The sequence below is a fragment of the Pithys albifrons genome, chromosome 10 (genome assembly GCF_047495875.1).
Source record: "Pithys albifrons albifrons isolate INPA30051 chromosome 10, PitAlb_v1, whole genome shotgun sequence".
NCBI classification, from domain to species: Eukaryota; Metazoa; Chordata; class Aves; order Passeriformes; family Thamnophilidae; genus Pithys; species Pithys albifrons.
This window is the reverse complement of record NC_092467.1, coordinates 14,604,475-14,718,777: the sequence shown is the minus strand read 5'-3', so window position 1 is coordinate 14,718,777 and position 114,303 is coordinate 14,604,475. Positions and strand designations below refer to the sequence as shown.

Sequence of the window (114,303 nt, the reverse complement as noted above, 5' to 3'; positions counted from 1 at the left end):
GACCTGACCAGTTGAACAAAAATAATGAAGCATAAATCTATCACCAGCCCTGAGCTGTTCAGTTGCCAACCCACCATGCTACTGCTTTTCTGTTCTGACTAAACTGAGCAACATTTAAAAATATATTAACGGAGGAGCAAAAGGTGTTCTTTTCCTTTAAAGCTGTTTTGGGTTAAAATTTGACAGCAGCCAAAGTCAAAAGAAAGTAATCATGTAAGTAAAGTACCATGCCATCTATAATACTGTGTGGCAGTTCTGGGAACAAAAATTATCTCTTCTGACAAAGTTCCTGTAGCACAACAAATAATATAAAGATGAATTCAAGCTACAGACACTACTATAAGAAGTCACAAGTCTCAATATAGAGTAAAGCCAACATGGTCTGTGATCCTTAATGTACATCTATGCACAGTTTTGATTCCCCAAAACAAAACAACTAACTGCACATTTCTGCCTTTTACATCACATAGTCAAGCAATGCTTTCATGAATAAACAAAATATACTTATGTTTTGAGGGGATATTTTCTTACCAGTCACAGTCTGGCAGGTACATCTCTGTTTTCTCCAGTGTTTTCTGAATATTTGTGTAAGTTCATTACGTTCTCATCCTGGTTGTAATGTCATCATACAGGCATTGGTTTACCCAAATTTGACCAAACCATTTACAGCAGACCAGAATTAAACCATTGTGAGTTACACTTGAATGTGGCACACAGTAAGTCTTTATTAAACATATATATTAAAGGAGACGTATACAAATGATATAATACCATAACTTCACTTCTGATCCGCTTTTTAGAAAGCTGGTCAGCTTGTAGCAGACCGTGTGTATGGTTTTAGTTCATAAATAAAAACAATCCAAAAGAAAAATATTCAAAAAAAAAGCTGCATTGTTTCTGTCCAGGCAAGAAGCACAAACTGTTAAATGAACTGGGACTCTCGCATTGCTGTGAGAATAATTGTGTGCTGAAGTACCGACACCGAATAGCCCCTGGCCTCGGCGCGGGGAAGGCGCGCGGGGAGGGCGGCAGTGCCGGCACCGGCCGCCAGAGGGCGGGACACGGTGGGGGCGGACCGTGCTGCGGGATCGACCGCACCGCGCCCCGCACAGGCAAAGAATCTCAAAATCACAACATTCGGGTTCCTATGCAATCTTAAGATGCAAATCTTGAATAAAGGAGTTCATAATCAACTCACTGTAGTTAAAGGTTACTGTTTTCATCTCCCTTAAAATCATTTCCTTACTAGTACTTAGCGTGTTTTTCTTATCTTTTACTGAAGATAAATAACTAGGGCAACATATGCATGAGAAGCTAAGGATTTTTAGGAGTTCTACCTTGCAAAATGAAGAAAGGACACCTAAAAAACTATTTTCACTTCCTTTATGCTTACCTACCCAAGAAATGGGAAGAAGTCAAGAAGCAAAGCTAGGAAATGGTAGCATGACAGAGTTCACCAGCCTTCAGCTCGGCTGGTAGGAAGCCAAAACTCTGTGAGTAGTGAGCCTCTTAAGTAAGCAGCTCTTCCCATCAGCAAGGAGCAGACCTTATTTACAGCTGGTAACCTCACACAGCAGAAGCTGCCCCTGGGAAATGGGCACACTGCTGGCAGAACAGAGCTTGGAGCAGCCAGCGCAAGTCTTGTAGGCTTAGACACAGATTGCCACACAGCTGGTGTTCCTGTGCTACCCAAAGCCTGTGCCAGCCTACTTTTACTTACATTACAAAACACAAAACTATATCCCAGCTGGCCTTTGAATATTTCCACATCTCAAAGAGATCACACATTGCCAAACTGGAAAGAATTAAAAAGGCCATGTCTGTTATAGTTCAGAGATTTACATGTCAGATACCCTGAAACCTTCATTGCAAGGGGCAATGGCCCCTCACAATTCTGACCTGTTCCCAATTTCCCCACTTCCTTAACTCCTTGTGCCTGACACATCTGTTTATGGAAGTGGCTTTTCCAGATTTTTTGATTTGTCTAATATACAACTTGAATATTTGAAAATTCATATTCCTCTGGCCATACCCTTTGCAGATTTGATGTTATGGAAGTGTATGCTGAATCCTACATCCTGAGATATGGCTCAGAGGGCATGTATGGCATCCTATCAAAAAAAGAACCCTCTTTCCTCTCATTCTTCACACACCACTAGATTGATAAATCAAGGTGCCATGAAACTTGACACAGGAGAAATTAAACAGATGTCATGAAATTATTGCCTTCAAAGCAATTTTGAATGAAACAAAGCATGAATAGATTACAAATCCAATGTAGCATTCTCATTGTATCTCAAAATAAATTAGCATTCCTGATCACAGAAGTTCCATTTTAGAATGTATTTCCTGTGATTTTTCCTGAAGACTGTCAGCACACTCATTTCAGTTAAAACAGTTCAGAATATGAAAGTTTGTCATTTTATCATGTTTTTTAAAAACAACCTTTAGCACCTGCCTAGCATTTTTATCTGTCCAGAAATTACAGTAAATCACAATCTTTACCTCACCTGCTAATTTAGTTAGCCTATGTCCAGAACAAAGGGCCACAATAAATGCCAAAGTGAAGGCTACACCCACTTATAAATCACAGAGGCCCAAGTCTCTTAGTTAGCAAGTTAAATATTCACTAGATTATAACTGACAAAGTAGGACCACAAGTAGGTCCTTTAAGTGACAACTGATTTATCAGAGCAAAAGTCTTTAGCAAATCTTCCTTAGTCCACCACAGACATTTCTAAAATATCAGTTTCCATCTGTTTTATTTAATCCCACAAAAGAAAGTCAGATTTCACCTGGATGGATACGTGCACAATAACATAGAATCCAAAGGATTTACCATCTCAGACTGTACTTCTTCCAGTCCTCTACCTTGTTGTCAGTTGTGAAGTGGGGGTGATAAATGTGACATCAAAATGCAGTCTCACGGTTTGGTTTCTGAACATCAACAACAAAGGAGGTAAGGTCACAATTTCTTAAAATCTATTTAGGCTGCATAACGCTTTTAAGAAATGTGTCTATCAAAATCTGTCTTCACCTAATATTTTGATCCTGCTCTTCATTCTGCTTTTCTTACTTACCAAGGGTTGGACTCGATGATCTCTGAGGTCTTTTCCAACCCAATCAATGCTATGATTCTAAAAAAATATTCCTAGTTTATACATCTACAGTTATGGTGTTGATCTGGATTATGAATCCACCTGCATTCAGATGTGAGAGGACAGGAGAGATGTGAGTGGTCAGAACTATTTGTACAAATGCACTATAACTTTCAATGCATTTGTGCCAGCTCACAATGGATGTGAGCCTATTTCAAAATTAGAACTGCACAAATCTCAAAATATCTTTGTGACTCTGACTACAGCTGTTCTTGAGAGATGAGGGGAAAACACATAGAGAGGACAGAAAGAGAAGTGGAGAAGAAAGAACAGGTATTGAAATGTAGTTAAATTTAAACTAATAGTTTTAAACCTGCTTCTGTGACATCAAAAAGCACTGTGAGGAGAGCCATCACCAAGTAACAAGTATAAAAAAAGACTACTTCTGCCTTGCTCAGTGCATATTCTGTGAAACCAGAGCTATATCCAGCCATGGATTGCTTTAAACATCCTGTACACTGAGTTTCCTACTGTCTTATGTGATGATTCCATTATCAGAAGTTGCATTCTCAGGAAGCTTGTGTGTGACCTAACTTCTCAGTCCCTAACCTCCATAAATTACTATTCCTGCTCAGCTTTTCTCACTCTCAAAATTGGTTATTTCACCTTTCAAACACTCTAGCACCTTAATCTTCTCCTTAAGCTGCTAAAAAAAAAAAAAACAATTTCAACCTTTTCTCTTGTTTCTCTAAATTATGTCCTCAGATTTTCCTTTTATTTCAGTCTCAATTTTCTCTGTTCCATTCTGCCCTTCCCTCCTTAGCCCCCAACCTGTCTATGGAATTTCCATGCACAGACAGAGCTTTCCTTTTGCATGAAGAAGACATTTCACCTGACTCTACCTTTCTGTCACAACCTGCTTCAATAGTGATACTCAGAATATTAATTTCAGGTTAAAGTTCCAGAGAATAAAATTAACCACAGTAATTTCTGCCTTCTCGTGGCAAATTACAGGCTTCAACATTCATTGGTTTGGATCTGTTTTGGTAGAGACATTTGTCTGTTTTACGGAAATAAGCAGGTGAATCAGGAACTGCTCTGGAAATTACCTAGTTTCTCCCATGCTCTTACTATAGCTGTTGGTGTTCATTATTTCATTTAAATAGTATACATCACAAAATATGGGGGTTTTTTTCCTTTAATATGCTAAGATACAAATTAAATTAAAGTGTTCCCATGCAGATTACCTAAGAAGGCAGAATCTCAGTTCCACTATCAATCAATACACCATGAAAATCACAATAAAAATTGAGGTGTGTACACAAAGGGATCCAAGCAGACTAGGTGAATGGACACAAAGCTGAGAAAGGAAAATCAAAGATGATTAAAGTGATGTGAATTCTAGGACACTTTGCTGAATTCTGAATTATCTGTAGGTATGTTTATATGGCAATACTTGGTCAAGAAATGGACATCAGTATTATCCTAGGCAAGTAAAGATGTAATTGCATACACAGCTGCAGCCAAAAATGCAAAGAAGATATATAAAGCCTGAAACCACTATAACAGAATGTTAAAATGAGTTTATAGAAATCATTACAACAAATTTTCTAGACTATTACATGCACTCTCATCTCTGCATGTAGGGTAAAGATTTTGGAGAATTAGAACAGACTTGGGGAAGGGCAAATAAAATACTTTTCTCTTTGAAAAACAGACAACAGTAATATCAATTATTTTAGAAACACTGCAGAAATAAGCAGAAAACATCAGGATAATTATCAGCTCCTAATCTGTGTGCATGTCTGTTCAAAAGCAAGGAGGAATTTCATAAAAGTGAAAGGTAGAAAAATCAAAATAATACTTTTACACTCTCTGTGTAATCAAACTGTTGAACCAGGAGGCTGCTGAAATCTATGATTCAATATTAAGAAAAGGATTGAGTAGCTATTCCCAGAGTTTTCAAGTTCAGTTAGAAGATGAGTTTTGTAGAATTATTTAATGTTCCCATATGCCAACCAATATTTAATTGCTGCAGATCAGGTAAGGCCCATGAGGGAAGAAGGAAGGGCATTTTATTCCTTATCTGTCTACTGTGAGGCTGGTAGGGCTTTGTTAGAAGTATCAATACTGAGCTGTGCAGCACTGACAAAGGGATAACAGCCATGGATCCAGGTTAGTTCCCTTCCAGGATGGCACTTCAGTTTTCCTGCCTTTCTCAGTAGTCAAATGGTCCAATAGTCTTAACACTCCTGAATGCTCATATTGAGGAGAATAAAGAATTTAAATTAACCTGAAAATGCAATGTGAATGCTTCTATTCATGTTAGAATATTTATTTAATATATTTTCAAAGCATGCAGAGTTTCATTTGCCCACATATTAGATTTGTTCTAACCTGCATTGTTTGGGGTTTTTTACATACAAAGAATCAAGAATATTCTTTTGTCAAAAGGAAAACTAACATGACAGGAAGAGGCTCTGTAGTCGGCAAAGAGAGTCAGCCACTTTCAGAAAGCAATTAATCTATTTTAGGAATGGCCAAAGTGCCCTCTGGAGCTGCCCATCTCCACTGACTTCAGAGGGAATCTAATACCTACCTTACATTTATAGTGAAACTAGCTCATGGAATTGGTGGAATTACATTCTCCCACAAACATCTAAAAATAGGTATGTCATTAGTTTAATCTCAGGATATCTATCTCAACAAAGAACTGCTCTGCTAACTTCCTGTGAGAGGTATTAAGCAGATGCAGGTTAATGTAATGAAGATTTTTACTGATTTCGGTTTTTAAAATATTGCTTATTTTTAAAATGAAAATAAATCCAACCTCAGGCAGAGAAGGCTGAAATCAAATTCTGGCAGCTTCAGTCCAACAAATGGCCATTGATTTCTATAGCCTTTTCCTGAAGGCAGTCTCAGTGTTTGTGTGCTCCTGTTGGCTAAGTGTCATGATGAACTCCTCTCAGAAATGTGGGACCTAGAAAAATATAAAGGTTTTCCAGTTTTTCAGCAGTGCTCTAGTGACATTCCTCTTCCAGTTTGCAGGAGAAAAACAATTTTATTTTTTTTTTAATTCCTAGTGGGACTGTCAGAAGTGCACAGAATGTGGCTATATAGAGCAAAAGGGAGGGGACAAACAGCAGCACTGATTGCCTGGCACTGTTTGTATCACCTTCAGGCTGGGACTTGTATAAATCAGTCACAACCAGCATGCAACTGAAAGCAAAATTTACCTACACACAGAGCAACAACAGCCTGTATGATTTCACTAATTTAAGTATTTGGAAGCATAGGTCATGTCATGAAAGTCTGAAGGTAAAAGGGTTCAGGGGAGGGTAGGAAGGCTGGGTTTTGAGGGGAAGTCTGACTGACTCCGAGTGACAGCAGTAATAGCCTGTTCAACTGTGCTCTATCAGTGCTCACAATTTCCAGCAGTGCCACAGAGGGCGGCTCAGCAGCAGCAATCATAGCTCAGCAACTATCCAGCTGTTTCCAGATGGCACTTTCTGTAAGAAAACAGGGTAGCTTTATGGAAGAATTTGAATCAGAGTAAATTGGCACTCACAGAACATGCTCATGATTTAAGAGAGGTTCTTCTATTTGTTTAAGAAAGGCCAAGTTTTGGAATTCCAGGTGGAATTCACAGTCTGCTATGGAAATACAGGGTCTGATTCTCCAGTAGTATATATTTCCATACATGGCAAAAGACACTGTGATTCCTAACACACACTACGAAGATGTGGTTATAGGGTTCTTTCTACCTATAGTTTTCTACATTTAGCACCAAACTTTATTATCATTTTGGAAAGTTTTTCTTTCTGTATGCTAAAGCCAGCACTGTTCTCTTATTCCTTTTAATTCCTGCACACGTTGAACTACCTTTGTCCATACTGATTACTAAGGTGGTTACAAGAGTCAAGTTTCCCAGGGGCTCAATGGCAGGCAGTAAGTGTGAAAGGGAAACCACTAATGAGCAGCACTTACCTATTACCCATTAGCTGAGGAGACTCCCACTCCATCTGTTGGCTGAGATAGTTCATCAGGAAGATTACTCAGATTTGATAAGGAATATTCCCAGCATAGGAAGGACTTATGCTTAATAGACAGTAATAATATTAGTCTAACATTTAAAGTGTGTCAAGCAGTGCAAACAGGTTTGAAAATATTTGATTATGGATTCATTTGGGTATAATTTAACTAAACTCAGTGGTGCTGCACTGACAGATTAATTCTCAAATTCATATGTGATCTTCTACTTTGGACAAGTCATGCTTTGTTTGAAATAGTCAACATAGACCTCTGGACAAATTAAATCACAGGAGAAGAAGTGAATTTTTTCCAGGTTTATTTTATAACACTATACTTACTTTTGGCCTATAATAAAATCCCTGAAATGAGCACACCATAGCAATTTTCAGGCAATCACCAAATACAAGAAAGCTTTTGGAGAGATCATTGACACAATAAGCACTTCACAGGCCTACTAGTGAATGTTCTTATGAAAACCAACACATAGAAGATACTGTATTTTTTTAACTTCCCAAAAGACCTTCCCAAAAGGTCCAGATATCAGGTGATGGATGACTTGGCACACACTATTCCTACAAAGCAATCCTTTCTAGCAATTATAGAGTCAATGTAAATATACATGCCAATAAAGTTATATAAATCAATACTTTTTGCTGGTTTCTTTACTTGTCCTTTTCTGGTGTCTGCCACAGGACAGCTACAGAAAAGCATGGCTTCCTCTCTGATGTATATACATAAACAGAATGACCATTCAGTTAATAATCGATTTCCATTTCCTTATCTGGTTTTAAGACAGGGAGATCATAATATCTTAATATTCAATCATGAAATCTGGTCTGTCTAAAGCTTGTTACAGAAAGTTGGAGTATTTTTACATATCCATTTACTTGTGGCTTAATTTTCTAATTGAAGCATTTCTAAATGTGCAAAGCTTCGTTAACTATAAAGTTATTCCACACACTAGGCAAACCTGAGAAACAACTCATAAGATCATGATTTTCTACCCTGAACAAAATACTATGCAACTCCAGCTGCAGATTGCAGAAAAAAAAATACTGCAGCTGTGCTCTTTTGGGAGGCCTGAAAATGCTGACAAAAAGAAAAAAGACCAGATTTGTAGGATCCTGAATCCCAGACACAAAACTTACACAAGACCTCCCTTAGGTAGGTTACAGACATCTCTGTCACTGTGGTTGCACCCATAATACCTGACCACTCCCGCTGATAGAACAGGATCAACCTACTAAATGTATGTCAGGACACAGGCTCAGAGATCCTTGCACTTTAATAGCTGCACACGGAGGTGGACACGTGGCCCAGTTATAAAGTTTATCCTGATAATTGCAATGGAATTTGGGTGTGAATCAATTCATCTTCAATTCCTCTATCTAATATGTGATAAGACCAAGCCAACCATTCAGGCTACAGTTGCACTTCTTACTTAAATGCCTTCTTTTCCTGTTTGCCTCATTTCCTTTTTCAAAAGGCCATCCTGTGGGAATAAAGACCTCCAAAGCAAAAGAAAACAATAACTTTTTGCATTTCTTGATGAGTTCCCAAACATTTTTCTAGCTCGCAGCTATTTCAAAAATGTGTTTGAGGTCTGAGCACAAACAGTTCTTTGTCTGTATATTTACGGTAAGATCTTATTTCTTTGCATGTAAAGATTACCGTTTTCCATTTTCACATAGATGGCACTACAACTTACTTCATTCACAAGAAAGTTTCCATTCGTTTGGAAACAGCTAATGTTGGCAGTGCTAGTGGAGCAAACAGTAAGCTGGAAAATACAGCAGATGTTACACAAAAGAGAAGTAAATAGGGAAACTAACAAGAATTTGTCTCCAGGCCTGGGCTTGTCCATCACTGTGATGGCCTCACAAAAGCAAGTACTTGAAGGTAAGTATTTGTCTGCTATATAGACTGGAATGCCAAGTATTTGCAACTTGCTCTAGGTTGCAAGATATGTGAGTTAGTCCTGTTGAAATCATTATAATGTGATGCTGAAGTTTGAGTATTGGAGAAAATCTACTACAGGGATTATCAGGTACAGAAAAAAACCCCAATTTAATTCTCCAAGGAAAAAGCCATCATAAGGAATATAAAATAGGTAGTAGAAAAAAAATCTGAACACGGGTTATGCTCTTCCTGGGGGGATCACACAAACATTTATGCAAACAACTCCTACGACTTTTTGGACCAGCTCAAGAGGTAGATAAAATCAGTCCCTATACTAAGATTTAAGGGAAAGGAAAACAAACATTTTTTTCTTGCTAACGACCTGAACCATAACCTAGGTCAAAGAATGCAAAGACACCAGGCCTATCCCGACTTTTCACACACAGCAGAGATGAGGCAGAGACAGCACTCAAATAGCAAAAGGAAACCTATGAAGTCTTTTGGGCATCAAAGACCTTAAATGCAGTAATGGAAAGAAAACACTGTCACTGAAATGCCATTTTACCATAGCTGACCCATCTCCTAAACAACCCACAGCATACTGATGGACCTAAGCATGATTCTTGATTGTTTCAGAAGATTTTTTTTCATGTTTTGCTGAAAACTGAAAGAAGGCAAAACCACTTCTTTGCAAATGGAAGGTTTGAGCAGGCAGCAGCATGACTCATGATGAATAATGAAAAGCCACACTAAATACACTAAATAGTGCATCCATTAGAGAAAAGCTCTCAAAAGGGGATTCTCCTCTGAGATTCAGCAGTCATTATACTAAAAAGCTTGGGACTTAGTACAATTATAACTATTCTTACTTCAAAGATACCCAAAGAATTCATTTGGCCCTGTTTGTTTTGGTAATATCTGACTAGCCAAAATGAAAGCTAAAAGACTTGGAAAACACCAGGGTAATCTTATTTCCTTTTTTCCTAATGCAGCAAGTGCAGAGCTCCCAGTTGACTACAATACACTCAGGATGATGTCTGCCTTGACTGCCATTTGTCCACATGCTGTTGCCAAATCCTTAGCTGCCATTTCCCCCATTCTCTGTCTTGAGGCAACAAGCTTGAACTTGAATCTGCCCAGACAAAGTTTGTAATTATATGTTTTGAACTGCAAGTACTTAATTTCTAGGTGCTCTTTGCCTCTGCATGGTAGAGATTACCATGCCCTGGAATTGCCAGTTGAATCCAAAAAGAGTCAGCAAATTTCATAGAAAAAATTCCTTACAATGGGATGAGAATATTTTCTAATTAATCTTTGTATTTCAAGATGTTGTTTTGCACAGTGAAACAAAAAATAAACTATCAACATATTACTGTACTTAAGAATCAGAATTTAGGGATGCTGAAACTAATTATGCACGCTGCTGTTTTGATATAAGCATTGTGATCCATGCAAAACAGCATAAAGATGGACATAGTCCATTCCCTAAGTGGGATTTTATGTTGAAGCTTAAGAATTTTTGTTTCAAAATAAACACGTCCTTTCCAAGAGGTTCACAGATACACAAAAGTTACCCTCTTGAGGCTAGAATTGAACTGCAGTGATTAATTCCCATCTACATGGAGCTTTTCAAGTGCTGCCAGGAAGATGATAAATCCAGGTTGTTTATTAATCCTAGCATAACTCTACAACATCTCTCAAAATAAAAGACAATGATAATGTTTCTTACAGAGTCACAGCTAGGGGGATAAAGATTGTATTTGTATCTTTAGAAAGACACACACAAGAAACCTTCTTTGAGAACATTACCCCCAGGAGTCTATGCATGAGCCAAAACCTACCTTAAGGAATGCCACTGAAAATTACTTCAGCTTTCCAGTTAATTTTGAGTATTACAGGAGTAATGTTCTTTTGCCTGACTCCCTGTGCAGATGAGGAGCTAAACTCTTCGGCTGGCCCCTCCTTCAGTCCAAGCTTGCCATATCCCAGTGGATGCCGCAGAGAGAACCTTCTTCAAGAAATTTGATCTCTACAAATAATTAAAGCTACTTCCCCTCACTCCCAGGAGCAAACTTAGTGCTGTAACTCAGGAAACTACAGCTCTTTGGAACTTCATGCTGCTTGACAGCCCCCAGGGCTGCTCACAAACAGGCCTGACTGTGCACTCAGAAACATGAAGGTTTCACTTCAGATTTAAGGGACTTAGGCTGGATCTGATCTGATGAACAGACACAAAGGCTCAGACTCTGTAAAGTGAGGTTTCAGAAACTTCAGATTCTGTTTAATTAAGTCCTATCCACACTGAGTTGTTAATATTAATTTCCTTATGCTACAGGCTGGAAGGGTCAAAATCAATCACTACGAAGTGTGTGCTAATGCGCATGGCCCTCAGTCATGGCATACAAGCACCTACGGACACTTCCTTGGCAACATTAGTTTAATCCAGTATACAAACACACAAAGGGGATTGCTGTACCCTCTGAAAGAGCCCTTATTGCATCAGGACTTCAAAAGAGGGAGAACTCTCTCTTACTTTAGATCCCATCTTAAGTAGTGTCTTTTTGCTCTCAATGAGTTTCATGCAGTTTGATGATTCTGTCACTGTGTGGTTCCCACACAGCTACTGTGTCATCCCACATTTACCTGTCAGAACACAACGCAGCTCTTCCACTGGCAGTGCAGACCCTGCCAGGGCCTGATGAAACATGTCTAGAATACACCCACCCACCACAGACAACAAAAATCTACAAGCCCTAGCAGGTTCATCCCGGGAGAAAAGCCAGTTTCTGTGCTTCCTTTTTTTGAAAGTGTTTCCTTCACTTGCAGCTGAACAAGTACTGCTAGATGTGCTGTTGGCTAACCTTTCCATTCTTTTATTTCTCCTACAAACAGTCGTTGAGAAAGTTTATTACTGTTCTCAGTGATGCCACACTGACTGCTGCTCTATGTCCATCCTATACCTCAATTTCTTTGTCAGAATGAGGTATCAGTTGAGCAAGCCCTGCCTCATTCCCAGCGTGGGAGCTGAAGTGCTGATCAAAGAACTTTCGAGCTGTGTTATTATATACCTGCCGAAGGCCAGACAAAAGGCCAAACTATAGATCATGAAACTGCTTCTTCAGCAGCTTACTTTCTCACGTATCAGAAAACTTTTTTTCCCAGTGTTCATCATAATCTCTGATCCATGATCTCTTCTCTGGTTTATGTGTTCCTGATGTTCCAATTGTAATGAGTTTGAGCATGATCTATTTGAACGTTTTCAGAGGTACACCTGTAAGTTAGTCATTGACATAACATAGTACCAAAAGTAAAATAAAACCAAATTAATGGAAAGCAACTAATGGGATTCCTGCATGCTTTCCTAATTTTTTTATTTTTCTGGTCTTAAATACCTGGCTGGGGTAAATTTTCCCCCTCATCTTGCTCATTGTTAATACTACAGCCCAAAGAAAAGACCCACTACTGATGACCACTCATGACCCACTATGACCTACCTTTCCCATTAAAATTTGTAACCTTTAAGGCAGTGAAATGTTCTGGATTTTTCCCAAACTGGAAAGTATGGTTAGAAAAAAACACTATAAATACCATAAACCCTGCTATTGTCCAGAATAAATACAGAGAGCTGATTTAGAAAAGGAGCTATCCAGTTAGACCTAAAGTTAAGGGAGTGGAAGGCTAAGTAATTCCATGTAGTTTTACAAGAGCTTTGGTCACAGTAAACATTGAATCATGTTATATTATTTAAAGTGCAGTAAATACATGTTTTCTAATAGCAAAATTTGCCTGGTATTGATAAGGTCTCTAACATCATCAGAAAAGGCAGCACATACAAAGCCTCTCAGGTACAAAGCTGCCCACTGGCACCATCACCTGCCTGAGTGTTTCTAAAACACCTGGTATAGCTGGAACACAATGTGTTTCACTGGTGGTACAAGACTGCACAGACTGTGTTCTATCAGTGGTCAGATCTCTGAATCAAGGAGCAGTTATTTATAGAGACACATGCGTAAGGATATCTAGATTTATGGATTTTATATTCATACACATTTAACTAATATGTGCAGGCCTCATTACGAAACCAAGTGCTGTCATCTGCTAATCCATGACATCAGTCTGGCTGCTCATTTAGAAAGGGCACTAAGGTGAGATCATAGACTCATAGAATAATTAAGGGTTGGAAAAGACCTCTAAGATCATCTGAACTATAGCCCTCTGTGAAGATAGTCAGCCTGCTACATTTAAAAAGGCTGAACATTCAAAGAACTGAAAAGTCAGCCAAGTAACTCAAGCATTTTTGGAGGGGGACTGAATCACATGACAGGACTTTGCCTTGGCAAATCAACAGGTACAGGCTGCTTTTAGCAAGTGCAGCTACTCCTGAAAAAGGATGGTAATGGCATAAAATGATTATCATAGGAGACTGTTCAAGGGCAAAGCACATTTGCTAATTATGACTTCGGTACATTAGCCTGCTGCTGGGTCCATGCCATGCAAAATCATTTGTTAAAAGATAAAGTTCTGGAGACCAGTAAGGCACAGCAGCCTCTTGCAACAGCAATAAAATAGAACAGAGACACCCTTTGAAACACAAGCAGCTCATAGTTCATGCTGAGCTTCCAAGGTTTTCAACAAAAATCAAGCTATTCTCTCCTGGGCTGGGATGGCCTGAATTTTGGTAGCACAGTTTTGGCAGTATTCCATTATTGCTATGGTTCGTTGTAATTGTTATTTTATGTGGTCATTTATAAACCAAAAGGCTGTTTAAGGAGCTTTTTTCCCAACATTTATTTTACCAAATGACCAGCCATTATTTGAGGTGCATTCCAAATTCAAATCTCATCTAAATGACTGTGCAAGGAGTAGTTCATGTTCAGCAATGGCACTCTTGTCTGTGAGGTAGGAAAGTACCATTCTCATCTGTCAGATGGGAAGCAGGAAATACATGGCAGAGCAGGGTTGATTTTCCTGACTTCTTCAGACTCATTTACAAGTTGTCTAGGCTCATGAAAAGACAGTGAAAAGACACATTTCTTGACTCAGATCACCAAAAAAATTGGCAAATGCAGTTCCTATTTCAAAAATCAATGGTTAGAGATTATAAAAGCTTACTGTTTAGAATGTACAAAGTTCCTAAAGGAAGGTTGCAAGCAAGCGGATTCAGCAACTGTCACAACAAACATGTTCTGTAAACACGTTCTGTAACTGGCACAGTGGGACTGTGGATCATGTTATAAAACTGACAGCCAACTGCCAAAATCACCACCTACCCGGCACAACTAGCAAATTCTGATGTGTTAAAACTTTTCAAAATTTCTTCAGGAAATGTGAGACCTCATAAGGTAATTGAAAAAATAACAATAAGAAATCTTTTTAAATTGCCCTTGACTAAGACATATTTGTATCACCTAATTAGTCACTTTCCTGAGCATGCTAAGAAATGTCTTGGGTTTTGCCATAGGTTTCATCATTTTGCTTTTGACACTGCCCTGGAATTATCGTCCATTGATTATAAGGTCAAAGGAATCGCCTTGTTAAAGCCTGCAGCAACGGAAACTGCATTCAGATCTTGTATTAACTGCTTAATATTTCTCTTAAAAACCTCTTCTTGCACCCAAAAATTTCAACTTTCAAGAAGCAGTTACAGAATTTTGTTATCATTTTGCTAAAGTTTGCCTTTTATTATCAAATTTCTGTCAGTAAGAAACACTGTGTTCCTGAAGAAGCAATTAACTTTCTATTTAATGAGTTAGACTCATTCTGCAGAATATAGTTTCTATTAAATCCTCCTATTATTCTTCTCATTGCAGTCATCTCAGTCATATTTCAGCATGCCTCAAAATATTTCCAGAAAAATTGGACAAACAGTTGCACTCATTGCCAAAGACAAAGGAAGTTTCAAACTCTTTAGAATATTAGCCACTTTATCTACAGGTTTGACATGAGAGTTAATATTCATCTGAGGATTCAGCATGACTCCCAAGTTCTCCTCATAATCTTGAGGTGTCAGGCATACCTTAATTTGAGGAATTTCATCCTTCCTAAACACGTGGCTCCCCTTTGGATAGTATTGAAATGGATGTTGGTTATGAGCAGGCAGTGCTAATGATCCTGATCACCTGGTGCTAGGAAACTGCCATCTTTAGTTCTTACCTCTCACAATCTCTGTGTTCTCAAGTTGGCTTTACATAAATTTAATGACTAATACTATTTTCATTGATACCTTTGTATCTACTTTATTACTTTTCCCAGAAGTGACAACAAATTAGTGACAGAATTTATTTCCCATGTGTTGGTACTCACTGTATCACTTTTTTTTAATGCATTATTAAATCTTGATCAGCCTGTGCAACACTTTGCCTAGAATTGATTTCAGACTGACAAGCCAAAAATTGCCTGGGTCATTCTTATCTACCTCTTTTAATAGCAATGCATATTTCAGAGATTTTGAACTGCAGTATATGCTACAAATAAAAGCAATAGCCTTTTTTTTGAAGACAACTCTTCTACTTCCTGTACTAAAGAATGCTTAAGAAAAACTTAATCCTCTCCATTCAAAAGAAAATCACACTTGCAAAGGAGAGAAACCACAGCTGTGGCTTTAAGGTTCTGTGGAAGTAGATTGTACTCTCCAAATATCACTGCAGTTCAGTTGGAAAGTAACATTGTTTGATAGAATTCACTAGAAACTGTCAAACTTTACCATGAGGTGGTAGATGCATAAACTCTTTCTTGACTGTAGCTTTACTCATTTTGCATTTAATGCAGGACTCTGAACACTAATTCTGATCCCATATTGTGTTTATGGGTGAGAAAAAATGTAAAACTCCCTAATTCTGGTGTTCACACTACTCCTCAAAATGTTACAAATTTATTCTTTATATCCATATCACAAGTTTCTCTTGCAAAGAGTTTTTATACAGCAATGAAATTAAGCTGCAAGTTCCTAGCATTTTTTATTCATGTTTAAAAGAATTTATAATTATTACATTATTTTCCCAGCCAATTGTTACATTATTTTGCTAGGCAACATATTAGTCTTCAAACAAGAATTGTCTATTCAAGATACCTAACAGGAAGACATTTCCAGTTGAGTCAGAGGTTTTTAGATTCAGTTGTTTTCTATCTGTTTCTGTTTTTCAAAAAAGGTGCCACAGATACAAACACTGAAGAGTAATAAAGGCCACTTACAGTTTGATTTACAAGCAAAGTTTTCCTACTTCACAATGGGACATCAAAATCTCAACCATTGTGAATACTGTACTGTTGTTTCAGCTCTAATCAGTACTAGTTTTGAATTATAATAATTGTAAACTAGCACTGCCATTGATATAATGTTTCTTATGTGAGCCTTAAGAATAAAACAGAAGATTCACTTTCTTAGCACTACAAAGTACATATGGAGCAGTTTGTCATTTCTGAATTGCAGAAGGCCACAGCAAAGGTCTGTTTGCCATATGCAGGTATAACTGACAGTGAAAAGATATGAAACACTGCTAATGAAGAACCCTCCTGATATGCAGAAGTCCAAAGAAAAACAGAGATCTTCAGCTATTTCTGCATAAGGTTTTGTTACTGATATGAGCCTTGTGAACCATAGTTTAAAAGGAAAAAACCAAAAGTCTGGTTAAGCAAATCTAACTATTTTGTAATTAAGCAGATAGGAAACAGATGCCATCAGAGACACTCTCTAAACTTCTAAAGTGCTGAAATTAATCCAGGCATGCTACTAATTTAGCCTACAGTTTGAGAATGTACGACAGATCTCAAAACTGTTTGTTAATCCTCTCATATACCCAAGGAAAAAGATGGTACCTTCCTCATCAACTGTTGTAAATCTTTTCATTACTCATGAGGATCCAATTGTTTAGAATGATTAAATGACAAAATAATTGAATAATCAAAGTTGGACAAACCAAAGAATTAAACTAATTCCTATCCCACCTACATGTCTGAAACTGAGGGGATCTAGTTAGCAAAGATAACTGTGCATTAGAGAGATTAGTAATTGTTCTTACTACATAGGAGTGTTCCTGTAAATCAGGCAGAAGTTTATTGGCTAATCACTCAGAAGGTCCAGTGAGGAAATTAAAGGCAAAACTAGATTTAAAATATACAACTAAGAGGTTAATATAGGATAATAGGTTGTAGGATCTAACAGTTTTAGGATTCATTCATAGGATGCAGATAGCTGTAAAAGTGGGGGTAAATGGCATAGAAAGAGGATACCAAAATGTTGATTTAGCACAGGAGGATTTGTGTCTCTAGTATATTTGCCCTTTATACCAAATATTTTGATATGCTGTACTACAGATAGCTTTTACCTATAGGAATTAGAAAATTACAAGTGAATCAGGGCTTTCAAGAAAAGGTTAAGTAGAGAATTCAAAGCAATTTTCTACAAGAGAAACAAAAAGAATCAACAGTCAGGCTGTTCTGCTGATTTATATTCCTCTTTGAAACCTCTGTGTAACTAAAATAAAATCCCACTTGCTTCAGTCATGCTCATGATCTTTCAAAGACTGTCCTATATACTTCTCCTTGTATTATTCATGCTGTTTTCAAAGCTGGCATTTAAATTTCACTCACTCAAAGAAAGTCCAACACTGCAAGCATTACAAGCATTACACACAACAAAACCTAAAAGACCAGTATGTAAGAAACATTTTCAGAATGTCTTTGAGTGCTTGAAGCTGCTCTGTGGATTCCATAACTACAGGGAGAACTAAACAGGCAGATTCAAACTGTGGTCTGTCCCAACTGCAGAGGGTGCACACAGAGCTGTCACTCTGCACCTTCCTCAGCAAATACTGACAGAGGTAGGCAGGTTTGCTCAGGTTTATGGGATTAGTACAGGATAGGAGAAAGACTAAGGATTAGGATAAGTGGGAGGAGGAGGTGGAAGAGATTGAGGCTCACATAAAGTGTTTTGGAAAGCAGAGGCTACCAGTTTGGAGAAAGTACCAGCCAGCAAGCTCAGGTGTTGCTACCAGCTTTGCTGAAGCTGTCATTAATAAGGTAACAGAGACTAAAGGCTGCACTCAAAGGAATGAGGACTTGCACTTCTTGAGAACTCAGACACATACCTTATAGGATTGTTCAGTGAGCTGCAGAAAACCAGCAATCAGGTCCCTCGATTAGGGGAACTTGTCTCCAAAGTTCCCTGAAGCCAAATGGCTACTAAAAAAGCCATTTTCTGTCTCTGTCAAGAACCACCATCCCTCACGGCATTTCTTATTTTCAGAAGATGTTCAATTTGTGATGGTAGATGGATACTCTTAAAAAATGCAAATTCATATCTTCTTTTTTGCACCAACTATGTTGCAATGAGTATTCAAAATAGGAACATGAAACCATGGCCTGTCAGTATTTTATTGGAATAGTTAGAGAATTATGAAATTAATGACGGGCTAGAAGAGAATGTAAGAAATATGCCTACATGATTAAAAGGCATTAAGTTCTCTAGATAAGACCAAGACATATGAAATGAAAACATGTCAACCATGAAATAAATTCCATGCACTCAAACTGGTAAAAAGAATTACTTCAGAATAGTATGACAATGATGTAGGACATTTCTTAGGACTAAATAGAGCTAAGATCCCTCAGCTATGTTTAAGGCCCCTTCAGATAGATCATTAGGTTCCCTCAAAGTGCCTCTCTCTGCTAGCTGGAGGTCTAAAGTGATGTTATTAAAATTGTTTGATCCATCCAACTCTAGCTCTTCCATTTTTAAGCGACATTAAACAAAACAACAATAAACCATTGCAACAATTACTGAGATTTATGGTGTAAATTCCAAGTAATACTGATATAAGTGGCTGTCACCCCAGAGAACAAAGTATCAGTCTGAATTTTCTGATTACTTTATGCAATTGGAGAGAGGATATTTACATAAAGAATGTTCCTGAATCTCAGCAGAAAAAGAATATACATGTATGAATACATTCGTTACCAATGTTTAGTGGTGTTTGAAGTGTAGACTATGTGCAAAGATGTTGATACTACTTACATGTGGTGTTCCTTCACTGAAAGGACAGATTACTGTGCCTGCTACTCATATTTCTTCTCCCATTGATGACAGTCCACCAGAAACTGAGAATATAAAACTCACCATACAAGCATTCAGCAGCCATGAGATAATGACAACTTTGGATTACAATCCTGAGCTGCATTAACCAAAATAAGAGAACAGACCAAAGATATTAGAAGATGATGGCTGCTAACTAGAGTGGTTGGTGTGTCCTTGATTTTTCCTTCAAACATCAACATTGAGTCCAATCCAGTCTGACTATAAGCAAGAAATATGGATTAAATCTCTAATCAAAACCCCCAGAACAGGTTTCTTGATGTCTTCCAACTGCATCAGGTGTGCATCTGACAACACAGCTAGATCCACTTGGCTTGCCAGCTGTTACAATACTTTGTGAAACGAGAAATGACCTGACGAGCCCCTTTTCCAGATTAACTCAATGCATCAAACCCTTTTCATAAAGTCATTTCACCTACAAGCTAAACACACTGATATTTCCAAATTTAAAAATGTTTTGTTAAAGTAGATTATTAAAATAATATTTGACTACAGCCTTTGCAGGCCATCAGTCTCCAGCTGCATTGGGACAGTGAGAAATCTATAGACACCCTAATGGATCTCCAAAAAGGTCCAAATAAAGATCCTATTTGCTAAGCTGAAGAGAAATTTGTAAAGACACTGTTCAGAAATAATATCTAATGAAGCAGTACCATGAGGTGCAGACTAGCTTGTCTTTCCTTAAGTCACTGCCTAAAGAACCTACTCACATCTGAGGAGATATGACAGGAAAAGAGCCTCAATACTCTCCAAAATATTCTTTCATACAACTTGCAGGCAGATTATTTTTTGCATTATTCATGAATGGTAATAAAATATTAACCTTTGATCTGCCAACAGTTTCAAAGGCCTATTCAACCTCCAGGGGAAAGAAAAGGAAAAAAAGAGAGTTTTCTCACATTGTGTTAAATAGTTTGTAAAAGTAAATTTACATTTAACAGCTTAGTTTATCTAACAGTTTACCACTTTTCTTCCTTCTACTTTCCCTTTCTTTCTACTTGTCCCTCCTCTTCCCCTGTTCTTTCCTCCTCCTTTGCATTTTCCAGTAGCCACAGTTTCACCCTCTACCCTTTCCCTTTACCACATTTTGGCACTCATCAAACTTCTCTGAGCAGTGATTTGATTTATTAGCCAGATATAGCTACCTTTTAGCTTGGTTAGACCTCCGGCAGCTTAGCATGCAGATTCAGTAAGCAGCCAGCCAAGCAAGCTGTGGGAATGCATGTCAGGATGGAAAGATGCAGAATGCCTCCTCTCAGCACCACGGTCAGTATATCAGTTCCAACTTCTCATGTAATTTCACTCGAAGTGAATACCAGGCAAACAGTAGAACATGACTAAAAGGATCCAATTCAGATTCAGGTGAAAAGAAGGAAGCGAACATTATCTTTCTGACAAGAAAATGTAGCCTTGAAATAGGTCTGAAATCCTGACAATCAAAACAAATCTTAAGAAAAATAGGGAAATTTTATGACTCCAAGTTTTTTGCTCCTAGTTAATAATCACTACTCTAAGGTAAAGGGTTAAGTAAACATACTGTGCTGTGAGAAGCCGTAGTGAAATATTTGAATCTGTTGGAGAGTATGAGTGGGTGACATACTCTCACAGGCATCTGGATGACTCCTCAGCTTCAGCTGCCTGCTCCTGGCAGCAGGCAGGGCCTGCCAGTCCCTACTGGTGTTATTCAGATGACCTCCCTGGCACTGCAAACCAACGCAGGACAGCTGAAACCAACAGGCGGAATGACTGACGAGCTCTGAGTTTTCCCTCAGCCGCTACTTCCAATTAACAAATGCCTCAGCAGAAACTAAATGTCTTCACTGAAGAAACTAGGCCTGCATTTGCAACACATGTTATTTGACATAAACAACTTATTATCTCTGCTAACAAAGTTTTGCATAACCTTATCAAGTATTTTTCCATTAATACTTGGCAAGGCTTACGCAACACAAATTGTATGTGGGTTATTTTTTGCTCACCCACAGCGCAGGATACTGAATATCTGGAAGCACAGAAAGGATTGCCAGAGTCTGAAGTCATTGTGTTTCCACAGCAGTTTCAAGTTTCAGATAAATAACTAAACACGAATGTTATTATACTCATCAGTATGAGGTCTTTCATGGTCCCTGGACCACTTGGTAAGGGAAGCCTGCAAGGTGGCTGACTTCATCTGGCAGCTAATCACTGCCAGAACAGTCATGTTTCCTACATCTTTCTCCTCTCACTGCTCTTCTCACAGCTGTAATCCCGTTTATTCTTACTCCTCCTTAATGCTACTGTTCCTCTCATCTCCCATTCAGCCTATTCAGCTCACTGACAGTGGACACTCATGGATTTGGGGGTTAAGGTTTGTTTCCTCGTTTTATTTTTCATTGCTTTCCTGACAGATTAGCAAATTTAATTGGTTTGCAGATTATTCAGACAAAAGGAAGTGAATGGAAAATGTGGCTGGAAGTGTGAGAGGAGAAAGCAGAAATTCCTCTTTGCTCTGCTGGGAGCTATCAGATAAGGTCCATCTAATCTTGCAGAACATCTGAGCTGCAGTAGCTCAGACCTTGCTACAGGCACAGACTGGTTTGGCAGCTTCTCAGAGGAGCAACAGGAGAGCTCTGCCCATGCCTCCGGACATGGGAATCAACTGACGCAACCTACACACATCGCTGAACAGCTTCACCACCTCCAGTCCTGTCCCTCTCTCTTCCACACCACACCCTCCGCAGTTCCAGCTGCAGAAGGAATGTTTTCTCCTGAAGAATTCCTACTTCAGCTCATGTCCTATAACGAATTATCTGTACTTGTAAGGCTTTCAGCAGCAGCACTTGTACTCAGAAACCACATCTAGCACTAAGTGTTCATAAAAACTTGTCTTCAAGGCCCTAATTTTGCTTTGCCATCTTACTGAGGCCTTTTAGACACAAACCACTGCTGTTCTCTTTGTGTTCTTGAAGAGCACCAGGAATCCAGAATGAGAGAATGTAACATGTAGTTTCCTCACCGTGGACAGCACAGTACTGGTGTAGGATTTTTGCTTTCCCCAGGATGTGGCCCCCGTTACGGGGTGCGTGTTTTCACTTAATAGAACACAAACTACACAACAACTAAGCTGGTTCTCGGAGCCCTGCTAAAAATTCTGCACACAGTTGGCTGGGTGGGTTTTAAAACTCTGCCCTATTCTTAGAAGTGTGTATCTGCAGCAGCTGGAAAATGCCAGGTTGCAAGCAACACATTCCACAATGTGTTCAGGCACCAATTCTAAGTATTTCAGATTCTTTGTGGGTTTATTTATTTCAGTTTACATTTTAAAAAACCAACAAAACAAAACAAAAATCCCACAAGATAAACACAGTCTAGGCACCCAAGCACATTCTCTTCAGAATCTCACTTTTAGTACCACCACAGTAATTACACTTAAACGATTCACTGAGGTGTGATTTTTAAATGTGACACAACAGGGTTTGTTAAAGGGGCTTCAGAAAGTCTCTCACATCCAGAGTTTCATAAAGCATTTCCAAAATATATGAGGGCAAGAATTGACAAGTGTCTGGGAACATGAAAAAGACTACAAAAATATGCTGATCTGATTAAAAAATAATTGGTAGACTTTGACAAAGTTCACTGTGTCATTTTAGAAAATAGGGGCAAGATGGTCCATATATAGCACAATAGCATTTATAGCTGAGTTCCACTGTGCATAAAAAGATACACCTCTACCATAGAAGAGATGCCTGAGCCTATGCTGTATTCTAAAACCTCTCTGTAATACTGAAAGGTATCTAAGCAGTAGATGTATTATAAAGTAAGATTAAAATAATCAGTATATTAAAAACAATCAAAGATAATGACCAATAGCTGTTTCTTTAGTTTGACTTTAATGACTTAATATATTCATAGTTATGAATAGCAACAGGAAGGGAGTTGTACCAACAGAAACATGAGTTCAAGGCTTTTCCTCCTAGAGATTCAGGGGGTGTGTCTAATCAAACAAGTAAAGGAGATAGAATTCGGCTTCATAAAACTATATAAAACTGAGATATTTGGATATTGTTTTTAATGCTTCAGTGAGAGGACCCAAGAAATTCATTATAAGACCTGCCTAATAGGGTACTATGTCTCCAAAATTTGCCTTCAAGGCAAAATTTAATCCCTGCTGAGAGCTGGCAGATGTTTTGTTACGAACTTCCTCTAACATCCTAAAACATACACATTTTTTAAAAATTACAAATGTATAATTTGATAGAGGGACAAGAGCCTTTTCTTAGATTTTTAATTTTCTGTTTCTTTTTGGCTTATTTTTTTGCTTTTAAAATGCAAAATCATGGTTCTAGCTGGAGAAAAGACCATTCCTCAACCAACTGAGGCAACCCCAATACCAGACCTTTGGGTCAATTGACAGGACAGCTACAGTAAACATTTTCAATGAGGCCTTCAATGAAATTGATCTCCTCTCCTTTCCTGCTGTCAGAGATTTAAGGCTACATGCAAACAAATGCATAGTGGCAGCACATTTGCTCACTGCAAGCATATAACACTCTCTTTGATACTGAGTCCAAAAAACACTCTTTTCCTGTTTCAAACACAGTTACCAAAGGCAACTCATCCCAAAGCAAAATAACCACAGTAGTTAAGATGCACAAAATGTTGATTCATGAACTCAGTAACCACTCTTTCCAGAAAGTACAGGCTATGTTTTCAGCTGATAACAATCTGATCAACTCCATTTGCTTCAAACTCCCTTTTAGAAAAAGTGAAAGCTTCTTTCTTGCTCCTCACCTGTAATGGGAGGTTTCTTCTCAGAGGCAATTGTTTGTTACTACAATAGCCTGTATCTCACTCTATGTGTATTACCCTAGGTTAATGACGTGTTTCAAAAGAAATCCGAGTGCAGTGAGGAAGAGTAGAACTGAGAATGGTTTTGTACATAGAATGTGGCCAGAGAGAGCTGCTGTGGCTCTGAAGTGACAGCACTCCCATATTCCAGTACTCAGCCATGCTCCAAAAATGGACAACAGAAATTGCATTTTCAGACATAAAAGTGCCTCTGTCGTCCTACTTCTAGATTTCGGTTCAGGATATTGCATTCTTCTAAATTCCAACCCAATTTTCTATAATTCAAAATGCAACCCTTTCACCTTGTGCTTTGGATTTATCATTATTACTGCTACATTAGGTACGCAGTGCAAAATGGAAATGAACAAAGGAATAAGTGAAGCCAAAAAATCCAACCTGTATGACTCATCATATGATACAAAAACATTTTCTACATAACTCAAAGAAGGTATTCTACCAAAAGAAAAATATACTCTTTCCCCCCCCCTCTTAAATTGCACATTAGGTACATGGTTTCCTCTGGATATATTTCTGTCAGGCAAGTTCTGAAAAACCTTGTTCCAAGGCTCCTGTGGACTGAAAACACAGCTGTTTGGATTCACTGGTCTAACCTTTATTCCATGAATACTCCTATTGGTGAAGCAGGCTTAAGGGGCAGACAAAATGACAGCTGGTCCATTTCTTCTCTTACACATAAATCCCATTTAGAATAGGATTAAGATAACTGGAAAACAACCTACTGATTGAACAATAAATCCTGCCTTGCAAGGGGTTATATATATATAATTTAAACAATTTCAAATGTTTAAAGTGGCTTTCAAATACTCTCTTCAAACAGAAAACAACATTTTAGAAACCTTCAGATTACCTCAATTTACAGGTTTAAATTAGGGAAAGACACGTTAAATACTTTTCTGGTCTGTAACTATGTAACATCCAAAAGTAGGGGGGTTTAAACTATTTAAATAATTTTCAAGCATAAATTTAGGGAAATATTTTAGAACATAAAAATTCAAAGAAATGCAATCCTATTGATCTTAATTTGATCTTGAAATACAGATCCAAAACAGACTTCCTTATTTCTGATTTAAACATTTGCTGCTTGAAATATTTTTAAACATTCTGATGTCCACATATGCACTTAAATTTTAAGACAAACTTCACAGAAGATAAAGATGAAATAAGTCAGTGGGGAGGAGAGGTTCAAAATATGATAAGGCAGGCTATAATAACTTTCAAAAGCTTAGACAAAAAGACTGTCTCTTTCTATAGGTTTCTGCAGCAAGAATATATTTAATTCCATGTGGTGTTTGAATTTATTCTCAAATCCATAAACCAAACTCATTTAAATTTCCATGCAATCTGTCTCTTGATATACCTCAATGCACTTGCCTTTGAACTTCACATTTGCTTTTATGTGGTACTATTTTTAATTTCAGATGCGACCAAATGAGTTATATATTAATATCTGAAAAATAGAAATAAAATCTTCACTGGAAAATAAAGCATGGGGTCTCTGCAAGTCTGAACAAAATCTCGAGGTGGATTACAGTATAAACAAAACATTAAAGCATCCTTAATCCCAGTGCAGAGGAAGATGGTCTGCTCATGTATATGGATGAGTGATGATATGCTAGAAAGGTGGAAATTGAAATTAAATATCAATCTCTATTGAATTATAAGGCTGCAACTTCACCATCAAGTGTGCAATTCTGGAACATCTTAGAATTTGCCAGTAATGAGCCTGATTTGCCACCAAGATTCAGGTCACTGTACTGACATGTAAAATAAAACCCCTCAGCAAATCCTGCTGAGTTTAGTCATCCAATGAATTAGCAGGTACAAACCCAAACATGCTGACTGGCTCTCCTGCTGGTGTCCTCACAAAGACTTGAGTCACACGACACTGAAGGTAACAAAGGGATTCCAGATTCACATTACATCTTTATGCCATTTGATTTGCTTAGAATTTTTTCCATGACTGGATTTTCCTAAGGCAGTTCCACTTGTTCTGCAAGTTTCCTAGATTGATTTTGGACGGCTGACACTCACTCAGGTAAATGGAAAGGTCAGAACGTACGCCATCCCTCGCAGCACAAAATGCTGTTTTCAGCACAAGTCCACAGCAAGTCAGCTGAATGGAAATCCAGCAAGAGAGCCAGTGGCATTTTACACTCATCTTGGTAACACTGAAATGATGAGCCTGAAATCCTTACTTAGACAAAGCTTCCCCTGAGTCCCAAATAGCTGACCAGTAATTGCACAGATTAACACTTGCATTCAATAACAGACCTGACTGCTTAGAGTTTATCTTACTTCAGTTTAGCAGTTCTAAAACATTCTTCCAGCTATGAATACAGCTTTTCTAGCAATTTCATCTGGGAAACTAAATTAAAACTGCCATCTCAAAAAACCCATGCCATCTACAGTGCTAATATTACAACATGTTAAAACATGCAGGTGAAATAAGTTTAATAAAAAGTAGGGACACTTAATAAGTTTAAATATCTGTTTAACACCAAAAACAGACAAAAAGAAAGAGAAATAGGAAAACAATAAAAGTTTACTTCTACCATGGTCCTGTAAGATTCTGTTCTGGGCATTTAATAGTTAAAGAAGCAATGGCACGCTAACCGAGCACATTAAAACAAAGAGTTGGCAGCTTCTGAAGGAAAAGGGCTTGTGCTCCACTGTTCTAACTTGTCAGTCAGCTCATGCCAGCACTCTCCTTGTCTGCCTCTTCCCCACACCCTCATTACATGTGTCTGTCTGGACTCATCTGCTCATCTGTTCAGTGACTCTTCTGAGAAGTCAAAAATTCTGCCTTCTCTCTCTGAAACTGGATCAAATCACCTCAGCTTTTTTTGTAGCCACACCAGGAGGCTTTTTGCTTATGGTCTGATTCTGTTTGCCTTCACTACTTGTCTGTTTTTGATTTGTAGAATGGAGGAAGCCGAATTGCTGAAAGAAAGATTCCAGGCCATAACAGTAAGTACTTACAGTTATAAATCGTTGTTAAAAAAAAAAAAGGCTTAGAAGCAGTATTGTGTTAATGAGCTGCTGTGTGTTTGCTGAATAATGATTTATTCCAGGACAGAAAGAGACTATGTCTGCTTGAAATTGTTACTTTTAAATTCTGGTTTATAGGCTATTGCTTTAAGACGACTAAGTTGCCTGTACTGACTTTATTATGGGTTGTATTGCACTTTCAAATTTAATTTGAAGCAGTGAAAATACGTGTGCAAATCACTTCTGAACAGGCTAAAATACACGGTACTGTCATCATACCAAATGTTTGCCTGAAGGTCAAAAGGCAGCTAGAGAATTCCAGAACAAATCAATTTTCCCATTTCACAACATGACAGATTAAAGATTTTTGGTTTGCACTGTGGAATTAAATTTAATTTCTGAATTATTGATGATCTATCATAAGTATTGCTGTCTGAAAAGTAAAAAGCTTGGATTAAGCAAATTCCTACCTGTCAGTTTTCAGAGGGAAGACTCAGCAAAGTTTATGCAGAAGACATTAGAAATCATTCCCAGTTTCTCTTCTAAAGGGAAATCTGAGTCAATAGATTTATAGTTTGTAAAAGAAACTACTGAGCTATTTTTAAAGTAATATAACCTAATGTAATAAAAACTGACTGAAGCCAAATTCTCCTCTGATTTCATCTCCGCTGAAACTTAGTTAAGGAAGAATTAAACTGAAACAAAATTAAGTCCTTTGGGCTGAAAGGAAACGTCCAGAAGGATCACTCACTCCCTCAGGCATTTGTTTAAAAACAAATAATGGAAACAAAGGTATTTTTCACACTCTTAGCATGATAGATGTGAAACAAAAACTCCAGACAGAATAAACGGTGGGCAGAGTTAAAAAATACCTCATTGGAATGAAAATACATGTGAGAAGGCTAGCTGGAAATCTACAGGAGTCTAACAGGTTGTGTTTTAATTTGGTTCATCTTTAATTGTGGCACTTGAAAAAAGCCAACATAGCCATTTATCATATTTACGTGAGACCTGACGCAAGCCCACAACAGGGTAACTTGAAATGTTTTAGAGGGTTTAGAGTACTTTGGCTTGTTTAACTATAACAGTGTTTGAACCAGGGTCATAACCTGGACTTTGTCTCTAGCCTATGGACTCAAAAGATAACAATTGTTTTGGCACCCCAGAGAAGTCCAGGCCTTGCAATGTTTTAGATTCCCTGGGATCCAAGAGAAGGAATGGGGTAGCATGCTTACCTGTTGAGGAGTCCTAGAACATAACAGGGTTAGTGTCCTCCAGCTGCAGCTTTGCCTCCAGATGAATAACGGAGAAGTACTTCTTAAAGTAATTGGGGCAGCTTCCAGTGTCTCGCATTGCAAGAACTAGGAAATCATATTTAGGCCATAACTTCATTTATTACTCTCACTGTGTAAAGAAACTACTTGCTGTCTACTTTAATCTACTGATATTTAGTTGAAACACTCGATGTATTTGTTATAATGGACTGCAGAAATGAAGCAGCCCATATAAGGTGAGGGTATCATCAGGCTTAGGAATCTGCAGTATGAGTTATCTAAGAAAACAGCACATTACAGTCACAATTGCAGGCTACTCAGTGGCTCTAGGAAGGTTTGTCTCAAGTAACGTGCCTGGGAATTTCAGGTGCTACCTATCAGGTGTTTGCTGTAAAGCATCTAGCAGAGGAAAGCAAGGGGCACTCAGAGCAATAACCAACTCCACCTGCACTAAATCTGATTGGGTTTTGTTATTAAATGCCTGGCTCCTTGACAGCATCTAGCTCTCACAGAGCCAGGAGCTGCTTTCAAATTCTTTTTCAGATCTTCTCTATGTAGCAAATAAAAAAGGAAAACATTCTTGTTGTTATATATTTTGATGCTCAAGTGGCTCTGAAACGAAAATTTTTTCATTGTTATGGAGCTTCCACGAACCACTGATGTAATTAGAATGTAAAAAGTAAAAAAATCAAATGCATCCGTTTTATTACTGAGACTGTAATATTTTAAAATATGTAAGCTTTAATTTTTTAATGTTTAATGGTTTTCAATGTTTTAAATCTCTGGAAAATTTTATGTAAAGAAAATTATATTAGCTAAAACATTAACCACTCCATTGGCTGACAGTCCGTAGCATTTGACATGGGACCAAGACCACCAACACCGGCATCACTGTAGAACACTGACACACAAACTAATGGACTTGGCACACAAGATACTTCACAAGACACTGCTCTCTGGATGTGTTTCCCCTTTCTTTCAGGCAGATTCAATTTTAGAACATAATTGATTTCCACCCTCAAAAGTCAGGAGAGATTCCCACCTGTTTTAGTAGGAGTTGAAATTAGGACCAAGGCTCAAGTCCCACCTGGCATTGATGAGAGGAACAGCTGAAGGTGTTCTCTCATAAAAAGCAAATCCTGATCACAACAAGAAGAGCACAGTAAGAGAGAATTGAAGGTCTTCTGCCATGAACATGATTATCTACAGGGGCAGAGCATGAAATTTGGTAAAAACATGGATCCCTTAGCTATCCAGGAAAAGCTTTGTAAAGCAAGACATGACAAGCAGACAAAGCATAGCAGAATACACTGTAAAAAGTGTTCTAACAGGTTTTAAAAGTTATTCTGGCACATGAGGCTCAAATAGATTCCTCATACTTCTTAGTTTCTAGCATTAGACTAGAATATTTGGAAATATAGACCAGCTATATAAAAAACAACCTATTTCAACCTTTTTAATCTGGATAACCGTATAATGGATATTTAATACCAACCAGTGAAATTAAAACATGCTAGAACATCAAAGGATACAAGTAGAAAACTTACTAAGAAAAAATATTGGATGTAAAAGAAACACAGACTTCTAAAAAAAGAAATGGGAAAAATTTCACTACTGAATAAGTTCCTTATTGCACAGTTAGTTTAAAATAGTTTACATTCTGATTTCTTTCTGCACAGTAGTTTGTGTATAAAATCTCATTTCAGACTCCCAAACTCTTATTACATCTCCACTGGTAAAAAAAGAATATTAAATTAACTTAAAATATTTTTAATAGAGTAAACCAAGTAAAAGCTCATTCTCTGGCAAAGAATCTTATCCAGAACATTAGTAAAGAGAAAAAGAGATTTCTTAAGAATTGTAACAATTTGTAAACACAAGCTCTTTTCACACTATGCTCAACTTACGATGGGTTAGTTAAAGGCCATTTGTACAATGAGATCAGGAATATTTCCTAACTAAGGAAAGGTGTGAAGATCAGAGACCATATGCTGTCTTCAAAATCAGGACAGCCTGAATAAAATCCAGCATAGCAACACTTGGATAAAGTCTCTAACAAGGGACACTGCAGAAAAATTACATACTGTAGTGATCCTAAATCAGTAACCTTGTTAACGCTCATAAAGAGCGTGGGCAAAACTCAAAACCACTACAGAGATGAAGGTAGCACTTATAATGAGCAAGATCCCCACCTGTTCTGTGTGGTGTATTAAACTGGCAGACTAACACTATTAAGTTAAAATTGTAAAGTACAGATAGTAGTTATAGGTAACTACTGCACTTTGCAGACTGTGAGAGGAGATCAGTGACACTTGTTTGCCTCCTAAATCCCAGCACACTATGAGTAAGGCTTGGCCTGCTGTAGTTCTGCCCTCCATCTCCACAAGGCCAGGTGGTTTCTTCTACTTCCCATTCTTCAAAAAAAGTGTCCTTAGAGCCTGCAGCCATGCTGCTAAATACTAATTTCCAGTAACAGTGAAGTGATTCAGCCAAACACACCATGCCTCTTCCTGTTTCCAAATTCCAGATCCTAGGGAAATGGTGGAGAACAACTCCCAGCCTTATGTCCAGCACTTCCTTACTGACTTTCTACACTGCACACAGCTGGTTCCTCAGGTGGGCTTGAAGGGCAAGTCTCTTCCTATGTTTGCGAAGAACTTAACACCTTCCAAAATCATACTTGTCTGAAAACAGACTGTTAAAAACAAGAAACCTATCAAATTTTTAACAGAACCCAGCTGTTCTAATTGAAAGGAAAGAGGCATCAGCCTCCAGTCAGCAAACACTTTGGCACAGAACAACAGAAGATTCCATTTACTTCCCTAAAACATATCAAGAAACAAATGAAAAACATGCTGTGCCCAATAGCAGTATTTTACAGCATTAAGGCTGGCCAAGAGAATAGCCTCTTAATACACCTTATAAAAGTTAGTTTCATCTGGCATGATTTCATTCCCAGTGACTGCTGAGGACACAAAGTACTAAATCAGTGTTTGGCCTCATCCACAGGAGCCATAAGGATACTCCATGTGACAGCGCTACCCAAAGACACAAGAGGCTCAAATGTTGCAAGCATTCAGACACTGTTCACCCATTTCCTTTTTTCTGTAATGTGTAACACAAAGGATGAAGGTGGCACTGTGGTAGATGAGCAGTACTTGAGGTTTTTCCTTCTAAAGTTCAGCAGTCATGAAAACAGCCTTTGCTCAGGCAAAAATTTTGTTTTCTAGAACTGAGGTAACAACATATATAAAGTATACTACATTTCTCTGTGTTCATCTTTACCATTATCTCACTAACAAAATAATGTCTAAGCCTTTGTTTATTCCTGTTTATTTCAGCTATTAGCCACAGGACACACAAACTCAGTGTTGGATTCACCAACAGCCCATTTCATTTAGTGATGTATCACAGGTGCACAGTGTAGACCATGCAGACTCTTTCCTCTCCTAAACCATGTGTGGGCTGCCTTAGGAATTTTGGTCAGGACCCATTTTCAGTCTCACTGCATGTACAATTCTGCTCAAATGTCCTTTCTTCCTGTTTTCTTCCCCTACCCTTCCCAAGAGTAAATAATTTTTATTTGGTATCACCCTTCCTTTATGATCATTAACATGTTTAAATGTACTTTGGAGAAAGACCAGTGGAAACCATAACTGCATAGGACACAAATTGTTGCTGCAAAGAATTATGCACTGCCTAAGCATCACATAAGCTTTAAAGGCTTTATTTGCATGGATTGATTTCACTCTACTGAACAACACTTAAACAAAGTTTTTATTAAAAATTAATTTCTCTTTAAAATTTTTTATTGTTCTTTTAATTTGTAGGACAAGAGAAAACTGCAAGAAGAAATTACACAGAAACGTCTAAAAGTGGAAGAGGAAAAAATGAAACACCAACATTTAAAGGTAAGTAAAGTGTTGAACTTATGTAACTAAAAATAGCCTCAAGTCATACAACATAAATACAGGTTTGGGATTTTGAAATGCAAATCTTCATGCATTTAAGTTATGCTTTTACTGTCAAATTTTCACAGCTTTTTGGAGTCTTGCCAGGACTCCATTTAACTTTAATAAGCATCATTCTTTGAAAAAAATTACACTCCAGAGCTAATGTTATTTGATCACTTTCATGGCATAAAATGAGATCATACCCAGGAATAACTCAGATGAAAACTAAGCCTCCCATTTCAGACTGGGTGTGTTCACTCCCTAATCCCACTACAGCAACCTTACTTGGTACAGGGTGCAGCACAATCATGAGTTCTAATTTTTTTGGCTCTAGACTTTTGTCAGTTTATTTAATGACTCTTTAGAAAAACAATCATCTTTCTTTATATATTAAAAAAATGCCGTAAATATTTCCCTCAAATATGACCTGGTAAACTCAGGATTACAAAATCCAAATTACTAAGAAAATAGAAGATACACCTCTGCAGAGACTTGAAACAGCAGTGATTTCTACCCAACAGCACTATCCTTTAAATGTCTATTGCAACTTGGCAGTGCATGTCATTTAGGGAGATGAGACAAAATCTGTACTTCCAGAAACACACAAGGCTTTGCATTTTACATACCCTTTTCATTATGTGAGCAGATAAAGAGTTTCAAGAAAGATTTGTTGACTCTGATACTGGGAGCGTGGCACGTCTCCTTGAGCAAATGTGAGAGAAGCATATTTAAAACAGACTCCTCTTCAAAACAGGCACCAGATCCTGGGTTTCATACACCCTCTTCTTTTGTGTCAAGCCAAAAAAGTGAGAAGCTGTGATAGAGGTCACTGCGCCAGGCGAGCCAACACAAAAGTTACCCATGTTCAGCTTTTAATGGAAGGTAGTTACTCCAAGGACAGGCTTGACCAATTGCGTAACATCTTGTCTAAAATAGAGAGGAATATCTTTTCCAAGTCCTGTAACTATTGAGAGACAAACCTTTGACTGTCTTCCTCCACCTTAGTACCTAGTTACACAGAGTACTGAAAGTTATGTTCCAAGTTTCCATGCCTATAAATCCAGAATGACTCTTTTGCCCTTGCTTACAGAAGGATAAACTGATCTGTTCTCGACAATCAGCTAATCCTCACTACTGCTGGGTGCAGACAGAGCCCTAGGGCAGTTTCCTTACAGATTTTCTACCTTTGCAGCTAAAATTCATAGTTAAAATGGAATTTTAAAAGTTAAGAAAACAAAAACCCACCTTTCTTTTATTCTGAAAAAGTTTTATGGAGTTGTTACAGAGGCTATAACACTTCTGGAAAAGCACTACTGAAATAGTTTTCCTTTGGAAGAGAACAGAGGATGGGATTTCTTTGCCTGCTCTATGAAAAATCATACAGATATCATACAGCAAGGCTTTTCAATTGGAATCAGGCATATTGCATATACAAGGCAAATCAAAGATCTATAAAGAAAATTATTCACTTGGCAAAGAAGGATCAAGCACACATTTAAATATATATATATATGTGTGTGGTGTATAAATACATACATATCACTAGCTATTTGGAACACCCAAAATGCAGACGAGTTTTTACAACTCAGTAATAAGACAGACACCTAATATCAAATGCAACATTTCTACATGAACATCCTCTGCTTGATGCCCTAGAAGCTTTGTCCTTTAATGAACACATGCTCCAGACTAATTCAGGGATTTCAATGGAGTTGACAACAAAGGGATCTAGTGCATCAATTACTTTAAAACATATTTAGACCTTTAAAACATTTAGACACTTCAGGAAAATTCATTGACAGATCATTTCCCTAGCGAGTCATGTTGTTTTCACTCATTCATTTCACATTGTGAAATCTAGAGCTCCGTGACCTATTGAATGTAACTCACACCTGTCCCGTAGGAAACTATTGCAGGTTAGTAAATCTCACTGTCATATGGATGTCCCTGTTAGCTGGATATCACTATCCTGTTCCTCATTTTGTCCTTCACTTCTATTTATAATCCTTACCAACTGATTCACATATACTTTTCAAGAGCTTTCATAGTTTAGCTTACTAAAGTTTCTGGCTTCTGACATGCCTGAACTCCATTAGTGCTACCTTGGAGGTGCTAATCACACACCTTATTTCAGTAGTCAACTACTCTGTTGAACTACATTTTCTGTGAAAAACTATGAAAACTATTTGTACCTTCCCCTAAATGCCATAAGGTGAACTGCCATACCCCTGGGAGAGCAAGACCCACAAACTCAAAACAACCTTGCCTTGCAGTGGAGGATGAATCTTTCAGTGCTAGTCCAGCCTTAAGGATTACAGTGGAGTTATACCTGGAGCACACATTGTACATGGTTCAACAAAGTTGCAGAATATTGTCACAGTACTCCTGATGTGACCATGAACTACACAAAAAAAAACCAAAACCCCAAACCAAAACAAAAAAAAAACACCAAACCACACAAAAACACAAACAAAAAGTGATTACTTTCCAGCACTCCGGCCATTCTCAGGGTCTTGTCACATCTCAATGTATATGTATCCCTTTCCCTTAACATACTGAGCCTAATGCAAAATGAAAATGCTTTTATGTCAGTGCTATAACACATGCACAACCTAGCACTGAGCTAGAGACATTTCAATGTGAAAGGAAACACAAGACAGCAGAAAGAAACTGGCAGCCCTAAAGCAGCTGCTGCTGTACTGGCTTGTGCCGCTGCCTGGATGGAGCAGACCTGAAACCTCTCTTAGTCAAAGGCTATTTCCAAATACACAAAGCATCATTCTTTTTAAAATGGCTAATTAAATGAAAAAGGTTGCATGGCATTTAGTTGGGAGCAGCAGCAAACTACTCTAGAAAAATGCAAGAAAACCACTATTGTGTTATGCTTCTATTTAGGGAGTTTAGTTTCTTGGGCCTAATCCTATACATACACAAAGCTTTTGTTGATTTCAGTATATGTTATCAGTTTCTGAGGTCTACAGTGCCAGCCCTGCTGTAAGTCTTACAAAGAATTATAGATTTGTTTTTGGAGAAATCAATCCTAGACTAATTCAGTTCCATCCAGGATCAAAACCTCACTTTCTAGGAGCCCTACTTATCATTAAAATCTAACAGCTTGAATAAAAGGGAATTAATAACTATGTTCCCTCCAGCTTGAGAACACAGTATTTTGTGGTTAATAGGAGTTGTGCCAACACCAGGCTACATGCATCTACCAGATGACATAAAGCTGTTCTACTAAAATCTGCATTTATTTAATTAGAGCCTAAGACAACTACCAGGAAGTGCTGCCAAGTGATACTACAGAGAAAGTCAAGGCTCAGGATATGAGTCTGGAGCAGCCCTTATTTCCCACAGATTTCCTATGATTGAGTGTTGAGAGAAAGAATATACTTTCCTGCAGGACTACGGCAACTACAAACAAAAATGTTATATCCCCACAGGCTAAAACAAAAAAAAAAATTAAAAAAAAGAAAATGCAACATGAAGTGCCACAGACTTCCCAACAAGCCTGTTCTAGACATACTTTCTATGACATCACACATGTCACACCTCAAACAAGTGGAAAACTGCTTTTAAATGCAATTGGGTCCTACACACACACACTCCTCTGCCAGTTGGGCCTCATGTAAAGTGCACAATAAACAAAAAAATGTAGGCAGCAACAGTTTAAGTGACTCAACACAGGATGCAGGCAGAGATTCCAACAGCTGTTGCAAGCAGCACTGAGGTTAATGCAGCCTTTTCAGCAGTGCTGGCAAAGATCTGCCTCAAAGCAGCAGCAGTCACAATTCAAGTTAACAAGGTTGCCTTATGCCAGATAAAGCATGTGTATCAAGACAAACATAGTAAATGGTCGGACACCGTAACTTTTAGGCTTCACTTGTCTATTTTTCCCCACCAGAAAAAGGCCTTGAGAGAAAAATGGCTCTTGGATGGCCTAAGCTCTATGACTCCAAAAGAGCAACAAGAAATGCAAAAGCAGAACCAGGAGGACCAACAACGGACTCATGAGCTGGAACAAGACATTTTCAGGTAGGATAGTGCCCATGCCCTTGTGTCTGGGGCACTTAAGTCCTGTCTTATTTTGCAAAAGATTAAAATGTCGGTGCTAAATATTTGCATTTTATACAGCGTAAAACAAACTTTGTTATGTTTTCTAGTCAGCTAGAATTTGGAAATACACAACGCAAGCTTCCATACGGTGAATTTTATCAAACTGCACAATAAATATATTGCAGAGCATTTGTTTCTCTAATTCCAGATATCCTTTTCATGTTGTATTCAATAGATGTAAGAAACAATATATGGGTTTTGCTCTGAGATAGCAATTGTTGAATTGGAACTTAATAACAGTAGGTAGGTTTAAAAGTTCTTCAGTTTCACTAGGTCCTGCACACCCTTTAACACCTTTGACATAGCACAGCACTTCAGAACAGCACAGGCTGCTTAGCCCCATTAGTATCACTTGCCTTATTTTCACTTTTCTGTGCTGTTTTGTACTCAGTTTATTTCCAGAACTCTGCTATAGCAAAGGGGTTTTTCTACCTTTCATTAGAGATGTTCCTACAAATCTCATTGCCTAGTGCCTCCCTGTAACATTAAACTGCAGAGACCGTCTCAGAGGTAAACTCCTGTTTTACAATGAACATGGTTACAGGTGCTTAGTATCCCTTGGCCCTTCCCAAATACCACAGGTCTGTGTACACAATCAGCTCCTTCCCTGTGTCCAGGCATACTGATGCTACATACTGGTGCTACCCCTTGGCACCCACAGAAAAGATGAAATGTTCCTGCTCCTTTAGATTCCAGAAAGTTTCATTACCCTTTTTTGAGGTTCCTTTCTCTATTTCAGATCAATAGCATTTTCCTCCATACTTTTCTCTTCTTCCACTGTCCTCCTACACACACTTTTGTGCAGAAAGAAAATAAAATGAAAGGAAAATCAATTTAATAAATTTTAGAATTCCTTTCCCATGTAGATGGGATACAGGGAGGACAGATTTGATGTGCTGGTTTTGGTTTGTGATTTGTTTTTCTGTTCTTCGATTTATTTGGTTTGGGGTTTTGTGGTCTGTTTTGTTTTGGTGTTTTTTCTTTTTGGTGTTTGTAGGGGGTTTTTGTTTGTTTGTTTTGTTAGTGTTGTTTGGAGTTTTTTTAATTTTCTATTTTTATGCCTGCTTTTAGCAGAAATGTAGGTAGGCATGAATTCTTTTTCTACATAATTCCAGATTCAGTTAATTACAAGTAATGTTTGCATATGTAGATGGCTGATCATATGACCATAAACCAGCAATTTAAATGCTAATGAAAATTAATTAAGTTTACTTGCAACTGTAAGCACTACAGTGGAAAAAAAATGTTTGCTTGTAGTTGCTGGGCTTTCTCCTCTTATTAAAAATATTCTTTTTTCCAAGAATATAAGGCTATTTGTTTTACTACACTTGCTCTTTAATGAAACTTGTAAACAGTTATTCTTATATTTCTCATGACAATTTCTTTTTTTCATGGCAAACTAAGCATTTATACAGCTATTTGTTGTTAATACCAGTGTTACCAACTAATTTTTCCTGTCTGTGACCTTTTCCTAAGACGTTTAAAGAAATTGCTTCCGCCTTAAAATGATTCCTATTTCTTAACATACATCTGAAATTGTGATTAACTAACAAAGAAAGAAAGTATAACACAAAATGATGTGCTGTCTTCATAATTACAATAGCAACTGCACAGGTGTAATGCAACCTAGAAATGAAAATCAGAACAGAAAAGCTCCCTGTTACATTCCTTAGCCAACCCAAGTTAAGAGATTTTAATTCACCACTGCTGAAATTCTAAAGACAGTTTTGATGTTTGCAAGGCCTTGATGTCAAAGTAAATAATTTAATTACCAAGATATTCCCATTAGGGAACAACACATCACCTTAGTCTTTGGCAGCTTTTATCTTCCTGATATACAGAGGACTCAGACCTGGGACCAAACCTTCAGCTAGTAACACTCATTCTTGATGGAATTAGTTGCTAAACAACATACTCAAAAATGCAAAACAACTAAGGTCTATTCAATTGTTTGCAATATGATACGTGAAGGCAGACTAAGGCTATATTGCAGAGGTGCTAAAGCATTTGACTCACCTTGGAACGTGTGAGGACTTGTTAAACTGCCTTTTCCTCCTCCTCAGGAATTCTCCAGGATGGTATCCTCCTATCTGCTTTTCATTCTTAAGGCCTTTTGTTTTTTTCTGGGGTGGCAGTGGTGCCAATCCCAGCAGACCAGCTGGTGGCCAGCAGCAGCCAGGTAAACACCATAGATTTGTTTAATTCAGCTACTCCTTTGGCAGAGAAACCTTCCATTTAGTGTCTTGGCTTCTAAGATTTCTTCTTTCATCCATACCTCAATACTACTTATTTTCCCCTCTCAGATAACAAGCACTACTCAAAGAGAGAAGGCAAATATTCACAAGGATTGATTTAATACAGTAGCTATATCATACTTCCATTTCTTTACAAAAAGCAGAAGCACAGTCAAAAAGATACTTTCTTGTAATTGCTGCTGTAGCTGCTAGACCCTTTCAAGACAAATACAAACTGTGACATAACTTCATAAAGGTATCACTGATTTAGAAGTTTCTAAAGATTTAAACATACCAGAAAGACCCTGGCCTACCTTTTCAACTGCATGAAGTCCATTTCTTTGAACTATATGAATTGCATCTTTTAAAAGTCTTCTTTCTACAAATTCCAGTGTGCACACAAAAATCCTCTGAAAATGAACCATAAAATCTGTGTCTATATGCAGGTATGAGTGCAAAAGAGATGCATAAGGTCTAGATAGAATCCCATTAAAAGGGTATGAGAATTTTTCTCAAACCCCACTGAGCACTGAATCAGTTCTCTTCATTACCATAGGGAGTGGGTGTTGGTATGGGTGTTGGTATGGGTGTGAGACCTTATATAAACTTTAATAATTTTCTTGATCACCAAAGTAAATGTGTGGGGTTTATAATTTGACTTATTTAGAGTTGTGTTTTCTTTCTTCTCACCCCCCCCCTTTTTTTTAAAAAGATTTTTCCTTTTCTTCTTTCACCTGTGTGTCTAGGCTCATTTAGAACCAAGACTGAAACAAACAGATAAGTCAGTGATTTTGCAGTTCATTATGCTTCTGTGCATTTTTAATTATTAGTTTTTACATTATGATAGTATTGCAACCAAATCTCATCTAAAATACATCTCAATATATTAAACAAAGACTGTTTTGTAAGAAGTGCAGAAATACAGCACACTGTAATTTCATTATTTTATAGATGTCCAGGTATATTCATCCCCCTCATTATAAAACTTTTAAGTTTTAGCACTATAATTAGTACCTTTGATCAAGGTTCTCAGGCCATGTTGCAGAACTCAGGTCTGAAGTGTTGGCAGTTTTTAAATATTGTTTTTAGCTTTTACTTTCATCCTGAATGTTTTCTTATTCACATCTCAGTTCTGGGGTCTGTGATACAAAAAAAGAGGATGTTCTCACTAACATGTAAAAGTCCATGTAGTACTCTACTAGTGTAACTCCACATATCTGAGCTTCAAAAGGGCAAGAGCCATAATGTGAATTCAGATTCATCAGTCATAAAGAAGAAAATGAACAATGCTTATCTGCTGGCCTGCATTCAGCTTTTCTGGTGTGATTACTTTAAAGAGATGACATACTTTTATTATTAATGTTGACTGTGGTGTCATATTGGGAATCCTGGCACATAGTAAAGAATAAGTCAACAGGACATTTTACTCCCCTCAGGGTTATGGGCCAACATTTCTATTACCCTATTTGTTACTTTGTCTCGGATCATCTAATCATAACTATTCTCACTTATCTCAGCAACTAGTGGCATCAGTTGCAGCTGCCTCAAGTCTGCAGTCATTGATTTCAGACATGGTTTCAAAGCAATGAAAAGCAAATTTCACTCAAATATGGAAGGTTTTGAAATTTGCTGATGGTTTTTGATTTTTGGTTTGTTTCTTTTAAAGTTAAAAGAAATTCAAAAAGAAAGGTAGATGAACCACAAGACTAAAATTATATGGCACTCACCTATAGCACAAGACATTTAGTTCAATTCCCACATTAGAGTTAAATCTAGAGTTGATTCTAGATCTTCATGGCAAAGTGACTTCCCAACTCGTAGACTAAATAAACCAAGTTTTTTTCTAAAACCTAAAAAATACGTAGGTGTGCAGAATGGAATAGTCTTGACTGGAAAGAATAAAAAGAAATAGCATGTGGGGCACCTTAAGTCACTGCCTTAGCCAACATAGAAAAGAATTTGACTGAAATACTTTACCTTAGAGGGGTGCTTTAAACCAGGACAACCAGGTCCAACTTTCTCTCTCTGTCACAGAGATTAAATATTATATCCTGGACCTTTCTGTCTTGAAGTGTTTAGCATACACCTTAGTGCTAAGAAAATAAAAACTCTAATTAGGAAAAAGAAATTTTGACTGCTAATCCTCAATTTTCATTTTACATAACAATGGAGTATTTTAAAAGAAAATAATTAGTCTATTACCCAAGACTTAACTGGCAAAATAGTTCTGGTTTACACTGCAAAAATCTGACAGAGATAAGTCAGTTGCCAAATCTGCCCCTCTCTTAGAGAATATCCAGTTGTGTATTGGGTAGGCTTGTAACCTTTCAGTGACTGGACCTGGGCATGATCAAGGCTTCTCCTATAATAAAAGGCCTCTTAAAAACATTGTTCCTTAGTGCTGAAAATCACACTCAATTGCAATCTTAGAAAGTGAATGCTGTTAGCACCTGATGCAAAATGCATCACATCTATGTGAACTACCCAGTTTTCTCTTGCAAATTCGTTGGTAATACTTGTGAGGATATTGCTTGAGGAAGCACCACAACATGACCCTTCCCAGCTGCCTGTCCTGGGTGCACCCAACCAGTGAGCATTACTGACTGCAGTTGTGCTGAGAAGTGCTTCACAGAAATGAGATTACAGCACTTTTCCCAGAGAATTAAGTACAAAAATGCCAATGAGTGACTAAGGACCCCCAAGTGTCTGTAAAATCCTTACAGTGTCAGAGAGGAGGCCTCAAAACTTCCTAGTATTTTTAAATCTGTGGCTACACAAGCTCTGGACTAGACTATCAGGAATGCTACAATAACACCATATAAGTATATCTTGCACTTTAAATCAAGAATTTTTCCCTGAAGAATCAACCTTCAGACTATCTGTCAAGCACTCTTACACCTATTTAATCAGAGCAAAGAATTTTGAAATTCCAGAACCCACATTCACACATGTAGAACCGTGGGCTGTCTTGGCATCTTGGATCCGAACAGACAGACACACCCTCAGAAAGCCACTGCATGATCCTGGGTGTTGGTCAATTCTCCAGTCGCAGGCCCATACAGACTGAAAAACACCATTTAGTCTCTTGAGCACCATCCCACTTTCCACAATCCCACAGATTTCTTACTTTTCAAAATCCACACAAAGTTATCACCTCTTAGAAGTGTGTGTGTGTACATTGCTATTGTTATTTCTAGCTACATTAGCTTTCATACTAGAAAATTAGTTAAGGGTTGTTTTATCTACACATACTTCCAAATATTACTGTTTTACAAAAAACATGTGTTCTACCTCTCAGAAACACAAATGCAATTTGATTTCCATGGATAGAGATGGTTCTCCTGGAACTGTAGCTTCTAGTTATAGAAAGACTAGAACTTTTCTCTACGGCGATCCTCCTGAATATGGTTTGGCTACACATAATAAAATACATCATACATCATATGTGTTCTAGCCCTTTAAGTACTACCAGGTACAGGAACATCCTTCTAACTCACTTAGAACAAAAGAATTTGCTTCTTTTCATCATATGTATCAGTACACACACCAAATTAAGAGATCAAGTCATTTTGGTCACTGTTTTCAAAGTTGGCTCAAGGAATCTATGGCAATTTCTGTTTGTTAGGTTTTGTTGGTTTTGGTATGTTTTTTTTTAAATGAAAATACTACTTCACACTTATTTCCCAAAGCATGTAAAATTATAAGCTGATCTCAGAGCAAAATTTTTCAGGGTTAAGTAAAGCCAGCCCTACTAATGTCCATCTTCACAATGTATCAACTCTGCAATGTTGTTCTCTGCCTGGTATTAAATCAAATGCAATTGTGATTGCAGACTAGAGAAGGAAATTGAAGCTCTGGAAAGACAGGAAATGGAAGTCTCAGCTAAGGAAGAAGCAATTTTAAAGAAACTTAAATCTGTTGAGAAAACAACAGAAGACATAATAAAGGTTAGTGCCAGATTATTCCAGAAACAGAATTTATTCATCATCATCATAACCAGGGATAAGAGGAATTAGCTGGATCCCAGAAGTGGTCATGAACTTTTGTCTAAAGTGACAGCAGCCACAAGAAGTGCCCAAATGTCTCCACTTACTTGTTGATAGAGATGGGGGAGCAACTCCTACCATTACTCAACTGTAGCACACCTCCAAAAAATACTTCCACCACTGACACCAACCAGCAACTTTACATCTCACCCAGGGAGAGACATAACAGGTACAGAGGTGGGTATATTCATACTCCTTCAGGTAATGTGCCCAGATACACTGCATCATGCCCTGCCCCAAGTTCCTGAGAGGTTATGATGAAAGACAACTTAATGTCATCAGTCATTAATCTTTGTCAAAAGGTCATTTTAATATTCTTAAATCATCTTAAATCATCTCAAAATATAGTGCTGAAAGTAAACTTCAGTTCTCCAGTTGTTCTTATAGAGACACATACACACACCCTATACTCAGATAAATAAGCAAAACTGAAAAGCCAAAAGTACAACCCTTGAAAAATATTTGAAGTCAACCAGGTTGGGCCACAGTGGGAGGCTGGGTCACTTTGTATCACACTTTGTAATATCCTTCCCTCTGTGACTTGGAATCATATGGGCAAAACAAGACCACAGAAATTTAATTTTCTGCCTTACCATGCTCCAACTGAGCATGTTTCTGTATGAAGCTGTGGGCACAAAAGGTTAAAAATATCAAGGAAACCTATTTACTGTGTAGTTAACATCTTAAAACTAATTATCACATTTATTTTTAATGGTTCTTTTTCCCACCTAGTCTGTGAAGACTGAAAAAGCAGGATTTGAAAAAGGTACGTTTAGTTAAAAGAATATTTTTTTAAAAGGTTCTTGTAAAAGTCAGTTAAAACATACTAATGCTTTGTGGATCCATGGATGTTCTTTACTCAGAGGCAGCAGACTACATCTATGCCAGCATACCTGACCTCCCCAAGCATTTCAGGCCTTCCACACTGAGAAGTACAGCACAGGCTGTCACCGAAGATGAAGAAAAGAGAAAAGGTACTGCTTACTAGTAACTCCAAAGGATGTCAATATGTGCAAAAACTTCCTATAAATTGAATCTAATACACTTCAGACAAAGAATAAACACCACAGATATGAGACACTGCTGTTCTCGTTTAAGCTGTGTTATCAGTTAGGTGGCCAAAACTGAGAGGTGAGACACTAGTGTTAGATATGTGCCACTGGGAATAAGTCTTTATACCTTCTTCCCAGCACTTCATTCCTCTACCTAGCAGTGCATCCTCTCTTCAGATCATACATTTCACATTTTCTATCCATACTTAAAGCTATTGAGTAGCTAACAGTAGAGTCTGCTTATTTCCCAGCTACTACAAAGCCTCCCAACCCTTCGGAGTGCCCAGGACTCTCTTTAGGAACACAGCACACTGAGCTCTTTCAACTGCTATTACTCAGCACAATACTAGGGACCAAAGTTAAATCTGGATTCCTCAGTCTATCACGTAATGAAAACTGGCTCCTCAACAGTTGTGTATTTCTCACAGAATTAGATCCTAAAGAATTTTTTTCCACAAGATGAAAGGGGACATTCAAAATAAGAATCAAATATATTGGTTGTGTAATAACATCATATATTTGATAATTCATTCTGACAATCAACCATTCTCTATCACTGTCAGAACTCTTCCACTCCTTGCAGCTGCTGCATTATCAGTTTAAGCACTTGTTTCTTTCAACAGCATTGTTTGCCATGGAAATTAAGGTTGAAAAAGACAAGAAAACAGGAGAAAACACAGTGTTATCAACAATACCTCTTCCCTCAAAGGAGTTTAAAGAGACTGGAATTAAAGTCTACGATGATGGCAGGAAGTCAGTCTATGCAGTGTCTTCAAATGGCAGTACAACACAAAATGGCATGGATGAACTTGCTCCTGTTGAAGTGGAGGACCTGCTACGGCAAGCAACTGAAAAAAATTCCCAGTCTCCCACAGAGTATCATGAGCCCGTGTTTGCAAACAAATTTTGCAGGCCAGTTACTCCTCAGAAAGACAAATTAGCCCCTGGACCAAAACTGGAAAACTCTGACAGAAGAGAGATAAATGGATTTAGCAATCAGACAAAACTCTCCAAAACAGAGCCCTTTATGCAGCAAAATAAAGAAAATGGGCTTGATCTCCCAAAGGTAATACAGCCAACATCTCCTTCTCCAGTAATTTCCCATTCAGAGAAGAAAGTGCACACTAATACTGAGAACAGGATGATTCATAACGAAGAAAGAAAAGCTGCACATGAGGAATTAAAACCTCACCAGAATACAAGAGAAAGACATAACGAGACAAGGTTTTTAAGTCCCCAGCATCTTAATGAAACATCACCTGCACCTCAAGAGGAGGAAGACGTTCAATACAACATTGTCCAAGCTGTACCATGTTACGTGGATGATTCTGAACCAGTAACGATGGTTTTCATGGGTTATCAGCGCATTGATGATGACGATGCAGAAGCAGACCAGAAGTTGTCACGATATGATGGGGTTATCCGTGCAGAATTGGTTATCATTGATGATGATGATGAAGATGACAGCAAATCTGAGAAACCAGCATATCATCCCATAGGCCACTATAGTCAGGTTTATCAGCCACCGAGCAGGAAAATCACAGAAGCCCCACAGACAAACCCTACAACAAGCACTCTGGGCACAAGCCTGAACAAGCTACCACACAAAAATTCCATCTCCCTGCAAGAACAAGAGGAATGCTTAAGTTCATCAACACACCATGCTCATCTCCACAGCCAGGTGTCTGGAGACGGTACAGAAGATCCCTCACTAACAGGTAACAGAAAAGGAAAATCATGTCACTGCTGTTTGCTTATGTAGTAAACTGATACAGCTCTTATCTACTGGCAACTGTTTCAGTCAGTATATCGCTTGGATTGTTTCACAGGCTCATTTGATATTAATAATTTCTTTGCTCTTGTTTGTTAACAAATGCCACTCTGCATTTTGCAACTCTTGAATTATTTTGTCTTTAGCAATGCACTAGTTACCGCATCAAAATTTGGAAAATAGAGTATCTCAGAAAAGCCATTTCTGTAACCCTCCAAGATTAAAAGTTGTTCTCTTTCAAGTTCCATTAATACTACCTCAATTAGCAGAATTAATTTTCATTTCTACCAGGTAACTAACAGCATTGCTACTTGACACCTCCTCCCCACTAGAATGTTTCCATGCCTGTCTGGGTTCTGACTACTTCCTAGATCATCCAAATTGGTCCTTAAATCAGAAAGACAGCTTAATAACCAGATTTACCTTCTATTTTTCTGGAATCAGCATTGGCAACATTCTCTTGACAGTGTTTATTCAAGTTTTAACATTTTTTTATTAATCCGAGTTAGGTACTTTTATAGCTACAGAAAGAAACAGTTTTCATCACTGCATGTGGTTAGTCTGATAGTCCATAGTGCTATTTTTGAATACTTTTTATATTCTGTTAATACAAAAGATATCTATTTCTCTCTATAAAGTTTTATAATAAAAGGTTAAAAGAGCAATAACAAAATCTTCCAGGAACATGGAAAGCTCTTCTTTACAATTATGTTGCACTTTAATGCATACAATTAAACTGCATTTAAGTATACTTAGAAAGCAGCAGATTTCAGACAGGTAGTCATATTCCATTTCAAGGAAAGAACACTGTGACTAAACTACAGGGACACCAGGGGTCATGATCCCACATGCTCTCCCTCCAGACTATTTCTGCAATTTAGCAGCAATAGTGTAAGTTTGGGCCCTGCCTAAAGTTGTGCTGACAGTCCAGCAAACCCTTGCACTACAGGTAAAGCCAAGAGAGAGGGTGATCATTGGATCATGTAAGGAGTTTCAAGTATTTTTGCATTGGTAGGCACTGAAGAGCTGTTCAGTAAACAATTGCTCTCAGCTTTTAGAACCATCAAACTCATGGAGTCATGCACACAACAGCCTAAAATACTCAGCAGTGCTGCCCAGCCTTTCTGATCAATAAGGCCACTGCACTTCTCCATTACTTGAGGGGACCTTTTACTTCCCTCAAGCACCAACTCTGCCACCTGGGTATTTCCCTTTGTCCTCCAGCACCAAGGGCTGCTGTCAGCACCTCTTATGTCAGCAACTGAAAGCAGAAGTGCCTCGTACAGGCAAGATGAACCCCTTCAGCAGCTGCTCCAGCCCATTCTATTTTGGGGGTAGTCCGTTAATTACCCCATCACATACATATAGGCAGATAATGCAGAAGAAACACACACCCACTCACCAGCAGGTTGCTACTGAAACAGTTCATTCACCTTACAGCCCCAGCCTGCTGAGTGGATGCTCCTGAATAGATCCTGAGACAGAGTTTTTCAAGTACTAACTATAAACTGGCAGTACCATTCAGGTGGTCCATATACAAAACATGAGATGTTAGCTGAGCACTTCTATATGTAACAATCTCTGCTTGATTTGATCTCCCCAGAGTAGCATCTGAAGTTTCCACATTTTTCCTTGCCACTCAGACACTTCCCAAACAATTTGGGTTCTCTCTCTTTTGGGTTAATGAAAAACAAACACTGACTTAGAGAAAAGGGGCTAAGCATAAATCTAGCAAAGGTATTTGTGAGTCTTTTATGTAAATCTGTATTTTCTCAGCCATTTACTTAGAACTATTCCAGCAATCAGAAAGTAGTCCATTAGAAAAAAACCATTCCAACCAAATTAAAAACATTTTGGCAACTGCCTCAAAAATCTAACCAGTCAGCACTGCTTCCAAGTGAGTGTCTTAAAGCCTAGTAGAATTTGGAACAAAGCCATATTCCTCTTTACCCCTCCACCTATTTATTGCCACTCCCTAGGACATTTTTGATCAGTGGAAAAAGCCAGGAAGTGACTCAATTTTTCCCAAGCAATCCCATAATCCTACTGAGACTTCCAAAAGGGAAACAAAACCAGGAAAGCCTCTCAATCTAAAACAATGTATTACACAGAGCTCTTTCTTGGAGAAAGATATTGTTTTCAAAACAGTCATTGACGCTTAGCCTAGCAGGTTCACCCTAAATACCAGAAGTGAAAAGAGGGGAGTCAAAATTATTTTTAGTAACTCATCACTTGTTACTAAAACAATGAACTGTGCAACAGAAAAAATAACCCTCTCTGAAATTAAAACTTAGGGAGGTAATCACAGCATTAAGTATTAAACAGGCACCGAGGACCCTCTGAAAAAGAACAGAAAACAAGGAAGAAAAAGGACAGACCAGGATGATGGTCCCTTACAAAACAATAATGCTTTGGGAAGGAAATGAACCTTCAGAGCAAGATACTGAAAACATTAGTGATGGCCAAGGACAACTAGGAGGCAGAGGAATTGCTCCATGTGCCAATCTGTATAAAGAAATATCAGGTTAAATGAAGAGCTTTCAGAATGCACCCACACTTACAAAGATGTAGGACAAACCTCTTTCCATAATAGAAGCAATTTTCCTTTCCCCACGAGCTTGGTGGGGGACCAGTATCTCAAAGTATGTGCCCTCAGAAAAACAACACAGAGGATGAGAATGCTATAATTAGCACACAAGTGCTTTGCATTGTTAGAGATTATTTTCTTCTTTCAGTTTCAGGCAAATTGAGTGCAAATGTTTTGAAGATTCAATACTCATTAGGAAAATAAAAAGTCCTTGGGGGGAACAAAGTAAAATGAAAAAGGAAATTCAAACTAAAGCTGAATAAGCAATAAAACCTACTGAGAGTGTGGAACAGGCTCTCATGGGACATGAAGGCCCAAGGCTTTTGGCAGGTAGCTAGTCTAGATGAGCTACTTTTTTCCTTACCACTCGAACCTTCAAAAGACACAGTGGAGACAGCTCCATTTGCATTGAAGAAAGTAACATACAGAAATTCTTTTTAAGGAAGACTCATATATGCCATCTTTTTTTGTAATGTATAGAGCAAGACAGAAACAGACTATGAGCTATAAGTGAAGCATCAGACTGACTATTCTCAAACTATGACCCGGACTTGAATCCTTTAGAATTCCTCAGCCTGCAAAAAGCACACTGTCTTACAGGGTCTTTGTAAAAGCTAAGGTTAACATCAGTGGCCCTATAACAAAGTTACACTCTGATGCTTCTATGATTTGCAACAACTTCAGCATTCAAAATGTAACTTGAGTTGGACATTTGCTGACATGTATAAATCAAGCAAACAGCTGCTTTGACCCCCTGTCTCTCAGTACAGAGACATATGCAGGATGAAGGAATGAGACAGGCTATTTTGGGTGACTCTTCAAACTAACAGGTCAGAGGACTGGAGATTATTCCCACTGCATTTCAGATGAACTATGTGCTGGGAGGAGGCTCCTACCTATCAAACAATGGCATTATATTGCTGTTTTAAAAATAACCTTAACATTGAATCATTTGCTCTGTACTGTCACTTGCAAACAAACCCACATTATACCCAGTTACAGACAATAGTCATACTAATGTTTATACAGATATCACTACTCCATCAGATCAAATCAGGAATATGACAAAGTTGCACTCTGACTCAATATCAGGAAGAAAGGAAAGTTTTCTGTTAATATCAACAGAAAAGGAAAAGGGTTCCAAACAGTTACAGCTCCCACTGAGGAGTTTAGTTTAAACAAAGAGTTTGTTTAATTATTCATGCATCCTTTTAATCTGCCAGAATTCAGTCAAGGACGACACCATCTGTGTGCAATGTGCTAGTGAAGGTAACAGACAAAACAAAAGATAGCTGTGCTAATTTTCAAATAGTGATAATGGAGTCATTTCTTAATATACTTGCTTTATTGCAAAATTACCAGAACTAATGCCTTTTACTGATTTCTTTCTATAACACTAAAACAATGCTTATCCTGCTGGATTAACTACTGGAGGTATGTATATTCTTCATTTCTCCAAATAAGGAGATTTTGCTTCAGAAATAGAAAGAAAGTCTTAAAATTCAATTACTTTGTTTGTTTTCTTTTTTTCCAGCTCTGAGGATGAGAATGGCAAAGCTGGGGAAAAAAGTGATTTAACAGCTATAGTGACACAGAAGTAAAATTTATTATTCAAAGCAGAATAAAGCTAAGAAGACTTTCTTCCACACACTTTCTCTGGATCATAATGCTTGTTTTACTCCTCTGTTTCATGGGCTATTTCACGCACTGCATAATCCAATGGACTTGAACAGACTTTCAGATTTGACCAACTACCACATACACACAAATCATATCCTGGACTTTTTTTAGAAGTAGTGGGAAGTTACCTAAGGCCATAAATGCAGTGCCTATACAAGTACGAAGACATGTGCATACCTGTTCCCACAATCAGGAATATGTTGTTGCTATATACACAGAGCAGAAAAACACCTATCACCATGGAACTTCATGGGACATTGTTTCACATCAAAGTGTGCCAATCTATTTTATTTTAACCAAAAATGCCATCCCAGCTTTTTTATTTTTTTTAAAGCACTGGTTAATAAAAAGCTAAACTTAAGAGAAAAAGGCAGGAAGAAATGCAAATATAAAAACTGCTTTCCAACAATGCTACCTTGGCTAAAATTTAAAACATTCCTTTTTAAGTGACAGCAAAACAAACCAAAAATAAAGTCAGCATAGTTAAATATTTAGCCACTTTCTAGAACTCCACAGTCCATTCACCCTCCTATGTTACATATAACAGTATAGCCATTCTCAAGCCCTACTCCCTTCCCCATGCTACATACATATTGCCCACCCACAACCTCACAGATCAATCCTGTGCATAATACTATGAACAGCCTGACCTCTCAAGCATGGTGTCACCTCTGAGTATGCTCAGAAAGCCTTGCTTTTTTCTAGGAAACTGGTTACCAGACAGGCAGTGTCTGTCAATGAGTTGGGGGCAGGGAAAAGACTACAAAAAAACCTCTCAACCATACTGTTTAGTGTACAAGTTACAGTTATCAGTGGAGCTAAAATTAAGCAAGCCTCTCATCGGAAATACTGAGTTGCCAATGGTTTGTCCTGCAGCTGCATCAGAAAATCTGTTACAGGTGCAGCCACTGTTGGGCACAGCTCTCCAGCAAGGCCCAAGGCTACCAGCAAGGAACAAGTTAATTCTTTTCACAAGGGAGGAGCTAAGGGCCCTAAAAGCAGCCAAAAAGTACAAGCATATATAGAAAAATCACATCCAAGTTGGATTTTTCCAGTACATAGTCTTGGGGGTGGGAGGGAAGTGCCTACATACATCCTTGCATTAAAATCAGTACAATAGCTTTAATTTGCTGGGCCTTAGCCTAGTTTAAAACACTAAACCAATAAAGCTCAGGTTGTGTAATTCTAGCATATCTAACTGAAGTTATGCACCAGCAAAAAACCTTTTTCACTGGTCTTCTTTTCAAAGCAGGAAACTGAAGCTACTACCTCATACTGAGGCATGATAGTAGTAATCGGCTGATTTTAGCCTCTAAACACTGGGTGGCTCCCAGGCTGAAATGGGTAATAATCGCAAATTTTAAGACATGTCAGAAATGATTACCTGGATAGTAGAATAGTAAATAAAATTTAATTATAGTAGACTTTACATCTATCCTGGGTTTTCTGTTCTTGTTGAAGTGGGGTTTTTTTCCTTAGGTTTCTTCTGTTACTTGCTGGTTCTGAGAACAGAGGGCTTCACCCTCAACCTAAGAGTTTTAGCTCCATGATCCTTGTGGGTCCCTTCCATCCGGTGATTCTGTGAACTCTTGACAGGATACATCAAAAAGGGAGAGTAGGAGAGAAACATGAAGTAGTCATGAAGAGTTTTTTTTAACAGCAGATTGCTATGGACACTTACCCTTTTACTTCCCCAACAATGTGTGCTATTAAACTTAAATGATCTGGAAAAGGGAGAAAAAAATGCAACTACCATCACAATACTAGTCAAAGTAGTTTAAAAGAAAGGAGACTGAGAAGAGACTTCACTATAGGGAATTCATAGTAATCTAAAAGTGAAACTCACTTTATGAGAACTATGGTAAAAAAAAGTAGAAATAACCCTAATCAAAACCACATAGAGAATGAGAAGTAGCTGTTAAGTTAGTGATATTAACCTCTTGTCTAGGATGCAAAACACTTGGCCTTACTTTATCTAATCTTCTGGAAATATCAACCTCTAGCTCAGATGTTATAAAAATTAAGAGAGCTTTAGGACTCATCAGGAAAGGCATGGAAAACAAATACAAACAGCTGTCTCACGGTATTTCATATTTACATTTACATGCTTGAGTAGAGTTTCATCTTTGAAGAGAGAAATAGAGAAGGGTAATGAAGATTATCAGAAGTGCAAGATGGCTCAACAGCAGCTGTCATACAGAGAAAAAGACAGTAAGGCACAGAAAGGCCTAGAGAGCACTGTCAGAGGCAGGAAGGTAAAATCAAAAACAATATACAGATCATTAAACAATGATATCAAGAAGCAGGATTAAAACAATCATCAATATGCACTTTCTTACAGTGATCACTTAAATGGGAGGGCAAAATGTTACCAAATCACTTTTAAGAATTCATTGCACATTTCAGATAAAATCCAATCACTACAAAAGTTTATGGTCCAGCTGTAGTTTCTAGCTTAAGACATCCTCATATAGATTCTGGCAAGAAGCAAGGAGATTTTGCTGGGAAACTATCACTGCAGCCTTGTTATATATCTTGCTCTAAGCACTCATTATGACCACTTCTTGAGACAATACTGGGCTTAGAATTGCCACATGGCAAAGCAGGTGTTGCAGATATTAAAACTGTTCAGTTTGTGCCAGATGAACCTGAACTGCCTCACACTAACAAACCAGGTATGTAACAGCACAGATATCAGATCATTAATTTGGAGGAACAAAGGTAAAACGGAACATTAAGAGTTTTGTGTTTCTGGGAAGTAGGAATCTTCATCATCTGAGTGCTGCAGCACCAGAGCTTTCCTATATCCTGTATCAACATGAACAGAAAGACAAGGCAGCAAATCATCTTCACACATCAGTAGAGATGCCATACAAAATTCTAATTCATCATTAAAGCCAAATGATTCCTAAGGTCCAGCAAAGCAAAAATCTCTCTGAAGCAAAGCCAAAGCTGGAGTCCTTCAGTGCAGTATTGTTTGTCTGGAATGACTATCATAGATAGCTGGATCAGTGTGATGCACCTCTGTGGTTTACAATATGGAGTCACTTTTGCACAGCACAAGTAAGACCAGCAGGAGCCAACCAGTAGCTGAATTAGTTCAGGTATGAGCTAAAACCAGTGGTACCAAGCAGGCTCTGAAGAACTTGTCCTGGGCTGATTCTGCTGTGCCACTTCCTTGGGTTTACACAACAATTTTCCCCTTTACACACACCCCTTAGAGAAGTTGGGATCAGAGTGATGAAAGCAAAGAATTTCTCAGACCTACTAGCAGATCATCCCTGTTAACCATCCTTCTACTCACTTGGACTCTTACCTCAGCCTGGCATTGAGGGTCTAAAAATGAATGAGATACTAACTTCTGCACTGAACACTTCCTACTTTGGACAACCTTCACATGTCTCACCCTCTCACTGACAGTTTAAAGAAAGCAAGCAAAATAAAATCGCTTTTATCCGAACAAGGGCGCCACACAGTGTTACAAACTGTAACACACACGCAGTGTGATTGAAAAAAGACAAAGCAGGCTTTTCTCTAATGTTCCGTTCCCTACGTAAAGGAAAAACATGGCCATAATGACATTGAACTAGAAGTCTCCCCATCTTGCGAATTTTGAAGAACAGAAAACAACGTGTCACTCAGTGTAAGGAGGAGGAAGGAAGCACACCTTTTCCTTGTTCATGCTGCAGCCTGAAATGTCAACTAGCAAACACTTATTGCAAGTACAGCACAGCAGCAGGGAATTCTGCTGTACTTCAGTTATGTGCATCGATTAATTTTCCTTCAAATCACAGGCAAGGAACATGATTTGTAGCTAAGTCAAGAGCAGAGGATTAGTATTTGGAGGTTGCACCTAAGAACTCAATAAAAATAGTAAACTAACTGTTGTGAGATTGATCACAAATTTCTACTTGACTGGGAGTGTTTGCCTGTCTAGAAGAAGCCAAAGAGAAACATGCTAACTTTGATTTGTCATCACAAGTTTGAGATTAAAAGAAAACAGTGAAACATCCTAAATCTCTTCTGGCAAAGAAGTTTTCTTGACTTCAGTGTGATTCCTCTAAGAAGAAAAGCAATGGGAGTTTTCTTCTATAGAATATTGTATGATTCAAGGAAAAAAAATACAGCAGCCACTAGTGTCTCTAGAACAAAAACACCTGTCACCTGTTTTCCTGCCAATATCAAGCACTTCCACAGACTTTTTTTTTTAAAGGAGCATACCAGAAATTTTGAAGGTCACTAGAATACAATGACACATTCCTTTCCCTTATTAGTCCTGCAGGAAAAGGGCAGGGGTGGTGATGTTGAACAGACATTACATAAAATTAACAGGTCTTTCAGTCAGTTAGGTTACAATACCACACAGAAGGGCTCACGTAAGAAACTACACAATATTATGAGCAATGGGAAGAAACAAGTTCTCCAGAGCAACTGCCAATTTTAAAATTATAGTAGACACTGAACAAAGATTTTTTTTTACATCTTGACAAAAAGAAACTCCATTACAAAGTGAAACTATTTAAATACTCAATTTCAATAATAGTTTCTCCAAGAAGGATTTTGATAGCTTTAATTTATAAAACAACACCAACACAAAAACAATTCATTTTGCTCCTAGGCAAGACTTTTCTACTTTCTATTTGACAGTGTTTTCACATTACTAAAACAGACAAACACTTCTGATATATTTACATTCAAGTTTTAAAACCCCTGCATTCATTGTCACATGTAAATGAAACAACATACAGTACAGCTATTGTGTTACAGAAAGAATCTGGCATTGACCTTAATTTAAACAGTCATCAATCATGTCTATGTTGATCAATTTTCTTCTGTAAACTCATGGTATATGACAGACCCCCCCAAATTTTAGTGCTAGAGATGCCTGAGACTCCCAGGCTTTTGAGATCGAAGTTCTCTAAAAAAACCACAAACCCACACAACTGGCCATATGCTTCTTGCCCTTCAGCCTGGGCTGTGACTTGTTTCTTCTTAGTCCCCCTTTCCTAATCTGCATATGACTTTTTCAGCTTCCAGGAGGAATGGGGATGATTCAATTTACACTCACTCACAGTCAGCTGCTGCTGACAAAGAGAATAATCCCAGCCCTATAAATGACCTTATGGCTAAATCAGGTACTTGAGCAGCCAAAAAGATCACTAACTACAAACATTCAGCTTTCTACATATTACTTGTCCCTGCACTGTGGCCTTGGGGAGATGGAGGATGCAGAAACAGACAGCTTTAGTAAATGGAGAGAATCATCATCTGTCCCACACCTACAAGTATTTTAGAGGTGCCATCAGGTAGTAGAGAGATGTTATTTTAGAAGTCCATACCAAGCCAGACCTCATAATTTACCACTTTATCCAGTAGTTCAACACCTTCATTCGCAGCTAGCTGAGTAGCCAGCCCCAGCCTGAATATATATTTTGAAGTGTTATAACTAAAACATAATACTTTCAGTATGAAGACATGCAGAAGCAAGCTGTTCAGAGCCACAAAACACAAATATAAAGTACTGTACCTCATGGCACATTAAGGGTTCATTTTCAAGAGGCCAAGAGTGTCCTTCCATACTTAGGCAAACCACAAACCAAAAAATGAAACAATATAGTCTCTTTCTATTCCCTCTACCTAGTTCATATACTTAGATAAACCTTTTGATTAAAAAAATGCCCTTCCATACACTTATAAAATAGAATTGTTATAAAATTCTTTTAGTTCTGTCTTCTAGATATGCCAGCTAAGGGGCTCTCGCTGAATATTAACACAAGCTACTTTTCCTGAAGATACCCTAACTCCTAATTTACATTTCATTTAATAGCAAAAATACAACTGCAACATTCCTGAGCAAGTATTTTCACTTCCATTTAAGCATCAATTGGCATAAATCTGCCTTACACAGAAAAGTAATTCAGAAGGCACACAGACCCAAAGACAGTAAAACACAAATCCATATACAACATACAGGTCCTTCCTGTTTGAGTTTTGGATAAGCACAACTGGGTTTAACACACTTATACTGCAAACACACTTCCTCTTTATGGTTTAGAAGCACAGAGGGATGAGATAGAACAGTATTCTGAGTGAGACAAATGGTGGTTTTACTAAAGGACTGAAGTCGCCACACCCCTATGCTTGTTGTGTTGCTGTTAGAGAGTACTTTTTGCATTTAACTGTTGTCTATTTAGTTCATGCTGCATTTGTGACATGCTTTTAATAATTTTTATGTTTTGTTTTTTGGTGGTTTGTTTTTTTAAATGCAAAAAATTGTCACAAGCAAGAAGTTGTCACATCATATGCCATTAGAACACAGTGAAGTAAAAACATAGAACAGAATCCAGATCAATCTTTCCTGTTTCACCAATAGTATTCACAAAAGGTTTAGGGAATTGACTATCAAAATAACATTTTCAGCACATCATCTCACTCTTCATAACCTATAAGCCTCAATCAAGTTAACTACTGTGCTTAAGAAAATAGAGTCTTCATTCCTTACTCAGGCAAAGATTCCCATTAAAAGTCCTACCAGAAAACAGCTTTTGTAGGACTGCAGCATCCTTCTATAGATTTAAATTCCAGATTGCCCTAACACCAAGCATGACACACATGTTCTATTATTCTTCAATCACATCTTCAGAGAGGTATTGAGAAAAAAGTTGTAATAGAAATAATTTCTTGCAGATTTTTCTATGTGCAGGATTTCATCACAAAATTCTCAATTACTTTTTTCATATTTTGTTGATTGCTAACAGGAAGGCAATGAGGAATACTATGTTTCCACAGATATAGATGGTTAACACAACCTGTTTAAACAGATGACCCTGAAAGAAAAGAGGAAAAGTCATAGAATTGTCATTCTTTTTATTGGTTTTTAAAAAAAAATCTCATTTCATAGTAGTTATTTACCAAATTGTGACTCACCTCTGCTTCTGCAGATGTGAGTGACTGCAGTATCTGTACTCTGTCACCCTCTATCACTTCAACTGTTCATGAGAAGAAAAAAAGAAGTTAAGTCTGCCCTCAAGAGGAAGGGGTGGGTGTCATTTTTATACTGCAGAAGTCTTGATCTTGTGACAAAGTCTTACACAACATCAAATCTGAAAGAGGAGTTGGAAGTCTCACTTGACCTTCCGTGACCTGTATCACAACACTCACAGCACAAGTGAAAAATTATTCTGGAGCTGACCTACAAAACGTAAATTCTGGATGTTGAAGTGGAAAAAATTTGTCTCTTTTGCTAGACTGAATAACCAAAACACTGAGTTTTGAGCTAATACCCTTTCCTTTTACATTTTAAGATAGCAAGAGTTCATTAAGAAGTGTTTTTCATTAGCCCATATCAACACATTCATTGGCCAAATATTTCAGGTTAATTTCCTCTATTTCTAGGAAGTAATTACAGCTGTTAAATTCAAATTCACATCTTTTATAATTACTCCTTCTCCAAATGCCACCTTACACAGCCTGATAATTAATTACACTTCAATTCCACGGGCATCTCATCTCTGCCTTAAGATACACATCATTTACATGTGCAGTCATCTCCTCTCTGTGACACCAGCCAGCAAAGTTACAAATTTCCAATGAAGATACTACCCACCTCTTCACTAGACATACTGGAGTTGGGATTTTACCTTCATTCCCTGTTCACTTAAAATTGCAACTGTCTAAGCTTAAGTTTCTGATCACTTTTCTCATGCAATAACAGACACTCATATCAGCAATTTGTTATTCAGACTAACTCTGGGTGACATATCCTAGACTTAACATATACACCTGCGATCAAAATTATAACCAATGTCTTAGAAAATATTTATGCATTTCAGTTTGCTCCTATGAACTGCGGTTTGAGACATGAGACACTACTATTAAAAAAGGCATGAACCAGTTTTCAAGACAAATGTGTTCAAGAAACATGGGGGTTATTTCCATATTAGTTTATACAGAAGATATAACACTATTACTATTACTGTTCAGCTTCCAAGTTAGAGGCCAAAAGAGCACCTCCTGAAACTCAATCCACGCTGTTACATTTTTTATGCTCAATAAGCAAGGTAAATAACAAGAGTTGTTCTGCTTTTGTACCTTTACGTATGAGACAGTAGCTGTGTATTTCCAGAAGAACATCAATACCAACATGCCAAGCTACAAAGCCAATCATTGTATAGGTGTCCCATGGGTCTGGCAGGTCAAGTGCTGGTAGATCCATTCCCAAGAACATAGTCACCACTAGTCAGTAAAAACAAGACAAAAAGACACTACAAATGTTGTGCCAGGCTACTTATCAAGTGCTCTCAATGCCTTTGGCAATAGATTTCCCATTAATTCCTTACAACTGCTTGAGGAATGAGGTTAAAGGAGTTCATTCAGCCATAACTTTTTGGTTGTTTGGGGGGCTTTGGGGCAAGGGTGAGAGATGGGAATGTTGTTTTCTTGGTAGCATGAGGGACAAGACGGGAAGAGAAGAAAAAAGCTAAACAGTTCTCAAAATGCTTAGTGCACTACCACATTACAGCCACACAAACACAAGCATTTGTGACTTCCAACATGACCACAGCATCACAAAATTTGTGCTTAAGCTACTTGTGGAAACTTCTCTCTATGAATAGAATACTGAACCAGTCCTGGTTCAGTAACTGAGATTTCCCTCTCCCCTTAAATAACATTGAACTATGTTACTGTAAGAACACTATCCGCAGATCTTTCAAGATAAAAAGAAACTACGGCGGATAAGAAGAGGTCCTTGTTACAGATACATTTCAGATTTGTCAGTAATTTCTTTGTTTGCTTTTTGTCTCTAAAGTTGTACCTGATGGCAAATTTAAACCTCACACAGGAGATGGCCAGCAAGAAAAAGAATCTTCACACACGCTTGGACTAAATGTCCATAGATGTTTGAGACAAGTAATAGCCCAGACAGTAAACAAAGTTGTTTCATATCAGTTAAATGGGAGTTACAACTATTACTTCTACTCACCAGCTAATATTCTAGCTGTTGTACCAGTACTCCAGTGAAACCAGTTAAACAATTGCCTCCTACAAAACAATGAAACATATTTTATTGATTACATAGTTGGAGGAGGGAGGAAGAAATCAAAGAATATTGTTACCTACTTTAAAGTTCTAAGAACTATTCACCATAAAAAGAATTTTCAGAGAAAGAGACATATTTCATTCCCGTGGCTGTAGCTTAATGAGTTAGTTGTACCTTGGTGCATGACGAGATGGTCTGAAACCTGCCATAAGTGGTTGAAAGATTGTCAAAGCCATCACAGCACAGCCAAGATAGGGATGAAAACCTGCTAGCTAAACACAGGACATTTTTTTAAATATCACATCTATATAAACAGAGAAAAAAGACAAAAAAGTATAAAATTTTATTTATTCTTTTATTATTAAGTTACAATAGTGGAGCAGCACTTGCAGAGGCAACAAGTCACAGCAAGCTGCCCTGCAGCCACATAGAGATTGTTCCCTTTGGTAGCAGACACACAGGTGTTTCTTTTTGCCCAGGGTTTGCCCCATCTTTTTGCTGCATTGAGAAATTCTGTCAGCTGAAGAGCAGATTACTATGCCTGTAGAAGCTATGCTCCAAGCTCTTCAGCCTCGAGTATGTGTCTTCAGGAGAGGCCTATCCTATAACTTCTCCCAGCATGGTCTCCCTTTTCACCCTATCTGTTCTAATATTAATCCTAGAAATATTAATTCCATTTCCCTACCTCCTAGTTCATACCTGTGACCACAGTCTCCCATCTTGAATTCAGATATTCTCTAGACTTTCTAATTTCTGATGTTACCTTGCACCAAATATAATACAGGTGACAGCAACGCACATACACAATCTCCATCCACTGCTCCAGACTAAGCTTATCACTTGATACAGTTACTCACATCCAAATTCATAAAAACACTTATTCCCAGAAGGTTTACCATGCTAACGTCAGCCATCACATCCTCACTCCCCTCCCAAATTCAGATTCTCTAAGGAAATAGGAAGACCAAAAGAGTATAAAAAGAAATCACAAGCAAGGAATTTATTTGGGAAAAAGAGGAAAGAAGGAAGGCACTGTCATTTATGAAACCAGCCTATTCAACAACAGCTTTCACAGCAATTTGCTTGAAAATAGCTGTAATCCACACCTCAGTTGACCTCCTTCTCATTCATGTGATACCACTTCAACTTTGGAGTTAACAAACAAGACAAAAACACACACTTACTTGGCTCCAACCTCCTCGGTATATAAAAGGCAACACAAAAGAAATGCTTGTAAGCGTGACTGTAGTCAACATAAGCATACGATGCACCTGGAAAAGTTAAGTTTGCTTTTTGAAACTCTACAGCTTTCTTAATACATCATTGAAAGGCATTAAACAGATACACAGTTAAAGATGTTCTTAGTGCCCTCTTTAGACTTTGCTTTTACAAGTAAAGTAGATAACTTCTGATTGATAATTGTTTCATTTTATTAAAGAGAGATTTAAACCACACCAGGTTTAGTCTCCTATTTCTTGAATTTAGTAGGTTTATAATTCTGCTTACAATAACGCTAGAAAATACAGCTGAAGATATGGGGATTTTGCCCACCTGAAACCACATCTCCTTTCCAAACAGGAATGAATGAGCCCAGACAGGTTTGAAGAATCTTGCAACAATAACACCAATACTAACTGTGGTAATCCAAGCAACAAACATTAGTGCTCCTGAAAATTAAGGGAAAAAAATTACAATATAAATGAGTAATTTAAGTGCATTTGACTACAACTTCAAAGACAATGTAATAGTTTAGTCCATATGACCATGGTTAAGTTTTTACTCACTGGTACATTCTAATCACCTGGTTCAGATTACAGCTTTATTGCATTTATCTTACTAGAAGGCAGAAGCATCCATGTAAAAGATAATCACACTATGCCCACACAGCACAATAGAGCAGCTCTGGCTGCTGCACATTTCATACATGTTAATACAGTCTGTGCATTCTGGTGACAGTCACCATTCTGTCACCAACTCAGACCTCAGAGGATGAAAGATGACATTCCTATAATGTGTGACTCTCATGGACCCATGCTGAAGTCCAGTACTGTGAGAGAAAAAGTTCCCATTAACTACAGACTGCCAGTTGTATGGTTTCTCATTTCAAAATGAACTAAACCAATAATACAACTAGAACAACTCAAACTAGAGAGTAAGAGGCAAAGAGAAACAAATCCTAATTATAAATTTAAAGGAAAAGGCAAATGCGGGTTCCTTTTTCTTGGCAAAAAGAAACTTACAACACTGTTCTTGAAATGAAAGATCATTAATAACTTCTGTCACCACAGCAGCAGATCTTGCTAGCCAGCAGTATATACAGTATGAATGCTAGTAAAACAAATTCCTACTCTCCAATAACTCCCCAGTCTCAGCAAGTCTAGAGCTGCAAGACCAGAAGCTGCAACTTACCATGAGCCCTGATAAGTCGTGGGGACCGGGAGCCTCCAATATCCTGAGGAGGACCTGTAACATTGTACGGTCCATCGGTGATCAGAGGCTGACGACGATGTTTGTATATTAGTCCACCTAAACAGACATAAAGTGGTTTATTTATTGCTAATGAAAGCCACTGCACTTGTAAGTGTGCCCATTCCTTATTCATGAATATTGTGACCACTGAGCATAATTATGCAAACTAAAGTTCTGACACACAATACACTAAGAATCTAAGAACTAAGCTAAGCTATCTTGCACACTTAATTTACAAGTAACAATATCTTTCTCCAATACATGAACAGGACATGCAGAGTAATTCCCTTTGATACTAGTCTCCATTTAAAAAAAGAAAAATGTGGCCAGTTCTCAAGAAGCTCCCACTTCCTAACATCAAGTGAGCACACAACACATCTATGATTAAGTTTACTACAACTTCAAAAAGCAAACCAATGATCCAGAAAGGTAGTAAAAATGACTGAATTAAGGGCCTCAAACTTGGAAACCTTAATTCAGACACTAGTTCTCAGCTAAACCATATCTTACAGATGGGTTACTACCTCATTTAGAGCTGTTTGAAGAAAAGCAACCATATGAAAGTCAAGTGTACCTTCACTAGCCTCCCCATCTGCCAGAAAGATGTAGTAACTGGCATCCAGATTAAATCTCTCTTTGTGAGCAGGAAGACGTATACTCCTTCTGAAAGAACACTGAAGAACACCATCCACAAGCCTCCACCACACATCTTCAAGGGCATTCTGTGAAACAGCAGATATTAAATATATAGTGTTTTCAGACTGGCAAATTAATAGGCTTAAAAGAAACCCTGCACAAGTTACTTTTAAGTAACCCTGCACAAGAATGTCACTAATGCACAAAATGTCAGTGATCCTGGGACGGGGAGTATCTCTTGCATGCATAGAAGGTGTATCAGTAGAGTCAATACAGCAACATACGGGTTGGACTTTTATCACCAATTTTTCCAGCTCATAATCTCTGCTTCCCTTCAACCTTTAATCCAAGACATACCAATTCCAACTGCAGCTCTAGAAAGGGACAGAGCAATAATATGCACAAAGATTCTCAACAGAGTAAGCTCCCACCATGTGACTTACTTTCACAAATTAAATTTAGACTTTCAAAGTTAATATTTACTAAGTAGTAAGAGCCCACCCAATCTCACCTTAAAGAATTCTGGATCCACCTTAGTATTTGCATCTGCTGTGCAAAATAAAAGCACACAGAAGCACCATACCTTATTTCAAAGCTACATTTGTGGGTGTCTTAGTTATTTTCAAATATACCTCTGAATCCAAGAGAGGATGACTTCGTCCCTTCAGATGGGCAGCGCATGCACGAACATGGTGGTCCTCGTTAACACACAGATATGCATCATCACCACCCTGGAGAGTTTAAAAGAAAAAAAAATATAGCCCAATAAAAAACACTACTGGCAATCTCCAAAAACTCTTTGATTTAATACAGGCAGCAAGACCTTAGACAGCTTTCTGTAGTTATCAAGCTATTACTTCCCACCTTTCAAACACATCAGTATTATTACAGAGGGATCACATTAAGTCACATAGATGAGATAGAAATGCATATTATGATTTATCCTCCCCTTCCTCCCCAACTAACAGCCATATTATCTGAAGTTTCTTTAATTACTTAGAATTTGCTAAATTAACTAGACAAGACACAGATGTATGTTGATGTAGTTAAAAATCCACTTCAGTTACAAGATAGTTATCGTCATAGATGTAAAGACAAAGTGGTGTTCTTGCACTAGGGATATAAACAGCATTTTCCATGTGCAACAAGTAGTTTATGGATTATCCATTTGTCAGCAGCATCATCCCTTCACTTGAATGTCAACCAGAAAAAGGTACCTCTAAACTTTTTTTAAGGTTGGAGTTACTCCTGTACAAATGCATAATAAATAAATGCAAATGGTTTTCAGAATAACAACTCAACTTTTGACAGGTGACATTTCTTGGCTAGGTAACAAAGAAAGAATGATCTAACAAGGAATTTCAGTCAGCAGACAGGCTGGATTCTGCAATAACAGATATCCATAGGGAAATTCTACTGCAATCAGTCAGGCCTGAGCTAAAACTGAATATCCACCTACAAAAGGCAACTTCTGTTTTAGCACTATGGCAGAGTCACACTTCATGTGACATCTAACAGTACTTCCATTTTCCATATGCATGTTTTGCAGAGTACCATTCAAACTTTAAGTTCAAAAAATTAACTATGGAAACAGAATAGAACACTCACCATCCACTGGTCATGGGACAATGCAAATGCTAAATATCCTTCACTTGGACCACTCATTTCAATAAATACGGAACTCTCCTCTTTTTGGAAGGACAGAAAAAAACAGGAAGCACTTCCAGGATCACAGTTTGAAGGGTTCCTAATGCAGAACTTCATACTTCCACAGCCTGATGCACTAAACTAGACAATTAAGCAAACAAACCAATTGTAAACAATGGGAGTTTCCCTCCTCTCTCTCTCTTTCTACCCATTTTTCTAGAAAAAAGTATACAAGGAACAACAAAAAAATGACATCTATGTCTACACACCGATCTCTTAACTCGTGTCTACAATTACCATAGGACAAGTAAAATGATGGTGAATTCCAAGTTGTGCTTTTAAAGCAAAAGTCCAACTTGAGTAAAGACATTACAATAGAGTAAGTTTGAAAAGACAGTAAAAATTTCAGGGAAACTTCCCTTGATTTAATATTTGGAAAGGTAATATCAGCTGTAGGATCACGAAGCTTTGTGTTTCCTTTTCAAAGTACAAACTCCTCTGACACCTTTTAGGAAAATATATGGATTAAAAGTCAGTTATTCCAGATCAAATAGTGATACTTGCTCAATCCATTCAAAAATCTAATAGAAGTCAGTAACACAGATGAACTCATAAGAGTCTGCAGTTGCTAAGTAGGAACCTTTAGTCAAGACCAGGGCAAGTCTTTTCCCATCTCTCTTCACAGTTATGCATAATATTTCCTTATCATTAAGTCCGAAATATTCTAACAACCTTCTGACCTGTGTGCAGCATGAGAACATTTCACCCTCAGAAGTTCAGGGTAATAACACAAGAGGGTAGCTGCCTACATTCTTAGTCTCAGATAAGATAGTTACTCATCCATTCTCTCTCCCTTTCTGTCAATAGACTATATAAGTGTAATCTCGTTAAATTCCATTAAAGGTAGATTTATTTATCACTACTTACTTGCTTTGATAAGTAGGAAACTGGGTATGAAGTTGACATAGCCTCTGAAGCTGCATGCAAAGGTGTTGTTGGGGACAGCACATCAGGCTGAGAAACAATGGGACCAGGAATCTTTACCCAGAAAATCCTGTATTTCTTCACAACTGTGGCTCTTAAACACAACACACAGAGTCATTAGTGTACACATCAACAGCTGATTGTTACTTTAAAAAGCAAAAAACAAAAAAGGAAAAGCTGCTATAGTTAATACAACTTATTGTAAAAGCCTCATCTTTAGGCAGACCTTTACCATTTGAGGGATTACAGTAGGAAAATAAATCTCAGTAGAAAAATAATTTTAAAACATAATACTGCATGCTGTGGTGGATATAAGAAACACTCATGCCTGTGGCATAGATTACAACTTCAGAGAAGAGCTGCATTGCTTTTATCCTGTAGTTCACAAAAAGCTAGTAGTGTAACAGGAGGCTATACATATCATTTCGTCAGGTACAAGCAAAGAAGAAAAAAAGATTCTTAACACTGTATATTGCAGTCGTAAGAAGTGAGAAGTTAACTAAAAATACTAAAGAGATCAGTCTCCAAATCCGCCTCTACACTCCCTGAAAAAAAAAGTCACCAGCAAGCTCTCCCTGAAGAACAAGTATCTGTATTAATGCAGACTGCAGGAAGTAAGGGGTGTTGACTTTTCAGGTCATTGCCCAAGGATACTTTTCAGTTTCTGGTCAATATCTGAACACAGACAATGGTACAGATTTACCTTGTTTACATTTTAATAAACTGGAACTGATACTAGATTTACTTACAGGAACTGTACATGTTTTGGTGCATCTCCAGGAGCAATCCAATACACTTTTATGTGTTTCTTTTTTGTTTTACTTGTTTGACTGACAGCTGAATTCTGAAAACACACACAAGAGTTATACAATGGATGTTCACTAAAGAGATGTTAATTGATGCAGTCAGCACAGACTGAAGCTAAAACATAAAGAGGCACTTCACAACCCCAGTGCAACTGGGTTTTCCCCAGTCAGTCAGGATCAACTCAGATGAAGTGTACCACTGCAACTTACACACACTAACACACTTCAAGGCTAAAAGGAACAACTTTCAATCCAGAAGACTGCAGCAATGAGATAGAGGTTCCTGCAGCATTTATGTTAAAATGGTGGGGGTTTGAGAGCAAGATAACATTCCTTTTTTTGACAGCAAGAGAATGAAAGGACAGTGCAATGACTACAGAGAGACAGAACTAATATTCCAGAGGACAAAACCCAAAAGCATTCTCGGGATCAGATTATTTTTTAGACAAAATAAACAGATTAGACACAGCACTAAGTTCCCCTGGGCAAAGAGGGCACTACCCAGTTACCCCATGGCTCTACAGCACTGGTGAATACATTAATTGGATGCCAGTGGAATCAGGTGATAGAAGTGGAGAGAAAAAAATACATGTAGACATCTTGCCGACACCAGCTCAGATGACACTGCACAAACTCATGGAATTCACACATGTTGCTGAAACACTAGTCAAAGTTCACCTCTCTTGCACATGAAGCAATTCAATTTATTCAAAACAGATATTGAAGATTGTGATCTAACCTATAACTAAGAAGGTTCCACTAACAATAAATGACAAAGCAACACTAAAGGTAACAGCCTACTGTTTGGCCTGGTTGGATGGGATTCTAAGCAATCTCATATAGTGGAAGGTATCACTGTCCACAGCAGGGAATTGGAACTAAATGATCTTCAAGGTCCCCTTCCAACCTATACCACCTAAAGAAATAATGATTCTATGAAACAGCATTTGTATACCACAATAACTGCCCTACACCTTCCTTGCTTCAAGACATTTTCTCTGTCCTTAAGAAGTATGAAAAAGCAAACAGACCACACCCTCCTCCTTTTAGTATTAGGAATACACTCCATTCAGTATGCACAAGTAAAAGTTATCTTACAAATAAGAACAGTCCGACAGAGTTGCAGTGCGTGATGCCTCTATACTCCAAGTTGGACCAATTTCCCAAGAGACATGCTAAGCTCAAATAAGATTACATAGCTTACCTCTATCCTATTACATAGTCTAGTACAACCACCTCAGTGCCTGATGCCCGGTTTTAGGACACTTGACTATACCTTGGTACGACCACATGTCAGAAGCTGAGAAAGTCTCCGGTCAACTAACACAAAAGAACCAACTGCAGGGCCATCCAGGTGTTCTGCATCCCGGGCTTGTATGAAAAATCCTTCAAAATCTGGTCCAGACAGATGAACTGAGGCAAGAAGAAAAATAAAATGCAGTTGAACTGTTCTTCAAAGGAAGAAGGAAATATTTCAACAATAACTACCAGATGCTTATTTTACAAGTACTGAATGATGGTTAATAGATCATCTAAACAAGATTCAATTGCTTAGATAAATCTAGTACAGGAAACTCAGTAAAGATATGCTACAAAGAAACAGTAAGTTAAACTCTTCAGCTATAACCAACATAATACCTTCTATGTTGTCCCCTGGTTTAAATTTAGTCCCATTCACTGTAACGGTGTGCTCAGGTAAGAGTTGTGGAGAGCTGCCATGACAGGGTACCATGCTAGTGCAGGCTTCTCTTACTTTTCCATTTGGATAGCCACCCACAGGTGCATGGAAACAAACCACCATCCAAATAGCAACAGCAAGTCCAGGCAGCTCCTCCTATATAAAATAAGATTTTATAGGCAATTAAATACAATAACCTTTATATTATAGGTCGCAACTCATTTTTAGAAGTCAGCTGAATACACACATTTTTTTTAAAAAAGCACTTATGAGAAGACACCATTCCCACTGCTGAGTAATTTCTGCTTCTGATAGCTACAGGCTTTGCAAGAATGTTCTGATACCCTGTTTCAGGCCATTAAGATTATAGGTTGTAGATTGATCACTCCACTCACTGGGTGGATTATTTCCCTCTGTGCATTTTGACATCACTTTTAAAGTTTATCTTGCCTATCCCTCTCCTGTTCTAAAAAAAGCAAAAAAAATTCAAATCCCTTAAACATCTGCACAGGACAGATGGATCTTATGTTTCACAGATGTATAAAGGTCAACAGTATTGAGGAACTACACAGCTAGCATCAAGCCCACTCTTCTATTAATCATAGCTCCAAATTTTGCATCATTAAAGACTGCCTTTTTTTTTCCCCACAACTTGTGTCTATTTTTACACATATGACAAATAATTCCCAAGTAACAAGCTCTTCTTCATGTAGGGAAACTAAAGTTGCCAAATGTCAGAAATTAATTTTATACATGCAAGAATGAGAATTTGGTATGAAGATTTAGATGAAGAAATACGTATGTATGTTGTAGACAGGCACAAGACTTTTCATTTGAGCTCTTCTTTTTGGATATTGGACCTCTAGACAGTTAGTCAAACTTGTCACACTCTTGTTAAGGGAACAGTATGCAAGAAAAACATGTGGAGTGATGGGACCACAAATCCTACCACAGTTACATGAACGTCTGGTGCCAGCTTTCATCGCATAATGTTTCGCTCAGACACAACATTGTTTTCATAAAAGCTGTGGCAATTGCTTTGCTACTCAGTAACATGCAGGGTTTACAGCTCTACTGTAGTTTACAGAATGCCATAAACAACAAGAGAAAACATTTTCATGTCCAGAAGGCCAGGAGAACAGAGATGAACTTCCTTTCAATCCTTAGGCACAAGAAATGGGCTATCAGCTCTAGTGGAACATAGACAAGAAGGCAAGAACACAGGCAAGAAGGGCTGCCTTCTGGAAGAGCCATGCCTGTTTTGCACCAAGTGATAAGAAGTATCAGGTTATGAAGTTCCCCGACAGCACACATGGACACGAAGATAAACACAGAGCCATTTCAGACTGAACTCTCAATACCTAAAAAGCAGCCAAACAAAGACAAGGCAAGTTATAAATCTCACACAATAAGAGTCATAAACATTAACTCTTCCAAAGTTCTCACACAGCCAGTGCTAAAAATCAACAATACCCCAGGCAATGCTACATTGAACTTCAACATAAGAGCTCCTCAGCAACTTTAAACCAGTAAAGAGAAGAAAGATAAGAGAGAATTTCAAGGCTCTCACACTTCAAAATTACTTTTTTATAAGTGTTTCACTATAGGTACTTACCTTAGAGCCAGTCCTTATGTTACAGTGACCAAGCTGCAGTATAATTGCCATTGGTTCTCTACGTATAGTAGGACAACTTGTATTACATTACAATCTCCTGTATTTGGCTTGCATCTAACAATATGAACCTTTATTGCATCCAAGAGGCTTGTCTGAAAGAACAAACAACATGAAAAAAAGAAAGAAGATTCAAAGAACATTTTTTGGCACACATTTTATATGGTGTACCAAGCTGAGCCCTTAAGATCCTACACCTCAGCCAAAATGTATGAGAGGTTGTAATGAAGCACTGACTCTGCAGCTTCCTTTGGTTTATCAGACACACTTTCACATACCTCAAAGAGTTTCATATTAAATAATTACTTTAATTATATTCTGGTGCAGTTAATGGGAGAAAAACCTCCAACTAAAAACTTTTGATACCCTCTTCCTCAAAATATTAGTTGAATAAATTTGCAGAATGATTTAAAAGCTCATTCAGCATTTACTTTCAATCAAGGAGATGTTTTCTTTTAGAAGAGGAATAAATAATCTTACAAAAAATGATTATGTCTTTTTTCCATATATCTCACAAAAAATGAACAGAAGGCAAGGATGTTGCCCCTGTTCAGTTGTTTACTTTCATTATTTTATTTGTATAAAGTTTTTAAGACCCCAGCCTTGCAAACTTATCTATATGAAGAACTCAAAGCTAGAGTCTGACCTACAAATGACATATAGTTTGTTGCCCCAACAAGTAAATTCAACTAAACTACAGCATCAGCATTCTTACTGTCACAGTTATCATACAGCCCTCTTCTATGTATGTTATGAAAAAACAAGATAAGAAAATAATATTCATAAAACATTAAGAAGCAAACAAGATGCAAGAGGAACATGGTTGGCGTGGCTTCAACATAGAATAAGCCACGGCTCACCGTTACCTTTGAGGCACACAAGCTCGGCAGTTCTCTCTAAAGCAATTCAGAAACGCTTGCATGAAAGGCAGAGGCCACAACGTGCATTAAGAGCTACACTGGATTTTACTTTTCGTCATACCTGCTGCAGATAAACAATTAAGCAAACACTCTTTTCAAAAAGCCTGCAGTATTCACACTTTGAGCACTCACTGCCGCCAGTTCACGCGGAGCGCTCTGACGCTACAGCAGCTCCTCAGCCCCGACAGTCCTGGCTCCGAAAGCCTCACTCTCCGCTCCGGCACTGCTCCCTCGGAAACGAGCGGAGGGGAAGGTACAGATGGCCCAGCCGACCCCTCCCTCTGCTCAAGCCTCTACCCGTCGACAGCGGTGGCTTTTCTGCCTGCGTTCCCGCTGTGCCCGCGGGGGCGGAGCGGACCGGGCCGGGCCGGGGCGGAGCCGGGCGCGCCCCGACTGGAGAGCCGGGAGCGCTCCGGGGGTCGCCCCAGGTGTGCCCGCTGGGAACACCCAGAGCCGGGGCCTGTGAAATGTGCTGGGCACGGAATTCCTTTGCAGTCTCCAGACGCTGAAGTCTGGATGCCGTCCTGATTTTGCAACGAGAGCCTTGCCCCATGGGCTTTACTGAGAGATTGTCCTTGTCAAAGCTTGCAGAGCTCATTTGCGGTGCTATTCGTGTGCTGAAAGGTGTTCCCATATACAGGCTTGCAAAATCAGGTTTTTCTTATCAAGAAAGCAAATAAATACCGGTTGTAACTGGGGCTTTGCTGGCAGAAACTGTAGTTGCTTACAAAGGCTTCACTGGCTTCTGTTTTGCTTTAGTCAAAGTCCTCAATTGCTCACAAAGTGGCACAAAAAGACACTGTAAAAATCCATCAGGGATTTTGCCCTCCCACAGCATAGAAATGTTGTGTTTGTGTTAACAAGCATCTTGACTGGAGGGCTCTGGTAATTCAGTTATTTATTGGTAGTTCTGAGCAGTTCTAGTGATCTTAATACTATCAATTTAGCAATATTTTCAAAAAAAAAAGAAAAGGTACTATCTACTGCAATATAGCAGACTAGGAAATGCTCTGCTAGTGTTCTGCTGTTTTCTCAGTTTCTACAAAAGCAGCATTGGTGCTTAGGGGTACCCTGTAATAATATATTTAGTGTGAAAAACAATAATGGATTACTTAGCCTAATTGGAGAAATTATTTGTTACACTTATATTATCTTGCTCATGGGAGTCACTGGGAAGATGAGCTCTCACTTATTGTACAGCAAGTGAAGAAACATAACACATAAGCAATAGCTTAACATTAAATAGGGATATTTCCCCATAGCTGGGGGGGAAAAAATAATTATTTTTACAACTGCCTACATAAAGCTCCCATATATGAAAGAGTTTGATAAAATTGCTGGCCTAAGTACACACATGCTTTGCTAAGTGCTTGTGTATTTTGAACTAATTTATGCTCATTAAAAACAGCCTTCCTTGCAGATACATTATTAATAAGACAAACAGTAACATAAATACATCTACAGTAAGAAAACTGGTGACCAAAGGGACCAATATTCTTGACAATATTTAGACTCCTAACTTTCACAGATTATAGTGGAATTAATATAGAAAAATCTTATTTTAGGGTCTTGGTGCATTGATAGAATGGGGTGTATATGTCTGAAACATTGTAATAAATATAAGTATATATGGAAGTAATTTCCTCATTAAGACCTACAAGGAGGAATGAAAATTCAGGCTACAATTCTGTTGGAAATAGCTATCAGAGTATAAGAAAAAATCATTTATCTGTGAAAGGTAAAGTGGGTAAGGCAGGGAATACTGTTTTGCTTCTCTTACTTCAGAAGGTGTTAGCTATTACCAAAGAACTGTAAGCAAGAAAACCAGGAAAACACCAAGAGAACCATTAAAAAAATTACTAACTACTGAGTACAAGTACTCATACTTCTTCTGCATGGGCAATCATAAGTATGTCTGGAAGGGCTCTTTTCAAACATACCAGCCTTAATGAAAATGTTTCTATGAAAGGGTATTGCATGCTAATTTGTTAAGTGTCATATCCAGTATGTATCAAGGAAATAAAATGCATTAGAATATATGAACTATAAAAAGTCAACAGCTGCATCTTTTTTGTAAAGTGTACTGCAATTGTAGTTAGTGTGTTCATAATAATCCTGCATTTATTGCAAAGCAGAGGTGTCATGTTTGAGGACTGGAGGTTGGTTTTGAATCTTCTTGCAAACCTGAGGACAGACAAACCTACTATGGACCTATATCAGAGGATGACAATGTTAAATGGCAAATCAACAACACAATATCTAACATGAAAAGAAGCCGATGACTTTTTTTTTTTTGCATAGTTTGTTAAGGAAGTAACGGAAAGCATATAATTCTGAAAGCAACAGCAATTTCATAAAGAAGACTTTATGTCAAGTATATAAAGGGGAAATTCTGCTGCTTAAGAACCACTTATGTAAAATGCATGTAATTTTGTAAATTAACTACTGTGCAGTGCAAGGTATATACTGTTTGTCATTCATTTTTAAGCCCAAAGCAATATTGAAAACAGTAAGCCATTGAACATAGATCTGAAGAGAACCCATGTTACTATGTCATTCCTTGTAATCAACTTTCTTTTTAGGTATTAAGTTAAATTGTGGCATTCTAGAAGGAGACAAGCCCCTCCCTAGATACATCTGGTTACCATGAAAAAGCCTGGATCAAACTGTCACACAGACCTTACTCAAGATTCATATAGGTGTGTACTGGGCTCTGTTACAGGCAAGGTTACCACTATAAAACATCACCTGAGTTCAAATCAAGTGATGTGCAAAAAGGCTGCCTCCCTAACAGATTGTTTTGGTGATAATTAACTTGGATCTAAGATTTTTTTGTCACAAGTGTTATCTATTTTGAAATATGGACGTGTTCAAAAAGGTGCATTTGGATTTGGCTAAACACATGCTGGATAGTAGTCTTCCTCTGAAGATAACAGTTCTGCCACCTACATTTATTTAACCCCATCTTGTGTATCTTACACTTACGAGATTAGATTTCAGCATTTTTCAAGCTTTTCAGCATTATTGTCTTGCCTAAACATTATCTCAGATAGGAAGAATTCTTTCTACCAAATCAATTTGTATATATGGGGTTTTTCCCTTCAAAGTGAGTGGAATGTTGAGTCATTGAAACAATCCTGAACATCTAAAAGGAAATAAATGATTATAAAGTCACAGTGTAGAACACAATATTTTTCTCCATAATTAATCAATTCTTTTCCCTTGAGCTTTGGCACTGTTTCATACTTACCTGTTTTACCAACTGTCTTAAGCTACAAACCAGATAAACCCTGATGTCCAGAAATACCCTTTTCATGTATGCATTTTTTTGGTTCTTATTCCTACTAATCAGTCCCTTCTACCTTCATTAATTTTGGAGGGTTTATGTCAGACATAAAAATTCAGACTCGGAATTTTCATATTTATATGAAAATAATTGTTTACTGAGAAGTAGAATGCATTTTACAGTTTTCAATGACTCTAAGAAGCCACCTGATGGCAGTAGTCACTCAGTAAAATAAGGTTTGCCACTCGACTGCACAGATACCTCCTTTCTTTTTGTATCTCTATTCTGACACATTTTAACAGCTGAAGTACATAGCTTTCTACCAAAATATGTATCCATTTTGACATAAATATATTAAAAAACCAAACCAAAAACTTCCTTGCTTATCTGAAATGAAATAATTAATATTGGTTACCGAATACCAACTTCAGCCAAGTCCCTATAGGTATTAAAATAAAATAACAGACAACCTGACACTTTCCTGAGAGTCATCACTGCATTCAGTGCACAGCACAATTGAATCAGTGGATAAAGGAGTGCAGTAAAATCATTTCAGCCACTTCAAGGGATGTGGGCCATCACTTTATCTGATGCACATTATGTAGTTTTACCTGACAAAAGTACTGAATTTTTAACTTTATGGCATTTTCTCTGGTTTTTCACCATTGCTGTGATGCTTTTTAAAATAACTAATTTTATTGTATCAGTGAGATGTGATAAGTTCCCATTGTTCTGTTTTACAGGGAGCAAACACCTTGCTGGCAAAGGCACTCACCTGTAAGTGCTTCGGTTTAAAGCACTTTAGACCTGATTACAGAATTCCTAATGTGAAACTCTAAGATTAATTGAAATCTTGTACAGTGGTCTTTCACACACATCACTTTCTTTGCCAGCCAATCTCAATTCTACCTTTGCCCCACAGCTTTTTTCCTCTTTCCTTTCACTTGGATTAGGAACTAATTTTCCTACTCTTTTTCATCTCATCTCAGAGGTCCTTTCAGAGACAATTCCTTTCCAGTTTTAACCCTTTTCTCACCAGCTCTTAATTTGACTTCTTTGTGGCTCCTAAATGTGTTCTTTGTTCAGACCTGGTATATCTGTGGGGTTTGCAGTTGCTCTCTGTTCAAGCACAGGCAATCTTGCTGTAGGAATGCTGCATGATGCACAATGCTGTTGGTTGTAGCAACATGGCTATCAGTACATGCCCAGTGCCACTGTGGGGTCACCGTGTGGTGATGTTTGAGTACACTTGGGAGCAATGGCTGCAGGGATTTTTAGCTCTTTAGCAAGTTTCACCTAAATGTTTGCAGACTTTCAAAAGCTACCATAACAGAGCTAGTAAAAGGCATACCCAGCACAGCAGAGTTGTGAGAAAAATAAGGGATAGAAGATTGTTTCATAGCAGTTTTCAAACCCTGTAAGCAGCAACCCTCACTTGATGCTCACAGGGGAATATCATGCAAGGTGTGAAGTGACCCAGTCCAGACACACTGTGGAAAGCTGCCTCCTCCACAGTCACTGTGCAAGCCAGTACCTCCAAGGAAGTTTCAGAGTTTGGGGGAACCTGCTGCACAGCACCTGCAGTGACTGAACAAATATGTCACTGACATTCTCAGAAGCAAAATACCAAATCTGTGCTATTGTATGAGATATTAATTCCTCCACCAACAAGAATCCATCCAGAATGGAGAGCCAGTGGTTTGTGCAAAGGTAAGATACTCAGAAAAACTGGACTGTGAAAAGCTACCTTTAACAACATTTTATACGGACCTCTTTAAAGACACATGCATTGAGTTTTACAATTTTCTATTAACAATTAAACTTTATTAAAAACTAACTTTATACGGAAGTTAAAGCAGAGCTTTGATTGTTTGAGGCCAAAGAGTAAAAGAATAGCCAAGCTGGATTAAAAACAAACCAAAAATGTTTCTGCAATCCAGAAATTCATTCTAACACCAGGTTAACATGTGAAAGATCAAACCAATACAGCCAAGTAACTGCAGAAAAGGCCAGTAACAGCACCCTGGATAGGTTAATGTCCTGGACTCCCCATCTTAATTGATTTCTTTCTTTTATAGACATTTTTATTCCAGACTATTTATTCTATGCCTATCCTGCTATCATAAGGTGTTTAGAAGGGATTTTAAAAAATAAGCTACGGATGATCACTGCAATGTTCTCAACACTGTTTTCACTCAATACTAGATTTTGATGTCCAAGAACATACATAAATTCCTGCTGGGCACATAACTGTCTAAGAACAGCACTTGTTTTCAGTCACTGCATAGCAAAGATCTAACTCATAGAAAGGACGGCACTTTAATCAGATTATGGACATACAGATTTAAAGAAGTTTTCTTTCAGGTTTGTATTTCTGGTTGGGATCTCCGCATTAGAAAACAACAGCTAGACAGAAGATTCAACACCTCTTAAACTTCCTATTGTTTGAACAACAACACAGTGTTAATTCATGAATTTACAGGGCATGAGTGTGGAGCATTGAGAAAAAATGTGCTATCACTTTAAATTAAAAAAAATCCCATATCTCCTCTATACGAGCCAAAAGAATTCGCTTTTAATTTTAGGTAGATGTATGTTCTCTCTGTGCTAGTTAGCTTTTACTGTTGTTATTGTGAACCATTTTTCTGTTATTTAAAATAAAAGTACCATCATGTAAGTACTCTGTGCCCACAATTTACAGTCAAAACCTTTAAAACAGGCGTAAGCAATATGACGTTAGTGTGATCTGACACTCAGAGAAAAGCTCCCCAAAGTGTATTGACACTGCTGTCAGGATAACTGTTCTTCAATAGTGTGTTGCAAAACAGAAGGCAGGAGGAGGGGAGCACTAGGAAGGTGTATGTAAAAGGACCAAAGAATTATGGTATTGATATATTTGAAAAAGCTGCAAAATTATTTCCTGATAATAACACTGATATGGCAAGCACTCTTATTTTGAAGTAGCTATTGATCATTTCCTGCTGTGGTATATCATATCACACAGAGAAACTGCAAACTGGAGATAAAATGGCACTGTGAAAACCACCCTTTAGATGCCAGTGTAGCTAAATGCCATGCACTCCTGCTGTTGGCTGTCGTAGACAAAATCTGCAATGCTCAGTGGTAGCACTTGTGCACTGATGTATTGGTGTAGTTGCCATGTAAGGAAAACCTCAAATTCCATCTGGGAAACCAACACAGACCCAAAGTCTGTAAGGGATGTGCCAGCATAAGAGGTGATGTTGATGGAGAAGGGATTAGAGCAGTCTCTTCTGCTTTCCTGATTAAACTTCATTAAGAGATCTACAATTCATTATCTTTTTAAGAGTATTTTTTAATACTGAACTGAATGCCAGTGAAAGAATACTTCTCCAATTATTAAGTGATTTAACAGTATCCAGGGAACTTTGTTGCTGTGTAGTGGATCAAGTCCTTCGTTACAGATGCTGACATCTGGTTTAGCTACAGTCACAAATTATGGTAAAAGTAACTAGTTCAGGATTGGTTTCCTGATGATTTTTGTCCGAGACACTTAAAAACCTTTTTTCATAGCCTTGGATACATTTCAAAACCTGTCTCAATGCACAGTACAGAGGAGATGTGGCAATGCAAATCTAATAATTAGGGTAGGGTGAGTTTTCTTACTGAGTAGGGAAATCAAAAGAGCCACATTTTAGAACTTTGTAGATGCGGTGAAATTGCCTTCATAATAACCTTTTGTGTTTTTCTTGCTTTTCACAAGGTATTCAGCATGCACTTCAGGGTAACTATGCAAAGGACTTGGCCACATAAGCATTATTTGCTCTCTCTCTCTTAGAGCTGTTCTCTGTGTAAGCAGGTCATGAAATTCCTAAATCCCACCCCATTTACAGTACACAGCAGGACAACAGCAAGCCTGGAAGAAGGGGCACTTGTGCAAGGCTCTGTGGCAGACTGTCAAAATCACTTAAGGACATTGAAGCTTGCTGAGGACCCCACCAAAAAGATGGTTCAAATCTCTTTCAGTTACCTTATTGCCTTTGTTCCTATGACTCCCGTATCTGTTGAAGCTTCTTGTATTTCCCATTTCTATGTTGTACCATCTTCTTTTCTAGAACACATCCAATTTAGAGGAAATAGCCAGCATACCAGGAGAGCCAGGATTCTGCTAGGTGCAAGTCTGTCCTGTATACAAACACGGGCCAGCAAGCTGAGTAAAGAATAAGGGAGCTAGGAAAGACAAGAACAATGAGAGAATCCTACTAAGCCCCCAGGATATATCCATGTAAAATGTCATATCATGTTTGAATCGTATCTGAATGAGCCTCACTGAGGTGAATGTTAGGGGAACTGCATTAACAAGAGGGCTCTTACTACGAATTTTTGCCCATTCTATCTAAGGTCTGTAATATTGTCAAGGGCATACAAGTTCACATATTCACTTACAACAACATGAAACCTTTTCTCAACAATACCATAAAATGGGAACTGTAATGACAAACAGATTTCTTAAAAAGTTCAGAGGGAGGAGCAGGTGAAGGATAAAAGAAAGAAAAAGAGAGAAAAATAGCTACCAAAAGAGAAAAGAACTCAGCTTGAAATTAGTGGAAGTGTTTCCATGAATATCAAAGCCTTTGGACTGCCCCTAAATGCATTGGATGAACAGAATAAAGTAAAACACAGTTACGTGGGTGTGCATGGGCCAACTGGAAGTAAATGTTTAAGCCTAAATTGTTTTGTAGACTGCTTCCGATTCCACAATATACACAAACTTTCAGAAGAAAGAAAAACAACTCAGTATAACATAGAGACTGTAATTTGAGAAGCACTTTTTAAAAAAACTTTTTCTACGCAATAAAAATAGACTGACCTTCCAAAGTTGCAAGGCTGACCTTTACACTGGGGTGCAGTTACTGACTTCGGTGGTGAGAGGCCTGGAGCAGCTGTCTCAGGTGTTCTGCAATATAAAACAATGGTAAGGGCTGTCTGGCGACAGCAGTTCAGGTGACAGTCTGCAGCAGAACAAAGTGTGTGGGGTGTTTTGGTGTTGTCTCTTTTTTGAAAAAAACACACTACCTTCTGGTCAAAGGCAGATCCACGGAGTTTGTAGTCTTGTCCATACACTATATATAGCACTTAAACCCTGGCTGACATCATGTTTTTCTGCAGCGCAGCCTATCAGCACGGAGCCGGCCGGCCGGCGCTGGCCGCCGGCCCTGAGGAAGCGCGGAGGGAGCCGGAGCCCTGCGGAGCGGCGCGCCCGGCACGGCGAGGAGCGGCTGGCCCAGCAGCGGCACCCGGGACACTCCAGGCAGCCTTTGCAGCCACCTTGTCCTCAGCGGAGCGCCCGGTCAGTCACACGGAGCTCCGGTCCCAGGTGCCCGCGCTCCTCGGGGCTGTCTCGTGTGTGCGCGCACCAGCCGGGTGTGACGGCGCTGGCGGGGCTGTGGCTGTACAGGCTGGGACAGGGACAGGGACAGGGACAGGTACCGCCCGACAGCCCCGCGGCACCCGAGAACCCCGCAGCGCCCCAGGGCCCGGATCGCGGAGAGCTCAGCCCGCTCGCTGCCGCCACACCGCGGGGCACGGGGGTCGCCCCTGAGAGATCCCGGGGGTATCCTTGGGGTACCCTCTCCCCGCTGGGCGCGCTCCCTGGGCCGGGGCCGAGGGGCGGGGCCGAGGGCGGGGGCGGGGCCGAGAGCGGAAGAGCGGGGCCGGCCCGAGCGGGGCCCAGAGCGGGCGGCGGGGCCAAGCCCAGAGGGCGGGGCCTGGCGGGGCGGGGTCGAGCCGAGCCGAGCCCGGGGGGCGGAGGGGCGGGGCAGCCCCAGCTGGCCCGGCCCGGCTCGGCTCGGCTCGGCTCGGCTCGGGCCGGCCGCCCGCAGTGCCGCCGGGGCGGGCCTTCGGCTCTCGCGGGAGCTGCGCCGGCGCCGCCCGTCTGCGAGCGCGGCCGCCGCGGAACCAATAAAGTTTGTGTCAAAAAAAGGCAAGAAAAAGCCAGGAAGGGAGCGGTGCTGCCGAGGCTGAGGGCGAGCGCGTCACTGACCGCCCGGCCAGCCCGGGGCGGACGGGCAGTTCCAGCTCCGCCCCGCCATCCCGAGGCGGACGGGCAGCTCCAGCTCCAGCTCCGCTCGCTCGCTCGCTCTCGGCAGCCGTCGCTCTCCACGGGGAGCGGCGCCTCCGCCGCTCAGCGGGCCCGCTCGTGAGTATGGCCGGGCAGCTGCGGCGGGCAGCGCTCCCCGCGCAGGGCGGCGGGGCAGCCGGGCCGGGCCTGGCGGGGGCGCCCGGGGCGGAGAGTGACAGGTGTCAGGCTCTCCCTCCGCGGGGGCACCCCCGGGCGCCCTGGCTGCGGGCCGGGCCGCGCTGTGGCACGGGAGCCGCTCCGGAGCGCTGCCGGTCCCCGTCCGGGGCAGCGCTGGGCGCCGCCTGACAGCTCTTCCCCGTGCCCGGCTCCGCTCCGCCCTGCCCCGCAGCGCCGCTGCCGCCGCTCCCCTGGCTCCGGGGAACATGTAAGCGCGGCCGGCGACGTGAGGCGCTCCCGAGCGGCCGCGTCCAGCCCGGGGGTCGCGCTGACCTGTGGGATTTTGTGTGTGTTCCATCACGGCAGGGCTCGCCTCTCCCTCCCCGCAGTGAGTGTCCCGGCGCGGGGACAGCGCCGGGCGGGCGGCCGCGGCCATGCCGGGCGGTAAGGAGACACGGCTGCTGCACCTCGGCGAGATGGAGAAGCTGGACAAGACCCTCTTCAGGCTGGAGCAGGGTAGGGCGAGATGGAGGGGCCGCGGCGGGGGAAATGGACAGGATGTAGCCACCGTCTTTGGACGGCAGTGTAAAGGGAACTCAGCCTGCAGTGATGAGGTTTTCGGGGTGTGGGTGTTTTATTGGCTTGGGTTTGATTGTGGTTTTGTTAGTGTGGTTTGTTTTTACTTTTTTTGGTTGTTTTGATGTGAAACAATTTCTGACATCCTTGCTTCCACTGCTGAGCACTATGGGCTCCAGACACGGTTCACTCTGACTCATAAAACTCTTGAGAAATTAAGAGCAGATTGGCCTGGAGCCTCAGTCTTAATGGAAGTGAAGTCCAAAGCATTTTTTAGACAGGCCCTATCCCTCTCCTTTTATAGTCTGTACTTCAGTGACCCAGAGAAGTCTCCTAAGTCAAAGTCTCCAGGGTTTATCTGTGATGCCACAGCGCTCCATGTTTTAATACTGTGATTCTGAAATCTGTCAGTAATACTAGCATTTTGCAAAGTCTGAAAATTTGAGATACTATTTCAGAGTATAAGCTCTTTAGCTCCTACTAAATCTCATTGGCAGATTCTTAGAGCTGTGTATCCTGCTGCATACTTCAAAGAACTTGGCATTATTTCTCCTTGTAAAGTGTTCTTAAGTCTATTTGGGGAAAAACACCAAAACAAATAAAACCCCCCACTAATTACTGTTATGCTGGTCAGCAAATTCAGACTATGAAACTAAAGCCATTGTCTTTAAAAAGCATTTTTAACAATGTAACATTGTTTATTATGAATTTTTGTGGGTTTTATTACTGTGTTTTACTGATCTAGGAATGTAATACCGAAGTGGTTTAACAGAGGAGGAAGATTTTGCTCCTTGAGAATAAAAATTTTCTTCAGCTATATTGATTTCAAAATTTTCTGATAGTCTAATATAACAAAATATCAGTACTGAAGAAGTGCACAGTTGACCCTAGCCTCCATTTTTAACTCTTCCATCCAGTTGTATAAATTGTCTTGGAAGGAGTCACACAGAAGTGCATGGCTATCAAACATTCAAGTGCCTTTGCTGGTAGCAGCCTCTGAGAGGGCATAGCTAATTTTGAGCACAGCATTCCTGATGTCAGTATAACTGTTACAGGAAATAAGATATCAATGGCATATATCCCTGTGCTCTAATTTTAGTAATCTCTGTAACAAAATGTCAGGTCAATACTGAAAAGAGTGCACTTAACCTTCCCAAAGTGATTTTTTTTTAATTATTTGTTTTTACATTCAAGTAAGCTTCATTTTACCTGCCAGATATTTAGAGCCAAAAACCACGGCTCAATACGGTGGCTTTTGGTACTGTGGTGACTAAGTTAGTAAGAGGAATGACAAGCTTAGTAAGACTTACATTTAAATGTATTCAGATACTGAATTCTGGTGTTAGAGTCCCCATGATTATACTTACCAAGCAAGTGGCATTTTTTTGACTTAGGGTACTGGAACTTGACATTCAGGGCTTTTTTCACTTTGATTCATTATCTGTGTAGTAACAGCTTTCTCTTTTTTCACAAATACTCAGGTTTTTACCCCCTATTTTGTGGACCGCTCCGGCTAGTAGGTGTTTTACTACAGTTAACTATGTGACTAGCATGTAAGTTAGAAAAGTCACTGTGCAAGAACTTAGATCAGTGTCATTTACTTGAAAGAACCCTGTAATTAGCCACAGCAATGGTGCTGGCCCTCACACCTGTAAGTGCAGACCTATTCTGAAACCTCTTGACTAAACTGAATTTTTTTATATCCAGCTCAACAGAGTACATGTGAGTTTCACCCTAATTTTTTAACTTTTAATTTTTTTCTCATTATCATGGGTATTTTAAGCCTAAACTTAACCCTCTTTCTATATGTCTGTGTGACCTGCAGCATGTATACAAAATTCCCTTTGTTTTGTTAAGCTCTAAAGGTTTAAAAATTTGTATTTGTAGCTTGCACACATATGTATATATCATTTTACCTTTAAAAACATAAGGAGTTTAGCATTGTTTTGTGAGCCCTCAATGAATTCTGAAGGGATTTGAAATATTTTCTATTTTGAAATGTGTTCCTAATGGTTTTTTTCAGACATTTTCATGGATCAGGCCATGATTTGGCAAACTTAAGTACTTAAAGACTACATAAAGATTGCATAAAATTTTATGTAGACTTGTTTTGCCGATTTTGGTTTTAAGACTTTTTATATAACAAAGAGAAACAAAATTGGAACGGAGATGGAATAGTGACATATAAGTAAATGAAAAAGAACTATGTGTAGAGTAGGCAAAGAACAATGTTTGGAAGAGATGATGCAGATTTGGGTGCCACAAAATAAGGAAGATCTAAAACTGTTCTAGGGTGTTCAGAGTGACAGTGAAGGGCCGTGAGGGAAAGCCGTACAAGAAGTGGCTGAGGACACTTGGTGTGTTCAGACTGGAGAAGAGAAAACTGAGGGGAGACCTCATTGCAGTTACAGCTTCCTCCTGAGGGGAGAAGAGGGGCAGCTTCTGATCTCTTCTCTGTGGTGAGCAGTGACAAGACCTGAGGGAATTGTCTGAAGTTGTGTCAGGGGAGGTTTAGGTTGGATTTTAGACAAAGGTACTTGAGGCTCCCTAGGGAAGTGGTCACAGTGCCAAGCCTAACAGAGTTCAAGAGATCTTTGGACAGCTCTCTCGGGCACATGGTGTGTGGCTGTGCTTTGCTAGGAATTGGGCTTCAGTGATCTTTGTGAGTCCCTTCCAGCTCAGGATATTCTGTGATTCTGTGCTGTAGAAATGCATCATTCTGTTGAAATTTTTGGCAGATATGTTAGTGTACTTTCTCATTAACATTATATCAAATTAGGAGTTGTAATAACAGACTAGAAATACTTAGTCATCCTGATAAAGTGATTTTATCTTTTTTGTTCTTTAGGTTTTGAACTACAGTTCCGATTGGGCCCAACTCTACAAGGCAAGCCCGTTACTGTCTTCACAAATTATCCGGCTTCTGGAGAAGTGTTTGATCGCCACAAGTTCAGGACATTATCATGGCACAATCCTGCAGGAAAAGAAGATGACTCTGACAAATACTGCAAGCTGGATCTCCAAATTTCCGGGTCATATCAGTACTATTTTAGTCTTGGGTGAGTGAAATTCTTTTATTTACAGCCAAATGCAGTCTGTTTCTACATTCTAACCTAAAGAAAAACATTTTTTCCATGTGTTTTTCAAATTGCAACCATTGGGCCAATCAGAATCAGCTAATGGAAGTTCATAAGTGTGGTGGTTATTTGATGCTTTCTGATACAGACACATTCTGCAGAATATACGGAACCAAGTTAATCAATTTTCTGTGAATGTTGGAGAAGCAATCTATTTTCATAAGTTTTCAAATTCATCAGCATTCTGAGTATATGAATGATTAGTGTGTACTTTCTTCATTGACTTTAAGAGGTATTTTCTACCTTTCTGGCACAGAGGTTTTGGGATTCTTTATTTGCCTCCTTTGTCCTCTTTTTTTTTTTTCAGTAGGACAACTGCAGAAGAGACTGTTAATGTCTGTAATAATTGTAGTCTGGTATATTGGAATTTCTGGAAGATGGGTGCTTAAGTTCTTCCAGGCTTAGAAGGACATTTAGCTTGGGTGTCTTCCTGAGGATGGTGCTCAAAATGGAGATCTTTGTATAATAGATGGACAGTCATGCTTTCTGTGTTTCTGTCCATATGCCAAAAGGAGGAATCCGTACTCTGTCTCATAAAATAGCAAAGGTATCTCGCTTTTGCAGAGAGTTTAAAACTCTATATCCCAATTGTATTCTTTTAAGTCCAGTGGAGAGATGATGCCTATGAGGTGAACAATTCAGTGTTTCCTATTTTCTTCATGTGCCTTGCAGTCCTGTTCCCCATTTCCCCTCAATTGCTGTACTGGGGTACTGTGTTTTTGAAATACCTCTACTGCTTGGATTCCCTTTCTGAAACTGACAATGGGTATTAACTATACCAATGAAAGTTATTTTTTTTTCCTAGAAATGAAAAAAGTGGTGGAGGTTACATAGTTGTGGATCCTATTTTGCATGTTGGAGCTGATAATCATGTTCTACCTTTGGATTGTGTTACACTCCAGACGTTCCTTGCTAAGTGTCTGGGACCATTTCAGGAATGGGAAGATAGACTTAAAGTTGCAAAAGAAACAGGTAATGCCAATACACATATTAAGTTTTTGTCTTACGATCAAAAACCAAAGTTACATCAAAGAGCTTCAGTGTGAGCAGCTCATTTGTTCTTTGTAGACAAAATGTTTTCCACTACATTCAGTTTAGTTAACAGATTAAGTCAGTGAAATGATTAAAATATTGGCAAAGGTGCAAAAATTCAGGGATTTCCTAATATGGGAATCAACCTCTGCTTTATTGTTTTGATTTCAGATAGACATGGAAGTTTGTAGAATTGACAGGGTGATTTTTAAAGCTTGCATTATACAAAATTTCAAAAGGAAGATTTACAGTTCACATTGGTTATCGTGAGCATTACCTTCAAGTCTGTTATAACTGCAGCTTATTAAGCTTCTACTATTAACTTTGACTGATTTTTTTCAATTTTTTTTTCTCATTGAATATATGGCTTCTTATTACATAGGTTACAACATGATTCATTTTACACCACTACAGAAGCTTGGACTTTCTAGATCATGTTATTCACTGGCTGATCAGTTAGAAGTAAATCCTGAATTTTCAAGCCATAATAAAAAGTGCACTTGGAGTGATATAGGAGCTCTTGTGGAGAAGCTGAAAAATGAGTGGAATATGCTTTGCATCACAGATGTAGTCTACAATCATACTGGTATGATTTTTGTGTGTTAATAACCAGATTATTCCTATAATTGTATTTCATTATTTCTCTTAACTTGTCCCTTTTGAATGCAGTTTTTAGTTCCTGTTTTAAGCAACATGGTTATCTATGTCTTTGAATCTCTCAAATCCAGGACAACTCCTTACAATTATAATTGATGTGTTTCTGTAACAGGTATAAAATAACTTAAGTGTTGTTACTGAAAGAGTGAGTAGAGCCCTTCTTAGAGAGAATTAATGATCGGTGTATGTGTCTATGTAATATGCTTATTTTCATGAACTGTGGTGTGCAGTTCCCACATATTTGAGCAGAGTCTGCATTGTGAATTAGTTGGTGAACATAAACTGAGTACTTTGTTGTTAAACTGGGTATTTTGCTTGTATCTGCTTAAAAGTAACTGCTCCAATATGGGTCTAACATGCAGATAGATGATAAACAGTTGGGACAAGAGGGTGGATTAAGCAATGGAGGAAATGTTGCAGCTCAGTCTCTGGGAAAAGAAAAATGGAAACAGCTTTCAGTTTAGGGTAGAGTTGTTTTTAGGCATAGGTATGCTAATACATCAAAGGTGTCATTTCTCTTAATCACTTGAGAAACAGTGGGTTTTCTTCTGTATGATCTGATGAAATATAAATTAGAGCACTTCATCATTTGTAATCTTGCTGATTATTTGGGTAATAAGTTTGATTACGTTTATAATGCAGTTGTTACGCTGTAATCCTAAAGATCATAATAATCAGTGTTCTCAAAGCACAGAGTACAACAAGTGGTTGTGTATATTGATGTCTTTTGAGGCTTAAAAAACCCTAAATACAGATATTTGTCAATTTCAAGCTTTATTTGCTTAAGTTCTTTGGTATTGACTTCTGCCAAACATTCCTATCCAACCAGTCTGCAATGCAGTGTGGTTCCTGTTTGCCTTGTCTGTTTGTTGAAAAGTTACTAAGTATAGTTGTTGGCCATGCATCTAGTGAATTAGGATTTTAAACATCCTGCCAATTCTCAATAAAAAACTTCTTGCACTTGACCAACTAGAAGTCCAGTTTCAGTTACATATGCTTGAGATCCTGTATTTACAGTGTATATTTGAATGCTACCAAGGAAAATGTTTGGTTTTTATGGGCAAAAATACTTAGCTCTAAAAATTAGACACCAGAATATATTTGAGAAGAAAAATGTCACATTATTTGGCTACATTTGTAGAAAGACCATTTTCAGGTTACGTTGAGAATTAGTAATCTCCTTTGGGATGGATGACTCAACATTTATACTATGGTGAAAGGATGTTCAGAAATGTCTTCTAACAGCATAGAAATATTCAGATGATTGTGGTTCAGACTTATATCATTGAGCATTCACTTGAGGGCTTTGTTGCCTGCTTTTAAACTTTAATTTTCCTCCCCGTTTTGTTGTTTACAATCCAAACCTCTTGATATACAGCTGTCTCTCAACTATTAAATGACAAATTTAGTGTTAGCTGGAGGATACATTGATGTCACATGATTGTGGACTGTCTTGGGGGGCTTTTGAGATAAGAAAATATGAAAATAGTTTTGGGGGTTCCTTCTGTCTGGATCTTGATTTGATGGAAATTTAACTTTTTCCTTTTAATTGAACTCTGATTTCTAGCAGTTAATTAATTCCTGCACATTAGGGTGATTTAATTGTAAAGCATGTTTCATAGACCCATTTGAATATAAAAGACACAAAATGTATAGTCCATTATTTTGATTAGATTGTGGATACTTGCACATCACTATTAATTCTGCAGCCTGTCTGCATTAGAAGCTTAAATTGTCTTACAGTAAATCCTCTAATGTTGTTAATTCTAACAGCTCATGACCTCTCAGCCTATACTGGTTCTATCTGTTGAACGTTTCTCCTTTCTGGTCAAGACAGTTGTGTACAAAAAGACTCTGCTTCCCCTCTGCGGGAGTGACACAGCTCATGGTCAGGAGTGACACTGAGCTGAGGTGTGTGGTGTTCACACTGGAATGGAGACCAGACTGCTTGCACAGAGAGAGAGTGAGAATCATCAGTTCTTGTTGTTAACAGCTCTGTTTGGCTCTAATGAGAGCCAGAATCTATGGCCTGACTAAAAGTGAAGTCATGCACTAATGTTAAGTGTCAGTGCACCTTTGGCATCTTCGCAGGAGTATCACAGATAAACTTGCCAACACTCTCTAGTTCCTTTTTTGAGCTTTCAGTGGCTGTAATAAACTGTATAAAACAATAAAAATAAACTGAAATAAATTATATATTATTTTTCTTTCACAAGAGGGTACTATTGTCTAATTACAGTATAGCACTTGAGTAAATCATACTTTCAAGCACTTAGTCACATCAAACACCAGTATTTTCTCAGCTTTAAAAAAGATCAGATAAAAAGAAGTCTTGAGCAATGTAACTACTAAATATTGGGTTTGTGTCTAATTTATATCACAATGAGTAATTTAAAGAAAAGAATGTAATAGATTTTAGAATGTTTTCTGTAATTTCTTGTCTTGGTATTTCCATATTTTTATATTTACTTTTTACTATACACACACACATACACACACACACACACACACACACACACACACACACATACACACATATATACATGCACACACACTCTACTCATTTTTTCCCTAGTTGTAACAAATATAATCAGCAGTGATGCTTTAGGCAATTTTTTTTTCTTTTGGTATTATGTTCTGAATCACTAGAGCTTATTTTGTGATTTGGAAACATCCTTCTGTTCCATACCAGAACTAACGGAGCACCTGTTGACTGTTTTTATATTAACCCCTTCAATTTAAGTTATATATTGTCTTTTGAGAATTAATTGTATTTACTGATGAAAATTGTTTATCGTAGATCATAGTTCTCGATGAGTGAATAGAACAAGCTGGTTTTGCTTTTTAGTGAAAAAAAAATTTCAGAAGTAGTAACGTATAATGAAGAAAAGGAGAAGGAATCTCTTTGGCCTAGAACAGCCTTTAACATCCTAAGCTTATTACTGCTTTATGTAACTTTAAAATATGGTGGGTTTAGTTGTAGGTGGTGTTTAAACCACGAAGATCTTAATTTCCCCAAATGGTTTGACCCTACAGACATGGAATTTTGGCATGTGTATAAGGGTCTTGAGGTACAATGTAAAAGGATATTCAGAAGAGCTGTTCACACTGTGGACTGAGCTAGTACAGTATTTTCTTTCCCTTTGACATTTTTGTTTTAACTTCTTTGAACTGAACAAACCTGGATCTTAGGTGTTACTGATTCTGCTGTAATTCTGGACATGTCAGTGACCCTTCATGTTTCCAGTATGATAATTTTCTATATATTTTCCCATGCATGAAGTACTACTTCTGTTTTTCTTTGCTTTGCTGAAAACCTGGGGTTTTTTGTTAGGCATTCTGTGGGATTTCTTTTGTTGTTTTGGGGAGTTTTAGAATTGGTACCACTATTGCATATTTTTATGTAACTAAGAAAGGGTTTCTCTGCAGTTTCTGCAGCTGTGTTTGTTGCAATAAAAATGGCAATCAGTAATACCCCTCTGCATAAAACAATGACTTTCTATTGACATCGAAAAATTAGTTGAAATGTGAATGAAGTAAATGTGCCATAGTACCTTAGCTTCTTGCTGCTAAGATGTTTGCAAAAGACAATGAAGTGTTCAACTTATGTGCTTACATTTTTGTTTGGTTTTTTCCATTCCCACCTTTCCTTTCTTGAATAAGCTACTAACAGTGAATGGCTCAGGATGCATCCAGAGTGTGGCTATAACCTTGTGAATTCTCCTCACCTGAAGCCAGCTTGGGTACTGGATAGAGCTCTTTGGCACTTGACCGGTATGGTGGCTGATGGGAAGTGTATTGCCAAGGGGGTCCCTCCCTTAATTGAAAATGATCAACACCTGAATGTAAGTGAATGCGAACTTAGTATAAGCTAATGAAGAGCATAAATATTTGATTAAATTCTTCAATATTTCTAAAATTGTGTAAATGCACAAAAATTTATGTGTACTTTGCAGGTATATTCAGTGAAATAAACCTTTACTCTCCATTTTTCTGAACAGTTCATGTGAGCCCTTATCTTTTAATTACATTAATAAGCAATATTATTAAATAACATACTTTTTATTTTTACAGTGTTTACGTAAAATAATTTGTGAAGACATATATCCAAAAATCAGACTATGGGAATTTTTCCAAGTGGATGTTAACAAAGCTGTGCAGCAATTTAAAACCCTTCTAACTCAAGGTAAAGGAAGACTATGTCCCTGAAGCATGTGAATTATATATTTATAATTGAAGAGACAGTAAGATGGAAAACAAAATATTGCCATTTTTAGTGACATCTACCATGCTGACTTAAGCATACAGGAATGCTTTGAGAGCTAGGAAAGTTTTTTAAGAATTTATTCCACTTCAGTGCCTTTATCCACCCATATCTAGAATGCTAGAATTTTAGAAATTGTATACCCTCTAAATGTAATTACTGTTTTTCCTTTGAGTACTCTTTTCTGTCTTATTCTTAGGCAAAATGAGCACGAAATCTGACCCAAATCAACATCTTCAAATACTTCAGGACCCTGATTACAGGCGATTTGGCTGTACTGTAGATATGAATATAGCACTGGCAACATTCATACCACACAGGTATTTTATTATTGAATGCAAGTTAAATTTGTGAAGCCAAGTAAATGACATTGTTTTAAGAGATGGGGAACAATTTAGTTTTTGATTCCTTTTAGTTATATATGCTATGTGTTTTTAAAATAATTTTTCCTTATTGTTCTCTGCTTTTGATGTCCCTCTAAAAAGCAATGGACCAGCTGCAATAGAGGAATGTTGTAACTGGTTTCGCAAGAGGATTGAGGAGCTGAATGCTGAGCAATACAGACAAACTAGTCACCATCAAGAACAGGTGTTATAATTACTGTGTTTTAATGTTGAATTGTTTAGAATTGTAAACAAATGCAGGCATTTCAATAATGCATAATTTAATTACTTCTAGGCTATCAATTGCCTTGTGGGAACTGTGGTTTATGAACGAATGGCTTGTGATGGTCCTAAGCTGGGTCTTATCAGTAGAAAAAATCCTTTAGTTACCAGGTATATACATGGGTTTTTTTGTTTGTTTGGAAACTATTAGAATCTATCCAGGGAAAGCAAGTTCAAAGTTCATTAAAAGTATGCATTAGTGTGTACAAGTGCATGTTTTCTTTCTCATGAACAAGTGCCACTTAATGAATTGACATGTGTTGTTAAGCAACAGTGATAATTATTTAATAAGTAAATGTGACTGGAAAGCATAAGACAATACTCAGAGCATATCAAAGCCTTGCATAGTGAAAATTGCTGTTGTAGGTGAGACGTGGAACTAAAAAAGTTTACACCTTTCAAGTTTGATGTACTTGCTGTCAGTCATGTATCTAATGAGCTAGGGCTTTAATCTTACATTACCAGCTGACACCAAGATAGTGGCAACAACTGCCCTTTGTTCTTCAAAGCATGCTACAAAATAGAAAACTGCCCATCGTTTATGCAAGCTACTTTTTTATCTGTGTTGTGTACAAGCCAGTTCATAGAGTACTTTAATTTCAAAGACAGTTAATTGCAGCTTAGATTACCATGTGTGTTTGGTGTTTCGCTATTTTTTTCCCTCTTAATTGTCTGTCTATTCTATAGGTATTTTACGTATCCATTCAAAGAGCTGACTGTGGAGGAAGAAGAAACTATGATACATCAGCCAGATAAAGCTTGTTATTTCATGGCTCATAATGGCTGGGTTATGGGAGATGATCCTCTTAGAAACTTTGCAGAACCAGGTTTGTAAAAGAACTTTGAATTATCTTACAAACCATTTGATACTCTAGCCAAAGCAAAAAGGATTTTATTTAATCTATCTTTTTTCCAGATGTATACCTATGAAGCTGTAGAATAGCAGATACTAAGCTTATAGCACTTTAATTTCCCATTCAGCATACAGATCAACTGTAAGAACTGGAATTTGAGGTACAATTTTACAAGATTTGAGAGGGAAATTACCAGCTTTCTGCCACTGAAATGGGGATGTCCTGCCTCCCCACTTTTGTCATTGTCTTTGTTGCTTACTTTGTACTTTGTTCCAACACCAGTGCTTGTTGGCATTTCCATGAGACAATGACAGTGTGGCAGAAAACTAATGCAATGAAAAGGTGAATAGTATTTTACTGCATTAGTGAGCAAAAACTGGATCCTTGAAAAGTCCACTCAGTGGTAGTCAGACAGTCAAGAGATGACCCAGTTAATGCAAATTAAATATGCAGATTACTTGTGAATGTAAAATGAGGTAGGAAATGACCATGCACTAAAATAATGAATTCTAACTCCTTTGGGCACAGTGTTGATCTCTAATAAATGCAAAAAAACCTTGGGTCTAGGGTAGTCATTCCCTTTCTAAACTAAATCAAAGGCTAGTTTAATTCTATTTAAAAACAACATAAGATTTGTGTCTCTTTTAGAAGCTAATCTGATGATACTCCAGACTGATCCAGAGTTAGCAAACATTCAATTTCTGCATAGTAAATCTACAGCCCTTTCACTGCATTTTGTTTACTTTTGTTCCCTTTTTCAAAGGTGAAGGTAGTAAATGTTTCAAGGATATTTTTGTTCAGTTCCCTTTTAGTTCATTGCCCTTTCTTCTAGGCAGACGGTTGTATTTTTTTCTTTCAGTCACTGGCACTTAATTTCCATTACTTTGGTTTCTCTCTTAATTCATCTACAGCTTTTTGAGTGCTTTATACCTATGTTATGCCTTTGTTTTATGCCACACGTTATTTCAGCTGATAACACAGAATGAAAATATGGCAAAAATAAAGGAATTGCAAAACAAATGCAGCCAGTTCTCTAAATGATCCTTTAAAATTCACAGTGTACATCCAAAGAAAGCCTGTGCTGCTATTAGTGAAGAAAAAGGCTGGCTGTGCTTTAGTGAATGTTCTTGGAAGTAGCGGTAATTTACAGTCCCTGCTTTTTACTTACTAGCTTTGGAAATTCACCACAATATGCTGCTAACAGAAGACAAAATTGTAAATTGTGGCTGTAACAGTTTATGGTAGTACACTGAGATGCTTTTTTGAATTTGGCCAGTATAAACAACCAAACTACTGATTTATTTGTTTGCTACTTTTTACATCAGAAAAAGAAAAGTTTTTATACTACTTTGAAGAAAGAAAGGGAATTGGGTTTCAATCTGAAAAATTATTTCACTATAGAAGGTAAATATTTCCTTGGAGGAGTCTGAAATTATGCATCAGTGTAGAGTATACAGATTTTGAGTTGATATGGTTATTGTTAGGATTTTTACTCTTCATTGCAATGTTGTTCTATTCTTTAGCAGTAGAAAATAAAATACCACATTTTCATTTTGGTGCACATTCTATACTATATATACACTAAGGTGAATTTGTTTCCCTTACAGGTTCAAACGTTTACTTGAGAAGAGAGCTCATTTGTTGGGGAGACAGTGTGAAACTGCGTTATGGGAATAAACCTGAAGATTGCCCATACCTCTGGGCACATATGAAAAAATACACTGAAATCACTGCCAAGTATTTCCATGGTGTTCGTCTTGACAACTGTCACTCCACACCTATTCACGTAGCTGAGGTACGGAGAATTAAGTGTGTTAATTATAAAGTGGCTTCTATCCGAGAAATAGGTCTGGTGCTGTTGCTAGAAAATCTGTAGGATCTACATGGCAGAGTTCAGGTGTGAATGAGTCTTCTTCAGCATAAAAGCAAGGTTTCTTGTCTTCTGATGTTTGAATATGGTTTCAACTACTTTAAACAGTTAGTAGAGTGGTGTAGCTATTCTATCTTTTAATTCTCTGCTTCAGCTGAAATACTGTGGGTGTGGATGGACCTGGCTGACTTTTCCCTTGCTTAGCTGTGGACTTAGTGCAATGACTTCCAGTATGCAGGATGTCAGTTTTAGCTGGAATTATTGCGAAGACTTGGTTGAAAATCTGGGTTATTTTTTTGCCATGTATATTTTTCTATTGCTGAATTAAACAGGAAGCGGTTCACTTTCCAGAATTTAAAAGCTGGTAAAGAACACAGGCAAAGTATTTAGTCTGGGAGGTATATTACTAAGACTAGTGCTTATTGTTTTCCATGGAACTGACTACACAGAGAAATTGTATTTGCCCAGCAAACTGGCTTTAAATAGGTTTTGAGTAGTACAGCTTGTTAGTGCTTAGTCTTAGCTTTGTTACAGAGCTTATCTAAATCTGTGAAGAGGTCTCTAAAACATGTTCATTTCCCCGCACAGAAGTTGTGAGTGGCTCTTAAAATGCAGCCATTTCAAAACTTCTGCTATTCTTTCATTTGTTGTTACTGTTTTTGGAATGGTAACTGCAAAGGCTTAAACTGAAGTCTTGCTCAGATTTCTTACTTGAATAGGTATCTCTTCTATCGAACCTTTGCTCTTGCATTTTGAGCTAAGATTTTGTTTAAAAATTAAGTTTTAATTAGCTTAAAGTCTACAGAAAATTTCCTAGAATTACTCAGTCCATAAATCATACCTGTAAAATATAAACATGGTTTTATAAAACTTCCATGGTATGAACATTTTAAATGTGCCTATATGAATGACTCATTTATATTTGGTTAGCATTCGTGTTAATGATGGTTTATACATAGCTGACAATGGATGTCTTGCATTAAAAATGTATTATGATCTATAGGAGATGCTAGCAACAGCCAGATCAGTCAGACCTAATCTTTATGTGATAGCTGAACTCTTCACGGGCAGTGAGTACATTGACAATGTTTTTGTCAACCGCCTGGGAATTACCAGCCTGATTAGAGGTACAATAAGCAGTTGAAAATTATGTAGGATTGTCGTGTATGGTTTGGAGTTTTAAATGTGAAACTAACATTGGTATGCTTTTTCATTTTTCTCACATATTCATGTTCTTTGCTTATGCAATTACCTTTTCTTCCCCTTGTTCTGTTTAACGCCTCCTGTGTTGTGTGCTAATTCTTGGTTTTGCTTGTTTGTGTGTCCTCTTCTGTGTAACAACTTGTTTTGTTCCTTAATTTTGGCTTTCTCTTTATCCTTGCTGCATGGCATTTTCCTATTGTCCAATCCCTGCCTAGCTTTGAAACTTGTCCTTTTTTGTATCTACCTTTCCCCTTTCTGTGGCTTTTTTGGCTGTGCTTTTTGCAGTACATGCTGGACACAGCTAGAAAATTGCGAGCCGATTTGTATGTAGTGGCTGAACTGTTCACAGGAAATGAGGAGCTGGACAATATCTTTGTGAATAGGCTGGGCATTACCTCCTTAATAAGAGGTAGGCTTGCTGCGTGTGTGGTCTCTTTCCAACGAGAGGTTATAGGTGACGTGCTTTTTCCAAGAAAAAGTTTTCTACTGGATTATGAACCTTTAATTTCATACTCCATGTAATCAGAGGTACAGGTTTTGTATTGTAATTTTTTTGATACTCAGCAAAAAAATACAGTACTAGCCATAAAATAAGAGAAGACCTTCATTAGTTTACAGGGAGTTAAATATTTCACTCTTACTCCAGCAAGAGAAAAAGAAGTTATAGCACAGCTCTGCTGTGTAAGTGCTGCATTGTGTCTGGTTTTTGTTGCATGAGTTTTTCAAAGCCTGTGAGAAATAGTTTGATCTCTGCTTTTTTGTCCTTGTTTTCCCCTTTAGCTTTCTGTAATGTATTAGAATCAATGGAATACTCCAAGGCTGTGTATCCACATTGGAGAGTATAGTTACATGTGATTTTTTTTTTAATGATTGAACACACCTAAATAACAGCTTTTAAATGCTGTATTAACATCTTTGTGCATGCTGTACACTGTAGTAGCTATTCTTAGGCAAACACTTACATCTTTTGTTCTTTAGAGGCAATGACTGCTTATAATAGCCATGAAGAGGGAAGGTTAGTTTATCGTTTTGGAGGTGAACCTGTCGGCTCTTTTGTTCAGCCACGTTTGAGACCTTTGATGCCAGCTATTGCTCATGCACTGTTCATGGATATTACACATGATAATGAATGTCCAATTCAGGTGAGCACCTAAATGAAAAAACAAAGTTTACATGTGATGTTTTCTAAAGTGGTATTTCTGAACCATGGAAGGGCTTGATGCAACCTGGATCTTTTTTCTGAACCATATATATAAAAAAAATGGTGTTTCAGATCTTCAAATTTTCATGGAGAGAATAAAATTTTCTAACAACTCCCTCTGACATTCAAGATTTTGTCTTTCAAGGGGAAAAGTATATAAAGCTACAAAATAAGCTGTTTTGAGTCTTTCATTCCACCTGCTCTGCTTGTTGATCTATTCACCTAAGCTTCTGTGGACAGGATAGAATGAGAGAGAATGGGGGACACTGAAGTGCTTGTCTTGATGGCTTTTCTTAAGTTGCTTTCCTTAGGGCGTTTGTAATAATTTTCTCTGATAATTCTATTTTAACTGAGGAAATGATGATCATGGGATTAGCGCTTCCTCTGTTAAATTGACTAGATCTTCTACATGCTGAATTGGGAGGGTTGAATTATCTTTCTTTCACTATTTATTACCTATGTGTTTTTCATGCAGCACCGATCGGCATATGATGCTCTTCCAAGTGCAATGATTGTTTCCATGGCATGCTGTGCTACAGGAAGCACCAAAGGCTATGATGAACTAGTGCCACACCAGGTATCTGTAACTCTAGAGTTACTTCTAAGAATGTAAGCTTTAATCTTGTCCTAGAACACTTATTTTGCTGTTGTTCATTTGAAATTCCAAGCAGTTTACTAGCTGGCATTACTTCAGATTGTCTAGTTTCATATGAAACTTGAATTTATTATATAGTTCAGACCTCAGGGTGTGATGGGTTGTTATTTTTTCTTTTACCCCAGAGTAGTTCATATTTGCTTAAATCTTATTTTTTTTTGCAGATCTCTGTAGTATCTGAGGAGAGGTTTTATGCAAAATGGAATCCAGCAGCCCATCTGACTTCTGGTGAAGTTAATTTCCAAACAGGAATTCTGGCAGGAAGGCTGGCCATAAACAGGCTGCATCAGGAGCTGGGGGCTAAAGGCTTTAATCAGGCAAGAAGTGAGAGTAATATAGCAATTTCTTCCTGTGTATGCTCTGAATGAGCACAGTTGTAATGTTATGTCTTCTCTAGGTGTATGTAGATCAAGTGGATGAAGACATAGTGGCAGTGACAAGACATTGCCCCAACACACACCAGTCCGTGGTGGCTGTGTGTCGAACTGCCTTCAGGGATCCTAAAACTTCCTTCTACAGTAAAGAAGTACCTGAAATGTGTATCCCAGGTAATCAGTTTTCTTTTCAAGAGATGGCAGGTATAAAAATACAGGTTATTCCAATTCCATGCTTTTTAACTTCAAGCCACGTGCACATGAAATCAGTATGAGAATTTTCAGTGCGTAACACTCCTTTTATATGTCCTAATATGTATGCAGCAAAGTGGCGAAAGAAACAACTAACTTGCCTTGTTAGAGTTTTTTAAAACATTCATACTGAGTCTACTTCCTGCTGTAAGCTTCTCATGAGGTTGTGGGCTCTTTTATGGTCTTGTTTGTGAACTAGTAATAGTTAATGGCAATATGGTTAATTGTACAGACTTGAGAGGGTTACTGTTTATTAAGTGTGTTATACGAGGGAAGAAGGCTAAAATCCTACTATATCTGTTGATATCATTGCTATTCAGCTTTCTTATATATAACTCTTTTGTAGCTTTAAAATACATCTTAGTAATAAACAACTGTACCACTTAAGTTAATAGAAAGATAATATATATGCAGTACATACATAATATTAATTAAATATGCAGAGTATTTACTGTAATTAGTAGTAGCAAAGTATGATGACTTCTGCACATTACGTGGACATATTTCTGAAAGAAGCTTTCCAAACTGGCTCATTAAGTATCCTTAATTCTTTGAGTGCATGTGTGTGGCTGTTTTGAAGTCGATCACATTTTATGTTAAGACATTTACAAGACTTGTATACTTTTGTCTATAAACTACTTACAGGATACAGAAAATTAGAATAATTGTATATTAATAATTAATTGTTACCCTTTAAAGATAAAACATCTGTAGCTGCAGTTTGGAAAGCAATATAGCACAGTCTCCTAAAAGATAATAGGGAAACAAAGAAAATTGGTGACCAGTAAAAGACAGGTTCTAATTCGCTAAATGTTGTCTGATACTATGGTTAATTTATTATGAAATAAAAAAAAATTCCATTTTAAATACAGTACAGCATATGAGCATGTAATTAATGTTTATAAGATATTTAAGACACTTCCCCATCTGTTTCTGTTCTTTTGGTGTGTGACAGAGATTTGTATCTTGCATATTCAGGTTTTTAGTTTTGGTGTTTGCTTCATAATTTCAAAAAAATCACTTTTCATTTAACATATCTTAAAAACTGTAACATGATTTAACTTCTTTTAGGAAAAATAGAAGAAGTAGTACTTGAAGCTAGGACTATTGAGAAAAGTGCTAGTCCTTACAAAAAAGATCTACATTTCATAAATGGGTTGCCTAATTTCACAATGGAACTCAGAGAGCATATCCAGGTAATTAACCTCCTTCACCTGTGTTCTGGTGTAATTTTTTTTTATTTGTTATATTAGAAAAAAGTCACTGAATTTCAGTTGCAAATTTGTTTTCTTTCCTCAGATAAAAGAGAGTAAAATCATAAAGCAAGCTGGAACAGCCATAAAAGGGCCAAATGAATTTGTTCAAGAAATAGAATTTGAAAAATTAACACCAGGAAGTATAATAGTATTCAGGTATGTTATCGTAATTGCCAAACTACTGTGTTAGTTAAAACAGAGTGGTAGGGGTCATGAGAATAGTCATTTTAAGTGCTGTATTTCCACAAGATTTGCTTTCATATTTACAGAGTTAGTCTTGACCCAAAGGCACAAGAGGCTGTTGGTATACTCCGCAATCATTTGATCCAGTTCAGCCCTCATTTTAAATCTGGAAGTCTTCCTGATGATGATTCAGCACCTATATTAAAAACGCTATTTTCTTCGTGAGTATTCTTTGAGTTTCTGAAGTAGAACCCAGAGAGAGATACAATGGAAGCAGAGAATATTACATAAACTTAGCGAGGGGCTGTTGGGGTTTTTCGCTGTTGTTTGTACATATGGATTTAGATAGTCAGAATGCAATAAAAACTCTTGAGATATTCTTCTTGTATGTTTAATACTAAGTAGGGTTAATACTGAAAAACTTCCCAGTTCTGTGTAGTTGCTACCTAAATTAAAACTTTCTTTTATGGACTACTTCTCAGTGTTGGGATGTGATTGTCTGGGTTTTGTACTTAATACTGTGTTTCTAAATAAATACTGAAACATCTGAGAAGAACATCTGAAAAATCAATCTCTTCATTTCCAAGATTTAATATTGAGAGAGTGGTATATATTCTAGCATTTTAATGTAGATCTGAAATTAGAGTTGTTTTTGAAATACTTCCCCTGTTATTAATATTCTTTTGGGTTTTATTCTTTTTTTTTCTCCACTGTTTTTTCAGTATTGCATCTAAACTAACTTTGGCTGACCTAAATCAAGTGCTGTATAGATGTGAGGCAGAAGAACAAGAAGATGGTGGAGGGTGTTACAATATACCAAACTGGTCACCGCTGAAGTATGCAGGCCTCCAAGGTAATGGTTTCAGCATTTCAGTAGAAACAGTAAATTGAACCTGCTAATGTAGATAACAGTGTAATGCTGTTGTATTGCCTCTGACATTGCTGGGATAAAAAACAGTAAGCTTTTTTTCCTGCTTGACCATGCTACTAATCAGTGTTGCACTCAGGAAATCACATACTGTAAGAAAAGCCCTCTTCCTCAATACTCTGAAACTTAACTTTGCAGCACAGTATGTGTTTTAACGACAATGCCTTGGCTTTTAAGGTAAAATGAGAACAAATATACTTCTAGTGAAAAGTTGGATTAATCAAACCCTAGGCATTACTGGAGAGTGTCACTTATCAAACATGAATTCTGTCATGCTAGTTATTCCACCATGATTTATGTAACTTTCTGGACCTATGCTGAGGAAATGACAATTGAATTGGAGCCTAAGTCATTACACAGATCAAAATAAGTATTTCAATGAAAGCATCTGTTGCTGTGTATCTTTTCCTCCTGAATTGTAATTGCTGGTTTTTGTAGTAGTGGGTCTTTTAATACAAGCTGGGTTTGTATCATCAGGGTTAATGTCAGTGATGGCAGACATAAGACCAAAGAATGATTTGGGTCATCCGTTTTGTGACAATTTAAGATCTGGAGACTGGATGATTGATTATGTCAGTAATCGTCTGATTTCACGTGCTGGAGCCTGTGCAGAAGTAAGTCAAAATACTTACTTGATGACTTTGGGATTTTAAATTACTAGTTTGTTTCATTTGCAACTTCTGGTGTATTTTTAAATTCCGACTGTGTATAACATATTTCTTGTCTAGGAAATTTCTTATAGGAGATCAAATCATTAATATGTTTTCCTTCCCTCCCCTCAATCATACTTAAGAATAAACTACAAGAGGGAAGTAAAAAATATGTAGAGTGTAGAGGGTTTGTTAGCTCTTGCATAAAGGCTTGCAGGGACCCCTCCCTATTTATTACTTTTCCTCAAATAAAGATGAAGTTACTGGGTTTGGCTTTTTAAGGAAAGTACTTTGAAAAGAGTGCCTAAGTACTACTAAGGCATCCATGAATATGGTGCTGTTACAGTCACGTAATATTTTGACAGGTACCTTCTTCATCTGCGCAGTCCTCATCTGCAAGGTTTAAATCTTTTCTGGTAGGTTGTCAAGATGTATTTTAACAGGACTAGAAGGAAAGAGAAATACTTTGCAGATGTCAAACATTTTGCAATGACACAAGGATGTGAAGTTCCAGAATCCTGAGTCCTAGACCAAGATCTGTAGTCGTATTCACTGTGGTTGTACATAACTTAGCCTTCTGATAACTTTTCTATTCCTGGTCTCAAGCTTCATCTTTTCAGTCCTGTCTTTCTAAGCAGTGAGAAACCTCCTTCTCATGCTCGAGTTATAGTGATGTTTTTTGAGTTGTGGTTTTTGTTTGCTACTCAATTTTAATAACAGCTTTGTGATAGTTCTTTTTTTCCCTACAAAACTAGCAAAATACAGTCTCCTTCTATACTTCATCTTTTGTCCCATTTATATGTGATAATACAGATGCAGTTTTTCCCTACTGCTTTTCTTAGACTTCATCTCTCTTGGCTGAACTTCTGGAGCAGGAGGGTACAGCATAACTTGGGTGTGATACATGTACAAAACCTGGGACAAAATACTGTATGGATAATGAAAGCACTGGGTTTTGAACCCTGTTGTTACCAAGTTCTAATTATATTTATTTTCAATAGGTTGGTAAATGGTTGAAGGCCATGTTTGTGTACCTGAAGAGAATTCCACGTTACCTCATCCCATGTTACTTTGATGCCATATTAGTGGGTGCATACACAACACTTCTGGATGTGGGATGGCATCAGATGTCTAGGTATGCTTAGCATAGCAGAGCTATAGAGGTATCTGTACATATTTGCACCTTCTGAGTTTTATCTGCTAGACAATGTAATTTGAATATTTTTACACTCTTCCAATGTAAAAAAAGTAAAATTAGTAGTGAATATCAAATCCATCTTCTAACAGTGGTGATTTGGAAGATTGAGAGTTCAGATGCCTATACAGGGTATGAATTTATAATTGCTGTTGACATTGTGCAGTAGGAGACGGAAACCTTAAGCCAGCATTTCTTTGCCAGGCTTTGGAAGCTGTTTTTGCTATAACTTTAGTACCACTGCAATGATTCCTTAAAGTCCAGGTGAATAAGAAAATACCAGATTGTATTTGATGCTGATGCTTTGTTCAACATTTCTTCTCTTAAACAGCTAAATATTCTTCATTATCTGAGCACTTCATTTACTTTGTGAAGTAACGGTTCAATCTTCAGTGTCTGCTTCTTTGTTTCTTGCAAAGGGAAGGGAGATTTATTTAACAGAGGTTTTATCCTAACTGTAAACACACTGAACAAGTCAGTATTGTTTTGAAGAAATTCAGATATTAAAATGGGAATAGAATTTGGTATGGCTGTGAAATTGTGGAACATAGTATATTCTGTGAAAATACTTGAAGATTAACTAGTCAGGAATGCAGATTGCCTAAAATAATGCAGTGTGGTAACAAATTTTTTGATTTACAATTTTTATATATATGAATATAGGTAAAAATGTGACTTTGAAAAAGACTGACTAGGTTTGGCAGGCTTTTCTCAATAGTCAAATATTGTTATGATATTTTTTAAGTCTGAGATCTGTGTATAGGCATCAACTAAAGCAAAACAATTTCCCTTTTTAAACCCTCGTTGTAGAATATTTGTCATAAAGACCCCCATTGACATTAATAAATTTTAAGTCCAACATTGGCCATGCATTCTAGGGTAATGAGTGATCTACAAATTAAATATTATGTAAAAATAATTTAATGCAAAAATACTAGTATTAATTCATTGTTAGTTTTTTTATATTTATTATGCATAATACTTAGTATAGCTTTCTGTAAATGAAAAAAATAACATTTTATAGACTGATGATGTTGAATGTAAAAGTAATTTAATTATGTTGAATTACAGCTTTGTGCAGAATGGATCAACGTTTGTTAAACACCTTTCCTTGGGTTCAATCCAGATGTGTGGAATAGGAAAATATTCTTGTCTGCCAGATCTGTCTCCTTCCTTGCATGATGTTCCCTGTAGGCTGAATGAGATTACAAATGAGAAAGAGCAGTGTTGTGTTTCCTTGGCAGCTGGTAAGTGAAAACAGCATGAAAAAAATAGCCAAACTGTTTGTAGTGACTGTATTAAAATTTTCCCTGTTGTGTTTGGGATCCATATGTCAGCAATCACATATAAAATATAGGTAGCAATTTCACTCACTTTTGCTTTGTGTTTAAGGTAAAGGCTTGCCTGTATGAAAAGTACTGGAGTTTTGTCTGGCACTGCTTCCTGGGGACAACCACTTTGCTGCTGCTCAGGGGGGTTGGGATGGAGAGCTTTATTTATAAATGCTTTATTTAGAGACACTTCTAGCTGTGTTTGCTACCATATATACAGATCCACAAATACATTGGTTTTCTTTGGAGAAGACTTGCTTGAGTTGATTATACTTATCATAATGGGTTTTAGTTTATCTTTTCTAAATGTGAATTTAAGAACTTAATTGTAATGGAGTAATAAAAATGAATTTATTGTTTACAAGTTCTTGGAAAAAGAAAGAACCATTAGCAAGCCAGAAGAACTCCTGATCTGAAACTGTCTCCCAAATGAAAGAGCATAAAATCAGTCAGCAAATAGTGTTTATACCTCTAAATGTTCTGCCAGCATCTGGCAGTCTTCCTATGGGCACTTTCCTATGTCCAAAGTATTATCTTCTGTGGCTTAGAATGAATTTATTTTTGTTCTGAGTTGGCCCATTCCGTTTCTGAAGCCATGGAAACTTTTAAACATCCACAGATACAGTGGCATCTCTCTCACTGGAGCGTTTTTCTTCTTTTTGCCATCTGTCTTTAATGCAGTTCTATTGCTTTTAGTTTCTGGACTTGAGTAACATTCCATTTGCCTGCTCTAATGTTACCTAGAAGCAGAAGCACAGTGTTCTCTTAAACTGGTCATAAAGATTAATTATACTACAGGGTTTGGTTTTAAATATTCCTTTAAATATTCCTTTCACGGGTAGTTGTGCCTAAGATTTTTAACTCATACATGGATTGTCATTCTGAAGTGCTGCTGCTGTGTACTATAACATTGCAGAGGTGTGGAGGCCATATTGGAGTGTTAGCAAATACTTTTAAAAAGGGGTAGAAGTTAAGAAGTTCTTCTGTCAAGTGTGCACAAGAGACTGCTGATTTGAAACTCTGAGACATCATGAAAGTTAATAAACTGAAGAAAAGACAAGTATGGACCTTACTGTTGTAATTATTATGCCTTGTCAGTTGTAATCATTCCTAAAGCTATATGTTATAATGTCTGCAGTAAAAGGTAGTTCTATAAGCTGCTGAAGAAGAACAGGATGTCTTTCATGGTAACTGAGGACAGTCATATCCCCTTTATGCTACTGAGATGGCACAGCTGTCATAAATAAACTCTTTCCAACAAAGTGCTATAATTTTGCCATAGTTCTGACTTTTTGTTAGTTTTCCTTCTGCTTCTTTTAATTAAGGGATGGCACTTAGTTAAGTTACTAACTGATTTAGTGAAAATTTAAATGTTAGATATGAGAAATGCTGTTGTGTGATCTTGAAATTCTGGGAGATAATGTTCTAGAATAAGGTTTATTCCATTCTATCAAGAACTTGGTCTAGAAGTTTGTTTACTTAAAATACCTCAATCTAGGAAAAAATTATAAATGAAAATATATTTTCTATTTCTGGTATTTTCTGTGTTTTCTACTTTTTGTGTGTGTATGTGTGCTTGGAGCTTTCTGCCATGTCAATGAATAAGATGAAAAATGACATTTCTTTTCAGGTTTACCTCACTTTTCTTCTGGAATTTTCCGTTCTTGGGGAAGGGATACTTTTATTGCACTAAGAGGTCTAATGTTAGTTACTGGGCGCTATCTAGAAGCAAGGTAAGAACTGACATAGCCTTAGTTCTTATTGGCTTTGTTGGCAGAAAAAAACAATGCTATCAAAACCTGAGGACACAAGCTGTTAGAAACAGTTGATGTGCAGCATAAAACCTTAATGGCACTAGATATGTTTGGGAGCTCTCTCTAAGTGGAATTGAAAATACTACTAGAATGATTCTCTTCTTCTTTCTTAGCATTGATGGAAAGCTGATGTTCTGTATAGATTAAGGTAGTTTTAACCCCTACAACACTACTGTTTGTTCTTAAAGTGATTGTTTCACATGTACTTGCATCATTGTTACTGAGCAGTAATTTCAGAATTACTTACATAAAAATTTGAAGTAGCAAGAGAATACTATTTTAATAAGTAGGACGTGATTGTAGGTCTGTCATGTTTTTTTTGTAACTGCTAGTATTTTTCTATTAATACTAGAAATCAGCTAATAGTGGACAAATAAGACACACGTAATCCAGATGGAATTGATATTTTGATTAATTTTAATTTGAGTAGAGCTTGACACATGATAGAAACAGAAACATCAGTTGTTTTAAATTAGCATATATTTATGCTGTTGCATTATTAGCTTTCTCATGCAGTGAGATTTGCAGTCTACTAGTATGTTTATTTTGCCTTTTAAAGCTAGTTGGAATCCATGTTTTCTGCAAGGTATGCGCAACGGTTCTCAAGTGAAACTTCTCATGACCTCAGTTGCTGTCACCTCTCTGTATTTTAATAGGACATTCCCATCTACTCCTGCCCTCCGTCCCCATTCCACCCCACCCATCAGAATGGATACCAGGGTAATCATAAACAATATCAATAAAAACCCTTCCCTGTGACCTCAGTGGGATTTGGATTAAGAGTCTATATCACGTACCTGTAAAAAACGCAATCTATCTTTTTCACATGAATAGATGTATGTTTTGTGCCAACTGATTTAAATGTACTCATGTTGAGGAATTTGTAGGAAATGGGTGACTTCTTATTGCAAATGAAGTTCATGCTAAATGAACTAATTTGTAGCTTTCAACAGAAAACTTTTGGCATCTGTCTTTAAAATACTCTTTGTCTTATTGACCTACCTTGCTATCAAGGTAATTCTGTGTGCTTTGTACTTAATATTTGCTTTCAAGGCCATTATTGGACCAGCTTAGTAAAGACAGTTGTTTTCCTTTGTTCTAGAAACATCATTTTAGCATTTGCTGGGACTTTAAGACATGGTCTCATTCCCAATCTGCTTGGTGGGGGAACACATGCCAGATACAACTGTCGCGATGCTGTGTGGTGGTGGCTTCAGTGTATCCAGGACTACTGTAAAATCGTTCCAAATGGATTAGACATTCTCAGGTGTCCTGTTTCTAGGATGTACCCAAGAGATGACTCTTCTCCTCAGCCTGCAGGCACTGTGGTAAAGATGATTTTTAATATAAGTATTTAAAACAACTGTGATTTTTTTTAATGAAATGATGTTATTTTTTTATTAGTTACAAGATTCTGTTCCTATCTGTTGTTTATGATGAAGTTTGATTATAGCACAGGAATTCTGTATTTTAAACAGTTCTTGCTACATCTGTATCAGCAACTAGACACATGCAGGGGGTTGTGAAAGGAGAAAAAGAATTCCATCAGCTTCTAATTTTTTTTGTTGATTTTTGTCTTGGAAAAAAACTGTTTCTATGAAAAATTGAATACAATGGATTGCCTTTGCCAAGGGTGCTACTTGAAAATGTCTGATGTTTTCTTTTGAAATATCATAAACTAGAGGCTTAAGAATTGCTACTGTTTGTACATTGGATAGAGCCTTTCTACTTGTTTTTCCTCTTACCTTTCACATATCATCCAAACATGCAACAAATCTAGGATCAGCCACTATATGAAGTAATACAGGAAGCAATGCAAAGACATATGGAAGGCATAAATTTCCGAGAAAGGAATGCTGGTCCACAGATCGATCAGAACATGAGAGATGAAGGTAACATACACAGAACACTTGCTGTGCAGTTCAGAAGTTGATCGTTTTATTTTGCATTTAGTTTCCTCTAGATACTGAGCATATTTTTGAGAAACTATTTATGCTTACTGTAATTAAAATGATATTACTTTAAATACACTTAGTATTTTAAAAGTGCCTAATTATTTGTTTATTATTGGCAATTGTTTATATATTATGGTACAAGTGATCTTTAAAATTTCACTGAAAGTGCAGTTGTCCTCAGGATCCTGTCTCACATTTCTTTTTTGAAGGCTTTTTGTTTATTTAGGAGGTTTGGGTTGTCAGGGGCAGTTGAGGTTTTCCTTTGTCTAAAAGATGGACTTCACACCTGATACTCTTGCTTGGCAGGTTTTAATGTAACTGCAGGTGTTGACCGTGAAACTGGCTTTGTCTTTGGAGGGAACCGCTTCAATTGTGGCACTTGGATGGATAAAATGGGAGAGAGTGAGAGAGCTCGCAATAAAGGGATTCCAGCTACTCCAAGGTATCAAATCTAGGCTTTAGGGAGGGGATTCTTTAATTATGTTTTAACTGAAATTCTTCTGCAGAGCTACTGTGCCTTCTGTTAATATGTCCAAGAGGTGATCTCTCAAATGTTCTAAATGTTTCTGCCTACTAAAATGTTAATGAATTTTTTTTTCTTTGTGCTGAAGTGAAAAAGTATGTTCTTGGCAAGTGAAGCCCTCAGCTTCTGTCATGGTCTTAGCTCCATGCTGAGAACTGACCTTTGAAGTCAAGTAGTAAAATACAATTTAGAAAAAACTATTTACTTGTAATACGAGCCAAGTAGTAAAATATAATTTAGAAAAAACTATTTACTTGCAATACAAGCAGTACTTCCTTAGTTAGACTTCTTATAGGAGATATATATTGATAACTGTGTTATTTGAACAATTCTTAGTTTGAATTAAAAAATATCTTCAACATCTGCATTTTTGAAGTTGAGATTAAGCATTTCAAAAATAAGCTCTATTATGTGCTAGCAAACTGCTGCAGGCATAATTGCTTGAATTTAGTAAAGCATCAGTTTCAAATCAATTGCCATCCATGGGTGAGAACTGAAGGAAAACGTTATCTTGCTTGACAAGTCAGGCATTTTAATTGGGAACTAAGAGAGGTTGAGGTATTTCCCCAAAAGAGGCTAAATCAGTGATGCTAGAGGAAAAAGTTACATTAAGTAGATAGTAAAGCTGAGTATGATACAATATAAAATGTATACATATGTTGATTATCTGATTACCTGAAGAAAGAAGTAAGTGCAAGAAGTGCATGTAGTGCTTACTTTAATGCTTCACTTTTGACTTGAGTAATCTATTGTGACCAAATTACTACTTAAGTTACAGAAGTGCATGTGCAGATGAGAAGCTCTGTATCAAACACAGTTTTAACATCAGAAGACAAAGCTGTTTAGGGCTGATCCATTTTTCATGTTCTTAATCACTGGTATAGAAGTGTCTTCATTCTCTGCTAATTAGCTGGGTATGGTGATATGACTTTAAATAAGGCTGTTGTGCAGTAAAAGGTGTCTATTAGCCAGTTTACAATCGAGTTTGTTCCCTGACTGAGAAATAGGGGAACAGTAGGTAAATAAGGGGAAAAAAGTATCTAAGATACTTACAAATGTATTTTTTTTCTGTTACTCATTGAACTTTAATGGCCTTCTTAAAGTAATTATTGGGCTTTTTTATCCCTACTATTTTAGAGATGGCTCTGCTGTGGAAATTGTTGGACTGTGCAAGTCGGCTGTTCACTGGTTGCTGGATTTATCTGGGAAAAACATATTTCCATTCCGTGGAGTCACTGTAAAAAGACATGGTAAAAACAGGCACATCTTAAAATTGTATTATTGGAGTATAAAAATAACTAAAACAGTGAAACTGTGACCATATAATCTCTGGAATGATTATCAAACTACCCAAGAAGGTTTAGGAGTAAAACGGGAAAAACTTGGGAATGTATTTTGTATGATTAAAGCTTTTTTGTTACTATAAAAATTTATTAAAAGTTGATATTGTCTTCTCAATATTTCAAATAGCTTATTTTGTAGATTACAAAGAAATTTTGGAATCCAAATGCCTTTTCTCAAAATGGCTATATGTGATAAGATTAGTGTGTATTATGATGATTGTATCATTTGTTACAAGAATGCAAAGTAAAATGAGTCAGGACACATGTCTTTATTTTTTTTCTGTTTTTCTCCCCAATATTCACAACACAGAAAACCCCTTCCTGGGAATATTTACATAAATATCATTGGAAGTTGCCTATATTTTAGAGAGAATAGTCTTTTAATTACAAAATTTAAGTGTACCCAGCCCTAGTGAATATATGTCCTGTAAAGACTGTGGTGCTAAACTCCCTAGAAGTTTCAGTGAGTTCTATGAACTGTAGAATTGGTGTAAACATGGGGAATCACCAGCTGGAGAGAGATGATCCTAAGTCTACTCCTGTTAAGTGCTGGGAATTTGGGGAGCATGTTACTTGTGTTGCCACTGTGGCTGTTTTCAGAAAATGAAAGCTGTATGTATTATCTTGCAGGAAAGGAGGAGATTGTCACATATGATGAGTGGAACAGGAAAATTCAAGAGCACTTTGAAAGGCTGTTCTTTGTATCTGAGAATCCAGCAGATCCCAATGAAAAACATCCAAATCTTGTTCACAAACGTGGAATTTATAAGGATAGCTATGGAGCTTCAAGTCCATGGTGCGATTACCAACTCAGGCCAAATTTTACAATAGCAATGGTTGTGGTAAGTGAGGGGGAGTGGGAGGAGGATGACTTTCCACTTAGTTGTCTATATTATTGAACTAAGGTCCATCTGTATGACACTATATCAGGAACATTGCTTAGAATAATTTCTTAAAAGGTTTTTTTTCCCCCATACTGTTAGTATTGATCCATCTTGAACTATCTCCCAAAAATACGCATGACAGGACTTGCCAATTTGCAGTGTTCACTGTATTCAGAATGTCTTTCAGGGTAGGTCTTGGAGGGCACTTTTCTTACCAAAGCTTCTATTGGGTTTGTAAAGAGCTTCAGTAATAATACCTGACAAATGGATTTAAAATAAAATTAAAATTGGAAAAAGCACTGGATAGCTTCTGTCTTCTTGCTTATTCTGACTTGCAGGTTCCAGAATTTGATTCAGTACTATAAAACTAAGGCTTTTTGTTGTCTTCTGTGTTTGTATAGACAGTCTTATTCATTAAATCTGTATTATTTTGTTAGGCCCCAGAGTTGTTCACACCTGAGAAAGCTTGGAAAGCTCTGCAGATAGCAGAGGAAAAGCTACTTGGTCCATTAGGCATGAAAACGTTAGACCCAGAGTAAGTACAGTAGAGATAAGAGTAAGTATTAATTAAAACAGAACAGTGGGAATTATTTTAGGTGGGGAGGAGAGCAGGGGGGAGACAGTGTGTAAAGTCCTCATACCTGTGAAAATAAGGCTGTAGGAGTACTTCCAGAACAATTGTTTTTCTGTTCTAAAAGTCCATGCAATTAATTTTGGTTTTATGTGGACAATGACCAAGTGGTTTTGGATGCCACACAGTGAGCAAGTCAAATTTGGTATCATAAAAGATGTTGAATTTTTATCTTGGGACATACTTATATATGATATAACGTAGAAGTTTGAGTAGAAGCATAAGGGCAAAATTAGGAATTTAACTCCTTCCAAGACATTAGCCATTTTTCTACTAGTTTAAGCCATGTCATGTAAAATACAGAATGTGGAAGAGCCCTCCCTTTGGTTAATTTCTGTTTCTGTTTTCCTTTTCTGTGTATCACTTTTGTAAAGGGCTTTGTTTACATAATGCATTTTTTCTTTCTTGCAGTGATATGGTGTACTGTGGAGTATATGATAATGCTCTTGACAATGACAACTACAATGTAGCCAAAGGTTTTAATTATCACCAAGGACCTGTAAGAGCCAGTTCCTTCAATTCTAGAAAAAGTGTTGTCACCATTTCAAACCAACTGCTTTAATAATTCTCTTTTCATTCCTTGTTTAGGAATGGCTGTGGCCAATTGGATATTTTCTTCGTGCCAAATTGTACTTCTCTAAGTTGATTGGTCCAGAAATATATGCAAAAACTGTAGTTATGATTAAGAATGTTCTTTCTCGCCACTATGTTCATCTTGAAAGGTAAGTTATTTAACTAAGAGTCAAAATATTCGTTCTACCTAGTGTATCTACTGTCCAATTTCATGTAAAAGTATGGATCTACAATATAAACAGATATTGCAGATCTGAAGTCAGGCTTCGAATACAGGAGAGATCTAGTGCCTTTTATAGATTGCAGGATTACTAATACCCATGTGCAGAGTGGATAAAATAAATCTTACGTAAAAATTAAGATCTAATTTCAGAAAAAAATGTTGGTGAGTTATTTTTTTCTAAAAAATAAAAATATTTCAAAACAACCTTTAAAACATATTAGTTAAAGGGCTGGTAGTGACAGATTAAAATTGCAGCAGGTAAGATGATGCAAAAGATTGTTAAGCTTTCTTGTGGTATAAGTGAGGAAACTAAGATTCTGAAACTATCATAACCATGCTATTGTAAGAAGACAGAGGAACTTTCATTCTGAGTTCTCCCTCAAACCAAACCACCAAATCCAAATGCTATTTTCCCCCTTTTGCTGTCTGTTATGTTTTTAATTGTTAAAGATTTCAAACAACTTAAAACAAACTAAACATCTTGCCCTTGATATCTCTTCCATGTAATCTGTTCTGCAGCACATCAAACATGCACTTACTTGTATCCAAAAGAGTAATTCAGTAGGACTGGTCATGACAGGAGGGTTTGTCATGATGAAGAAGAGGGATTTGTTAAACAGCATTTTGCCTTACATAGTGTCTTGTCCAAGTCTCTTGTTTGGTAGTATCACAGCTTACAGTTTGGTAATGTTTTTTGTTTTCTTCTGTCTTATTAAAGTAGTGTACTTTTATTCTGTTGTGGTAGAGCAGCAGGCTGTACTTACAAGTATTTCTCTAAGGATGTGGGTTTGTAGGGGTTTTCCATTCCTATGGAGGCAAAAAAAAAGGCTTAATAGTTAGTCATGCTGCCTTCCAGGTGTTATCACTTTATAGTACCGTAATCAGTCTCAAAGTGTAGGTTGAATACCATTCAGTTGTCTCAAAGGTCATTTGTATTCTTCCAAATGCAAAACTACCCAACTGAGAAACAGGAGCAACACCAGTAGTGTAAGTTCAGTTATTTTAGTAGCAGAGTCTGATGTGAAGAGACACCTCCACTACGATTTCTAGCTGCAGGAGAAAAAAAGATTAATTAGACTTTAATTATTAAAGGACATACTGTGCCTGTAGGAGAGCATACCTTTATTTGTGCTTTTCAGTTTTTCTACTGAGTTAATATTTTAAAAAGTTTTTAAATTAAATGTTCTTTTAATTTCAATGTATAATCTAACAACAATACTCACTTGTGTTTTCTTTTATTAGATCATCCTGGAAAGGGCTTCCAGAACTAACCAATGAAAATGGACAGTACTGTCCTTTTAGCTGTGAAACTCAGGCCTGGTCGATTGGTGTTATCCTTGAAATCCTTTATGACTTGTAAAAGTTTATTTTGGTTGATTTGGTGAAACTTCTGTGGTCTTATTATTGGGCATAAATGAACACTTGGCTTACACTGCAAGGGTAATCAACTGTTCTGCACAATCACTTAAGCTGTGTCCTGACTTTCAAAGATGCTGAATGCCAGGAGCTCCTGTGCTCTATAACTGTATAGAGCTTAGGTTTTTTGAAATTCAAGCCATGACAATAAAATAAAACTGCAGTGCACACTTGATGCAGAAACTTTTAGTAAGGAGCAATTTTAATATGCACAAACTTAATTTTAAGTAGCTTTGGTTTTTTAGCCTTTTCAAATCAAAATCTTAATGTAACAAGGTGAAGTAGCTCTTTCCTGAGCTAAAAATGGGTAGCACAGCTCTTATGTTTTTTTTTCTTTGTCTCTTAAAGAGTAAATGGATGTTTTGCAAATGCATGCTTAAAGAGAAGTAGACTAACTTTCTGAGTTTGGTATGCTTTGTGCTCTAGAGCCATTCATTAATGAAGGCATAGTACATTGTCTCTCCATCAAACTGTACTATGGGGATTTTTTTTGTATGTGTTCAATTGAACACTTCACTAAGTAACCACAGAAATAAAACATATCAATACTGTAATAAACCAACCTGTAAAGTTATATATAAAATTTTGATGACTTTACTTTAAGACTTATTTCAAGCAATAATAAGGTAATACTCAATGAATCTTTAGATTTACTTAAATACTGCCAGCCATGTAGCAAATCTGCTTCATTTTTTCATTTAAATCTGGTTTTCACTGTGGGTAATACACAAGAAATGTGCCTAAAATGCACAGCCTGTGTGTTAGGGGAGGCCAAAGATAAGTCAGTGTGCTTGTCTGCTTAATTAAATTAATTTATTGAAGAGATATGGTCACCTCAGCCCTTCATTCTTGGGAAGATGCTAGCTCTGTTGAAGCAGGTGGAAATGCTTAACATCCATGGGAAAATGCATTGGCCTACCATCAGAGAGGAGGATACAGGGTTTCTGGGCCTTTTGAAATTACACCAATAACAATGAAGCTTTGCTACCTCTGTGTAGTGCCCTTTGGGATCAAATCCAGTGAATATTATGCAAACTACATTCTTTTCATATTTGGATGCCTGCATGCCCTTTTCAAGTTCAGTTCAGTGTTCCCAAACTGAAGGGTGTTAACAGGTGTTGTAGTTGGTAATTCTCAACTCTATTCATACAAGTTTTCCATCTTAGTGCAATGAACAGGCAGAGAGTGAGGTTGACAACACTCCCCACATCATAGAGCAGGAAAGCAAAAGCACTATTGTGTTTCTTAATGTTAAACAACATATGCTGAAAAAAAGTAAATACAGGATGTAATTATAATGCACTAAAACACGTAGAGCGAGATTTTATCATATCTGTATTTTAATGTTTCTGTGTCTTGACTGAAGTACAGTGCACATGTGCCATCTTGTTCAGGCAGACGTATTACAGATACATGTGTGGGCAGGTTAACAGAGAGATGAGTTGTAAGAAGTGACTGTATTCACACTGTTTATTTGAAAGGTTAGTAAGTATTTGAACTGCCTTGCTGAAGTGTTCAGTCCTTAGAAGATATGAATAGGGAAGGTCTATATTATACCTGAACTTCTGAGCTGCTGCCGTACAAGGGTTGGGAAATTATTTTCTCGACATAACGCATAAGAAATGTCATTTGATCAAAAATGTTACTGAAATGTCAGCTACAGTTTATTTTTCTAATGTGCAAGAGGCATATAAAGTATTTTTCATACTGCACTGAATTTTCCAAAATGCTTGAAATTATATTAATGTTTCTGTTCTACTGAGTCACTATCATTTCATTGTTCTTCTAGATACTTGTATCTTGTTTCAAGGTAATGTTTTATAGCTCCTTTGGCTTAGAAAGCAGGAATGAGATGGCAGAAAAATTTGTTCTTCATGTAAACATTTTAAGATTGAAAGTGCAGCTTAAGAGCTATGACTATTGAAAAAGATTTTCACCAGGTATCCAAATTATATACATTGGCAATAACACTCTTTAAGTGTTGGAAAAAAAAACATGAGAAAATTTTCACCAAAACTTTCCTGTGTTATGTACAGATTTCTTTACACTGTTTTTCAAACTGCACTGCTGATAGAGACTGCATATTTGTCACTGCTAGAGTTTTGTTTTTCTAATTTAATAGTAAAATTTTAAAGATAAATCACCACTGTGTACACAAAAATACATAAGTTACAGAGCTTCTAAACATGCCCATTTATAATGTTGCTTCTGCACTGATTAGTTGAGCATAGTTTTAGTGACAAATATTTTAAATAGGGAAAAATATGTATTGGTTGACTTTGCTGTTAAGTAGCAACAAAAGTAAGATTTAAGGTTATTAACTTTTGGGAAGGGGGTGATTTATTGGTTTGGGGGTTTTCCTTTTTTTTCCCCTTTTTTTTTTTCCTCAAAGAGCTACTCAACACTATGTCAAGCCAGACAGTTGAAAAATGAAGAGGGAAGAAAACAATGTTATATCTAACATGTAACATGAGCTCTTATTCATCTAGATAAAGTCATTATCCCCTAAAAATAGCTGACTTATCTTGACTGATCCTGGGATGTATTTTCATTTATTAGCATCATTTATATTTTGCATTCAAAAGCTTCTAGTAATGCAAAGTTATAACTGATAAAATATCTTCTAGAAATAAACTAAAGAACTTTGTAAGAACTGTACATCCACTGTGTTCCAGTTGGTGTTTCCTGATCTGTATCGTCATGTAGGTTTTTTCCCTCCCAGTTCAAATAATTTAAACTGTTACCAGTGTTCACACAGTTAATAGCTCTTGATTTTTCAATGATTGAGAATTCAAGTAAACTAATGTATCATTCTCACACTGCATGTTGTAATGTAAAATGGAAACATGTTTTACATGTATGTCTATCACAGCAACAACTGATTGTAGAAGATGTCATTATTCATTTCTGAAATGCACAAAATAAAATTCTTTACTTCAGTTAACCTTTTTGTGTGGTTTGGAAAAATAAGTAAAACTTTAGAGCTGATGTTGCTTGATCACTTGTAGCAATTTTACATACATGAAAGAGATCGTTAACTGCTCAGGTCAAATATTAATAATGAGTGCTAACAACACTTGTCAGCTTATTAAAAGATGGCATGCACTGGAGCCCTATATGCCGATCCTGGGGTTGGTGTCGATGTCACCTTTCTCAGCTGGGTTTTGAATGGGTTTAGGCTAGAAGATGTCTGCATGTCTTTTCTTATAATTGATTATATAAATTTAAGTCATGGTGTTGTAATCAGTCCTGATTAACTGACTTACAGCTGCCCAAGTGATACACAGCAATTAATTTTCACTGCAAAATTCCTATCACTATAGAGAAAGCAATATTCTCACTTTTCAGCTCTGCCTCACAGTGACCGGTGTACTGAATGTGGTTTGCAACTGCCCTGTTTCACTGCATTCTTTATAAAAATAGGATTTTTATAATCCTGTATTCAAGCATTTTCTTTAAGAAAGGAGTTTGTTGTTCTATTACATACTGCTTTTAAGAGGTTTTTGAATAAATTATTGAAAGATGATTAAGGAAATGTAGAAATGACTAGTCGCTGAGTGGCCGGAGGGAGCGGGTGAGGTCAGAGCCGCCCGCTCAGCTCTCGCGGCGCCTCAAGCAGCTCAGTCGAGGAAAGA

At 37.8% G+C, this 114,303-nt stretch overlaps 3 protein-coding genes across 7 annotated transcripts; 2 read left to right on the top strand and 1 right to left on the bottom strand.

The window, feature by feature from the left end:
• Window positions 1-26,614: 26,614 nt before the first annotated feature.
• On the top strand, window positions 26,615-49,638 carry PALMD (palmdelphin). Its single transcript, XM_071565147.1, has 8 exons — window positions 26,615-26,934; window positions 32,060-32,140; window positions 36,087-36,217; window positions 42,365-42,479; window positions 43,311-43,344; window positions 43,442-43,552; window positions 44,254-45,348; window positions 49,523-49,638. Exons 1-8 carry the CDS (start codon window positions 26,890-26,892, stop codon window positions 49,564-49,566), a joined length of 1,656 nt encoding a protein of 551 aa, XP_071421248.1. The 5' UTR covers window positions 26,615-26,889; the 3' UTR covers window positions 49,567-49,638.
• A 4,583-nt stretch (window positions 49,639-54,221) lies between these two features.
• FRRS1 (ferric chelate reductase 1) lies at window positions 54,222-78,441 on the bottom strand. Of its 4 annotated transcripts, none has more exons than XM_071565143.1 (19): window positions 77,862-78,441; window positions 77,656-77,742; window positions 76,816-77,015; window positions 68,544-68,695; window positions 66,889-67,084; window positions 66,527-66,663; window positions 65,194-65,288; window positions 64,388-64,538; window positions 63,422-63,601; window positions 62,446-62,544; window positions 61,752-61,899; window positions 61,118-61,234; window positions 60,260-60,375; window positions 59,893-59,979; window positions 58,883-58,980; window positions 58,652-58,710; window positions 57,760-57,903; window positions 56,596-56,657; window positions 54,222-56,495 (listed from the first exon to the last, which is right to left on the bottom strand). In XM_071565143.1, the coding sequence occupies exons 4-19, from the start codon at window positions 68,592-68,594 to the stop codon at window positions 56,403-56,405; spliced, it is 1,833 nt and encodes a 610-aa protein (XP_071421244.1). In that variant the 5' UTR covers window positions 68,595-68,695; window positions 76,816-77,015; window positions 77,656-77,742; window positions 77,862-78,441; the 3' UTR covers window positions 54,222-56,402. The 4 variants fall into 4 exon arrangements, with proteins under 4 accessions (XP_071421244.1, XP_071421245.1, XP_071421246.1 ...); XM_071565144.1 differs by having other exon boundaries at window positions 76,816-76,970; XM_071565145.1 differs by lacking the exons at window positions 76,816-77,015; window positions 77,656-77,742; window positions 77,862-78,441 and adding an exon at window positions 69,653-69,851.
• AGL (amylo-alpha-1,6-glucosidase and 4-alpha-glucanotransferase) lies at window positions 78,010-113,612 on the top strand. Of its 2 annotated transcripts, none has more exons than XM_071565141.1 (34): window positions 78,010-78,162; window positions 79,390-79,539; window positions 82,448-82,658; window positions 83,542-83,708; window positions 84,151-84,354; window positions 88,089-88,270; window positions 88,500-88,611; window positions 88,889-89,009; window positions 89,175-89,277; window positions 89,368-89,465; window positions 90,042-90,181; window positions 91,816-92,003; window positions 93,567-93,690; window positions 94,260-94,423; window positions 94,958-95,059; window positions 95,302-95,454; window positions 95,535-95,685; window positions 96,835-96,959; window positions 97,063-97,175; window positions 97,289-97,423; window positions 97,925-98,055; window positions 98,608-98,744; window positions 99,782-99,915; window positions 101,047-101,222; window positions 102,937-103,039; window positions 104,223-104,448; window positions 104,901-105,012; window positions 105,382-105,517; window positions 106,736-106,848; window positions 107,572-107,783; window positions 108,263-108,360; window positions 108,868-108,955; window positions 109,045-109,178; window positions 110,495-113,612. In XM_071565141.1, the coding sequence occupies exons 2-34, from the start codon at window positions 79,458-79,460 to the stop codon at window positions 110,610-110,612; spliced, it is 4,593 nt and encodes a 1,530-aa protein (XP_071421242.1). In that variant the 5' UTR covers window positions 78,010-78,162; window positions 79,390-79,457; the 3' UTR covers window positions 110,613-113,612. The 2 variants fall into 2 exon arrangements, with proteins under 2 accessions (XP_071421242.1, XP_071421241.1); XM_071565140.1 differs by lacking the exon at window positions 78,010-78,162 and adding an exon at window positions 78,750-78,984.
• The last annotated feature ends 691 nt before the right edge of the window (window positions 113,613-114,303 follow it).

What these genes read in the sequence shown, in the direction of transcription:
- FRRS1 (XM_071565143.1), bottom strand. Translation starts at nt 68,594, where the DNA reads ATGGCAATTATACTGCAGCTTGGTCACTGTAACATAAGGACTGGCTCT. An exon ending in ACGACTTATCAGGGCTCATG is followed by an intron (nt 60,376 to 61,117) that starts GTAAGTTGCAGC and finishes CTTAATTTTCAG; the next exon opens with GAGCACTAATGTTTGTTGCT. An exon ending in GAAAGGAGATGTGGTTTCAG is followed by an intron (nt 59,980 to 60,259) that starts GTGGGCAAAATC and finishes TAACTTTTCCAG; the next exon opens with GTGCATCGTATGCTTATGTT.
- PALMD (XM_071565147.1), top strand. Translation starts at nt 26,890, where the DNA reads ATGGAGGAAGCCGAATTGCTGAAAGAAAGATTCCAGGCCATAACA. An exon ending in AAAGATTCCAGGCCATAACA is followed by an intron (nt 26,935 to 32,059) that starts GTAAGTACTTAC and finishes TTTAATTTGTAG; the next exon opens with GACAAGAGAAAACTGCAAGA. An exon ending in CTGGAACAAGACATTTTCAG is followed by an intron (nt 36,218 to 42,364) that starts GTAGGATAGTGC and finishes TTGTGATTGCAG; the next exon opens with ACTAGAGAAGGAAATTGAAG.
- AGL (XM_071565141.1), top strand. Translation starts at nt 79,458, where the DNA reads ATGCCGGGCGGTAAGGAGACACGGCTGCTGCACCTCGGCGAGATGGAG. An exon ending in CCTCTTCAGGCTGGAGCAGG is followed by an intron (nt 79,540 to 82,447) that starts GTAGGGCGAGAT and finishes TTTGTTCTTTAG; the next exon opens with GTTTTGAACTACAGTTCCGA. An exon ending in GGAAGTATAATAGTATTCAG is followed by an intron (nt 97,176 to 97,288) that starts GTATGTTATCGT and finishes TCATATTTACAG; the next exon opens with AGTTAGTCTTGACCCAAAGG.